General features: G+C 43.1%; 2 protein-coding genes, 1 long non-coding RNA gene, 4 other non-coding genes and 6 pseudogenes across 9 annotated transcripts; 8 read left to right on the top strand and 5 right to left on the bottom strand.

Moving 5' to 3' along the window:
• Positions 1-11,450: 11,450 nt before the first annotated feature.
• On the top strand, positions 11,451-23,041 carry LOC148667508 (scavenger receptor cysteine-rich type 1 protein M130-like). The gene is made up of 4 exons (XM_088630986.1): positions 11,451-11,508; positions 17,800-18,114; positions 21,344-21,652; positions 22,645-23,041. The coding sequence occupies exons 1-4, from the start codon at positions 11,451-11,453 to the stop codon at positions 22,977-22,979; spliced, it is 1,017 nt and encodes a 338-aa protein (XP_088487112.1). The 3' UTR covers positions 22,980-23,041.
• Positions 23,042-23,276: 235 nt separating this feature from the next.
• On the top strand, positions 23,277-31,689 carry LOC148667509 (antigen WC1.1-like; annotated as a pseudogene). The gene is made up of 12 exons (XR_015936641.1): positions 23,277-23,485; positions 23,615-23,653; positions 24,092-24,406; positions 25,334-25,636; positions 26,030-26,431; positions 27,245-27,388; positions 27,487-27,585; positions 27,956-28,027; positions 28,495-28,581; positions 29,081-29,167; positions 29,354-29,425; positions 31,155-31,689. The product of XR_015936641.1 is annotated as an antigen WC1.1-like (transcript).
• A 5,883-nt stretch (positions 31,690-37,572) lies between these two features.
• Positions 37,573-51,767, top strand: LOC148667510 (uncharacterized). Its single transcript, XM_088632416.1, has 2 exons — positions 37,573-38,263; positions 48,681-51,767. The coding sequence occupies exons 1-2, from the start codon at positions 37,684-37,686 to the stop codon at positions 50,504-50,506; spliced, it is 2,406 nt and encodes an 801-aa protein (XP_088488542.1). The 5' UTR covers positions 37,573-37,683; the 3' UTR covers positions 50,507-51,767.
• Positions 51,768-68,762: 16,995 nt separating this feature from the next.
• On the bottom strand, positions 68,763-68,834 carry trnaw-cca (transfer RNA tryptophan (anticodon CCA)). Its single transcript has one exon. It is a non-coding gene; the product is annotated as a tRNA-Trp (tRNA).
• A 2,891-nt stretch (positions 68,835-71,725) lies between these two features.
• trnal-uaa (transfer RNA leucine (anticodon UAA)) lies at positions 71,726-71,808 on the bottom strand. Its single transcript has one exon. It is a non-coding gene; the product is annotated as a tRNA-Leu (tRNA).
• A 10,002-nt stretch (positions 71,809-81,810) lies between these two features.
• On the bottom strand, positions 81,811-81,929 carry LOC148667513 (5S ribosomal RNA; annotated as a pseudogene).
• An 8,748-nt stretch (positions 81,930-90,677) lies between these two features.
• trnav-cac (transfer RNA valine (anticodon CAC)) lies at positions 90,678-90,750 on the top strand. Its single transcript has one exon. It is a non-coding gene; the product is annotated as a tRNA-Val (tRNA).
• Positions 90,751-93,671: 2,921 nt separating this feature from the next.
• LOC148667515 (U1 spliceosomal RNA) lies at positions 93,672-93,836 on the bottom strand. The gene has a single exon (XR_015938322.1). It is a non-coding gene; the product is annotated as a U1 spliceosomal RNA (small nuclear RNA).
• Positions 93,837-97,237: 3,401 nt separating this feature from the next.
• LOC148667516 (5S ribosomal RNA) lies at positions 97,238-97,356 on the top strand (annotated as a pseudogene).
• Positions 97,357-97,887: 531 nt separating this feature from the next.
• Positions 97,888-98,006, top strand: LOC148667517 (5S ribosomal RNA; annotated as a pseudogene).
• A 537-nt stretch (positions 98,007-98,543) lies between these two features.
• On the top strand, positions 98,544-98,662 carry LOC148667518 (5S ribosomal RNA; annotated as a pseudogene).
• Positions 98,663-99,198: 536 nt separating this feature from the next.
• LOC148667519 (5S ribosomal RNA) lies at positions 99,199-99,317 on the top strand (annotated as a pseudogene).
• An 819-nt stretch (positions 99,318-100,136) lies between these two features.
• On the bottom strand, positions 100,137-103,206 carry LOC148667520 (uncharacterized). Of its 2 annotated transcripts, none has more exons than XR_015936642.1 (4): positions 103,088-103,206; positions 101,694-101,794; positions 101,493-101,606; positions 100,137-100,791 (listed from the first exon to the last, which is right to left on the bottom strand). It is a non-coding gene; the product is annotated as an uncharacterized LOC148667520 (long non-coding RNA). The 2 variants fall into 2 exon arrangements; XR_015936643.1 differs by having other exon boundaries at positions 101,694-101,841; positions 103,088-103,200.
• Positions 103,207-115,105: the final 11,899 nt, after the last annotated feature.

Raw genomic sequence — 115,105 nt, forward strand, 5'->3', positions numbered from 1 at the left:
GTCGCAGTATCACGCGGTATCACGCAGTTAACGTGTGTCACGTGGTTAACTATCCGGCGTCGCCTTGTAAAACCGCCAGGGGGAGCTTAACCTCTCATGTACAGCATTTGAGCCTTTAATTTTGAACTGTGTATTACAGCATGTTAATCATCAGTCATTAAAATGTTGGTATATTTTATGAAAGCAAGATTGCTCAGTTGGACAAAAGTACACAACCTACCTTTATCAGAAATATTTATGCATCAAAGCCTTTACTGAAGATATTACTATTAGTATTAATAATGGATGACTTTGGACAAGCTGTATACTCAAAGTATAATTTCTTTAGCACATTTGTACAAGCACTTGGAATCTGTCCAAGCCATACTTTGTCAGGCATTTTGTTTTACTTCAACGGGCATAAAAACTTCCTTGCTTTTAACAGGGCGTTTCATAATTTCTAACTACGAAAATAATTTAAAATGCGACACCTATCATTCAACTAGAGCTTAAAATATCACAAGGATCCTCAAGAGCACAGCAAAGAGTGTATTAAAAGACACTTGTATTTATCAACGCTTTCTTTTCCGTATACCAGATTTTATGGAACCACTTCAGAGGGGTGTCAGCCCGTCAGATTCCAGGAATCGGCACTTTAAAGGAAAAATACACACCGGTATTCCATTTCTCCCTAACGATTTTAAGCATCGAAGTATTTAACTGGCATGTGAAATAGCGTGTGAAAAAGTGGTAGTTTTAAGCTTTTCTGCTAATATAATAGGGAATCGTGTATGTAAAGAATTTAATAATGGTATTCGTGTGCTGCGACAGGGCTGTGTAGGGCTGTTTCGCCTGCCTGTTCATGCAAGCTGTCTTTTAGCCTACTGGTCTAGGTGTGTGACTACCAACTGGCAGGTTGTGTGTTCGAATCCAGCTGGTGCTGGACTTTTCTTTTAATAAACATTTCTTCGAAAAAATAGAATAGCGATATTATGGACAATCAATTGACTTTTATATTTCAAAATATCGCAACATGATCGATATTTGCGATATTTTGAACATATCTTCCCTTCTGACAGCGGTTCCTGCTTCTATTGTGTGTGTGTGTGTGCAACAGAGTAAATTTTTATAGAGAAATGGAGGCTGGACAGTATGCGTTACAATATAAACATTTATACTGATTTAAATCGTGTTCTGATTTAAATCGCAAACGCGTGTTTAATTATGTGTTTTTTAATCATAATCAGGCTAATGCATTTCTACATTTTCTGTATGAACCAGCTTAGATGTTCATACAGAAAGACAGCTTGTGTTTAAATTGAGTGTAAGGTAATTTATGCTTCTAAAGTCATGGTCAGTATTTATTATTGTACCGTGCTGTAAACGTTTTCTGTGCCTAGTCACATTATTTTATAGCGTTTTTATTGCGTTATTAAATCCGGTGGCGCTGTGTGTTAGTTTCCTGACTCCCATTATTTAAACTGCGACACTGATCATTCATCTCTAAATAAACTTTATTTTATATAGCGTTATAAGCGAATAGGTAAATAGATTGCTCATAAACCTAATCGCTTTTTCTACATAAACACAGCGTGATTGCTCTCTGAAAATGTTTTTCCTTTATTTTTAAAGTAGGCTCAGATTTCAACTATAGATCGTATTATTATAAACTTTCTTGGAAAAATGTATTTTATGTAAACCATGTTTGCTATTAATTCATTTAGGGCTAAAATACGTTCATTGTCTTCCAATCGAGTTGACATTGGAAGCCTGCCACACCCGGACTGTTAAACCAACGCATTAGCACGTCAAAGCCCATTGAGCCAGTATTGGCTTTAGTATTCCCCCCTTCTCCCCTCAATTCAATTCAATTCAATTCAAGGTGTTTTATTTGCATGACAGATGGGTACAAGCAGTGTTGGGTATGTATATTGTAACGCTTACGGCAGACAGGCACTGTGTAAGAGCCGACGCACCAGAGCAGCGCACCGAGGGAGCGTCTGCATTTATAACTTAGTTTTTAAAATTAGTCAAGCAATATGAAGCATCTCCTTTAACTTTTAAGTCCCTTACTGTATTTTTGTATTATATTCCCTATTAATCAAACTCTAAGAGTATGTATCGGCTTGTCAGTCAGGTCTTTTTTTCTCTATTTCAATTGTCGTTTACACATGCACGACTTTAAAAGCTAGCAAGACAGGTTTCGATTCACATTAGCTGGCGAGCCTTGTTAAAAAAAACAATGATAATGTAACATGTCACTGTTTGTTCATGAACAAAGTTATACTGAGATTTCTTTAGATACGCAATTAAAAAATAAATAAAAATTTGAATCTCCTGCGGAACACATTCCATAAGAATCAGCGGTTCTACAACATATATCGCCTTTAAAGGTGGATTCTCAAAACGCTTTACGGGATAAAAACAACCAGAACAGCAGCAACAACAATATTGTATTTCATTGCACTTTGAAAATTGCATTTGAGCACGGTTTTTGATTTTTTTTAAATTGCATTTTGGGCGCGGACAGCACATACAAGGGTTAATGAACTGCGCACCTCACCGTACCAGGCCACCACTGCGTCACATCACACAGCTGCCAGCGCACTTCACCGTGCCAGGCCACCACTGCGTCACACCACACAGCTGCCAGCGCACTTCACCATGCCAGGCCACCACTGTGTCACACCACACAGCTGCCAGCGCACTTCACCGTGCCAGGCCACCACTGCGTCACACCACACAGCTGCCAGCGCACCTCACGGTGCCAGGCCACCACTGCATCACCCACCTGCCAGCGCACTTCACCGTGCCAGGCCACCACTGCGTCACACCACACAGCTGCCAGCGCACCTCACGGTGCCAGGCCACCACTGCATCACCCACCTGCCAGCGCACTTCACCGTGCCAGGCCACCACTGCATCACACAGCTGCCAGCGCACTTCACCGTGCCAGGCCACCACTGCACCAAACCACACAGCTGTCAGCGCACCTCACCGTGCCAGGCCACCACTGAATCACACAGCTGCCAGCGCACCTCACCGTGCCAGGCCACCACTGCGTCACAACACACAGCTGCCAGTGCACCTCTACATACCCGACCACCACTGCATCACACAGCTGCCAGCGCACCTCACCGTGCCAGGCCACCACTGCGTCACATAGCTGCAAGCGCACCTCACCGTGCCAGGCCACCACTGCATCATACAGCTGCCAGGGCACCTCACCGTGCCAGGCCACCACTGCGTCACACCACACAGCTGCCAGCGCACTTCACCGTGCCAGGCCACCACTGCGTCACACAGCTGCCAGCGCACCTCACCGTGCCAGGCCACCACTGCATCACACAGCTGCCAGCGCACCTCACCGTGCCAGGCCACCACTGCATCATACAGCTGCCAGGGCACCTCACCGTGTCAGGCCACCACTGCGTCACACATATTTCAGCGCCATATATTTCATGGATATTATGGAATATAATGGATGGATATCTTAGTTTTCTTTCTAGTTCACAGGTTTGCATGCATAATTTAATTTTGAAAGCCACTGAGACATCAGGTACTACTGTTGTATTTATGAAAAAGAAACAAAACAAAAAACATACTAACAACTGTGCCATCCAACCATTATTAGTTTCGGTTTTGGAAAATCACGCCTAGAAGCTACCAAAACTGGTAATGTTCACAAGATGTGTAATGCAATAGCAGCCTTCTGGGTGGAAAACAAAAAGTATTTCTTGGTATGAATCCTAGCTCATTTATAGGCGGCATTCTAGGACTTCTCGCTTCAGCAATCCTGTCAACGCATCGTACGTTTCTACTCCACTCGTACGTTTCTACTCCATCAATATCAGCAGTGTTATCACTACCAAACGCTAAGAATAGATCCTGGCAATACTTCATGAGATCTTCTTTGGAAAATTGTTTATTTTATTTTTTTAAAATATTTTCAATACCATCCAAAAAGTCGAAAGTTTCAATTGCATGCAACTGATGAGATCTCTCTTCGATGGAAGTTATAAATACATCCAAAACACGTTTCTTGTGGATCCAGAAGAGGATCATTATGAGGCTCAAAACATGCCTGTCTCTTCTTTTTTTGAGGACGAATTGATTATTGAGGTGTAATCATTGGTTCAAAACCCAAACATCTGCTATTGCTGTTGTTTCTTTGATAGTTTCTTCAAATCCTTCAATTGATCTTCGATATCGAGGGATAATATCATACAAGTTGTGGTTTTCTTTTAATCACCAATTTTATTAAAATTTCACCTTCTTTTACAGATGTCTTGCATGTATCACAAGATATAACAGTCCCCTTGCGTCCTCAGGTAAAATGTTTTAAAAAGTACAACAAAAGTACAATATACTAAACAGCATTTATGGTAACATGTATATTAAAATGAAGGTACATATACAGAGATATTAAAATACAATCGTACAGTCCAAACCTAATAATGCTTGTGAAGTTCTCCACCAAATCTGCACTGTAATTTTGAAGTATGATAGCTGAGAATGCAAGGTGAGTATGAAATTCAAATTAATTTCTTGGAAGCTGCTGATGTTGGTCGTTATTGAGCATTCCAGATCATATTCACTTAAGTACTAAATTGATTACTTCTTGTAGCTTTAAACGAGCACAATATTTGCAATTCTTGCAAATAACAAGATGTTTTAGGTGTCACTGAGAACAATAATCCAGTTTGAGCAGATATTATGCTTACATGGGAATCACAAGACGTGCTCCTCTAGGTGGGCTTGAACTACCAATCTTCCGCTTAAGAGAAAGAGTAACAAGAACCAATGTTTTGCCAAGTAATTTGAAGACCTAGATAAAGAAACGTGGTGCAGAATGAAGAAGCACGGACAGGGTTTGAACCCTCATAGCCAAGATGTCCACCTACTATACAATGTTAATGGAGGCATACATGTTTCCATGGGATATTTACTCCTGCTTCCAAACCAATATGCCGCAGCGATATCTGATGATGATACTGTCACTGGTTGTGAGCCATGTGTTTCAGCTGTCAGCCTACTATACCATGTTCAACCAACGCTAGAAATATTACTGTTGTAGTAGAGGAGCAAGAGAGGTGCAGTCGGTAGAGCTGGTGACCCTTAAGTTCAGAATTGTGGATTCAAGGTTTGTTTGTGTCCTTTCTGATCCCTCTATTTTTTTAGTAGGACAGTGCAAGCAAGACGTGGTAGGGTACAGTGACAACCCGATGTCTTATGAGCTTTGTGTAATTCAGCTTTCTTACCACTTTGGGGCTCGATTCAGATATCGCTGTGAAAGCAAGGGGCAAGCAAAGGCTTTCCTAAATCGAGGGTGATCTGCTCACGAGTAAGTATAAACACATGAGCGTTTACTGTTTGAAGACCGCACTTTGTCAAAATACTGCTTTTTCTTAATTTCACATTATGGTATTTAGATGGGGCAAAGTAGTGTAGCCCTTGTACAACTTTGATTAGCGTTTGTTATTCGGTTTTGAGGTTTGAGGAGCGTAATGCAAATCGAGCTGGTGAATAGAAAATGAAACAGGAATCACTTCTTGGGCTAAGAAATCCAAGAAGCATGGAAACCTGTGGATCTTAACACTACAGAACACTCACAAATCGCAGTGTTGCTGCTTTTATATTTCGGTCTTTGACTTTTGAATGCATGCCTTACCGGAAATCTTTCTTTACTTACAGACAGCTCAAAATGTTCTTAAGGCAGAAATCGGAGCCCATCTAAAAGTTCCTTTCTGCTAATCACATTTAAGTATTGACGAAGCATTTTCCTGCCCATCATGTTCTTGATAAGCGGTTTCTCTGTTTTCCTCCTATTGTCATTGTCATCACAATAAGACAGGAACAATGCACAAAAAATAAAAAAAAGTAGCTGTCAGAAGTGGGATTTAATCCCATGTTTCCATTCGGAGACCAGAACACCCAACCAAGATGAAAGACATCAGTTCTCAAGTCTGACACCTTAGACCACTCAGCCAACCTGACAAGCGATGACAAAAGCTGTGCTGAATTCACCAGTAGTTCACTAAACTGGGTTTCTTCCTTGAACAGATTTGCTTGTCTACAGAGTAAATTGCAAAGTCCAGGTGTGCAAAGCTCATGGAGACTTATTCAGAAACACTTACTGCTGTAATAAATGCAAAAGGATCTTCCACAAAGTATTAGTTGGGGGGGTTCACACTTATGCAACCAGGGTGTTGTAGGTTTATTAGTTTCAATTATTTTTCCAAAATTTTTCTCTTGAATTTTGTTGGTTGCAAGGTCACATTAAGGATGAAAAGACATCTGACATGATTTATCTTGATTTCTGGGTTAACATCACAAAAACCTGCAATTTCAATAAGGGTGTGTAGACTTTTTATATCCACTGTACAGTCACTTCCTTTGTTAAGCGCCATGGGGCAACCTAGTTATTGTGAAAGGCGCTATATAAAAATTAATTTAATTTAATTAATCCAGAGCATCAAGGCACTTTACAAATCATGCATAGAAAAGTAGAGTATAAATGTGTAAAACCGTAGTTTCTGAAGTAACTGCTTGGATAATCCAACTGCCACTGTTGTTACTGCTTCTGCTGCTAATACTACTACTGTTACTACTACTACCACCATGACTTCAGATTCTAATACTTATTCTGATACTAATATCCTGACCAGGTCTAGTGCAAGTGTTCACATTACTCCTGTCCTGGAGTCCTTGCACTGGCTTCCGGTCAAATTCCGCATAGACTTTAAAATCCTCATGCTCACCTATAAGGCTTTACATGGCCTGGCACCTCAATACCTGTCTGAACTTTTATCGCCCTACTCCCCACCTCGCAACCTCCGCTCTTCAAATTCTGCCCTCCTTACTGTCCCCCAAGCCCGTCTACATTGTATGGGCGACAGGGCCTTCTCCTGCTATGCCCCCAAGCTCTGGAACTCTTTGCCCAAGGATATCAGAGAGTCACCGTCTCTAAACTACTTCAAATCCAGACTCAAAACCTTCTTCTTCAGAAAAGCCTTTACTTAACTGGTTCCATTCTTCACCCCTCTGCTCTTCTTAATACCACCTTCCACGGTCTCCTCTATTGTTATTGTTGTATTGTTGTAATTATAATTGTGTCCTATCTTGTGAAATCTTCTTATTTATTGTTGTAGTCTTCTTATTTATTGTTATTGTCATCCTGTAAAGCGCTTTGAGAAGCCACCTTTAAAGGCGCTATATAAAATAAAGTTTATTATTATTATTATTATTATTATTATTATTATTATAATACTCCTGCTACTACTGCTGCTGTCAATACTAGTAATAGTGATAAAAACAGGGCACTCACAGATCTGTGGATGTGGGTCTGGACTCTAGAAAGTGATTCCATTCGCAAACAGCTCTGGACCTCAACACCTGTTGATGGGTCACTTCTGTCAGACACACCAGTGGAGCCCAAGCCCACCTAAACACACACTCACACACACTGACAGATATACACCCACACACTCACACACATTATCACACACTGACAGACACATCCAAACACTCACACACAGACTCACAGACACACACATAGACACTACGAATACTTATAGACACACATCCACACACTCACAAACACAAATTCACACACTGACAGACACCACACACTCCTCACAAACACCACACACTCACAAACACATACGCTCATAACTACAAATACACTATAAATAACACTAATACAAATACCAATTATATCGCAACAGTAACACTATCACTAAGACTTACACTATCATCATCACCAACACTGACACAAAATACTACTACACTTATAATACTAATAATAACAGTAATGCTATCAATAAAACTAACATGACTACTAGTGTAAATAATCTAACCTTATCTATATAATTATCACTAATATTAACAGGAATACTAGCATTAAAACAATCAGTAGCACTATCATCATTAATACTCACATGAACACTAGCATTAATGTTAAAACTACTGATTGTACTCACACTAATATTAACATGAAGACAATATTAGTATTAGTTGCTATCCGTGACGTCACACCGCTCTTTGTGACGAAGGCGAGACACCTAGCAGTGCACAGTGACTTGGCGCCTGTCGCCGTGGTTACCATTCTTATGATTTGTAAACAGTGGAAAAATACATTTAAGCTTTACTTACACAAATTTATCAACTTGGAATATAGTTTTTAAGAATTTATCAACTTGGAATATAATTTTTAAGCTCTACTATACAATTCCTAAACAATCATTTGAATAATAATTATTTAATTTCGGATTGAACATTATTAACACTAAAGGCGCTATTGTAATTGATCGATACAGGCTGTATTGACTGTTTTCTAGATATTTAAAACAGGGTCAAAACGGGAAAAGAATTAGTACTCACCAATCCGTGAAGTTAATCGATTATTCTACGGTTCTTCAGTTGAATTAATTGGTTGTCGATAGATAAGTGATCAATAAGTCTCCTCCGTGCGCTCCGCGCGCCTCCCGCGGTCTCGCTCTCTGATCCCGGCGCTCTGGCAGGTGAATGTGACGTCACAGCGCTCTTTCTGACAGAGCAGAGCGCGTCTCCGCTGGAGGAGACTCCTGTCCGGAGACCGGGAGGCTTTTCATACACATATAACATCTCCAAAAATAAAGGCGATTTATAACAGCTGGAAATGGAAAGCGACAAACCGAGGAATAACATTTATGAAACAAAAAAAATAGTTTACTTCGCAGACTAATGCGTTGTATAGCATACTCCCGTAGAGCAGAAGAGAAAGGGCACAAGTCCCTGTAATTAGCGTTTTTAAGCGTTTTACACGAATCTCCACAGAACAGAAGCCAGGAGGATCAGACTCCTGATCCTGGAGGTTGAAGAGCATCTCCTGGTTTTATTTCCACTCGAGCTCTCAGTTCCTCAGCCAGTTTGATGATTTAATTAACTGTATAACTGTTATCAGACTCTGTTTAACTGTATATTTATAGGACTCTCCGTGAGAGACCTGTGGGAGACGCTGTATCCCAGGGCTGGTGTGGAATAACACACATACAGGTCTTCTGTGTGATCTGAGTCCCACTGCTCAGAGCTACAGACTGGTCAACTGGTCACTATTGTAGACAAGACCATCAGTCTGCTGCTGCTGCTGCTGCTGCTGCTGCTAATTTATATAGTGGCAATACTGCTGTTCATTAAATCAGTAAAAATAATAATAATAGATAAACACATATTGCTCAATTTTCAGTAAAACACTTCTGACACTAAGAGGCTGTGAGGAAGGAGAAAAGGGGGAGATGTGACCTGAGTCCAGGCTGTTCTGTCTGATATTATTCATGGAGCAGCACTGATTGTCTGAATGTCCTCTGGTTCTGAATTGTCGGGATAAAGAGAAGGATGGAGATGAGCTTCTGTCTGTTCAGGAGGGAGGAGTTTGGGTAAAGTACTGAGGGACTCAGAGCTCTGTGTGTGAGTCTGAGCTGTGAATCTGACTGAGAGGAGAAAATATTTTTGTTTTATTCTGCCTCTGAGAAGTCTTTTCCTTTGCCTAGCAATGTAACATCCCCTTCAGATACTCTGCACAGACTGTCAGAGTGAGAGAAGAGGAGAGAGAGATGGACAGATAAGAGCACACACAGCGAGAGAGACAGGATGGGGGAGAGAGAGGAGAAAGAGCAGGAAGACAGTGCAGGTGTTCAACCACACTGTGACCACAGGAGACAGGAGGCTTTTCTCAGCTGCTGAGGAGCTCAGTGCTCATGGCCACTCAGGCTCAGAGGCTCTGGCAGCAGTCAGGTCTGAGAGCTTCTCCTCATACTGACACTGGAGCTCTGAGAGTCAGCCTCCATTCTGACAGGAACAGCCCCTCCTGTTCAGCCCTGAGAGACACCATGAGAGAGCTGTGTGGGGAGAGGACCTGTCACCCTGTAGAGCTCTGAACACTGGACTCTCCTGTGTCTCCCTGTGCAGCACTAGAGCTCTGAACACTGGGCTCCCCTGTGTCTCCCTGTGCAGCACTGGAGCTCTGAACACTGGACTCCCTGTGTGTCTCTCTGTACAGCTCAGCTCTCAGCTGCCTCATCACACTGACACCCACAGCCTCACAGTACAGCCTGGCTTCCTGTGCTGGAAGAGCTCGGAGGAGCACAAACCACAGTCTCACTGCAGAGCCTGACCTGTAGCTCCAGTACAGCTCTGCCTTAAATCACCACTGTATTAACAAGGACTGAACTTTTTTTATTTCATTATTTTGTTGCTTTTTCAAATTTGAAACTGACTCCTGCTCTGCGGCTCCTGCTGCTGCAGCTATTATGGTGAAGCTGTAACACAAGAACTCTGCTATATTGAACAGGAGAGTTTAAATACAGCATAACTGCTAATACTACTACTGCTACCACAACTGCTGCTGCCACTGATACTACTGCTACTACTACCTATAATAATAAGGAAGAGGATGTGAGCTGTGCCCTCACACTGTTCAGACTGGTGGTGTATCAGTGTATCAGTATCAGTTCAGCTCCACTGTGCTGTTAGAGAGTCTCAGTCATGCAGTCAGCTCCACACAGAGAGACACTGGGGCCACAGCTGGAGGGGTTGGAACATCTGTGTGGATTGTAGCTGGACAGACACAGGGTCTGAGGGACTAAACTGGAAGAGCTGCTGTCCACCAGGCTCAGTACATAAGGGACAATCACTGCTGGGCTTTTCTTTCTTTTTCATTTAAATTATTGATCACAGTCACAGGACAGCCAGTTCTTATTCAGTCCACCTTGTCTCTGTATTCCTGTGCTGACCTGAGTGACCTCACTGCCACCTTGAGCACAGGCTCTCCTCACACTGCCCTTGACCATGACCAGAAGACATTACTGTCTGGAGACACAACAACTCTGTGAGTCACTGCAGGACACCAGTCATTGGACACTGCCTGACACAGACAGCAAGACAGGACCATATTCAGGACACCAGTCACTGGACACTGCCTGACACAGACAGCAAGACAGAACCACGTTCTAGACACTTCCTGATACAGACAGCAAGAATTACAGGACCATATATACATAATTGATTATCTTGATACTGATTTTCAATTATAATACTTGTCTAGAACTGCAAAGATTTTTTTTTGTTTAATATCTGATCTCTTCCTGCCCCTGTAGCACCTGCAGCCCTGCTGTCTGTATCTGTATCTGTGTTTCCTCCAGTGAGACACAGAGCTGCTCCTGTCTCTCCTCTCCTCCGCGCTGCTGGGAGTGTCTTCAGGGAGAGGAAACAGTGATGTGTCTCTGATATATATGGAGAAGACTGAAAGGGCCCTGTCTGATTGGCCATCCCGCCTGTGTGAGAGGTTCCTGCTGTCAGTCTGAAAAGGCAGTGCTGTGTGTGATTGGCGGGGCGGGGGGCTGTGTTGTTACTGGGGGTCTGGGGTGCGGAGCAGCAGCTCAGTTGCCCTGTGGGCTCAGGGGTGAAGACAGCTGCGCTCTGTCCTGATGACAATGGAGAGCTGCCTGTCCATCTTCTCTCTCGCTGTCCTGGTGCTGCACAGCTCAGCCAGTAAGTGACCAGTTTTTTCCTGTACAGACAGACAGACAACAACTGGAATTAAATTAATTAGATTTTTTATGTAAATGGAGCAATAAGTGGGTTGAACAATTTTTAAATGTTTAATTTACATTCAGCTTTGTGGGTATTCATCAAAAATATTTTAACTGTATTTTATCTTGGTCTGTAAGTAAGGAAATATAATTAGCTGTGTCTAAATATAATTAGTTGCTTTTAATTTTTATTGGATTTTTTAAAAATATTCTTAAGATTTCTAAACATTATATAATAATAATGTTATAGATGGATACAGCAGAAGCTGGCCATTATCACCCTCTATTCATAATTTGTGAAAACATGGAGCGTATAAAATCTTTAAAAAGTTATTTAACTTACTTGTTACTGTAATAATAAACTTTATATATAAGTGATAATTTGAGTGATATGCTGTGACATGTGAAAAAGTCTTCATTTACTCGAAAACAAAAAAAGTGTGAGCAATAAAAAATGTTTCTAGAATAATATCATATTATACAGGATGATTCAGAAATACCCTGGGTTGTTTATTGTTTTATTGTGTTCAATTCTGACTCCTCAGTATTGTATTAATACAGACTGGTGCATTAATAGAGATACACGTGTTTTTAAATAGTGAATTATTATTGAGACTGATATTAAATTATTACAGACTGATATATTAAAAGATATACAGTAAATGTGTTATTACCACCTAAAGTGTTTATGCTAGAGAATTAAGACTGGAGTTTTAATGCTGCCATTATATCTTTGGTGTATTCAGACAGTCCAGGTTTCTATCGTTAAGCTGTGTGATATTCAGTTGCTGTGAAAACAAGTAGTTCCTCTAGGTGTTTTAAGAATATGTGTTCCAATATGATAGGAAGTTATAAATGTGAATTCTTCATTTTAAAGACATACAATTACATTTTGAAAATGTATTTTCAGTCATAGGACAATTACCTCTTGTATTTTTATAGTGTGAAAATAAAACGTGTATACTGTATGTATTTGTATTTGTATACCTTGTTCATAAAGACCAGGCTTGCTTGTTTTCACATTGAAAACCACAGGCTGATAAAAGTTACATTCATTATTGGTTTATAAGCTATAAAATGAAAATTATTAACAAAATTGTGGAAATTCTTAGTATTGTAGGTGTATTATTATTAACTGGGGTCTCATCAGAAACTGAGGTGTAACATTAATAACATTAACAACTACAAGACATTGTGGCATTACAGGAAGAATTAAAAAATGGTAGTTGTGTTTTGTGTTTATACAGGATTTGTCTATTATTTAACAGCTAAATAATTTAATTTGTGTTTTTAGGTTAGTTATCTAATGACAGGTTTTTTTTGTAAATTGTGAAGTTTTAATAAGAATGCTTTATTGTTTTTGACTACATTCGGAATCTGAAATTATTATCAAATCCAATTATATAAGTATAAGTAATACAAATTAAATATTTAATTACATGTTATCATACAAATTAAATATTTAAAAATTAATTCGTAATCACAGGACTCAAGTTTAGATTTTTGAGCAGTTGCTCAGGACAACATCACAATAAATGTATCTGTGCCTATATGTTAAACCTGTTGAATTCAATTAAATTCAACTGTATTGTCATTAAACTTACACAGGTGCAAGGTATAATGAAAAGTGTTTCTCATTAGTCACTCAGGTGCATTATATAAATAGGACAGAAGATAAGACAATAGACAGTAACACAATAGCAAAAACAGTAACATGTAATAACATAACATAAATAACATGTAATCAAGTAATCAAAACTGTGGAAAATTCCGCAAACAGAGAAAATATTACAGGACAAAAACAGTGCAAGGTAATTCTTGGAAAAGTGCAAAAATAGTATGGTTAAAAATAGTATGGTTAATTAATAAATATTAAATATTATTACGACCCGATACAGTTTTACTGGGCTGTCTGGTATTTTTGAAAAATGTTGTTCTTTAATATAATTTAATCTGATGATCATGTGTTAAGTTTAGATGTTGGCAGGTAAAGGCTAGAAAATCATTGTCAACAATTCACATACAGACAATGGGAATATACACCTCACACACATTTCAGCACAACATGTGAAGTACCTGTCAGCCTCTGACCACTGTTGTGACCACAGGTCCCACTAACACAGAAACACTGGTCCCAGGACTTGGAAGCCACAGAGTTAGTACAGTGTCCAGTACAGTGACCACAGTCTCCTGGAACCAAGGACCAGCCATCTGAGGTTCTATAGTCATTACAGCCACTGCCCGCCGTAGTGACCACAGCATGCAGAAGCGCTTTTCTGTTTAATTTAAAACTCAGCTTTATGGATATCCCTTAAAATTATAATTGATGCTATAAATAAGGGAGCTTATATAATTAAAAATAATTATAAATAATAACAAGAATTTCACCTCTACAATTTATCATAATATTAATTCAGCTTATATGAATTTTTAAACTATTTTCTATTAATGCTGTATTAATAGTTTTATATGCAGTTATACACTATTACACACAACACAGACTAAGGATAGTGTTTTTAAGTACTAACATATAATTATTATAACTATTAATATTGTAGATATTTAGCAACCTTATCAAAAATGATGTACAACTTGACAATCCCTTATCTATTACCATAATAATAAAATACAAAATTTTGGCTGTAATTTGGGTCATGTGCTAGGACTTGTGGAAATTTTCCCATTTGCAAACAAATAGGAATACAAATGTTTTAACAATAATACAACATCTTCAAAATATTTACCAGGGGTTGTTTATTTCATTGTGCTCAATTCTGCCCTCTCTAACAGGTATAAAAACACACTAGTGTATTAACACAGATCAGTGTGTTTTTAAACATTGTTGTATTGATCAGACTGATATTTTATTTTACACAATGATGAATTAATATGTTTTATTAAAGTAATTAACTGATGTGTTATTAAACACTGGAGTATTTTAGACTAATATTTTAACTGAGATAAGTGTGTTATTTAATACTAGAGTATTATTGAGACTCCAGAATTATTACTATTGATACATGTGCATTTACTGTATTATTAAAGTAACATTAATAATAATAACATTATAACATTATGGAAATGTTATTAAAAATAGAGTATTTTGAGAGAAGGTGACAATTTTAGTGCAAAGAACTATTACAGACAGGTGATCAGAGATAAAAGTATATTTAAGGCACGTTTCCGATTAACAAATAATATTAGTAACTATTGCAGGTGAATGTGCTAATACAAATAGGAGTACTGAAAGTAAATGTATTAAAATATTTTTGATCCATGGTTATTTTTGAGAATGATTACAGTAGTTTTAGATACTATGGTAATTATATTACAGAAGGATCTAACATTGTAACATGATTGAGGACAAGACATATAGTTGTGTTTATTTGTTATAACAGTCACGTCCAGGTGGTAGGTATTTGTATTGCAGTGTGTTGTAGTTTTCTGACCTGAATCCATACTGGGTGCTTTTAGACAACAATGTCCAGTTTCAGTAACAACACAGGAGTCCTGAGGCAAATCTTGTAGTTTTTTCAACTTTAAACAAAAGTTTGGGATCTGTTCAGACTGGAGTTTTATTTGAGAAATGTGTCTGTTCTGTAGGAAGAAATGTGTATTTGACCCGGAAGTCCTTCATTTTGAAGAGAGAAAGGTTTAATTATTTTTCCATGTTTATTCTGCATTTGACTGATACTTCACAGCTAAATGAATTGTTGTTTGTAAGTCTTAGATAACTAATGATAGGGATAATTTTTCTTACATTATGGAATTAAAAAAAAAGATGAATAAAAATAACCTGTGCACTGTGATTCTAGAATATATTATTAAGTGCAACTATAATTCAATCTGTGAATTATGTACTAAGATCTTGAGAGGTAAAAGCTAAAACACATTGTTCACATATTTATCATGTAAGCATAGCAAAAAATATATGAATAAAAAATAGTATTTAAATGAATTGTAGCATATAGTGTGTAATGGAAAAAAATATTTCACACTCCAAACTGAAGGTGATTGAAAATGTAATCAAAAAGAACAAATATAGTTACTGTAAATGTGCCCTGGACAGTAAGTATACACACTTCACGTACAGTCTGGGCTGGGACTGACTCAACAGCAACATTCCCTCGAGCTTTCACCCTGTCATTCAGACTGGGTCAGGACGTCTTTCAATTAAACCTTCAGTCTTTCATTCAGGCTCCCAGTCACACTAATCACCTCTTTATTTGAAACTGTTCAGAACACCGAATCTCCATCGTTAGAGCTAAATCTTGTGAACCTAGCGATCGCACTCCTCTCATAGTCAAGTTTATCACTCGGTTATTTTAATTTCTCACTACTCCTGCTCTTCGATCCTGAAATATTTTCTCTGTTTTAATTCTTTCCTTTTCCTCGCTGACTCTCCAGCCTTTCTTTTCTTTATTTCAGCTGGGAGACGGGTGTCCCTCTTTATTGTTTCTTTCTGCTCACCTTTTTCATTCAGCCCAGCAGCCTGCATTCGATCTGATATTCCCTGATCATTCAAACTCTGAAAGAGCTCAAAGTCCCGTGCCTGGGTTTCAATTATATCTCCAGCTGCAGATTTTCCAACTTTCTGCAGCATTACACTTCACATATTTCAGCACAAGTTGTGAAGCATCCATCTATTAAGAAAATAAGATTCTGTTTTGGATTTTATAACTTATTTTCAAAGTAGACTGTTGAAAAGACTTATTAGTGTTTAAATCTCTTACTTGATACAGACATGCGGTCAGTGCCCACTGCTAAGTACATGTGGGGGCTGAGACCCAGATACACCAGATACACCAAACCTGGTTTCAGTCATTCAGCCTTCTGACACCACAGCCACTGTCCATTGTACTGACCACAGCTTCCAGAAACACAGGAGCACAGTCATTTCAACCACTGTCCACTGTACTGACCACAGCTTCCAGAAACACAGGAACACACTCATTACAGCCACTGTCCACTGTCCTGACCAAAGCTCCTAGAAACATAGGAACACACTCATTACAGCCACTGACCACTGTACTGACCACAGCTTCTAGAAACACAGGAACACACTCATTACAGCCACTGACCACTCTACTGACCACAGCTTCCTGAAACACAGGAAGACCATCATTTCAGCCAACTGACCACTTCCAGAAACACAGGAGCACAATCATTACAGCCACTGTACTGACCACAGCTCCCAGAAACACAGGAACACAGTCATTTCAACCACTGTCCACTGTACTGACCACAGCTTCCAGAAACACAGGAACACACTCATTACAGCCACTGTCCACTGTCCTGACCACAGCTCCTAGAAACATAGGAACACACTCATTACAGCCACTGACCACTGTACTGACCACAGCTTCCAGAAACACAGGAATGCAGTCATTACAGCCACTGTCCACTGTACTGACCACAACTCCCAGAAACACAGGAACACACTCATTACAGGCACTGTCCACTGTACTGACCACAGCTTCCAGAAACACAGGAGCACAGTCATTACAGCCACTGTCCATTGTACTGACCACAGCTTCCAGAAACACAGGAGCACAGTCATTACAGCCACTGTCCATTGTACTGACCACAGCTCCTAGAAACACAGGAACACACTCATTACAGCCACTGTCCATTGTACTGACCACAGCTTCCAGAAACACAGGAGGACAGTCATTACAGCCATTGTCCGCTCTACTGACCACAGCTTCCAGAAACCCAGGAACATCGTCATTACAACCACTGTTCACTGTACTAAACACAGCTTCTAGAAACACAGGAAGACCATCATTACAGCCACTGACCACTATACAGACCACATTTTCTAGAAACACAGGAACACAGTCATTACAACCACTGTCCACTCTACTGACCACAGCTTCTAGAAACTGAGGAACACCGTCATTACAGCCACTGTCCACTGTACTAACCACAGCTTTTAGAAACACATGAGCACAGTCTTTACAGCCACTGTCCACTGTAGTAACCACAGCAGAACAGCCCTCTGCAGTCACACAGTGATATGGACAGAGAGATATATAACAGGAGCTGGACACAGGTGTGTGGAGGGAGAGGTATGATGGCTGCTGGTGGACTTCCTGTCACTCCACTGTCTCTTGTTCCCCATGGGAGGGACTAGCAATCCAATCAAACAGGTAAAACAAAATAAAAATTCCAGATGTGCTTCTAAAATGTCTTAGTATAAAAATATCCTGTAGACATGGTGATAAGTGTTGTTTCTCTCTCTCTGCAGGCAGTGCTGATGTGAGGCTGGTGAATGGTGCCAGTCCCTGTGAGGGCACAGTGGAGGTGTATCATGGTGGAGAGTGGGGGACAGTGTATGACAGTCTCTGGGATCTCAATGATGCTGCAGTGGTGTGCAGACAGCTGGGCTGTGGATCTGCTGTATCAGCACCAGGAGGAGCTCACTTCGGACCAGGGTCTGGATCAGTCCTGCTGGGCTGGGTAGAGTGCAGCGGGTCTGAGTCTGCGCTGAGGGCCTGTGGAAACACTGAAGTGAAAGACTGGGGCTTGAGTCATGACTCTGATGCTGGAGTGAGGTGTTCAGGTAAGAGACAGAGACTCTCTCCAGTCTCCAGCTTGAGGACAATGAAAACTCCTCCACTGATCTAGAGTCCATCATCATGATCCATTTAATTAAAACTAAATAAATTAAAATCTAGTATTGATAATATGATGATAATAATAATTAAAAGCAATATACGTTATAAACATATTATATTAAATGTATATATTAATTTAAGTGTGTCTTGTTTCTGTGTTTCCTCTGTGTTTATGTAGCAGGACAACAGGAAGTGTCTTCCTGTAGCTCATCCTCTCTCTCCAGGCACTTCAGTGTTGTTCAGTGTTGTTCAGTTTAAACAGGCAGGCTGTGCTCAGTGAGTCTGTATCTACTTCACTGCGCCTTTACTGTTTTAGCACTGGTGAAGTGACAATCTACTGTGGTTCCACTGTGCTGATGGGTGAAATGCCTTTTCATTTTCAGGTGTTTTAATGGTATTTTGGTGTCAGTGTCAGTGGATCTGGTCAGTCTCAGGTGTGTTTAAATGGTATGTTGGAGCTCAGTGCTGTAGTGGAGTTCAGCTGCACTACCAGCTGTCCAAGGGGCTGATCCTTGGTGGTAGAGTGACTCTCGGTCTGATTCTGAGGAGCCCAGAATTTAATAATTTAATGTCAGATAAGCTCCTAATGCAGCTTTGGATATAAATAGAAAAGAAAAAGAACAGTTCTGTTGGTTCATTCATGTAATTTAATTATTTCACATTTGCTATTTCAGACTGGACCTCTAACGTCTTAACTGCTCTGCCATATTTTGACTTCTTTAAGGCACTGATGGTCATGTATTTTCTTGTGATGCACTGTAGCCAGTAGCTGACTCTAGACCCAGGTGTGTGTAATTAGTGCTGAACTCCATGAGAGTGTGTCATTCTCTGAGATCTGCTTTCATGTGGAGAAGCACAACCCTCGATGTGTCCAGAGTGTCTGTCAGTGCCCAGGTCAGACAGTCCTGCTCCAGCAGTGCAAGGCTGTGACAGTCCTGGTCTTGTCCAGAGTGTCTGTCAGTGCCCAGGTCAGACAGTCCTGCTCTAGTAATGCCAGGCTGTGACAGTGCTGGTCTTGTCCAGAGTGTGTGTCAGTGTTCAGGTCAGACAGTCCTGTTTCAGCAGCACCAGGCTATAGGGAATCTTTTCTTTGAGTCTACGACATGTCGTTCTGCTTCTGTGAATTTGGTGATAAGGATCAGTTTTTCCTTCTGTATTTATTAATTCTACAGCCCTAGATACACTTGGAACCATCAATTGGAAGAAGCAGTTAGAAAATGGATGGATGGATTTGTGATCAGTTTCTATTTTTACTTATTCTACAGTTGAATGTGTTCCACAGGTGGCATATTCAGCACTGTGGTTATTGCTATGAACATGTGGAACAGCTGGAATGATGCTGATAGTTTGATTTGTAATATTCCACAAACTGATAAATTTAGTGTCTCTGATTTTTGTATCTTGTATTTGCCCCAGTGTACAGATAATAATGCACTGAACACCTTCTTTAGAGGCAAATGCTAGAGCACAGAGGTGTCACGGACGTCCGAAGGGACAAACGGTGGGGAGCAGGAGAGCGGAAAAAGACCCATATGCGTAGCGGCGAGACGGGAAAAAGGCCCGGGCTCATTAGTGCAAAGAGTTCAGGAATGCCGTATAGAAACCTATGCCCTCAGGGAGCGGACGTGGGGCGCCCTGGTGCTAGGCGGGTCTCAGGACATCCGAACCTCAATGCTGGAAGGACAGCAGACCGGAAACTAGGGACTGGACAGAGAAGGAGCGCCCTCTGGCTGCAGAGGGCGTGACAGTACCCCCCCCTTCATGGGCGGCTCCCGACGCCCATACAAAGAAATGAGCTGCACAGCACTGGGGGGAGGAAAAACCTCATTTAACTGAAAGGAAACCTCCGGGAATCCACGGCTGAGAGCTACCCCTTCCTCCGGGGTATAAACCTTTATTGGGTGGAGGAAGGGGGGGTAGAGAAGAGCTCCGGAGACTTAAAACAAAAAAGTACACAAGCACAAACACAACAGACAAAAACCTGGGAAAGACCAGGGAGACAAACCACACAAAATAGGATAGGAACCAAAAACAGTCCGCTCACAGACACAGATGCCCGGAGTGATATCCAGTAATAAGAATAGGCAAGCCAGCTCAACACTCAATCACTGATATCGGAGTGATGTACCCGAGGAAAGCCAGGTACAGGACCCGCACACAGGCACGGAAGATCGGAGTGATATCCAGTGATTAGAATAGAGGAACTGAAAAAAAAACAGCCCAGAGAACAAGAAAAAAAAACTGCGGCAAGACAAAAAAAAAAAACGCCGCTCGCGGGGTCAGTAGGTGGCTCAGCATTCTGTCATGGACGTCCGAAGGGACAAACGGTGGGGAGCAGGAGGGCAGAAAAAGACCCATATGCGTAGCCGCGAGACGGGAAAAAGGCCCGGGCTCATTAGTGCAAAGAGTTCAGGAATGCCGTATAGAAACCTATGCCCTCAGGGAGCGGACGTGGGGCGCCCTGGTGCTAGGGGGGTCTCAGGACATCCGAACCTCAATGCTGAGCGAGGACAGAGTGCAAGACCCGGAAATATATAGCCCAAGGGAAAGAGAGGGACAGGAAGGACAGCAGACCGGAAACTAGGGACAGGACAGAGAAGGAGCGCCCTCTGGCTGCAGAGGGCGTGACAAGAGGTGGAGATTGATGATTTAGAGTCTTAACATTCATCTACAATTATTAGATGTACATGTATCTACATTATTTCCAGAGGAAAGGAATCAATTTTACAATCTGTAAAAAAGTTCAGCCCCCAAATATTTTATGGTTAAACTTTTTGAAGTTGACCTTTCAGATTTTTTTCCAACTCTCCTCTCTTTCATTTAATTTTTATTTATGTCCTATTATCTACTTTTTTATCTATATCTATCCTATTATCTATATTCTTATTGAAAGCACTCTGCATTATTGTACAATTGATTGTAATAGTGTATGTATTTCTAAAATGTAATTTTCTATGCCTAATTGTAGGTGTAAATATATTTATGAATGAAACAATAGGAAGTCAAGATTTAAATTGAGAATCTATGATATTTATTTTTTCACATGAAGTTGGTTTATTTTCATAGGGTAGTAAGTTTAATTCTCACAGGCACCAGGTTCAGTGACAGTGAGCAATGAGCTGTACTATGAGAGATTACCTGCTGAGACTGACAGCCTGTAGTTCTCTATTGCAGGTTTCCTGAGGCTGGTGAACAGACACAGTCTCTGCTCTGGGAGAGTGGAGGTGAATATCAAGAACACCTGGACCTCAGTGTGCGACTCTGACTTTGACTGGCAGGATGCAGAGGTTGTCTGTCGGGAGCTGGACTGTGGGGCTCCTGCAGTGATATACAGAGGCGCTCATTTCCGACAGGGCCAGGGTGCAGTCAGGTCAAAGCAGTTCCAGTGTAGAGGACAAGAGTCCAAGCTACAGCACTGCCCCACTGCAGCCAGGCCAGAGCAGAGCTGCTCCCAGAGTAGAGCTGTGAGTCTGACTTGTACAGGTAAGATTGTCACAACGTTTTCACTCATGGAAACAATCGTTATAGAGTCATAAATGATACATATTGTGATTGGGTGATCTCTGTTGTAGACTGAGTGATCTCCAGGGGAGAGTGGGTGATCTCCTGAGGAGTGTCGAGTGGGGCAGCACGCAATCGGCATGTTCTAGGCAGGGTCCCAAGCACACACCCCACACACCAGACTTAATTTAAAACAGTGATTTATTAGCTGGAACTTACAGTATATGACCTGGACCGGGCACACTAGACATAGCTGCCTGGGCTGTTTTGTGAAACGTATATCTACAGCCTGTCCAATTGCCAAAACTATCCTTCAGCCTTGAGGCTGGGAAAACTTATCAGCCTATGCTGTGTCAAAGCCTGTTTTAATATCAGCAACCTATCCTTCAGCTCTCAGACTGTGTGGGGAAAAAAGTACAGTTAGCAGGTAGGAGGTAGATTTTTCAATTGTAACAAAGCTGCTCACTGATGAAGCTAGGAAAAGTAAGGTAAACAGCCAGTGTGATGGCAAGGACTGTTACAGAAATATCAACGCTATTCTTCAGGCCTAAGACTGGAATTGTAGAGATGAAAAATGTAAGTGAAAACTTTCATCTTGGGGATGATTTATTAATACTTTATTTCAATATGTGCCAGGCTGAGGCAATTATCGGGGAATTTTTCTGTCTTCTCCAAATCCTTCCTGGTTTCATGTGGCCTAGAGCAGGGTGCTAATTGTCTCCTATGAGCTGCACATCGTTATCTTACGTATGGGGAAAACTTGGAAAAATGAGTCCCCAGGGAAAGTAGCACCCTTTGAGGAAACAATCACTTATGGCATCACAATATCTGTTCTTATTATATGCCTGCTATTGGTTTCTCACTCACTATGTGCTGAATCTTATAGTTTTTTTCACTGTATTGGTACTTTAATTTGTTGTATTTCTTGTAGCCTGCTGTGGTGTCATGCTGGTGAAGTTCTCTCCTATCTGCAGGATACACAGGGTTCAGGCTGGCGAACGGCTCTGACTCCTGCTCTGGCCGAGTGGAGTTACAGTGGCTCTTCAAGGACTGGGGGACAGTGTGTGACCTGTACTGGGACCTGAGAGATGCCAGTGTTCTCTGTCAGCAGCTGGACTGTGGGGAGGCTGTAGCAGCACCAGGACAGGCCTGGTTTGGACAGGGCAGTGGACCAGTAAGGGCTGATGTGTTTGAGTGCTGGGGCAATGAGAGCCGTCTCTCACACTGCGCTGTCTCTACATGGGGGAGAGCAGGGTGCTCTCATGGACAGGACGCAGGAGTCATCTGCTCTGGTGAGAATTATGTTTAAAAATCATGTGCTTACACACAGCAGCACACTGTCTTCATGATTTACTGAATACCTGCTCTGTTACACGCTGCCAGTAAAAATATATTCCTTAAAGCATGTGAGCATATTTGAATCATATCATATATAACTCAAATATTAACTAAAGGGGTAATCATTTTCATTGTCATTTTTTTTCAGATGATTAGGTACAACAATTCACTGTGGACATAAATCTGTTTTTACATTTATATTGAGATCACTGTCCTAAAAATGAAAGAAAGTATTGGATCTCAGTATCCCGTAATTAACACCTGAACTGTTTAATTAGTTTAATTAATGGAGCCCTATTTAACAGGAGGCTGAAAAAAAAGTGAGTCTCAGAAAGTCAATAATTACAGATGTTATGTACAGTTGAGCCCCACACACAGCTGACCCTGCACTGGTGAAACATCACTCCTGTGGACAGAAATGAGCTCCTTTCTTCTGTTTTACAGACTCAAATATGACCAGAGATTCACCTGGAGCAGGTAAAGAGAGATTGAAGACTGTCTTAATCACATCAGTGCTGTTTTAATTCTAGTTTCATTTCTGGTGCTAAACTGCACCTCTCACACATGGTTCACAGTCTGTTTTCTCTCTCTCTGTTTGTTTCACAGGTTTCCCTTCTTCAGCTGTTCCCTTTTCCAAAACACCAGGTATGAATTAGCCCCTGTTCTGTATCTCCAGGGCTCTCAGTGTGTGTTGATGTCTCTGTTGCTCAGTGGAATCCCAGATCAGTCAGTGAGGCAACAGCTGTGTGTGTGCAGTTTTTTCTGTGTGTCATAAACACACTAGGGTCTTTGGGATCTACAGCAAACGCATCTATCTGAATACTGCAATTTGTCACCGGTGGAGCTATTGTCTCTGTGCCCAGCAGTGGGTCAGAAAAGTAACTTATCTGGTATACTGCTTATGAACAATCTGTTACAATAAGTATATATTAAATTAATCAAAAGTCAAGAAACATTGTACTTGAACTGTATCTGCTGTGCCTAGTGGGCCGAGATAATCTTCAACTTGTAACAGCAGGTCATGGTGATCTCTTAGTACTGCACTGACCTCTGGACCCCTAACCTCTAATTCTCTGCTCCTAGATCAGCTGTCCCTCAGGCTGGTTGGTGCAGGAGGTGACTGTGCTGGGAGGCTGGAGGTATATCACAATGGTTCCTGGGGGACAGTCTGCGATGACTCCTGGGACCTGGCAGACTCTCAGGTGGTGTGCAGGCAGCTCCAGTGTGGGACGGCCCTCAGTGCCCCAGTGCCGGCCTCCTTCAGCCAGGGAACTGGACCCATCTGGCTGGACGAGGTGGGCTGTATGGGGAACGACTCGTCTCTGTGGGAGTGTCCCTCAGCAGGATGGGGACAGCATGACTGTGGACACAAGGAGGATGTGAGAATCCTGTGTTCAGGTGGGGGAGATAATTAAAATTACAATGATTCAGATTCTTTAATCCCACATTGTGGATATGGCTTGCATCTAGAGTGCCTAAATATGTTTGACTTGTGAGAATGTGAGAATCCTGTGTTCAGTAAGTTAACTAAATAAAATAATCCACATACTGGAATTCCACATTGTGGATATGGTTTGCATCTGGAGTGCTTAAATGCATCTTGTTGAGGAAAAGACTGAGCTGGATGCAGAATTAATTTTAAAATAAATATTTATATTTATGATACAGTTGTGAATGCACATATTCACATCCCAGCAAAAATAAATAAAGAGAGAAAGAAACTCAAGAGAAATTCCCCTCCACTAGTGAATGGGGATATATTCATCTCAGTCCTCCAGTAAAATCTAGGGTCCAAACTTTAAACTTCTCACATCAATAAGACCTGTTGTCTGTTTGGGTGTATTTGTCTTGGCCATTATCTTTCATGATTTTCTGCCTCAAATGTTTCATTTTGATTTGTTCCAAGAATGGCTTCTGGTCAGATCCTGATGACCCACACAGTGTTAAATGTCACCCTGAGCCACGTTTTCTCCATTCATAATGCTGCACCGCTCATCCTGAGCCAAGAGTTCTACTTTCATGCCTCAGTCTCTTAGTTGTGCTGCTGCTGAATAGCCAAGCTGATCAGAATGATGTTTTGGGTCAGAACCTGATCATGTAATGGGATTTTAAAGTTCTGTGTGATGCACTGTCCAGGTTCTGAATGAACAGAACCACACAGTCCTGCCTGTCACCTTCATGTCAACTGTGTTATTGTACAGCTGTCATTGTTTCATTACATGTTCATTTCATTTCATTGCTAGTTGTTTCTTACCAGTTCAGAATGAAACGTTGGGCTGTCTTGTCAGGGTTTGTTTCCTTTAACTTTCCCTGCTGTCTTGACAGATTACACTCTGCTGAGACTGTCTGCAGGCTGTTCAGGACAGGCAGAGGTTTACTACAATGGCACCTGGGGCAGTGTGTGTCAGAACGGCATGACTGACTCCACAGCTGCAGTGATCTGTAAACAGCTGGGCTGTGGAGACAAGGGCACCATCAGAGAGACAAACTCCAGGCTGAGCCCAGATCCCAAATGGCTGGACTTTGTCTCCTGTCGCAAACATGACTCTTCCCTGTGGCAGTGTCCCTCCTCCCCCTGGGGTCAGAATGACTGCACAGACCAAGAAGTGGCTAACATCACCTGCTCAGGTAGAGAGTGAAGAGTAATGCTGCCTTCCTCTTAAACAGCTCTGCAGTGATTGTCTTTATCTCGAGCAGCTCTGTGGATTAGTGTTTTGCCAAGTTCAGAACATAATAAGAGCTTTCAATTGAATTATTATAAATTTATATCCAAACATGTATAAAAATGAAAGCAATTTCATAGTTATTCATTTTATAATAATAATGTTTTTATATGACTATTAATCTTTGAAGGTCCTAGAAAAGAAGCTGACAGAAGCACTCCAGCCCCTCAGGAAGAGCAGCCTCAGCAGCACTGCCCAGGTGAGTTCAGTGTGTAAAACAGTCAGCCCTGAGCTGAGGAACAGTAACCATACAGCTCTCTTCTAGGGTCACTCAGTACCTCACTAATCTCTACTACAGTCACTGAGCTGAAGACACTCAGTAACCTCTCTGCTCTCGTCTACAGTCACAGATCTAATGACACTCAGTAACCTCACTGTTGTCTTTCAGTCCCATTGGCTCTGCGCTTGGTTGGAGGCACTAACTGCTCTGGCCGGGTGGAGCTGCGGTATGAGGGCTCCTGGGGGACAGTCTGTGATGACTCCTGGGACCTGCAGGATGCCCAGGTGGTCTGCAGACAGCTGGGCTGTGGGGACGCAGTGAGCGCACCAGTAGAGGCCTCATTCGGACCAGGAAACGGCGCCATCTGGCTGGACGAGGTGAACTGCACAGGCAGTGAACTTCACCTGTGGGACTGCTGTCACTCTGGACTGAATCATAGCGACTGTCGACACAAGGAGGATGCAGGGGTTACCTGTACAGGTGAGGAGAGTCTTAGAACTGTAGATGAACAAGGTAGCAGATCAATGGAGAAGTTAGACTGATGTTACCCATACTCTATCACTGCTTAATATCTAACTGAACCAACTAAGATCATCAGTCACAAGATTGGGATGTTTTGTAGCCCTGTGTATGTGAACAACACTAGGCTTTAATTCCGAACAAGACACCATTCATCTAGCAATCCTAGATTTGACCTCAAGGAACAAATATAAAGATTTTCTTTTTAAGACCACTGTGGATTCAACCTGCTGTAAAACCAAAGGCAAAATAATGACAGTTCTCCTATCTCTTTTACAGGTTTGTCAGAGACAACAGCCAGTCCAGCAACAGCTACAGGTGAACAGAAATCTTTCTGTCTGTCTTTCTGTCTCTTCAGATTCCGAGTGTAGCTGTAGTGTCTCCTCTCCTCTCTCAGGGTGAAGATCAGTGTCTCTTCAGATTCCCAGTGTAGCTGTAGTGTCTCCTCTCCTCCTTAAGTGTGAAGATCAGTGTCTCTTCAGATTCCCAGTGTTGTTGTAGTGTCACCTCTCCTCTCTCAGAGTGAAGATCAGTGTTTTCAGATTTCCAGTGTAGATCTTGTGCTAGTGTCCTCTCTTTCCTCACTGATTTAGTGACAGTCCTGATGGGTTAGATTGGGAATCCTTAACTATTCTTCATTGATCTTGGGTTCACCCTGAAGCCATGATAGCCACATATCGGAACAGGAGGAGAACAGGACATGTGTCGAAGTGTATATGAGCCCAAGAGCACCTCTCCTGATCCCTGTTCATCAATTGTCTCCCCCTCTCTCAGGCAGAACCAGGACAACAACCCAGACACAGCCACTGGGAGGCCTGTCTGCCTCGCCCCTGGTCCTCCTGCTGCTGGGGGCTCTGCTCTTCGTGGTGCTGGCCCTGTTAGTGGGGCAGCTGATCCAGAACAGGAATCTGAGGAAAGGTAGGGAGGGAACTCTTCATCCACATAGTGACCTCTAGTGGTCATTTCTGTCACTCACATGGAGTTGATATTTATATAATTACCTTTTCCTCACACAGCCCTATCTAAAGGAGCACTTGCCCCCTATCATGATGCCGTTTACGAGGAAATAGAGTACAAACTGGCCAGAGAGGGAACCTACAGCGCCCCCAGGAGAGGTGAGTGGAGAGAGTCTTCAGGAGTGATTAGTCTCCATCTTCTGAGGAAGATCTGAGGACTTAACACTTGTAGAAAATCTCACCATACTGGTTTTAAATCTGTAGAGTTTTCTTTCTCAACTGCTGTCAAAGTAAGTGAAGAAAAGCATCATAAACTCTGTGTTTCTGTTGACAACCTGGCTTCTCTCCCAGTAAGAGACAGTGCTGACTGACTGTAGGATTGTTTCTTCTCAACTGGTGTCAAAGTAACTGACACCACAGTTCACAGTTCCTGATCTGCCTTATACACACAAACTCTGAGGTAGCCAGTGGAAGGCAATGAGTCTGCTGTCTGACTGCAGGTAATACTGATCTGTCCTCCTGTTCACAGGGAGATTCCTCTCTGACGAGCTGCCCTCTGGGTACGATGATGTGGAGGACAGTGAGGGAGACCCAGTACCAGGTGAGGGGAGATGGAGTCAGGGGGCTCAGTGTGGGAGTGAGGAGGTCTTCAGTCCAGTACTCACTCTCACCTCAAACCAGGCTGACGTTTAGAGAACTTATGTAGAAAATCCTGAATTATATAAATATAACCACACGTGTTTGATACTTTATAAAGTCTGTTTTTCAGTGTTGCCTCACACTAGCATTATCTCAGCAAATCATAGATGCTAAGCAAAACTAGACCTGGTCAATACTGGGGTGGTAAACGGGGTGCTGCTCTCATTGGTTTTGATAGAAAAGGAGACTGCGGAACAGCATGCTGTAAAAACTGCCTTTCAGATCAGATAAATCAGCGACCCTAGAGTTTTGGCTTAACTATACACCACAAAACATTTAAAATCACACTTTCCAATTACTTTGCAGCTCTATGGTCAAAGTAAGTCTGAGTCCTGAAGTGTAAATTCTCTGTCTCTCTGTGTGGTTCAGGAGACTCGATAACCTCTCTGAAAGAAGAGATCCCAGAGTACTATGATGATGCTGTAACTGTACCTCAGAGTCCAGATGCCTTGTCAGGTGGGTTATTTCAGTCCAATCACATGGGGAAACTCTGCACCAATCCCACAGAGTCTGAATCTCTCTACTCTTTCTTGGATCTCAGCCTCTGAATACGGAGTCTGTACTACTCTGCACTAGTTACATGAATCTGACTCTCTCTCTGTGATCTCATCCCTGCACACTCAGTCTGGGTCACTGCTGCCAGTGTCCGGCTCCTCTTCAGTATCTCATAGGGTTCACATCACCACCCTCTTTGTCCAAATACAGCCAAAATTTCTCTGCCCTGTTTTCCTTCAACATCTTATTTGAAAATCTAGGAATTGTTTTACATTTATTACAGTTGTGAATAGGACTGGAAATCAGGTTCCCCCTGATCTCCTGTACTTAGAGCCTGGAGTTTTAGATCCTGTGTGATGTTCAGTTAATCAGTGTGTTCTGATGAGCTCCAGCAGTCCTGTGCTCTAGATAACTCAGTGTGCTGATGTGTGACAGTGATGCTGTGCTCTGTGTGCTTTAGGAAAGCTGATGTTCTCTGTGAAAGAAGAGGCCCCTGAGTACTATGATGATGCCATCACTGTGCCCCAGAGTCCAGACACTGTGTCAGGTGAGTTATTATAAATAAGACTAAGGAGTACCCCCTGTACCAGCCCACAGTAGCCTTTGTCATTAGAAATTAGTCTCAACCTAATTTCATATCTGCAAATAAACACCACCTAGAAGAGAAAAGGTCTCTGACAGGCCAGTCTGTCAGAATGACAGAGCCATTCCTGACCTGCTCTTCTGTTCACAGGGAGACTCCTCTCTGATGAGACACCCTCTGGGTACAGTGATGTGTTCAGCAGTGAGGAAGACCCCACTTCAGGTAAAAGGGGCTACAGCCAGGGGGCTTGGTGTGGGTTAGGTAGTTCAGGGATGGGAAAGATAACCTCCAGTAATCCATCTCTGTTGCACTGTCATCCAAGACAGGGGGGAATCAGGCATTTTGCAGTAGCGGTAGCTTCACTCTATCATGTCCTACAAGGATCAATAACAGCCAATAAAGACTGAGTGACCTGAATTGTACAAAGTTAGATCACAAAGATCACAGTGTCACTGAAACCCACCTACTGACACACCTAGCCAATCAGATTTAAATTGATTTAAATTGATCAGCAGCTGATTAATGATGAGTGAATGAGGTCTGGGCAGAACAAAGCTTTAGATTCCCCAAGACCAGGAATTCTGTTCTCTGACTGCAGAGAGAATTACTAGGCTCAGAAATTACTAGGTCTTCCTCACTGTGGTTTTAGAGCATTGATACTTCATAAGTATAAGTGAATTCTACACTGAATCATCAATTCTTCCAAAAAGATACAATTGAATTAAAAAAACCTATTAAATGCTTTTGAGTACAATATTGTAACATCTATTCTGTATACTATAACTGTTAGCCCACTAATAGCCATTGATATCAAAGCAGAGTACTTCTCAGATACAGTATGTTCTATTATGCTTATTGTTTGTTATGCAAATTATGATTTTATCAATAAATTGTATATTGTCTGGTTAGAATATATGTGTGAGACTATAGATTATTATGTTTGATTAGTTCCTAAAAGTCTACAAGTACTCTCAAAATATACTGCTATAATTTCTGATTGTTACAGAAAATTAAAATCCCCATTAACAACACTATTGTGACTACGTAAGTGTTTTAAAAAATCTAGGTACACCTGGGTAATGTCATCAATTCCAATTCCAATTCCAATTACAGTACACGGTTAGGGGCTGCAAAGCAAGGAGATGTTTGCTGAGATGTTGAGGTGTGAGATTCAGTGATCAAAGCAACCATAAAGTTTAGTTAAGTTCTGGATAAATGATTGTCAATCAACCGTCCAGGAATGATAGAAGGTGAGAGCTACTTCTTGCTTCTACTACTTGTCCAGATCAACTGGAAAGACCAGACTGGAGTTTAGTCTTTGACCCTCATAAAGAGAGCTTGCCTTTCTGTTGTTTTTAGAAACTTTTATTTCTTCTTTAGAGAATCCCTTAGTTAAAGAGTGCCTCTCCTGGCTAGTGGGAGCATCTTTAGAACAGGGAGATAGGCTCCCATTCATTTTGTAACAATTGGGTTCACAAAGAGAGATTTAACTGTAGGTTGTAATATCTTAGGTTTAGAAGGTTTGGTTTCTCTTTCTTTCATATAGGTGTTCTGTAAAAGCTGAATACTTGGTAGCAGTTTGAGGATTTTCTGGGTGGTTAGGATGTAGGTGTCTAAAACACCTTGTTAGCAAATTTGTAAATGCGTGCTGTATATTTATGTTGTGTGTAATTTCGTGTGTGTAGTGTTGTTAATAACAAATATTTAATTAATTGTACTTTTTTCAATAAAGCTGTTCCAAAGAACAAATCTCTTATGTGCCTTTAACTATACCAAATGCTTGGGTATATTCTTGGCAAAATCTTTAAAAGTAGGGGGTTATGATTAATTTATTTTTTAATTTATCTACTCAGTCATTTTTGATATTCACAATTTTCATAATCCTAATATGTAACAATATTATTTCAATAACTGGCTCATTTGACAAATCATGAGTCTGTCTCTCTGTCAGGTGTCCTCCAGCCTGGCCCTGGAGTGGACAGGGTCCTGCCCACACTGCCCTCTGAAGAAGGAGCCCCTGCCCCTGATAGGACTGACTACGATGATGTTGGGGACGAGTCTCAGGGAGAGGATGGGCGCTGTGAGACTGACAGATCTGTCTGGGAGAACCTCCTCCAGCAGGTCTAGACACAGAAGAGCTTCACCAACAGAGTCACACAGTCTTACAACAGTTCTGAGCACTGAGACTGTCTGTGACCTGAGTCCACTTCACTCCACTGCTTCCACACTGACACTGTCTGTCACCTGAGAGCTCTGACCAGTGAGTCACTGTCCTCATTGACTTTGTCTACAGGACCTGCAGTTTCTGTTTTAAAACAGGGAGACCTTAAAGTTCCCTATTCCACTCAGTCTTTTTTCTTGTACAATATGTTTCTGAAATAAAACTATTAATTGATATAGAATTCTGAATGTAACATTTCTGATGTGCAGAAATGTATAGACATTTTCTTAACGTTTCCTTTTTAAAAATAAACTTTTTAAAACCATTTTGTCATTCATCTGTAATTTCTTAATTTTGTACAATTAAAGACTTTTAATTAAATATATAAGGAACCTTTGGCCACTCACAATGATAAAACCAACCCCAGAAGGAGAGAATGCCTAAATGTTTGTGATCAATTCATAAGTATGATTTAATCCACACAAGGAACAAAAGGCACTGTCGACAGAACCAGATACAACACAACCAAAGAGACAACCTGGCTGTTATTTACATTCCCTTCAAATCAAAAGGTTAAGACAGATAGATACTTTATTGATCCCATGAGAAGAAATTGCATCTATCTATCTAAGACTCCTTGTCCTGCCTTCAGGAGCTGCTCAATTTAAAACGCAGCATCCCACAGCACTGGAGACACCCCAATATTCACTTTATACTGCACCTCAAACCATAGGTATTTTATAGCACCCAGATTGACGAGTACAGAGCACTAGATACAGTAAAACATCTTCATATTTGAAAGAAATGTGAGTGTTTTGCACATTTCAAGCTACAACAAGTAAACATTTGAGGACCTAAGTCAATATCACCTGGAATGATCAATAATGACCAACATCAGCAACTTCCAAGAAAATCATTTTCACTCATTGAATTTGATCTTCATACTCACCTTGCATTCTCAGCTATAATACTTCAAAATTACAGTGCAGATTTGGTGGAAAACTTCAAAAATCTGTACAATTGTATTTTAATATCTTGGTATATGTACCTTCATTTTAACATACATGTAAGCATAAATGCTGTTCAGTATATTGTACTTTTGTTGTACTTTTTAAAACATTTTACCTGAGGACGCAAGGGGACTGTTATATCTTGTGATACATGCAAGACATCTGTAAAAGAAGGTGAAATTTTAATAAAATTGGTGATTAAAAGAAAACCACAACTTGTATGATATTATCCCTCGATATCGAAGACCAATTGAAGGATTTGAAGAAACTATCAAAGAAACAGCAGCAATAGCAGATGATTTGGGTTTTGAACCAATGATTACACCTCAATAATCAATTCGTCCTCAAAAAATGAAGAGACAGGCATGTTTTGAGCCTCATAATGATCCTCTTCTGGATCCACAAGAAACGTGTTTTGGATGTACTTATAACTTCCATCGAAGAGAGATCTCATCAGTTGCATGCAATTGAAACCTTCGACTTTTTGGATGGTATTGAAAATATTTTTTTAAAATAAAATAAACAATTTTCCAACGAAGATCTCATGAAGTATTGCCAGGATCTATTCTTAGCGTTTGGTAGTGATAACACTGCTGATATTAATGGAGTAGAAACGTACGATGCGTTGACAGGATTTCTGAAGCGAGAAGTCCTAGAATGCCGCCTATAAATGAGCTAGGATTCATACCAAGAAATACTTTTTGTTTTTCACCCAGAAGGCTGCTATTGCATTACACATCTTGTGAACATTATCAGTTTTGGTAGCTTCTGGGCGCGATTTTCCAAAACCGAAACTAATAACAAAATTATTTAAGATGCACAATGTCCAAAAATTGTAAATCGAGACTAGTATTACTACAGAAGAAAATATTTAACTGAAATATTAATAAGACTATGTAAGTATAAAAAGTAGAACAATTCAATTTATATAACTTATTTTTTATTCTTATTAGAAATGGGCTCACACACCGGAAGACACTAACGTTTATCTTCGTTAGAGTGTGTGAATAACAGTTTAACCCAAAATGTTTGTAATTGTGATTTTGTTAAAATGCAATAAATCGTCTATCAGCAGTAAGAAATTATTAAGAAAGTAAGAAATTGTTTTATTACACATACTGTAAGACGTGCAGAGAGTTTACAGTTCGTGTCCTTCGCTTTGTCTTTTAACTTAAGCGTTCAGGATCCAAGCCCGTCTGCGGACGGTTGTGTTTCTTGAATCTCTTGTAATCATCAAAAGTCGTTGTTCAGTCCTTCAGTTTTTTCTCGAGTTTTATACGATTAATACTATTCATGCTCTTTTGCCTTTTCCTTCACATACGGAAAAAGTTCCAAGTGTCCTTATGGCTGTGCTCCACATCTACACGAGAGCACCTGTAACAGTACAGGACACGCAGTGAGGAGTTCGCGCAGCTTTCAGTTTAGTGCGGAATCCAGAGGGAAGACTCGCGCGCTGATTGATCTCTCAAGAAATCCCGGGTGAGATTTAACAGGTGATTTCTTCAACAGCCACGACAAGTGTGGAGACGTTCTCTGGATTTCCTGAATATGACGTTAAATTAGTTCAAATCATTTGTTGTAGTTAACAGAACTAAATGCTTTGGAGGTACATTTAAAACAGCAGAGCAACACTGTAGCACTTCGTGTGTGACTGAACTTAATTGTGTAAACCTGGCTCTCTATGAACACGAGCAAAGAGTTCTCACTCAACAGAAGATTGCGATGTGAGCACATTAATATAAAGCACGTGGAGATGCCAGGGATTGAACCCAGGACCTCATACATGCAGGCACGCACTCTACCACTGAACTACATCCCCAGTGGTGTGTGCGAATGGAGAATGCCTGCAATTTCCCACTTTCGTGTTTCCTCTACTACAGAGTAAATTCATGGGAATGAAGAAATAAGGAAGGAAAAATAATCACATTGAAACTTCCAGAGACTGGGCAAAAACGAATCAGTTATTTTTATATCCAGTCACACGGGCGACGGTGGTTAATTCCTCGACGGGGGAGTGCTTTTTTACCTCCTTACTCTACTGTCTTTCAATTCTGTTTTCTTTGAAAGCTTTTTGCATCTTTTAAGTGCTCTCGGTTAAACTACGCATAGAACAACAGCAGTACTGATGATTTTCATGGACCGATGCACACTTCTTCTGTACAACTCCAGTGATAAAGCCCTGTCTGTAAATATTGTAGAAGAACGAAAAAGGGCGAAGCAACGCTCCAACCACAGGAATGGTAACCGGAAGGATCGTGTTCTTATTTAATATGTCATTTTGAGATGCCTTGTCAACGCAGACAGGCGTTAGAGCTGAACAAATAATTTATAGTGGTGGTTGTAAACATGGAACATGTTATTTCTATACCAGGAAGAAAGGAGCAGACTCTTAAACTCTTTAACTCTTAAGTTAAAAGAGACAAAAACGACACCTAATCACAGCTAACATTAATTAAAATGACATCACAACAAAAGAGCGGAGCCTTGAGTGAATCAAATTCGTTTTCATTGAATGTCTGTGTCTTCATCACTTTGACCGGGGTAAAGTTAGCTTGAAGTACGAAAACGATTTTGGCACGCCTGTAGCGTTTTTATGAAACAATTGCTTTGTATATACAATTGCTCTGTGTATAAAGTACATTGTGAATGTTCTCACAGCCTTCAGTTTGTCTTTTTATTCCACGCACGAATATTCTTGTGTCCATATCACATATCATATAACACAGAACGCCTTCAAACCAAATGCATTTTAAAGACCACGACTCATAACCCCTCCATAAACATATCAGTGAGCTAATTATCCTTTTCTGACAGTCGGGGTTTTGATTAATGCGCAATTACGCACCATCTGGAACACTGGGGGACCGCTGTATACATACATACGTTCACAACGCAGAAATACTGCTCAATAGAATTTCATGCGAAAAACCCATATATGACCATAGGAAGCAGAACAGCAGTTTCCAATTACCCAGACTGTCAGCATGGGAATAAAGCTTTGTTTTATTTCTGAAACCCTTTCTTTATTTCCTGTTTTCATTCTGCAGGAAAATTCCTATTCTTTACTCAACAGCTTTTTAAAAACAGCACCCATGATGTTCAAATCATGATGTCCATGATTGTTTACACAGAAGACTGGCAGAGCTTTGGGTTGTGAATCTCTTTTTCTCATGGTTTTATTGAATTTGGCACTGTGCACTAGGATAGGGGGATGCTGTTTACAAGCCAATAGCATTTAAACCACAGCACCCACAATGCTGCAAGTAAGTGTTTTACACACTAAGCAGGTCCTCTGACCTTTCCCACCCTTGCTTTGGGTTGTGAAACCTCTTTCAGTTTTTGTTATGATTTTTTCAATACGGCACCTATTAGACACGCAATACACTGGGATAGGGAGGTCCTCTTCATGACTCAATAGCATTTGAAGCACAACATTCACAATGCTACAACCAAGTGTTTTACACAGCAGACAGCCCCCCTCACCTCATACAACCTTGCTTTGGGTTGTGAAAGTGTTCTTTCTTTTTTATGATTTTTTGAATATAACACTACAGGTAATATACTGGAATAGGGGGGTCTTCTTAATACATGGGGTACATGGGGATAGCGCCTTAAAAGGTGGCTTCTCAAAGCTCTTTACAGAATGACAACAACAATAAATAAAAATACACAAGATAAAACACAATTACAATACATAGAGGAGACCGTGGATGGTGGTACTAAGAAAAGCAGAGGGGTGAAGAATGGAACCAGTTCAGTAAAGGCTTTTCTAAAGAAGAGGGTTTTGAGTCTCGATTTGAAGTAGTTTAGAGAAGGTGACTCTGTGATATCCTTGGGGAGAGAGTTCCAGGGCTTGGGGGCATAACAGGAGAAGGCCCTGTCACCCACAGAATGTAGATGGGCTTGGGGAACAGTTAGGAGAGCAGAATTAGAAGAGAGAAGGTTGCGAGGTGGGGAGTAGGGCGATAATAGTTCAGACAGGTACTGAGGTGCCAAGCCATGCAGAGCCTTATAGGTGAGCATGAGAAATTTCATGTGCATTTTTTCCCCTCTGTAACAAGAAACATGTGCACTCTGAATTGAGTGGGTGTCAAATTTGTAAACCTGAAATTATTTTTTGTTCATATAGTCATTAAGATCCAAAAGACTTGGACAGAGATTCAACGAACCCAGGCATAGAGAGTGTCGAGCGAGCAGGAGCGGTGAGGAAGGAGACTGCGAGAGCATAGATATAGATACTTTACACAAAGTACAGACAGTGCATCAAGACAATATACTGTACAAACAGTAGACAACGTACAAGTAAACAATGCAGACATGTAAACAGTGACTGCAGATGTGCGGAATAAATAAGAAATTAAGGTAGATGTTTCTATTAAATTAACGGTATTCGAAATGTTGTAAAAAGAAAAGCAATTTGTTTTGTAAAAAAATGAGAGATTATTTTTATTTTATACAGGAAAGGTGTGCGTGTCAAGTTGATCTTTTCGGAGTGCACCATTTGAAAATATAAATTGGAAGTTAGTTTGGATAACTCCTGATGGATATTGAATTACAAATAAAGCTAAAAAGATATAATTTAAAATTGTTCATAGGTTTTATCCAGTTAAATAAGTACTGTCTAAATTTACTTGTAAGGTGTGTGTTTGTGAAGTTGTTTTGGACGGACTTGCAGAGTTTTGTTTGTAGGCATTTAAAGGTGTTTTTTTTAGGTTTAAGGACTTTGATATTGTACTGTGTAAGAGAACTTTTTTTAAAAAGAATTTATTTATAGCAAATTTATTAGTCATTCTGAGTAAATTTCACATTCATAAATCAAAATGGTCCAATAATACTCCCCTTTTTAGTACTTTTCAGATGGAGTTGAAATATTATTTAAATTCTATAAAAATGAAAAAAAAATGCTTAAGCAAGGAAAACATTTGATATATGTAAAAAATATAATTTACTCCGTTACCTCTGCCAGTTAATTTTTTTTTCTGTTCGTGTTTTTTTTTCTCTTGTATCTGTTTCTGCTCCTCTAGTTGTATTTGTAAATTATTTACACATTTAATAAAAATAAAAAAATGTCGACCGTATACGTTACACTATAATATAACGCAAACATCTATTCTGGACTATTTTTTTTTTTCAGATTTTTATTATTCGAATATTTTTGTGGTTTATAGCAACGGTCACTAAGGAAGTTCATCTGATAACCCGGAAGTCCTCTGTTTGACCACGTTTCGCTTTCTGTGTTCAAACCCACGTGTTTACAGCCACTGCAGCTGCAGGAATTGTTTGTGTTTTTCAGATCGACTCTGAAAAAAATGGAGAATCTGTTGCTTAATCTGGAAACTGAGGCGCACTCTTTCATGGAGATTGTGCTTAAATCGATCGTGCACGAAGTTTCGGAAGTTTTCCGAAACCTGACAGATGATTCCGAGAAGTCGATTGAAGAAAAACTCCGCCGGATCTCCCAGGTTCTGGCGAGACGGGTCTTGATTAAAATCATGTCTGTCGACAATGTTTTCGGGGCCGAAATCGCGCAAATGAAGCAGGAAAACGATCTTCACTGTTTCATGGAGGTTTTGCTCAAATCGTTCGTGTCTGAAGTTTCAGAAGTCTTCCGAAACAGGATGTCTGACTCCCAGGACTCGTTTCGAGACAAACTCCGCAGCGTCTCCCAGATCCTGGTGAGTCGGGCCGTGATTAATATCACACAGTGTGTGGAGGACAGTTTCGGGACAGAAATAACGCGAATGAAGGAAAACGAGACCTTTAAAGTGCGATTGCAGCTGTGGGAGAAGGAGTCGGGAGCAGGAGGAGATCAGGGAGGGACAGATCATGTTGGACTCATGCCTCCCTGTGAAATCACTGCAGAAACAAATGAAGAAACGGAGCCGTCGGGTAAGTAAGACTTTTATGTAGTAACGTTTGTGTTTAAAAACGGTGTTTTTAACTTCCTCACTGTTGAAACTGTAGTGGAGAGATGCAGAGCGAAGTAGGAAAGGTTTGTGATGTTGCCGAGGGATTCTTTTCTGTGAACTAAACTAGTTGTGGTCTGGTTATATTCTCATTAAGGTTATTGCTGTTCTTTAAATGTGGACAGAAATATGTCGTCAATTGATACACTTTCTCCATGTGAAAGCCAATTTAGGAGACTTTGGAGTCTTGGAAATATGTTTGTGGGCAGATTATTTATCGACGTGGCGGTAACTATCTCTTCTGTGCAGTGTTAATGTACCTTATTGTACATTAAAGCAGTGTCCAGTCAGCCAGTGTGTCTGTATGAACCCCTCTCTCTCTCAGTGCAGTGTTCATGTACTGGAGTGTCCAGTCAGTGTGTCTGTATGAACCCCTCTCTCTCTCTCTCTCTCAGTGCAGTGTTCATGTACTGGAGTGTCCAGTCAGTGTGTCTGTATGAACCCCTCTCTCTCTTTCAGTGCAGTGTTCATGTACTGGAGTGTCCGGTCAGTGTGTCTGTATTAACCCCCCTCTCTCTCAGTGCAGTGTTAATGTACTGGAGTGTCCAGTCAGTGTGTTAAATACTGGCAGTTTAGACAGAACAAATGTTTTCGTGAAATTACATCCCCGACTGTCCTCTGCTGCCCTTTTCAATCTTCTGCTGAGCACAAAAGAGTCTTAAGAAAATGATTATAACTTTGTTCGATCAGCTTCCCCTCCTAGACCCTGTTAATTGCTGCGATGAGTTATTGCTTTGTGCTCTGTTTTGCCATGTTCTGAATATAGTCTGAGGAATACCCAATGATGAACTAATGTAGCTGGTGTAGTAAAGCAGGCTTCATTATTATAGAACCACTAATGTCAAGACAGCGCTTGCTTTTCCCCCACAATTGGAAACTAAAATATTATTTTTTATGGTTTTAATACGTGCATATTTTATGTAAAACAAAATTACATAAATTGGACTACCTTCGGTTCAGGAGCAAGTAAAGGTTTATTCCCTGCCGGAAAGAGAAGAAACAACATTTCAGCTGTTGAAGAAGGCTTTGACGCCCAAAGAAGGCTCCACAGCCGAAATGTTTCTTTTTTTCTCTTTTCAGCACAGGAATAAACCTCTACTTGTTCCTTTGCAGCCTACGCATACTGATGCAGCTCCCTACTTGAACTACTTTAAGTATTCATGCTGTATGTATTATTTATATCTGTAGATTATGTAATACTTTCAGATTCATCCTGTTTGTGTTCTAGGTACAATGTTTTGACGTACAGATTTGATTTCGCTACCCCATTTTGGTGAATATAATATTGGTTAACCTGCAGTATATTTTGTAGATGGAATATTTAATAGTAGACGTATTTAATAGTACAAAGCTTTGAGGTTCAGCCTAGTTTGCATTGAAAGAAAGCGAATGAATGTATTTCCTCCTACTGTCATTTGTGTACTGGGATAGTCGAGTTGAAATGTCTTTAGTAACACAAAGCCGCAGATAAACAGGGCGGTATCACCAAGTTTTCCCTTCTTTACTTTGCCCGTTTGGAGTCGAGTCTGCTCAACACGAATGAACACAACCCGTCACTCCCTTTTGGTTCAGGGATAGACGCGGTGAGATTCAAGTTCATCAGCCTGCGAATGGAGAAAGGATAAAAAACATATTTAGGAAATTCTGTCCACATGCACTCAATCACTGCAAAAGCAGCAGCAACCACAGGAAGCGTTTTGACCCGCGTAACAAACCGGTGACGTCACTTCGGGGGGGTGTCCCATGCCCCCCTTTTTGTAACGGTGCCTCTCAAATCCTCATGTACTTGAAGTCCACACTTCTTATGCTGTGTCATGGAGGTGTGGACCTGGAGGATGGGCTTACGGTACAGTTTGAAAACTGGGACATGGTCTTATAATGTTAGTGAATAGGGAGGACAAGTTATGCCATGGATCAATAAAAAAATGTGTGTTGAATGTCTTTTAAACCCTCTAACATTGACACAAGAGCAGGATTTGTGGCTTCTGCGGTTCGGAGCCTCGCTTTGTCAAATGTGCTCATCTGTGTGACAGTGAACCCTTTCTCAGTCTGTCTGGGGGGTGGGGCTCAAGCTACTGTTCCTCAATTTAACATCTGATTCATCCTCACTACCAGATAGGGCTTCAGAGCTCATGAATTTAAAGTGAATATTTAACAGGTTGTGATATGTACAGTGGTGTGAAAAAGTGTTTGCCCCCTTCCTGATTTCTTATTTTTTTGCATGTTTGTCACACTGAAATGTTTCAGATCATCAAACAAATTGAAATATTAGACAAAGATAACACAAGTAAACACAAAATGCAGTTTTTAAATGAAGGTTTTTATTATTAAGGGAAAAAAAATCCAAACCTACATGGCCCTGTGTGAAAAAGTTATATACATTATACATTATACATTTGTATAAAAAATTTCAGATTAAAACAAAGATTTTGCATATTCTTTGTTGTATGTATATATAGTTCAGCCACAGAACCAGGAGAATATGTCTCCTTCTTATAATAATTATTGTGGTTTTGTTTTTGTTACTGAGAGATCTTGCTACATAGTATATATATAAAACTATTTTCTGTTGCAATTCAAGGTTCTGGATCATACAAAAAATACTTTTCCTTGCTGAAAGTCTAACACACAAGAGAGAATGGTGATATACATAGATACATAGATATAAATAGGTACCAGATGATAATTTGTAGCAGCTTCTTGAATATTTATCTCGCAAGAGACCCTTTTTTTGTGGAAACTATCAGGTTTTGATTTACTATCATGTGAACTCTTGCTCTTAAGATGGTAAGAGATTGCATCTGGTATTGCATGTTATTAAATGGTAATTATTTTATTTGCTCTGTTTCCTATATTGGGAAAATAAAGTATATGCTCAGTAGAGGGGCAAAGTTTTGAGTAGTGTCGTGGGAATTTTCTCTAAACACTTAAACAAACAAGCAGATAGAGATTCTTCATTCAAATAGTAAGCTCTGTGAATTTGCCCCCCCTACAGACAGCACAAACAATGAAACTCACCTCATTTGTTAGTGCTGGGATTGTGCCGGTTTGTGCCGTTGAAAGTAGCGTTTGTGCTGCTTTCGTTCCCGAGATATAGCACCTTGTTTTTCCATTGATCACGTGACCATGCACAGTGACTTTGACCTCGAGTAACCCCGTCAACCGAGTTCAAGCGCTCTGTTACCAGCGCGAGAGTAACAATTCTGCAACTCTGTTCCTCTGTTTGCCCAGGTAGGGGGCGGCGGTGGATTTTGCATTTCATATCATTATCTTCTATGCGTTTGCGTGAACAGGAAAATTAAATTTGTCTCCAGTACCCGAATCAGAAGAGTTTCAAGTGTAGCCTTAAAAAGTGAACATTAGCAAAATTGTATATTCTTACAAAGAGGCTTTAACAAACAAGTCTTAATACCTCGTAGCGGTGACCTTTTTAAAAAATCATAAGAAGTAATCAGTTTTACATTGTCTCCTTCTTAAATAAACAGGCATCAAGGGACGTGTGAAGATTCAACCTGTCTGTTGAGCCATGTATTTAAAAAGACTTTAATTTGCAACTTTCTGAACCACTGTTGCTCTTTTTTATGCAAAGCCAAAGTGAAAAGGAACCAGGACTTCAGGACTTTTTTTTTAAAGGGGCACTATGTACAAAGTTTACACAGTTCATAACACAACCGAGAAACAAAAGTCTATCATCTCACACATGAACACCGTGGCAATATTGGAAATTGTTTTTATTTTCACAGAACAGAAGTGAACATATATCTAGGTTCTTTGGAAAAACTGGCATTATCCACGTGTTTGTATTAACAGGGGTCTTATGCACAAACATGAAACGATTAGCTCACAGTTCTTTTATCTGTGTTTCTGGTCAGTCCTTGGTGTAGAATACAGCATGAGGGCACACCTTGAGCTCTGAATACACAGATATGACTGCCTTTGTTAGATCGCCAGATTTCTCCCAGGTGAAGTCGTGTCTTTTGCAGTATGCAATGTAATGACCCAGGACAGGTGGGCAGAATGCAGTGACACCTCTTAATTTGAAGGTCCCATTTAATTCCAGGTTATGTGGAAAATCTGAAAGTTGACTCTCAAAGATATTTTGAGACTGGACAGTGTTTTCTTCACGACTCAGCCAATCTCCCATGTCACAGTCAATGACAAGATGTTGCCCAGTTGACAAGCTGTGCTCTACAGTACCATTACACAAGATGTGTTCTGATAAAGCTGGGTCACAAACTTGCATTTCTATCAGAGTGTTCTGCACATCTGTAATTTGAACAAGTGTTAACAACACTTTTGCTATGATTTCTGAAATATTACATTCAGCTCTCACTTATTGTAGCTCTGACTCTGTTTTAATTGCACCAAAGATGTCCCTCAAAATTTTAGCTCTTAGAACATAAACATCTTTGTGCACACCTTTCTGTGCCAAATGTTTCACCAGTTGTAGATGCTATCTACAGCCTGATTAACATAGCTGCTATAAGACCTGCTATCGCAATAGGCCCTGCATAGGCACTGGCATCAAAGGCACTAGTGTTCAGTACACTCACAGTGTCTCCACTCACCTTTACTGGGGGCAGGTCTCTGCTGCTTCAGTTCCTCATCAGAGCCACTACAGCCTTTTTCACAGGAACCGAACAATCTATGTTGTAACCACTCAGAACAAGGCACAAGATAAAAAGATGGTTTCCGTTTTTTAAGTTGTGCTGGATGTCTCTGCCTCACAGGTTGTAGCACTGACAACGGCCCTCTCACACTGCTGGGAAACACTATGAACACCCATTGATATTCTCATACCTCCTATGTGTGCTAGGTGCTTCATAAGGAACCTGTCATCTCGCATTGGCATTGTCATGCTTCAGCACTGATTGTATTAGGTTTTTGAAATCCGCCTCCTCATTGGCTGAACTTGCAGTAATGTTCACACTTTTGAAAAGTGGAACCATTAAGCCTATCCAGAGTGGGAGATAGCAAGCAAGCCTCGTGAGATGAGGAACAATCTCCGGTAGGAAATGCAGGTTATGTCTATCACCACTGTCCACAGCAAGCAACCTGCATTCTTCACAGATTTCTGTTACCCAGTCTTCCAATGCTGTCGGGCATGCATCAAGGGTACAACTTGGCTCTTGGTCCCCAGCTACACCTATTTTTTCTAGAACTTCATCAGAAGGAAAAGCATCGTATCCTTCTGCTATTTTTTTGTGTGTGAGGTTTTAAGTGTGATTTTATCTGTTATGCATGTATACATTTATTCTTTGTTACCTTTGCAGTCCTGCAGCACTTGGGTATATTCTTTTGTCAGGTTATGTCTGGCAGCACAGCCTGAATGTTAGTACTGTTAAGTTCCTACCCTCCTAACAGTGCCCGTAGGTGATGAATCCTGGAATGAAGGGCAAATATGTAGAATGAGTACTTTGGTGCAACAACATACATTGTTTAAAATACAAAAAAACAAATCCTGTCCTCACATCGACTTTCGTAACCAAACAATGTGTAAAATGTTTAACAATGTCAGAATAACAATGAACAATGCAGAGCTTTAATCCAGTACATTTCCTTGGTCTCTTAAGTGTGGTAACAGTGTAACACACCAAATGATGCAATTTTATACCAACTCTGTACTTCCTTAATATACTCTGTTATGTGAGGGTATAACTTAATAAAGCTCACAAAACTAATTTTATCCTGTTCTATGCTCTGTGAAGGCAGACCTTAATCTATTGTCAAATGGTTAACTCTACTACATTTACTACAATAGTGGAATCACCAGTTTCGTGCCTGCTGCTTCTGGGACATGATACAAACAACGTAAACCGTGCAAACATTCCCAAAGATGCTCAGAACTTCAAAGAGGCAGGTACTTCAATGTACATTATAAACCCCTCTCCTCCTCTACAGGTAATGGAACAATAGAAAGTCAACAGGTCCTTAATAAGCTACTGCATGCAGTAGGTCTGATATCTACTTTTCATACACAATTAAGAATTAACAATCAAAAATCACAAATATGTAGTGCAGTACGTGGAATCTGACCGCTCAAGGTTTAAAAAAAATCAAGCAATTGATGAGTAGTTTAAATCCCCAGAAAGAAATAAGGATGAATGCAAAACACTGTATATTGCTTGGAACTGAAGTCTCAAACAACAAATCGTGGCGAGCTTTACACTTCTCTTTTGTTAGCTCCATGATGTCACCCTTTAATCTTAGTGTTCATGTGATGGCCGAATCCCTAGCTAGACCCATGGCCCGGGTATTATAGGAAATGTTTAATGCAAAGTATAGAGAAGTCCGATTAACACTCAAAAATGTAACAAAAAATGAATTTCACCAAACCTGGCTTAAACTGTGCTTCTTCCCAATTTTTATGTGATTTATAATAATATCCTTTCAGTTACATAGTGCTTCTCTGGAAACCCCAGTGAAAGCGCTCTACAGGTAATGGGGACTTCCCTCCACCACGTAAATGAAAATAACTAAGTTTTTTACATTGTTATGGATTACAGTTTAAGTGCACATCAAAAAGTCTCTGTATATGTAGATAGAAATTGATAAATTAATATTTTGTAGACCTGCCTACTCACGTTAACTGCAATACCAAGGCCCATCACCACTTCTTTCATTTATGATATGTTTTTAAAGCATTGCATTCACCACTTAATAATTTCTGCTTTCACATCAGCAATTTCTAACATGTCAGAGATTTTTTGGGGTTCAGTTCTCCTTGTAACACTTACAGAAACAAAACATTATAATTTAAATTCAGAAGTGTGACAAATCCTTTCAAGTTTCACTTGCATGTGTAGAAATATCATGATAACGGCAAATGCAGCTTACTAATTTTTGTAGTATTCCCCACGATATAAAACAAGTTTCTCAAATATCTTTACTTTAAAATAAATTCATGAATGTCAACGTAGCATCATAATTACAGTATAGCATTTCTAGTTTGTAAAGTAACTTACGATTTGGAAGAAAAGGTCTTCGCCAGAGATGCAGATAATAAATCAAACATCAACTGCAAAGGCTGGGGTCAGCTGATCAAGAGATCACAATTGAAAGATCTGGTGGTCATGAACTTGCGGTTTTGTATGGTGCCGACGGCACAGAGTGACGTCACGGCCAGAAAAAGAAGGCGCTATATTAAAATGTAAAACATCCACCCCCACCCGACCAGACAGAGTCGGAAAACAAATTGCATTCACTGTTTTCATCACATCCAGTAATTTAAGTACTGAGTGTGTTGGTACCTGTAAACGTCCTTGTAGTCATATCTGTGTATTCAGAGGTCAAGGTGTGCCCTCATGCTGTATTCTACACCAAGGACTGACCAGAAACACAGATAAAAGAACTGTGAGCTAATCGTTTCATGTTTGCGCATAAGACCCCTGTAAATACAAACACATGGATAATGCCAGTTTTTCAGAGAACCTAGATATGTTTACTTCTGTTCTGTGAAAATAAAACTATTTTCCAATATTGCCACGGTGTTCATGTGTGAGATGATAGACTCTTGTTTCTCGGTTGTGTTATGAACTGTGTAAACTTTGTACATAGTGCCCCTTTAAAAAAAAAGTCCTGAAGTCCTGGTTCCTTTTCACTTTGGCTTTGCATAAAAAAGAGCAACAATGGTTCAGAAAGTTGCAAATTCAAGTCTTTTTAAATACGTGGCTCTACAGACAGGTTGAATTTTCACACGTCCCTTGATGCCTGTTTATCTAAGAAGGAGACAATGCGAAACTGATTACTTCTTCAGATTTTTAAAAAAGGTCACCGCTATGAGGTATTAAGACTTGTTTGTTAAAGCCTCTTTGTAAGAATATACAATTTTGCTAATGTTCGCTTTTTAAGTCTACACCCGCAACTCTTCTAATTGGGGTATGATATTGGAGACAAATTATATTTTCTTGTTCACACAAACGCATAGAAGATAATGATATTAAATGTAAAATCCTCCACCGCCCCCCGTACCTGGGCAAACAGAGGAACAAAGTTGCAGAATTGTTACTCTCGCGCTGGTAACAGAGTGCTTGAACTTGGCAGACGGGGTTACTTGAGGTCCAAGTCACCGTGCATGGTCACGTGATCATCAGAAAAACAAGGCGCTATATCTCGGGAATGAAAGCAGCACAAACGCTACTTTCAACGGCACAAACACAGCACTAACGATTGAGACCGGTCTGGTTCCCCTACAACGTTGTAGGGGGGCTGAGTGACGTCACCACCTGAAAAAGAAGATGTTATATCTAAGGAACGAAAGTAGCTGGGAAGTTACTTTCAATGGCACAAACCGGCACAAAAGCAGCACTAACGAATGAGACCAGTCTGGTTCCGCTACGATCTTGTAGGGGGGCTGAGAGATGTCATGACCCCGAAAAAACAAGGCTCTATATCTCGGAATTGAAAGCAGCACAAATGCTACTTTTAACGCCACAAACGTAACACTAACGAATGAGGTGAGTTTAATCATTTGTGCTGTTTGTAGAGGGGTCAACTTCACGGAGCCAATTAACCCCACTCTCTCAGTGCAGTGATAATGTACTGTAGCGTTTGGTCAGTGTGTCTGTATGAACCCCCTCTCTCTCAGTGCAGTGTTCATGTACTGGAGTGTCCAGTCAGTGTGTCTGTATGAACCCCTCTCTCTCTCAGTGCAGTGTTCATGTACTGGAGTGTCCAGTCAGTGTGTCTGTATTAACCCCTCTCTCTCAGTGCAGTGTTAATGTACTGCAGTGTCCAGTCGGTGTGTCTGTATGAACCTCTCTCTCTCAGTGCAGTGTTAATGTACTGGAGTGTCCAGTCGGTGTGTCTGTATTAACCGCCCTCTCTCAGTGCAGTTTTAATGTACTGGAGTGTCCAGTCGGTGTGTCTGTATTAACCCCTCTCTCTCTTTCAGTGCAGTGTTCATGTACTGCAGTGTCCAGTCTGTGTGTCTGTATTAACCCCTCTCTCTCGTTCAGTGCAGTGTTAATGTACTGGAGTGTCCAGTCAGTGTGTCTGTATTTACCTCTCTCTCTCAGTGCAGTGTTAATGTACTGGAGTGTCCAGTCAATGTGTCTGCATGAACCCCTCTCTTTCCCAGTGCAGTGTTAATGTAAATGTATATTATTATTATTTCTGTAGTCTTACTTTTTACATGGTAGTTAGGTTTCTGACAAAGCTTGTATATCTAAAATCACATAATATTAGAAACCCCCTTAAACCCTCTTATTCCTCTATGCTTAAACAACCCAAATTGATTGCGAGTATACTAGACGTGTGTTTGTGTAGCTTAAAGCTTACAGCTTTAGCTTGAAGCATTTTGTTAGATCACATGGCCTCAGCTATCATTACTATGCTAATGATACTCATATAAACATACATACCAAACCTTATGCTGATGTGGGTGTCTCTATTCTAATTGCATCTCTGACATAAGAACTTGGATTACTCAAAATGTCCTTCATGTTAACTGTGACAAGACTGAAACCATGCTTATTGGCACCACCCATCAACTTTATAAAACCCGTAAGAAACCCTATCTGTAGATGGTCTTGTACTTGAGCTTCAGTCTAAACTGAAAAACTTGGGGATGATATTTGACGTTCGACCCACATGTGTAGAATGTTGTCAAAACATTTTCATTCACTTCAGAAATATTCCTCGACTACGCCCTATGTTATCACTAACTGTGGCTGAAAAGTGTTGTCTAATCTTGAATTGACTATTGTAACCCTCTACTCTCTGGGGTTTCTAAATCACCATTGAAGAAACTCCAGTATGTCCACAATTCGGCAGCCAGAATCCTAACCAGGTCTAGTGCAAGTGTTCACATTACTCTTATCCTGGAGTCCTTGCACTGGCTTCCTGTCAAGTTTCATATTGACTTAACAATCCTCCTGCTCACCTATAAGGCTCTCCATGGCTCGGTACCTGTCTGAGTTATCACCCTACTCCCCACCTCACAACCTTCGCTCTTCTAATTCTGCTCTCCTTACTGTCCCCCAAGCCCGTCTACATTGTATGGGTGACATGGCCTTCACCTGTTATCCCCCCAAGCTGTGGAACTCTCTCCCTAAGGATATCGGCGAGTCACCTTCTCTAAACTCCTTCAAATCCAGACTCAAAACCTTCTTCTTCAGAAGAGCCTTTATTTAACTGGTCTTTACCCCTCTGCTCCTACTGTACTTAGTACCACCATCTACTGTCTCCTCTAATTGTGTATTCTCATCGTGCTTATATTGTGTATTTTTTGTTGTTGTCATTCTATTAAACGCTTTGAGAAGCCACCTTTAAAGTTGCTATATAAAATAGTTTTTTTATTATTATTATAAAGGTCTTGTTTTCTTGTCCTGTGTTTACAGGTTCAGAGGCCAGTACTCTCTCTGAAGCTGGGGAAAGGGCTCCTCTTGAACAGCAGCACAGTGAGGAGGAGTGGGGCTCCAGTCTGATGCAGGAGACAGTGCTCACTGCCGCACAAGAAAAAGAGAAACTCAGGGAGCAGCACACAGAGAGCAGACAGAGTGTCAAGGATCTGGACTCTGTGCCCACGATGAAGACAGACCCTGAGAGTGAGACACCTGGGCTCTTAGTATGTGATGATTTTACAGAGAAGATGAATAATCTGGACTCGAACAATATTACACAAGGTTGTAATGAACTGGGCTGTGTCTCTGTACAAGAGCACAGTGAAGAACTGGATGTCTTTAGTCTTACAGAGCAGGACACGGAGCCCCAGTTGATTGACTGTGCAGAGCAGCAGACTGATGTACCTGGTGAAGAGAACAGTGTTGAGATACAGCACCAAGAGGAGAGTCAGTACAGGGAGGAGCAACAGCAGCTCCTACAGGGCTTGATAATTAGGCCTTGTTCTGTTCAAGTGGAGAGACTGTCATTGCACAGTCTCAAACAATCATGTAATCCCTTAGCATCTGATGACTTAACACACAGGTTTAATAATCTGGTTACTGAGAAAATTATTGAAAGTTTTAATGAACTGGAGAGTATGTCTGTTCTTGGGCAAAGAGAGGAACAACTGAATGAACTGGATGGTTTAAGTCTCAGAGAGCTTGAGATGGAGTCTCAGATGATTCACACTGCTGAGCAGCACACTAAAGGACACGATGGAGAAAATACGGCTCTGTTTCAGCACACGGAGCAAGACCATTCCATGGAGCATTTGCAGAATAAGAGACCCCAGCACGATCAGAGGATGAGGAAGAATCACTCAAGGGCTTGCTCAGATGGAGTGGACAAACTGATATTATGGCACAGGGAGGAGCAGTGTTTCTGTCAGTCTAGCATTTCAAAACCCTACCAGCACCTTCACACAGGAGAGAGACCTTTCAGCTGCAGTCAGTGTGGGAAGAGTTTTAGTCAGTCAAGTCACTTAAAAAGGCATCAGCGCATTCACACAGGAGAGAGACCTTTGAGCTGCAGTCAGTGTGGGAAGAGTTTTAGTAAGTCAAGTCACTTAAAAACCCACCTGCACATTCACACAGGAGAGAGACCATTCAGCTGCAGTCAGTGTGGGAAGAGTTTTAGTCGGTCAGGTGACTTAAAAAACCACCAGCGCATTCACACAGGAGAGAGACCTTTCAGCTGCAGTCAGTGTGGGACGAGCTTTAGTCAGTCAAGTCACTTAAAAACCCACCAGCACATTCACACAGGAGAGAGACCATTCAGCTGCAGTCAGTGTGGGAAGAGTTTTAGTCGGTCAAGTAACTTAATAGCCCACCAGCGCATTCACACAGGAGAGAGACCATTCAGCTGCAGTCAGTGTGGGAAGAGTTTTAGTAAGAAAAGCCACTTACAATCACACCAGCGCATTCACACAGGAGAGAGACCGTTCAGCTGCAGTCAGTGTGGGAAGAGTTTTAGTGTGAAAAGCCACTTACAATTACACCAGCGCATTCACACAGGAGAGAGACCTTTCAGCTGCAGTCAGTGTGGGAAGAGTTTTAGTAAGTCAAGTCACTTAAAAACCCACCAGCACATTCACACAGGAGAGAGACCTTTCAGCTGCAGTCAGTGTGGGAAGAGTTTTAGTCAGTCAGGTCACTTAAAAACCCACCAGCGCATTCACACAGGAGAGAGACCGTTCAGCTGCAGTCAGTGTGGGAAGAGTTTTAGTGTGAAAAGCCACTTACAATCACACCAGCGCATTCACACAGGAGAGAGACCATTGTAGCGGCAAGGTTTATTAAAATACAGGAATTAAGTTTGCTGCTCCCTTGCCAGTCTCTCTCTCCCTCATCTCAAGTGGTGCTTGATACAGAGAGGCCATTCCATTTGGTTCACATTTAAGGTGTTTTTCTAGCTGATAGAGTGTTCTGATAAGGAACAACTCCCAAAGCTGAGACACATCAGCCACCCTAATTAATGGTCATCGCTGGTGCCTCACTGTCTGGGAGATTCCAAGGGAGAGTCTCATCCCAAGTGGTTTACAACCCCAAGGTCAGAGTTCATGGTTACTCATCCTCACACGGGGCACCAGTAAATGTAGGAATCCTCTCACGAGGCACCAGTAACTGTAGGGGTTTGTGCATTTACTGGGACAATTGTTAATTGTAGCAGTAAGTCACAAAATGATTCTCGAATGCCCATGGAATTTTCAACCAAAGAGCGACTGTAGTTCCTCCAAGTAAAACTCCAGCTCCTCCTGGACATCCTCAGACTCAGCTTAGACAGTCATGTAACGGCCAGTGTGTCCCAGTGCCAGAACTTTCCTTTGTTCTAAGACTCGAGAACAGAGGTTGCCAGCGTGTAACCAAAGGATCCACCCGAGGTTAGCCCAGCAGCAAGCCTCGTAAACCCACCGCGAACGCTCACCTGATCAACGAGTAAACTATGGTTGGAACTGTGGACAGCTGAATATCAGTATTCAGGACTCGCGCTACATCGGGAACGAACCGGTCTTCTTCCTGTCTAAAGATTGTGACTTTTCTGTGTGCAAACTCTGCTAGTTTCAGCCAACACTAACTAGCCTGTCTTCAGAGAGCATCAGCAGCGCACCGCTGCAGAAATCTCTCCCTCCTTCTCCTTCTCTCACGTCGAACCAGCACTGCCTTGCACCGGGCCAGAGAGTGCCGATTGGACACAGCAACAGCCTGCCACTGCTTCTTTGTGTCCGCGGGAGATCTGAATCCCCATAGAGCGGATGAGTATTCAACATTCTGCATTACAACTCGAGAATTCAATTGTTACCTCAACCTGAGTTGATATCAGTTTAATTCCTATGAGTCATGTACTGGCTTTTGAGTATCTAATGTACAAGTTGTAACAAAGTTCATTTACAAAACGGTCTAAATGAATGATATACGGAATGTATGTACCTCTTGGTTTGTAACTCTTCGTGATTGAATATATACCTTTTGTATACTGCTAACCCTCTCTATAAGATCTGTTATGTTTATGTACATTTTATGTATTAATAAATGTATTGTCGTGTATTAGTTTCCGCGTGTGTGCATTGTTTGAGTTATCCTGCAAGGTTGATTCTAATAGCTATCAGAAGAATAATTTTTGTGACTTGCTGCTACAATTAATAATTGTCCCAGTTAAGCACAAAACCCCTACATTTACTGGTGCCTCGTGAGAGGATGCCTATAGAGTGAAGAACAGGAACATGTAAGATGATTAATATACATTAATATACCCATCAACTCGATTCAGGGTTGTGGTGGAACTGGAACAATCCTGGCAAGCAGTGGGTGCAAAGCACTATCACAGATAATGTGACACCAGTCCATCACAGGACTCACTCACACCACGGCCAATTTTCACAGAAGCCAATTAAAATCCATGTCCTCCACCTCCATAGCTTCCATGTTGTACAGTATTTTGAGAAAATCTGGAATGTACCTTTCTTGCATTTTATTTGTGTTTTATCAGATGTTTAATCTTAAACTAAGCTGTAATGCCCAGGTCAGCAGCTGTGAAGGGAGACAGAGGAGTTTTTCATTTCATCTGCGGGAAAGCCAATTCACAGTCCTTCCAAAGACTTGAGAAGACTGCATGAGAAGTAAGCAGAATAATATATTACTTTAATTTCTGTGGCCCCACACTCTACCCCGGAAACGCCGTTCTATCCCTGTCACACCGTTGCATTCCCAGAACCACTGTTTCATAATCTCATCCCTGATTGAACCCGTCACATTCTCACATGCACCAGATTCCTCAAATTCTCACTCCCTAACCAATTATCCAATCACACCCCTTTCCTTTCAGTATTTAAACTCCCCTCACACACACATTCCCACGCTCACTATTGAGAAGCCTCTTGTAGTATTCTCCAGTGCGTGTTTCCAAGCCTTTCGACTGATCTGTTACGAATCTTCTGCCTCCATCTTTTGACCTCGCCTTCTGGATTTTGTCTTTTGGATTGTTTTTGGATATCTCTCGTTACCGGACCCTTTGCCTCCCTTATCGACCCAGCCTTTGGATTTCGTCTTTGGATCGTCCCTTTGCTACTTTGTGTTCTGTGGGATTCCGGTCACGCATAAGGATCCTCCAGTTCTTTACCTATAGGTTCCCTGACACAGATGAGGGGAGTCCTGGTGTCCGTGTGGCGGCGCAGCTGGTGAAAACGCTCCCTGTGCTGTGTGTGTTGTGGGCTACCGGTGTTTCCGAGAGAAACGGGCTGTTTGTGTGGGAAGAAGCTCTTTCCTCAGGAGGGGAAAAGTCTGTCTGGGGCTCAGCTGGAAGAACCGAGCGGGAAGGAAAGTTCTGGAAGTGCCCGTCTCCTCTCCGTCTGCTTCAGTCCCAGTTACTGCGACACCAGGATAGAACAGGAGTGAAGAGCGAGTCTTCTTTTGTACACGGGGTATTAGAGGGGTTTTTAGGAAACAGCACAGAGAGAGAGGAAAGGACACCAGTGGGAGAGAGTCCTGAGACTGATTGATGAATCTCTCAGTTCTTGTCTTGATCCGGGTTGTACCCAGTCCCAGTTTAAACTGGTTTACAATGTGGGATTTCTGCACTGACACGACCCTACATGTGTCTCCACAGGAGACGGGAGTCCTGTAACGTGTTTTTAGACAGAAACCCGCCAGAACAGACACATGAGAAGCGACCTGGAGGAGAGGTCAGAGCGGGGACAGTTTCTGGACAAGTATAAAAACTGGGAACTTCGCTTTTTACAGCAACACTTTCTGATTAAAATGTCCCGTTACTTCACTCTCAAGAAAACTATTTAAAAATTCCAGAAATGGATTAGTCTGGTGATGTCCCATTTTATTAGAAAGAGATTTGATCTCCTGACTGTTACTCTCACTAATATAATAGTCTGTGTTGTTTTCAGTACAGTTACTCCGACACCGGGACTCATTACAGCTCATGACATTAATTACAATTAATTAACTCTTTATACTGTGTGCCTTTAGTCGTGAACAGAGGTCCGTCCAGTTTCTATGCTCTGTATCCAGTACAGGGTCACGTCTTTCACACTAATGAAATGTAAAGAATGAAAACACATTGAAACAAGCAGTAAAATGGGAATTTATTAAAATGAGACTGTATTAAATACGAGTGACCCAGTGGGCAAAAGACGTATAATATACGTCTATTAAACGCATACCTTAGACGTATAAATGTGGTCTGCAATTCGTCTAGAATGAAATTCTAATATACGTCTATCGTTATACGTCAATTATACATCTATGATTATATGTTCATTATACATAAATGGTTGGAGTTCTATTATACAGATAAATTTAGAGGACTATTATACATATATGGTTGGAGTTTTGGATAACTTTAGAGGACTATTATACATCAAAGACAGGTTTTACAGGTGTAGAAACTAGTAAACCAAGAAATGATTTGGTTTCAAAATTTATTCTGAAAATACACATTCACATCTGAAAAACATGTATTTCAAATTATACATTGTATACAATCAATCAACAATCAACATATGGGCAATAATCATAAAACAAACACAACTAGTCTTAAACTTCAGCTACAAATTCTGGTAACATCAATATACAGTATAGTAATGACAAACACAAACTAATTACATTAACACACTAACTCAAAACCACATTTTGATTCAAATATAAATTTTAAAATGCACAACTTCTGTATTCCCAAGAAAAAAAATATTACAGTGGAAGTTAAGACGATTTTTGTCCACCTTTTGCAAACCCTGTCTAATTGTCCTAACAGTTAGAACCAGAAACCTATTATTTTCCATGCCTTGCATATGCATTCTTCAAGTAACACATTGCGTGCTCCTTTATTTCTTTTTCTGTTGATGTAGGGTGGGACTTCAGCACCGCAGCTAGGAGAAAATTATATAATATTACTACTCAAATAAATGATTATTATCTTCTTGAGTATAATCTCAAAAATGAACCATTAAGGTTTACTAAGCTCAAAGCTGAAATAAACGGATACAATTTGGCTTGCATCATAGCAGTTGAGTAATAAAGTCTGTCCTAATTAAAGAGTACCCAAAGTTTGAAAGTACAACATAGAATATGAGTACCTTTAATTACTCTATAAAGTCTCCCAGGCCCCTCTTTTGTTGTTTATCTTTTTGGTTTGTGCCAGCGAAGTTGAATTCTGTCATCAGTTCATTTCTGAAAACCAAATTTTCACTGAGTTTAGACATTTTTTCAAGTGAGTTTCCACTCAACATTTATTTACTCAAATATTTAGGATCAAATGTAGTACTGTAATCCTTATATTTTAAAAGACAATTTTGCAGTTTTACACCTTGCATATTCAGTGGTTAACACATAGGTATCTATAAGCTCAATTCTGTGGATATGTTAATTTGATCGAAGTAAAAATGTAATGTAAAGACATTTTAAAAAATCAATAAGCAATACCTTGACAAGACTGTGAAAACACTCTCTCTGACATCACTGCCGCCTACTCTCTGAAGTTGGTTTATCTGGAAATAATATTATATTAGAAATAATATTAGAAGCTATTTTTACTACTAGATCTTCATTAATCAACTAATCAGACTTACCCATTTACACATTCATGGAACAAACACATTTTCACATATTAACTGCACTTTTTTGCAGTATTTTCTCAGTCTAAAAATACAAAGTGACCATTTTTCAAAGTAAAAAAAAATTATAGTAACTTTTTAGAACATGAAAACACTTTATTTTGCCATTAAAGGATAAGCAAGATTATACATTATAAACTAAAAATATGAACGTATGCCAGAGATGGATCATATTAATCAGATGTAGGGTTAGGGTTAGGGTTAGGGTTAGGCTATAAAATTTTGACCTATCTGAAACCTAGAATATTAGTAGTGAATATTTTCGACACCACAGTGAGAATACAATATCATATCAGCAGGTTTTGATTGTCCATGCTGTCAAGTGCTTGCTCGTATGCACAGAACTCTTCCATTGTGGTCAGCCTCCTGATGTGGAATTGGGAGTCCACCGGTTCCGTGGACCTACCCAAACGCCTCAATTCATCCCTCATTTCTATCAGGAGGCCCAATACCCGCTTCTGAAACTCTGAAATAATTTACAGTTTATATCAGCATTTAAAAGGAATTGGGTTAGGATTTTCTTACACTATTGTCACATTAGCATAACTGTAGTGTTGCCAATGTGCTACATGCAATTTATAATCTTAAAAAGTAAAAATTCCCACATCTGTAGTTCATTTTAACTGTACTTCCTTCTGAAGGAGGATATCTCTCTCTCTTCTCTTCTGGTCTGGATGTGGTCTTCTGCCTGGGAGACTCTGAAAAGAATTCAGTTATGGAAAACATTTACTTTATCACACAACTTAATATTTCAATTTAGTCATTTAGTCTGTCATTGAACTAGGATTCTATAAACAATGTCAATTAAACTCCATTGGTGTATTTATTAAAAACATAGCTTCAATTTTGAATATGTTTGTGTCGTTTGTAGCATTGTGGTAAAAGACAACTTATTTTTATATTGTATACGAGCCTACACATAATTAAAATACATTCTGTGTAAAACTATAATATGGGTAGTTTTATTTATTACTTTATACAATAAAAAAGACATACTTTTTGACAGTCTTCCAGGATCATTTCTGCCATCTGGCCAATCCTGGTTTGATACTAGAAATTAAAAAGTTAACAATAATCTCATACTTAACAAATCATTTGCAGAGGGATCATAAACTATTCTTAAATTTAATAATTTAATTAATATGATACAAGTAATGTACTAAGTACTTCGGTTGAAGACTTTGGTCTTATAACTTGCTTAGGGCTTCAAACTTTGCGTGGTGAGGTCCCAGTTTGGACTACCTTGGCTGTTAATATAATATTGCGGATTAATATTTAAATATGGACGTAAAATGTTCGCCAGTCCAATAATCTTTTAATTTAATTCACTTATGGTAGACTTAGGAAAGTACAGTGACATAACCTCAGATGTAATAAAAAAAAAATAACTTGTGAATTTCATCTCAATTTCATAGAGTAATTAGATGTAGGCAAAAAATGTAGTAATAACTTCAGGAATGTTGAAGCCAGAACTCAGCACCATTTTTTTAACTTGGGGAGGTTCTCGCCTTTGATGGTTGGGCTTCAATAACATAAAGAATGGTGTTAACTTGTCTTTAAATATGATTGATGATGGTTATCTTCTAAGGACATTAAGAAAACATTTTAGCTTTGATTGCAATAACCTACCTTTAAGCGTACTTGAACAGCTGAGTGAGCTCTGAGAGACACTCTTCCTAGGAGAGAACCTCAGTTTGGGGGGTGGCACTGGCAGTTTCGGTGGCTTCTTCTTTTCTAAACAGAAAAGATATGGCAGTAAAATATTTCATATCAAATTAAATTATTTAATCAACCTGATCTGTAACTTTTTACAATAAATTCATTTCCTTTATTTTGGGAACTTTGAAGGCAGAGAAATGGACGTACTTGGAGTAGCAGGATCAGAATCAATGTCTGTAATATAATAGAAAATTATCATATTTCAATATAATCCTGAAAATTAGTTTAACATAGAATAAGCTAACCAAAATTCTTAGCAATTTCCATGATCAACAAATCTGATAAGATTTTTAACATTTTCATACAGAACACCTTTCAAAATGACTTATTTTAAAGGGTTGTAAAAAAAATCAATAACAAGGTACAAGCTAAATGAGGCATCAGTTGATATTAATAACTGGTTAAAAATATAGCTACTGAGACTGTTACTTTTACGTACCATCAACGTAATCGGAGAACACCCGCTTCTTACTTTTGCGTTTTGGATTGGGTGTCTCCTCCTCGTCTTCAGCATCCGTAACAGAGGTGGTTAAATCAAAGTGATCACACTCTGATTTCTTGTCTACAAATAATTAAATTTACATTACATATGATCAAATATGAAAAAGGTATTGTTGCACTAATACATGTACATAGACAGTTACTGTAAATATTCAATCGGAATTTATAATAATTAACAGGAATTTGCTCTTATTTTCAAAGAAAGCTATACCTGGTGTATGTTTAACTTTAATGAGCTTGAAGGTAACCCAAGTATCTTTATTAGGGTTGGCCTTCTCTTTGTATAGTTTTGTGGCCTGCTTTGGATCACAAACTCTCTTCGGGCATCCACCCAGTTTGAGGGCAGGACTCCCTCAACCTCCCCCTCCTGCTCTATCCAAACAGCGCGTGTCCACATCACCTGAAACAGACATACACATTTTAATTTTGAGTCTTAATTCAGATTGTGGTGCTGATTACTAAACTTGTGTTCGCTTATAATGATTATACTCAATAAAAACACATAATTCAATAATAAACATTCTGCTTTATGTATACATTTGTAGTTAGATGGTATTCACTACATGCAATTCCTCACAAACTTTAAAATTTAAACTTAACCATGAGAAAAGAGCAGACAGCAGCATCCTGTGTGAATCAAAGTTGCAACTTCCTCATGGAACAGGATTATGTTCTATGCCATTATGAAGACGGAAAAGGACATACCCAGCACCATATGGGAGACACTACTTTTCTGTGCAACTCTTTTACAGAGAGGAATTTCTCCCTTGCATACATCTCCAGACTATTAACATATACAATATTACGCAATTTTGACTCACATGGTTCAGTGAAGAAGTTACATGTCTGAGTCTGTCATACAACATCACATAGAAGATTTCTGTCTGCTCTTTTCTCCTTCACAAATGCAAAGTCCTCATTATCCAACAGGAAACAACAGTCTTTTTGTCTTGACGAAATATACATCCGTGAACCAGATGCTTCACAGTTGCTCTGAACTCTTTCCTTCTCCTTCATTCTCTTTATTACTTGAGCTATAGGGTTACTGTATGACTGTTCCGCACTAGTTTCTTCAAGGACTGTAAAAAGTTTTCAAATGGGAATGCAGATACATCATTTAAGGAACAATTAAATTGTACCACATCCTGATGTAGATGTCTCAAACTGTGCACATTGTATACAACAAATGTTGGTCCATACAAATGCTGAGCATTGTCAACAAAGGTATCAAGCAGTTTTTGGGCATAGTTGAGATTGGCATTTCTCTTTCTTTCATCCGAGTCCAACATAATGGAAAGAGCAACTGTTAGCATCAGAAAATGGGTGTATAGTTCCTTTGATACAACATTACAAAGCACAATGGGGCCTGTATACAAAAGGAACTGGCGGAACTCTGTAGCCTTCCATCTGTCAAGCTCTGAGAGGGATCTTGGCTGTCTAGCAAATTCCCCAGGCATCTTTCCGCTAAGAATTTCCAAATTATCAGAAATGTCTTTCCTCTGCCTGCCAGACAGTCGACATTTAGCTGGTCCTTGCTTTAAGAAAATAAGAATTATTTTGCCAACACCAACACAAGCTAGATGCATGTAGTCAAGGTTGAATTGGCTTATCCACCCAATTCCAGCAGCAGCTAAGGGAGAAAGTCTTTGTTGGTGTTCCTTGTACTCAAAGTTCTTGAATTGTTCATCTGTACGATCATTACATGCCTCTTACCCTGTGAAAACAACTCTTCCCTCCCAGCTCCCTTTAATTTTGCATCTTTTGCAGCCAAAGTACGAATTGTGTCCTTTGCAGCATTTCAGATATGAGTGTGCAGGGGCATCACATATAAAAGCCTTCACAGTAACATTAAATACTCTATCTTCAAAGTGAATGCCATTATTGGTGAGTAACTTTAACTCCTCTAAAAAGTCACTCACATAATCATCAACTGGATCAGGCTTGGACCCTCCGCAAAATAATGCCATTATGAAAGGCTGGAATTGGTGAAAAGAGCACAAAATAGGCCAAAATTGCACAGATGTAGATTTGAAGAGAGGAACTCCATCAACATTGATACACAGGTCTACAGAATGCGTGCCTTCTTGGAATGTTTTAGAAGATATGTTTTTCAGGATTCCTTTCTTTAATCCAAAGTAAATGTACTGAACACCGGATTTATTACTGATTTGCACTTTATTAGGTGTTTGTAGGAGAGTCCTGGACGTCTCAATATCTCCAATAAATCATTGAAACACTGTCTTTTACAACCATGCTTTGCAGACCAAGCTACAAGTTCGGTAGATAGATTTGGCCTTGCTGGGTCAGTCTCTGTCTCATCTACAAGGTCAGTAGATTCAGGACTGGGGTCAGTTACATCAGATTCATCAGAGTCAGAAATTTCAACCTCATTCAAGATTTCTTCTTCAGAAGTAATAACTTCTGAACGCAACTAGGAGTATACGGCACTCTGCACAGTGTACGAAGTAAATTATTTTCGCAGTAATTAATTTATTTACACGTGTATAATAAATATAATACATTAATTAATTACTGGGATAGTAATACTCCTAGTTGCGGCACACATGATATATACAGTAAAAAGCCTCAGGCACTGTGTTAGATGTGTTTTCGACGTTATATATGCGTTTATTAATGTCGTCGATTTTACGGTTGCAATTCGACGTTGATTATACATCGCGGCGACGTATATATACTTATAGCCGTATTTTTGACGAGAATATACGTATATTCGACGAATCACTGCCCACTGGGAATGTTCAATTATGCGGATGTTTACGCCAATTTAAAATATGTCATAAATGTTAATCGACCGTCTAAAATAAAAATGAAATCAAAACATTTCATTGTCTGTGTGGTTATTATTTAAAAAAGAACGCAAAATATGAATTAAAATCAATACGATATTTTTATTATACATTTGCGGTTATATTGCTCAAGCTTTTTTTAATATGTTACATTCAAGCCATTTTATTACAAACATTTTTAACTACATTGCTCACGCTTTTTAATATACATTTCAAGTCATTTATCACAAACACACATACCCACAGAAAAAATGTTACAAAGTCAACCATGTGGGTCTAGGTATTAATGATCATCTCCTTTCTGCGGTTATCTTAGAGACCGGGTCGGGCGTCAACATCTCTACCGGTTGTTTTAAAGTTTTAACCGATGCTGCACACCCCAACGGGGCAGCCTTGAGTTTTTCATGTAGCTCTCGGTTACCAGCGTTGGCTAGCAAGGTGCCCGGCACGTTGGTTTCTGTCATAGCCTCCATGAACACATCCCAACCTTTTGGCTTCTTACCGACCGCAACTGCTTGCTGCTGCGTGACAGCCCTGACAAGACCAATCATGTGAGAGCCCTCAACGGGTGCCCCCTTGTACACAAATTCCCCTTTTTCATTCCAGGCTATTAATGGTTCATTGCGGGCCATGGTCTTTAACAATATCTTGGCATTTCTCCGGAACCGCTGAGACACACTGTCCAAAATATACCCAAAGTCAGTGTCGCTCGATGTCGGCGGTTGTGCTAACGTGAGTGATAGCTCGGCGGGTGCATTTTCCGGTAGTACAACAGTTAAAGTCCCCTTTTCGGAAGTCTCCTGGCGTACTAATGTCAAATACCGTTGTAACACCTGACTGTACAATTTCACTTTTTCATATTCGGCCAGATGCGAGTTCTGAAGAATGTCTCGCATTTCATCATCCAACCGACGGGTTGTTATTTTTTCGAACCCAGACCGCTCTCGGAGTCGATCGAGCTGTTTCTGAGGTACCAGGTACATTTTTTCAGCGTGCTCCAATATTGACATTGTAGAAGCCCCGTAATCAATGGTACTGCAATACTCAACAGGGTCCAGATAAAACCGCCGGACTGGTTCACCAAGAGTCTCTTTCTTTTAAGAGAAAGACCCTTTCGACTCAAAGTCTTTATAAGCTTACACTTTCTCTTCAGGGTCTCAAACTGCTTAGCAGATAACGGTATGTTCCCTTTCAAGGTATTCAAGGCGATTTCAGCTATGGCCTGTACAAGATCATTTGTAGCCCCGCAGAGAATAGCTTTCCACTGCTTGGGGGCGGCTTTTACCAGAAAATGTAAGAGAGTCAGGTTTCTCCGAACGCGTGAAGACATGATGACGCCCCGAACGTGTTTTTTCGACTGAGTCTGTGGTTGCGAGATCACCGACTTTTAGATTTTTTAAATACATAAGCCGTGGGTACATCTGGGGGGAAAAGACCTGTTCGCAAGCGATAGTCATCTGGGGTGTCGGCATTTAAATCCACCAACAAGTAACCGAAAGGTTTTTTAGTAGCGTCATCGAACGCTTCCCAAAAAAATTTGGCTTTACCGGGGTACATCTGCCGGGACAGGGTTGTAATCTGTAGTTTATCTCTAGGGTTTTTAAACAGCACCATGTACTTTGTATTTAACGCGATGGTTCTACTTTTCCAGCCTTGACAAAACACATTTTGGACGATATACATGATGCTGAGGTTTCGGTGATGTACGTATTTGGTAAAAGCTTTTTCTATCTCATTATTTTCACACGCAGACTCCATCAAATCATCAACTACAATCAAATTTACTCTACCCGGCGGCAGTAGCTGGTCGTCGGAAAACGACGTTGGTAGTCCTTCTATAAACTGAATGTATGGAAATTTCACAAGCAACTCAGCGTATAGAGGTCGCCAGCAGCTGTAACACCAGACTGTGTTTTCGGGTTTAAGAGTCATAACGGTATCACCGTTCTCCAAGAGCCGTTTTATAAAATAACTTTTACCGCAATTCGAGGGTCCGGACAAAATGCACGAAAAAGGGTGTTTTAACCTTACATCCATCGTGTTAATATCCGTAGGGCAACGATGTCAAATTTTCTTGCAGCACCCGCTTGTCGTACACCACCTTCTGGGTTTTCTTTAAGGTCCGGGTCTCAATGCGCCAATCCTTTTTAACACGCACGATCATCGGCTGTTGAATAGAAATGTGTTTAAATTCCCGGCACTCTGCATAAGGGTTAACGCCATAGTCAAAAACCAAGTCCCGCAGACTCTTAAAGTTAACTTTTTCACAATTGTTCACATTGAGCGTAATGCCTTTTACCTTTAAACAGGCTTTCCCTCCAGACAGTTTGTACCCGTACGACTTGGGTCCTGTTGATACAAACTCGGTGATGTGTTGTCCAGCAGGGATCTCGCTGGTCAGCTCACCCAAGTAGTCACCCAGTTTCGGATTCCACTCACCCTCCCGGCTCACAAAGATAACGGAATCTGTGTCGTGGTACAGACAGCAGCCTTGCAAAGCATTTAGCAGATTGTATAACTCCAAGCGGGCATAGGCGGTTGTAAAGCTAGCGATGAAAATGTTAGTGTTTGAATGGCCTGTATAGTGGTGTTTAGTGTTTCCACGTAACACAGGCTGTGTTTTCATTGATAAACTCGCAGGCTGACACCTCATGATATGGCGTAAATAAGTACCTGAACAATTCATCGGGGTTTCTCACAATGGTGGTCTGTGGTAAATTGTCTCTTTGTCCATACTTCCCCCACAAACTGTTCAAGGCAATTTTTGAAAGCTGTCTTTTGGCCGGATTCTTTTTAATGTTGCCGGGGTCCAGCCGGACACCCTCTTTTTCATAATATTCGCTGATATATCTTTGTTGTTTCGCGACATCTGTACACCCCTCTGGAAACCACGAAGCTTCCTGTTTCCCTTTCAGATGCAGTTTGATGTAGTCGGTAAAAAGATCGTGTGAGGCCTTTTCGAAATGCCAAATTTCGTAAATTTTACACACTCAATACCCCAGATCTAAGGCCATCTGTAATTCAGGGGTGCACCAGACACCAGTCAAGGCGCGATCTTCATCACCGTGCTCACAGGGGGTGGTCTGTTTTGTTTCAGCACATGTACGACACAGTGTGAAAAACAGTTTTTTGTCAATTTTGGTAAGAAGAACTGGAAAGTATAAACGTCTGGGTGGGTAAACTTTCACCTTCGCTAAACCGAATTACCGTTTTAAATCTCCAAAGTTGTTATAAATTATTCGGGGGTGCCCCAGTGGGTATTTTTTAGTTTTGTTCACAAACGGATACAGACTGGTGAAATCATAGTAATGAATTTTTTCACCGGGCTGCGCTGTGTAATGCAAACAAATCGCATTTGTTCTCCCCCGAAAAAGCGACTTGCGCGGTTGCAGAGGCTCTGGTAACTGCGCAGCTGTTAGAAATTTACCCAAGTCTCCATTTTCAACAAGCATGTCTCTGAACTCGTGCTCCCACAAAACACGCACGTTAAAACCTCTCATTTTGAGAAAATTAATTTTAACCATCGTCTTTCTGTACAACCAGCCAAAAGTAGTGTTTGTCAGCGGATTAAAATCGTTTTCACAATAACAAACGCTACAACCATGAAAAAAGCAACCGTTGAACTCAAAGGCTGTCGGCACTCCGTCAATTACAGCATAACCATCCAGAAAATATGGGCCAACCTTGAACTCACTGGCCGTGGTTAACGCGTGTTGGATTTTAACGGGCTCTGTGTGTTCGATGTACATAAGCCACTTTAACTAACCCCCCCACACACACACCGCACGTCTCCAAAACATCACAAATTATCTCTAATACGTGATTTTAAAACTTTAAGACCAATCCGTTAAAGTATGAAGAACAACACCCCATCATTTGTTGCCTATTAATACCTTAAAGACTTTTACGCTTGCGATGTGTGGAAATTTATCTCAAACTTTCGAAAAAGCTGTCGCAAATGTGTTATTAAAAATAAACTGTGTCTTATTACATTATTTTAAAAACTTTAAGATCAAACCCGCGTGTTTAAAAAAAAAACATATCATTTGTGTTTGCATTGTGTGTTAATACTTTTAAAGTTTAAAACTTATAAACTGATATGTGAGTACTTTTCGCTCTCGATAAAACAAGGGGGGGGTCATCACAACATTGGTTGTGATGCGTTTTAAAGCATCACAACCAATTGAAAAATGTCTTGTGTTATGTAGGCGTGGTTACACCATTGGCGCATATTCTTAAACGCTCCGGACTGACAGGGTCGCAGCGCGTCCTTGGAGCTGTCAGACACCGCCCCTTGTTAGGAGCTGCGGAGATGGCTTCTTTGTGTGGAGAAACAATGGGGTCTGCTACTCTACAAAGTGAAGAGGTAGGCGGCTAAAATATTTTTTCTGATCGTGGAATTGTTGTATCGGTGCTTAGCATATGTCAATTTAATACTTGGTCTTCTTTTTATCAAAACCCGACCCCACCCTCTGCACCCTGTGACAGCGGCGGGGGTGTGAGTTCAGCTGGGGTACCAGATGTTGAAGAACTGCCGGGTGCTAGCGATGATACCACGCTACAAATGGTAAATATTAACGAAAAACCTTAGCTCAAAAGTTTTTTAAGCCTTTCTTTTCTTTTTCCTTTAATAGAATAAAGAGGATGTGAACGGGTCAATCTTCAGCCTACTGGCACAACTGAATGTTTCGTGTCTATGCTTGTGTGTTCGGCCAAATGTTAATAAAGCTGATGCCCAACCAGGTTTAGCTAACGATGTCCCTAATGAGCCCAATGTTATGCCCCAGATTGTGAAAGCAGTAGTTTATTGCATCTTCAAACACTGTTTAAAGGGGGTACTGGTTGATGACTGCCCGGCCTGTTTGATTGACCATCCTGGGCAGCGGGGTCACACATGCCTGTCTGTCGGCTACACAGATGGGTTTGAAGATTTAGCCTGAATTTTATCGACTGTTCTGTACACCGCCAGGTGTCTGGGTTCGTACACCATTAGAAATGACACTGAGCACTGAGCGGTGCATAAAACAGTTGCTGAAAAATATAATTGAGGACCGCTCCCCATACGAGCATGTACACACCATACTTGAACAGCTGGATGAAAAATTAGTAGATGTGACTTTTGATGCGTTGCAAAAGAAACACTATTCTTATTTTTACAGACTCAAAAAAAAAGATCTATGTAAAATATGAATACAGATTTCACTCTCTTTTACAGGTGTGCCATCGTCCGAAGAATGAAGAATTTCGAATGTATCCGTCTGAATTCTTACTAAGAGTGCTTTACACACTTCTCTCTACAAAGCTTGATATGCAAAACAAAGACTTGAATGCTAATATCCTCAAATTTGTTAAAGAGATAGATGTGTATGTCAAGAACTTGAGTGAAATTATTGCAGATCTGATGTTTTCAGATCAGAAATAGAAGCCTGGGGTGTAGGGGAAGCCTACTGTGTGTATTCCAAAATACAGTGTGTTTTGCACAGAACCTGTGGTAACACCATCCCGCTGATTACGCAGGCAAATGTTTTTGCTCTGCTAGATCGGATCGCCCAGTGTGGTTCGCATGGCTTTAGACATGGGGAGAGGAAGGGGGTTATGAATGCTTTTTCAGATGCCTCAATGTTTCTCAGCAATGTTGGGGTGGTGGTTACGTGTACCGAACTAATTTTCCACACCAACATTTAATTGTTGAATGCAAACAGGAGCTGGTAACGCATGTGTGCTGCGTTGTTTCAGTGTTTGAAACACCTACTGTTGAAATAAAGCGGTTCACATTTCACATGGTGTTTGTCCTGCGAGTTCTTTCCGTGAGACTTTACGCAGTCAGTGTGTGTGTGCTTACAACCCTGCTGCGGCTCCGGACCGACTGGCCGGGGGGGAAGGCGGGAGTTCCGACCCTTAACAACATACCATTGGCTCCTGAGGGGACGGGACATGCACAAATAACAACACGCCATTGGCTGGCAAGGGGGCGGGACAGCCAACCACCGCTGACTCCCATTGGCTGGAAAAGGGGGCGTGGTACCTGTCAAAAGTTTGACGAAAGGTGTCGCTTTATACTACTCAGAACACATGTAAGACTTACACACAGCTTTTAATATGCTGTAGTGAATTTGCAGGTATCCTGGGGAGGGAAGAGAACTGATATTAAGGAAATACATATTTAAAGGGGGTGTAAGTCTTTAAAGTGTTTTGTCACATCTGGGTGTTAACTGAATAGTTTTTTAGCATTATTTATTGTGTTTTGACTCTATACTTGTGTTTCTCAGGAGACAGCAGAAATATTGATGTTTACATTTATATTCACATTCCCAGTGATATTGACTTAAGTACTCCACTATTTACTTGTAGTTTGACTGCTGTCAAAAGTTGAAAATCTCTGCAAACATCAAGATGTCTAAGGACGTGGAAAGAAACTCAATCACATTTAGAGAAGGTAATTTTTATATCAGATTAATTCGAAGTGTGTCTCTGGGTGCGTTTGATCTACCAACGTTGTGTTTAACTGAAGGACACCCTGACTGAGTGTGCCATAGAAACTGACATTTTTTGTATTTTTTCTACATTCACAGATTTTTGGCTAAAGTAAAAAAAAAATAGTTGTCATTTTCTTGCCAGCTGGCAGTAATTCTTTTGCACTGATAAGAAAGATGAGCATTTTATCTTTCGCAATGTGTGGATTTCTTGAAAAACAAGTTGTGCCAAAAGCGAAATGAAAACTTAATTTAAACATAATGCAGAAGCATATTGTCTGTAACAATAAACGGTGGGCAAAGGCAGGAAGTAAAGCACTGCTGGGATTTGAACCCAGGATCTCTTGTTTACAGGACAGGTGTTTTAACCAACTAAGCCACAGCACCGGCAAAGCACTGCCCTTTTTCAGCCAGTTGGACACACTGCTCTGTTATATCTTCGTTCGGTGTGCGGTGAGCCTGCTCACTGAGCAAGTTGAGAAAGGATGTGAAGTGGCTTTTATCCGCCAATTTCATTACCAAGGAGCTCAATATGCTTTTGATTATCTACAGGGTGTCTAGTGCAACACAGGCGATGGACTGCTGGGATTTGGAGCCAGGATTTCCCGTTAACTAGACAGGTGCTTTAACCGACTAAGCCACGGCGCCGGCAGAATTCTCCTCTTTTACTGCCCCTTGGACACACCGCTCGGAGACACTTGCGTTCAGTAAGCTGAGTCGGCTGGCTGAGCATGTTGCCTCCTTTACATTCGGGCCCCGACACTAAGAGAAATGTACAGAAATGGCTTTTATCGGGCACTTTTCATGTCCAATGTGCTTGACATCTCCCATGGGCGACAGAGTTCATTTACGACACTTTTCCTTTCTTTCTTTCTTCTTTCTGTACTCTTTGATGAAAAAAAAACGAGTAATCATGTAAGGGAAAATGTCTTTTTTCATGGAGAAAACGTGCACCAGGACATGTTGTGTTTAGAAGAAGTGAGTTAACATGAAAAGTGACCTAATTTACCGGAGCAAATGCTCACCTAGCAAGGTCTGCTTTACTACTAGAGAGACGTAGAGTGAAAGACGTGATAATTTCACGCCGTTGTGGAACAAAATGCTATTTTCTTTTAATTATAAATCAATTAGAAATTCAGAGCGACACATAAAGGCTTTGTCTGCATAAAAGTGATGATTTTTAAAAACTGAAAAAAATTTGGAAAACACATTTCTCACGTAGAAATTTAAGATGGGGGTGGGGTATTACTAGTAGTGGCGCTGAACTCACCATGGTGCAATTCATTTACGTGACGGACTAGTGGTTTAATGGATAACGCGTCTGATTTCGGTTTATTAGATTGTCGATTCAACTTCTACCGGGGTTGTGTGATTTAAATCAGGCTCCTCAGAAATAGATGTCCATTATGTAAATAGACCGCACCTGAAAGCAAACGTTGGGTCTGGTTTCCTTTCTTTCCTGCATGAAATAGCAAATCGTTACAAAAAACACCAGCTAATGTCCAATAGCGTTAGTCATTTAAGTAAACATGAATATACTGTAGGTCTTGGTACATGGGAGTGGATTTCAACCACAATTAAAAAAGGACAAATTAAAATTATAGGCTTCAGACACTTTTTCATACAAAAGTGACCAAACACTCCCTAACTTTCAGGTTTGCTTGAACCTGTAACAGAAAAGCGGTCTGAAACTTCCATTCTCTGATGTCACTGTCTCTAAAGCCGGACATGATGTTTCACGGATGTGCAGTGTGCCTTTTCTCTTGTCATGTTCATGATGATTCGCTGAATAAGCTCCTGATTGGGTGTTCTGTACTGTGCTGTTACTTCGTTCGATTACCTAAGTGGTGTACAGATAAAACGCAACTGCATGGTGTAATTTCCGGGTTCAGCACCAGCAGCACCTGCAAACTCATCAGCTGACCTCGACGTGATTTGAACATGCAACCTTCTGATCTGGAGTCAGACACGCTACCGTTGCGCCACGAGGTTGCTCGCCATGCGTGCTTTTAATTCCCCCAAAGAGAACAATCAGCGTCCCTGAAAAATATTTTTTTTCATTCTCTCCTGTGTGGAGCGCCGCTCTTCCAACGAGGGTCTCTTCTTCCCAGACCACAGATTATTCTTTCCGTCCGGCTCTCACACAGAGAGCAGACAGACCGTCTCCACTGATGTGTTTACTACATCTATAGATCTGACCCCCTACAGCCCCGATATTCCTGGACAGGATATTTACCACCAGCCTCGTGAACTTTCATCTTGACCTCTCCCAGGAGGAGAACAATTAACACAAAATCCTCTCTCCATTTAGCAAATAACACAAAACACTGTTTACCTGTCAAGACAGAAAACCAGGCTGCTCCAGGTGAGGCTTGAACTCACAACCGCGGCATGACTCCATTAATCATGTCATTTTACAAAGCCTGAACCTGGAAAGAGATTGGAAGCCCTGAAGTTATGGTGTTTTTTTAATACTTGCCTACTCTTTCAATTTTTCCGTCAAGTCTTTTATTTGGGAGTACTTTCAATTGATGTTAATCCTTGTCCCGATGCACGTTCTGGGCCATGGTGCATCTTGAATAATGTTCTTATAGGCTTCAGTTTGGAAAAGTGCGCTCTTCAGAAGCTACCAAAACCGCTAATGGTTACATAACACTTAATGCAAAAGCAACGTTCGGGTTTGAAAAAAAATATTACTTGCTATGAATACAAACACTGTTACAGGAGGCGTGTTAGGGATATTTTAGCTTAGATCATCAATTCATCTTACATTTCTTCTCTATCTATATCAACACCGTAATCGCTACTGAGCGTTAAAGGCAGCTCCTGCCAATACAATCTTCTTTAGAAAGCATTTTTAAAACTATTTTTTTACTTTACTACCATACGTAAAGTAAAAGATAGCGATTGCACGCAACGAATAAAATCTCTTTTCCAGGGACGTTGTAGTTAGATGCAAATTACAATCGAAAATGTATCAGCTTTAACATTTTCTTTTGGATTCACAGGACAGTCAGCATGAGTCATCAAAGAGCCTGTAGTGGCAAGAAGTTTAAAAGTACACAAGTGATCTGTCTTTGGTCAAAGGAATTGCTGGAGCAGTAGGACGCCGAGCAATATCTAGCAGCTGTAGACAATGTTTGGGGAAGAGATAATGCTGTTTTCAGCACAGGGAGTGAGAATGAGCTCAGTTCGGCTCCCAGCAGAATCCATTCTGGTTTGGTTACTGTCAGACTGTGCGTCTGAGGCTCTTTGGATAGCAACATGAAAAAAAAAGAACAAAAAACATTTGCTCACATCTTGTGATTTCCACGAGAGGAAGAGAAGATATCACTTTAAAAAAATCAGAACTGAAGATTTGGATCCGGGACCTCATACTTGTCAAATGATTAAAATAATAATTATGAAAATATCAGGTTGTGTTTCTGCAACATATCGTGCACAGTATGCCATTTTTTTCTAAAAATACAGTAGATTGTACTTAATAAAAATGTACAATTCACCGCTGGTATAAACAGATTTGTGCTGTGTTTGCCTTTGTTAGCATTTGTTTAAAAAATAAGTTCACAATACGATAAAAAACACAGAAGGCACAAACGTAATAATATAATGATACGAAATCAATACCAAATCATAAAGCCAATTAAGTACCTATCCTTTGAAAACAGTGACATTTGTATCTACTTTTGAATTACAAATCAGACAGCGTAGTCCCTTAATTCAAAGATCAGATCTTGGCCAAAACAAGACAACCAGATGTTAGCTGAATTTGGAACAAGAGTGTCACGACAACCAGGCAGTCAAAGACAAAGCGTAAGCGAGCTAATCAGACCCAGCAGCGGGTGATTATTAACAAACGCCGCCGCACGAGTTAAACCACCTGCGCACACTCATTGCTGTGCGCACTGCTATTTAAACCATCTGCACCTGCTTCCCACTGCTCGGTATTGAGTCTACTCCTTGAGAGCTCTACCTGGCGTTTTTCCCCGTACCTCGTTTATTCTGGTTTTTGGATTCCCCTTCTGCCTTTTCGACTTTGCACCTCGCCTCTCGACTCGGACTGTCTGCTACCGGTGAACTTCCTGGATTACGACTTGCCTTTCGCCTTTTGACTACGACCTTGCCTCTCGTTCTGGTTTGTTCGCCTGCCTCATCTATCACCCGTGCCTGCGTCTGCACAGGATCCGTGTATCTTCTCACCAGGGATTCCTAACAAAGAGCCTCTGCTTCATCGTTTATTGAGCTTTTGATCAACGTCTGAGTGAAAAAGATTCGCTATTTTAACTATTTGATTAAAGTTCACAAAAGCACCTTCCTTCGAGCTGGAGTCAAAACAGCGACTTAAGGATTCCTAACTGTTTCTAATCAGTCAGCCACGCTACCAACTGAGCTATCGAAGGGATTTAAAGTGCTCCTCTCTGGCACATATTGCCCAATGTAGTGAAATATTCCGGGTACTTAAATTACAGTTCGACATCAAGTTTCCAACTCGTTTCCTTAGTCTTGTTTACCTTGAATTTAAGCCACAAACCAGGATTCTACTGTATAATCTTCCGGGGATGTTACAAAATGTTTGATGGGGCATCAATCATTACAGGCGGAAATTCACTCCTTTTTTTTTCTCGAGGCATCATATTAAATGATCCATTTCATTTGGATCAAGAAGAGGATCACCATGAGAAATAGAACAAACTGTTTGATTCTGTCTTTATTGGGCGCTGTATCACAGCTAATGCATGTATAAGCCTTCAGTATGCGATAGTGAGAGCTCAGTTATGCCAGGGAGTGGGAGTGAAGAGAACTGAACTGAAATTTAGTAAATTCATATTTAAATAGAGTGTAAATCATCAAAGTGTTCTGTCACTTAAAGCTTATTATAACACTACCAGCAGTGGGGATTGAACCCACATGGACATTTGTCCATTGGATCTTAAGTCCAACGCCTTAACCACTCGGCCATCCTGGTCTACAGCAAGATGCTCTTCAGTTGTTTAACATTTAAATATGATTCAACAATTAAAAAAAAATAATCCACAAAACCTCTTAGAGTTGCGAGAATACTTCCTTTGTGTATAAAATACATTGTGAATGCTTTCTCAGCCTTTACTTTTTCGTTTTTATGACATTTTTTTGACCGAGCACGAATATTCTTTTGTCCATATCTTCCCAATGGAAGCACAGAACGCCGTCAAACCAAATGCATTTTAGAGACCAAGACTTGTGGATATTTCCACAGCCTCTACATCAAACTATCAGTGGGCTAATGATCTTTTTTTAAACCTCCGGTTTTTCATCGATGCGTAATTACGCACTTACTGGAACCCGGAGGACCGCTGTGTACAGACGTTCACAACGCGAGAAATACTGTTCAATACGGCTTTGTGCGAATAACCTGTATATGACCATAGGAAGCAGAACAGCGCAGTCTCCAATTACCCAGACTGTAAGCACAGAAATAAAGCTTTGTTTGATTTCTGAAACCCTTCCTTTACGCCCTGTTTTCATTCAGATAAGGGTCAACTATATTGACAATACTACTGACAGCAGGAAGATTAAAATATTCTTTACTCAGCAGCTTATTAAAAACAGCTCCCATGATGTTCAAACCGATTTTTTACACAGAACACTGACACAGCTTTGCGTTCTGAATCTCTTTTTCTCGTGCTTTTATTTAATATGGCACAATGCACTGGGATAGGGGTATTCTGTTCACAAACCAATAGCATTTAAATCACAGCACCCACAATGCTGCAAGTAAGTGTTTTGCAGAAAAGGTCTTCTGACTTTTCCCAGCTTTGTGTTGGGTTGTGGAACCTTTATTTTTTATGATTTTCTGAAGATAACACTACAGGTATACACTGGGATAGGTGGGTCTTTTTCACGGCTCAATAGTAATTCAAATACAACAGCCACACTGCTGAAACCATATGTTTTACACACCAGACAGGGCCCCTAACCTCATACAACCTTGCTGTAGCTGTGGCCTCTTTCTTTATTTTTTTTATGATTTTCTGAAAGTAACACTACAGGTAATACACTGGGACAGGTGGGTTTTCTTCATGGCTCAATAGTGTAGTGGTTTGATGGGTTTACTGAGACAATTATTAATTGTAACAGTAATCACGAGGTTGTTCGTTGTAGCTTTTAGAAAATCAATCGTCAGAACAACTAACAACGCACACACACGGGTTCAATACACGAGATACATTTATTAATATAAATTGTGCACCAAAGATATACTAGTCTGCCTGGATACGAGCGGCAGACCTTACTGTGAGGGTTATCAATATACAAGGTATATAATCTCGAAGAGATGCAAACACAAAGAGATACACAACAGAGAATATATGTCAATATATATCGTTCGGTTATCAAATCGCTAATCAGTGTTATTACCCACTGTTACTTTAAACTCGGAAGTAAATACATTACTCATGAATTAAATTGATAACAACTTGTTTTGAGGTACAATTGAATTCTCGAGACACAATGTAGAACATGGGGTTTACTTATCCACAGTGTATGGATTTGGAATTTCCCGGCACGAACACCAAACCAGCTGACAGGCTCTGTTGCAGCCTCTGTTGCAGCGGTTGTCCAATGGGCGCTGTGTCGGCGTCCTCTGGCTACCGGCCAACCAGTCAAGGTGCAGCTCGGAGTAGGACGGGCGGAGGAATCTGACTGCGGCGCGCAGGGCAGTCGTTGCTCCGAGGGGATCTACCAGGAGTCCGCCTGGCTAGTAGAAAGTCTCTATGCACAGAGTGTGACCGCGAGTCCTCACAAGTCACTCTTTTGCCCGGGAAGAAGCTGGTTCGTTCCCGGTCCAGCGCTGCTTCTGAATAAGCTATTCAGGTTGTCGACGAGGGTCCAACTGTAGGCTGCCGTTGATCAAGCGGAGCATTCACGTTGGTAGAATTCTGAGTACGTACGGGATCCTCGGCCTCGCGCTTAGAACAAAGTCCAAGTCCTTTTGCAGACAACAGCAGTTGTCACGTGATTGTCTCTGAGGATGCGCGAAAATGGCCAAGGAGAGCCCCGATCTGAGCTTGCGCTCCCTTTTTGACCAAGACCCAGATGTGTGCTGATTGGTTGAGAGTTTGGCGGGCATTGGAGACCCACATAGTATTACCACACCCTGCCAGTCCCTGATTGGTTGGTCAAGATGAGATATAATTCACTTACTCTTGACACTTAGGAATGCAGTCCAGATGTCCATTCGGCACTCCCTAGACTGATAGGCGCCAATGGATGACCATTGATCATGATAGCCAGGCTTAGCTAAGTGCATCCCCGTCTGGGAGCTTGTTCCTTATCAAAAGAAAACATCTTAAGTCAGCCTGCATGAATACTTTCTCTGTGGCTGCACCACAGAGATGGAGGGTGAGATGGGGCCTCCTTTAGGAAAGCATACCAACGCTTAATTCTGTCTTATTAACAAGCATTGCCGCTACAATAGCAATTCAAATACAACAGCCACACTGCTGAAACCATATGTTTTACACACCAGACAGACCCCCTAACCTTATACAACCTTGCTGTGGCAGTGGCCCCTTTATTCATTTTTTTATGATGTTTTCAATATGGCACCATTAGACAGGCGGTACATGGTGATAGGAGGGTGCTATTCACGAGTCAATTGCTCTTCAAGCACAACAGCCACAGTGCTGCAACCAGGTGTTTTACACATCAGACAGCTCCCCTAACCTTATACAACCTTGCTTTGAGTTGTGGAATATTTCTTTATTTTTTAATGATTTTTTTACTGTAATCAAGTGTTGTGCTCATTAATAATAATAATAATAATAATAATTGCTTACACTTATATAGCGCTTTTCTGAACACTCCACTCAAAGCGCTTTACAGGTAATGGGGACTCCCCTCCACCACCACCAATGTGCAGCATCCACCTGGATGATGCGACGGCAGCCATAGTGCGCCAGAACACTCACCACTATCAGTGAGGAGGAGAGAAGAGAAATGTAGCCAATTCAAAGAGGTGGATTATTAGGAGGCCATGATTGGTAAGGGCCAATGGGGAAATTTGGCCAGGACGCCGGGGTTACACCCCTACTGTTTTCAAGAAACGCCATGGGATTTGTAATGACCACAGAGAGTCAGGACCTCCGTTTTACATCTCATTCAAAGGAAGGCGCCTGTTTACAGTATAGTGTCCCCGTCACTATACTGGGGGCATTAGGACCCACATGGACCGCAGGGTGAGCGCCCCCTGCTGGCCCCACTAGCACCTCTTCCCGCAGGACCCTTAGTTTTTCCCAGGAGGTCTACCATCCAGGTACTGACCAGGCTCACAGTTGCAGGGTGATATGGCTGCTGGCCATAATCAGCAGCCTTCAGTACTGAAGCAGGTGTGAGCCTGGTCAGTACCTGGATGGGAGACTTCCTGGGAAAAACTAAGGTTGCTGCTGGAAGAGGTGCTAGTGGGGCCAACACCACCATTAGGCAGGCCTCCTGACCTTTCACAGTCATGCTTTGTTGTGTGAAACTTTAATTATCTTTTTAGGATTTTTTGAACATGGCAACTTCCACCGAGATGGGTGGGGGGTGTCGAGGTGCTCTTCAATAGCTTTTTCATCAATACACACAAACGGATGTAACCAAGACACTCAGAACCTGTCACGCAGGGGCTGACTGCTGAGGATAGGGATCCATTGCGGTGCCCTTGGTAGGGTTGGCGCGAGACGCAGGCGTAGTCGGAGTAAACAGGCAGGGGTCCGAGTCCGGGAAGGCGTATGTCGAAGAAAACTCAGTCTTCACTCAGGTTGGGAGATTGTCAACAGATCTTTAATACAATCAGCTGAAGGGGAGATTATCACAGAGAAAGGGTTTCCCCTAGCACTCAAGACATGCTCACTGGACTGAAGTTATACTTTCCTTTTTTATACATTAAAAGTAGGCAATACTTTAACATATCAAAGGAAAATACAGGGAAAGGGGCAGTGTCAGAAGTCAAACAAACAGGACAGGGGTGTGCCATTTGGCATCCTACAATCTGTTTCAATTTTCTCTGGTTGAATGGGTGTGAGGAATCACAGGCTTTAGTTATCACCTAAGACAGTGGTCTTAGGTGCGAACAGAAAACCTTTCCCACACATAGTCACTGTCCTGACCTTTTGACTCGGTCTTCCACACGTAGCACAGGCGTAGGCACAGAATCGACAGGCGAAAGTGTAGTCGAGGGACTGGCAGGGGTCGGAGTCCGGGAAGGCGTAGAAGTTGCGTCGGTGTGGATTCAGAAGGCAGAGGCGTAAACGAAGAGACAGGCTGGGGTCAGGATCCGAGAAAGCGTAAAACAGGCGAAGGTGCAAAATCGAGTGGCTAAAGCGGAAAAGCGGGGTCGAGGTCCAGGGGAGAAGTCGTAGTAAGGCAAAGGTGTAGTTAGTACGTAAGCTCCGGGAGAGAATCTCAATCGTGAGCAATGACCGGGGGGCAGATGAAGGTTTAAGCAGAGGACTGATTGACACGTGCACGTTTGGTACGGGGAGAGCTCGTAGGAATGCGGGAGCGCTTGCCTGCATGAGGGAGATTCGTGGCAAAACCAACAGAATCAACCTGAACTCATAGAAAAACAAGAATGCCCCCGAGACACCTGCACCCCCCCGGACCACTCTGGTATCAACACCCCCAAACCCATCCATACCAGCTAACAAGACTCAGAATCGGTGCAACCCTCCAACCTGGACCAAGAGCAGGATGGGACAAGAACCTGCACCACACTACGCACCCCTCATCCAGACCAGCAGGACAGCCAGACCACAGACAGCACCATCATGTAACCCCCCTGTTCATTCCAACAGAAAAGCCGAACTGACCCCCACCAGCATGGCGACGCTGCAGCTCTGGTCACACCAGCAGGCCCAATGGGCTAAGAGCTGGGGGACATACAGATGCAGCCATTCAAAATGCGTGGGCGATACCGTATTATTTTCCAGTACGCTGTACGCAGTCTACTGCAAGTTACCGGTAAATACCGCGAGTTACCGGTAAATACCGCTAGTTACCATAAATTCTCCTATAATACGACAAGCAAAATAATAGTATCCGGAATTTCGGCAAGGTGGAGCTAATAAAGCTCAACCTCTCATGTTTGAGCTTTGGCCATCAAAGTCTTTAACGAAGATATTACTAATAGTATTAATAATGAATGACCTTGGACAAGCTGTAAGTGTAAACTCAAAGTATTGCCCTGGTCAACATTCTTTTTTTCATTGACCGTCTTTGTAAAAGTAACACCACAGCATTTCGCAATCACGCATTTGTTTCCAATCATGCAAAGTACAGTAATTTTTGAGAATCGATTCACCATGCCTTTCACATGCTCATAAAAGAGATTGATTTAGGAACATAAACATATTACCATATGCAAACTGTACTGTATACAGTATGTATATGTATATTTAATGTCTTAACTTTGCCCGTTTAAGTATTGAATATTCATATCTAATTTTACCACTGAAGGGAAATCTTAGTAGCTGAGCATAAAAAGAATAGGAGCATACTGCAACGCGTGTGAAGGCCATAAACTATATTAATTTTGGAACATAAACATACAGTATATGGCTGGTCTCGGTACTTTAAAGAAAACATACACGAAACATGGTTTCATTATGACCAGAATCGGTCTTGAGATATTTTTAACTTGATTTACAGTATTTGAGAGGTACAGTGCCTTGCGAAAGTATTCGGCCCCCTTGAACTTTTCAACCTTTTGCCACATTTCAGGCTTCAAACATAAAGATATAAATTTTTTATTTTATGTGAAGAATCGCCAACAAGTGGGACACAATTGTGAAGTGGAACGAAATCTATTGGATTTTTGAAACTTTTTTAACTAATAAAAAAATGAAAAGTGGGGCGTGCAAAATTATTCGGCCCCCTTGCGTTAATACTTTGTAGAGCCACCTTTTGCTGCGATTACAGCTGCAAGTCGCTTGGGGTATGTCTCTATCAGTTTTGCACATCGAGAGACTGAAATTCTTGCCCATTCTTCCTTGCAAAACAGCTCGAGCTCAGTGAGGTTGGATGGAGAGCGTTTGTGAACAGCAGTTTTCAGCTCTTTCCACAGATTCTCGATTGGATTCAGGTCTGGACTTTGACTTGGCCATTCAAACACCTGGATACGTTTATTTGTGAACCATTCCTTTGTAGATTTTGCTGTATGTTTGGGATCATTGTCTTGTTGGAAGATAAATCTCCGTCCCAGTTTCAGGTCTTTTGCAGACTCCAACAGGTTTTCATCCAGAATGGTCCTGTATTTGGCTGCATCCATCTTCCCCTCAATTTTAACCATCTTCCCTGTCCCTGCTGAAGAAAAGCAGGCCCAAACCATGATGCTGCCACCACCATGTTTGACAGTGGGGATGGTGTGTTGAGGGTGATGAGCTGTGTTGCTTTTACGCCAAACATATCGTTTTGCATTGTGGCCAAAAAGTTCGATTTTGGTTTCATCTGACCAGAGCACCTTCTTCCACATGTTTGGGGTGTCTCCCAGGTGGCTTGTGGCAAACTTTAGACGAGACTTTTTATGGATATCTTTAAGAAATGGCTTTCTTCTTGCCACTCTTCCATAAAGGCCAGATTTGTGCAGTGTAAGACTGATTGTTGTCCTATGGACAGACTCTCCCACCTCAGCTGTAGTTCTCTGCAGTTCATCCAGAGTGATCATGGGCCTCTTGGCTGCATCTCTGATCAGTCTTCTCCTTGTCTGAGCTGAAAGTTTAGAGGGACGGCCAGGTCTTGGTAGATTTGCAGTGGTCTGATACTCCTTCCATTTCAAGATGATCGCTTGCACAGTGCTCCTTGGGATGTTTGAAGCTTGGGAAATCTTTTTGTATCCAAATCCGGCTTTAAACTTCTCCACAACAGTATTACGGACCTGCCTGGTGTGTTCCTTGGTCTTCATGATGCTCTCTGCGCTTTCAACAGAACCTTGAGACTATCACAGAGCAGGTGCATTTATACAGAGACTTGATTACACACAGGTGGATTCTATTTATCACCATCAGTCATTTAGGACAACATTGGATCATTCAGAGATCCTCGCTGAACTTCTGGAGTGAGTTTGCTGCACTGAAAGTAAAGGGGCCGAATAATTTTGCACGCCCCACTTTTCATTTTTTTATTAGTTAAAAAAGTTTCAAAAATCCAATAGATTTCGTTCCACTTCACAATTGTGTCCCACTTGTTGGTGATTCTTCACATAAAATAAAAAATTTATATCTTTATGTTTGAAGCCTGAAATGTGGCAAAAGGTTGAAAAGTTCAAGGGGGCCGAATACTTTCGCCAGGCACTGTATGTCTTAACACCGATACTACAGTACGTAACTACTGCTCACGTATATGTTTCTAGGTTTATATTATGCATTTCATACGGTCAAATTACTTTTGAGCAACTAATAAGAAGCGTGAAACGGTATACCCAGGGCGTTTTAGTTTCGTTTTACTGGGACTCTGCTTTAACAATGTCGCCGTGGATTGATTAGAGATATCAAGTACATACAAGTCATTTTTTAAATGTTGTAGTTCGTCTTGTAAAAATGTTACGAGTAGATCATCTATCAACAATTACACAGGTTCTGTTTCCATATTCCGGATTTTGGTTATGTAATATTATTTTCTAAATTTCACGTTGTGAATATATGATTTGGGCAAACAGAGCCGCAAAGAAGTACATTATGGGTTGTTGTTTTTTTTTTGCAGTTTTATCTAGAACAAGCGATGCTTAAACCTTTGTCTGATTCTTGTGAAACTATCCACACGACAGTTACAGTACCTAGGAGTTGACTTCAGTGATGTCACTGATGGGATGTTTCTAAAAATCCATCCTCTGTAAAACGTCTTCTCTAGTTGTCCTGCATATGTATTCGCTAATGAAGCTGTGTGTTCTGAGCCTGGATCTCTACATTTCTGTATGAACCAGCTTAGAGGGCTAAAGACAGCTTGTGTTTAAATTGAGTGTAAGGCAATTTATGCTTCTAAAGTCATGGTCAGCATTTATTATTGTACTGTGCTGTAAACTTGTTCTGTGCCTAGTCACATTATTTTATAGCGTTTTTATAGCGTTATCAAATCCGGTGGTGCTTTGTGTTAGTTTCCTGACTCCCATGTCACATGGTCTGTGATTGAAACCTGTGAAACCGGTATAATTCGTCACAGCCAGCACTCCGGCAGAGAGGGGGTTGTACTCGTAAAGTAGAAGCAGGCGAGATTTCCAGCGAAAGACACCTCCCACTCCCCCCCACCCTCATACGATTCAAATTGTATTACAGCATTGTAATTACACATTGTAATTGTATTACAAATTGTACACATGCTTAAAAGAGAAGAGAGAAAACGCAAGCCTTCTTCAGGTGTGAGGGTCTTCTGCTCAGAATGAAATGCTAAAATGTAATGTAGGCTCTGAATGGGTTCAATTATGATTTGGGCTTGATTAAGGTTGCTGCCTTTCATCTAAAACCCTACTTGAATCCTTCTAAACTAAAAATCAGTGTAAGTGAGTTCTAAATAAAGAGGTATCCAGGTAACAGTGAAACGGGCGGACAGTCTAGGGAGATCGCCCGTTTTCCATGTAAATAGTTCCCTGGTTCCGCACCCCTTGGTGTTTCTCTCGCTCTCTCTCGGGTCACCTGATCATTAGCTCGAAAGATTTCAGTGCTTTGTGTATATTCTAATGGTAGTGGGGGCAGGGTGTGTGGGAACAGGTTTGGTTGAAATTGCATTGGAGATCTATGTTCTTCACACCTGAAACATTTTCTCTGAAAGCATTTTCTTCGCAGTTTAACCGATCTTGTTACAGCATGTTACAGTTTACTATTATTAACCATATTAATTTTAAGTGCTTAATGTAAAATCTTGTAAAAATATATTTTCATTGTTCAAATATACATTAAGTCTGACTATCATATAATAAGTTAAATACAAAACTAAAGAAAAAATAGGGTTAAATATAATTCAAAATATTTGGCTAACAATGTTAACTGTTTATGAATAATAAAATGTATTAACTAAGGAGTAGGATGACACAGTTGTTAGTATGTTTTTTGTTTTGTTTCTTTTTCATAAATACAACAGTAGTACCTGATGTCTCAGTGGCTTTCAAAATTAAATTATGCATGCAAACCTGTGAACTAGAAAGATAACTAAGATATCCACCCATTTATAATGGTGGCGAAGTGGTTAGCATTGATTTCATGCAGCACTGGGGTCCTAGGTTCAATTCCTGACATCCTGTGTGTGTGTTAATATTAATTAAAATTAATATCGTTTATGACCTTCAGATGCGTTATGCTCCTCTTCTTTTTATGCTCAGCTACTTAAATTTCCCTTTAGTGGTAAATTTGCATATAAATATTCAAAACTAAGCGGATTGAAACGTGCACAGTAAATACATTAAATGATTAAATCTTTTCACTACCAACCAATGCGCCACGAGTGCCCCTATCAGTCATTTTGGTCAGCCAATCACTTACCGCGGTGCCCTACGGTGCTCTGCGGGTTGGTTACTGTACCGCAGGTTTTTAACGCTCATTTTGAATGGCTGCATCTGTATTTCACTTCAGCTTTTCACTCTTGCTTCCTTCCAATGAGGACGGAGCTGCGGGAGAAAGGGCGCTATAGAGGATCGCTGTGGAGAGCTGCTGCTGTGCTTTGACATCTGAGCTCTGTGGAAAACGATCTCAATACAATTCTGAAAAACGCGACTCTCCGAACGCCAGCCGAACAAGTCTCCACAGCCGAAGCGCTGTGTCTCTTTTCAGCTGGCGATAAACCTTTCCTCGATCCTTTGCGGACTTGTAAAACTGTTCATGATCAGAATAAAAAACGCTCACGCTAATACACAAGCACCCTTGTCTCGCCAAAGCTGACAAATAAACAGACGGACAAGCCGCACTGCACGTGTGAACAGGGGAATGAGCGAGCGAGCGGGGATAGGGCGCCTCCTGCGCTTAAAAGCTTACAGCACCTGGTATTCCCAGGCGGTCTCCCATACAAGTACTAACCAGGCCCATCCCTGTTTAGCTTCCGAGATCAGATGAGATCAGGCATGCTCAAGGGGGTGTGGCCGTAAGCAAGAGCAAGGCTCGCTGGCACCATTCTTATAGAGAGGACAGCTCCGTCACCTCTTTTACGACGCTGCTTTTTTTCCCTTGCGTTTTTCTCTTCTTCCCACGTTCTCTCTCTTCACTGCCTTCGTCCCCGCTCTATTTCACTTCAGCCTTTCACTCTTGCTTACTTCCAATGAGGACGGAGCTGCCAGAGAAAGGGCGCTATAGAGGATCGCTGTGGAGAGCTGCTGCTGTGCTTTGACATCTGAGCTCTGTGGGAAACGATCTCAATACAATTCTGAAAAACGCGACTCCCAGAACGCCAGCTGAACAAGTCTTGAAGTGGAAATCTAATAAGTAAATTGATTCTTAAAATGTAGAGAGCTTTGCAAAAAATTTATTGGTGCTTTAAGATAATATATTTCAAGGATGTAAATGCTGTGCTACAGTACGTGCAGAATTTTAGAAAACAGTGCATCAACAAAGTACACTGTCTGGGTTACTTTAGAAGACAATGTACCAAAACAATATATGCTGTCTGGGTCGTTAGAATTAGCTGAAAGTAACTGATTAGCTTTGAATAACAAATCCCGTGCTTCTTCTCTCGCTTTTTGATGTAATCTGTTTTCTCTTAGGGAAAGGGGAACTTTTAGAAGGGACAAAGCGCTGAGCTTTTTTACAGCACAACGTCTTTTAAAAACCCTGTACTGCTTGTAACAAATTGAGTCTCTGGTTGCACTTTGCGAAGTGGCAGCAGGGCTTGCAATATTGAAATAAAGACCTTACTCAGGTGAGAACTCTCTCTTGTGGCTTCCTTGATAGTTCCATGACAATTTGAGGGCTCGTCCGGGATCAGAAACCTGAATGCAAACGGCTACTGAAACTCCATCCGGACCCTGACAATTTTAGCAAAATTGGACGAACCTCAGAGGATAAATTGTTTATCCTTCCAGAGACGTGTCTGGAGAATTGGCAGCTGTCTGACGCCAGTAAGTGATCCTTAAAAATTAATAGTTTGAGAAGCGAGCCACAGGGGTGTTCTCACGCGGGTTTGATGAGTCTGGGACTCATATAAAGAACTTATCTTAACACAGACGTGTGGTTTTTGCTCTGCGGAGTAGTTGATGTGATAAGGTTCTAAGTAAGGCACAGATCGGTAAAAATGGGTAATTAAAATTCAAAGATGAAAATGGGACCGAGCAGTCCAGCAAAAGTACATGTACGACAAATTCAGATAAACAATTATAGCCTGGGTTAGAGTAAAAAAAATGTTTTATGTTCATGAACTGTAAAGCTAGGGTAATAGGTGTAAGGGAACTTGCACATAATTTATATATGATAATTAGGGACCCATAACTATGAAGGATCTTTGTAAGTGAATCAGAATGGACAGAGGAAAGTTAAATTAGGAAAAAGAAGTTTCCTGAAGAAACTTAGAAGAGAAGGAGAAGAAAGGAAAGAAAGTGAATTGGCAAACTTATGTAATGGAAAGAGGAATCACAGAAATAATGGGAAGCTTCAAAAAAGACTAGTCTTGAAACTAGAAGCTGCAAGCTGCAGCTAAAGTCATGGCCATGCCTTCTAAAAAGAAAAAGTCTCCACCGAAACTAGAAAGCGGTCCAGAGCGGTCCAGAGCCAAAGCCTTTTCAATTCTACAACTTCAGCTAGAATTGTTCTGCAAATTGGCACAGCTGAGGCAGTGGAACAATGTGTAGATTTTTCTAAGAGTTATTACTATTCTGGTGAAAGACTTCAGGAAAAAGAAGTGGTGTTCACTCAGGTGGAGGGGGCCGTACCAAGGCTGCTGACCACTGCGACTGCTGTGAAAGTCACGGAAAGGGTGCCCTGAATTCATGCTTCCCACTGTAAAAAGGTCACAAACGAACTGAGCAAAGCGCAGGAGTGATGTCTTCACAGGGATAGATGGGGATCACATGCTTGGGACTGATGTGCCCAGCCTTTTTCCTTTTTATGTGGAAGCCTGTCACCACCCAGAAAGAGGAAAAATCTAAATGCGAAGCCTCTTTGTATACAAACTGGCTGAATGAAACTGATAATGAGGGGGATATGAGTAATTTGTGGTATAAACTTATAAATCATACTGTAAAGTTAAAGACATTTAATGTATCTTCTTATGTATGTGCTTTAATGCCTCATTCTACAGCCTCACCCATTTCTCTCCTGGTTAGAATCACTGTTTGGGCCAGGGGGAATGTTTTTCTTTAAGTTACTAACACCGATTTTAGTAGCTGTGATACTTGTCTTCCTGTTTTTGTGTTGCTGTACGACATATATTATTCCAATGCTTTGAAATATGGTAATGAATATGTTTGCGCATCAGTATGGAGCAGGCCTTGGCCCTTGCTACACGGGCTGAGGTCGTGTTCGGGATGACTGGAAGTGCCAGCAGACGCAGTGCGCCCTGCCGGCTGACCGAGACGGCGATGGAGGAATCCAGCGAGGGGGAAGAGGAGCCAGCCCGGGCAGCGACCCCCGCGGAACAGCCCCGCACGCTGATTTGCAACCACTGCGGGAAGAGAGGACACCGAGCCCGGTTCTGCCGGGCACCCGAACCTCGCACTCCTCGATCGGCGTAGGGAAACGGGAATGGGGCGACTCAGCGTGGGGAAGGCTGCGGAGGCTGTACCTCCACTGCAAAATCGAGGACCAACCCTGCCTGGCCCTACTCGACACCGGTTCATCGGTAACCCTACTCCGGCCGGGTGTCCTCCCCGACACCGAGGGCACCAAACCCCCAGGATGGGAGGCCTCCAGCCTGTGGCTAAGGACTGTGACAGGACAGCTCGCTGCAGTCCGGGGGAAACAGGTGCTTGCCTTCTGTCTAGGTGCAGCGACGGTGCGCCACCCCTGCTACCTCGCACCCATCCAGGAGGACTGCATTCTGGGGCTGGACCTACTGCAGCGAGTGGGGGCCAGTTTGGACTTGAGCTGGCAGGAGTTGGTGTGGCAGGGGGAGCGACTTCACCTGGTGGAGGGCAGGCCCGGCGAAGGCTGAGGGACGCGGGCTTGCCGGAGCCGGGAGAAAAAGAGGCAGTGGCGGCGGCGGCTGCGGCGGCAGTCGCCGGGGCAGACCAGGCCTGTGAGCCGGGGAGCGAGCGTGCCGGATCCTGCCCCTGAGTCGGCCAGGGGGCCAGACAAGGCGGCGGCGGGGGCCGAGCGTTGCGTGGAAGCGAGGCGCGCCGTTGAGGACCTCTTCCAGCGGAGCTGCGAGGGCCTCGATCAGGACCAGCGGCAGCGGCTCCAGGAGCTACTCGCCCAGAACGAAGACCTCTTTGCGGCGAGGGATGAGGACTGCACCCGCACTGCCCTGGTCCAACACGAGATCAACACCGGCGACGCTCGGCCCATCCGCATCCCACCGGGACGCATGGTCCACGCCAATCGGACCGCCGCCGAGGAAAAGATCCGGGAGATGGCCGCAGTGGGGGTGATTGAGCCCTCCGCGAGCCCGTGGTCAGCGCCAGCTGTACTGGTAAAAAAAAAAGACGGCTCGTGGAGGTTCTGTGTCAACTACCGTAAGCTGAACGAGGTCACCCGGAAAGATTCCTACCCCCTGCCGAGGATAGATGACGCCCTGGACTACATCACCGGGTCGACCTGGTTCAGCTCCCTGGACCTCCGCTGCGGCTACTGGCAGGTACCGCTTGCTCCCGATGGTCGGCCGAAGACGGCCTTTTCCATCGGCCAGGGCCTCTGGCAGTTTACTGTCATGCCTTTTGGCCTGTGCAATGCCCCGGCGACGTTCGAGAGGCTGATGGAGAGGGTGCTGGCATCGGTCCCGCGGAACCAGTATGTGTTGTATCTGGACAATCTGCTGGTTCATGCCCGGGGCTTCGACCAGGCCTTGACGAACCTCCAGGCGGTTCTGGCCTGCATCCGCCGTGCTGGCCTGAGGCTCAACCCCCGCAAGTGCGAGCTCCTGCGGCGGGAGGTGAGCTTCCTGGGACATGTTGTTGGACCGCGAGGGGTGGCTACGGACCCAGGTAAGGTCACCGCAGTGAGGGACTGGCCGACTCCATGCACCGTCACGGAGCTCCGCAGCTTTCTGGGGTTGGCCTCGTACTACCGGAGGTTCGTCCGGGACTTTGCCAGCATCGCTGCCCCGCTGCACCGCCTCACCGACAAGGGCCGCCGTTTCGACTGGGACTCGGGCTGTGAGACTGCCTTCGGCCGGTTGCGTGAAGCTCTGGTGGGGGCCCCCGTGCTGGCCTACCCCGACTCGCGGTTGCCGTATGTTCTCGACACCGACGCGAGTGACTCGGGGGTGGGTGCGGTGTTGTCGCAGGAGGGGCCGGATGGGGAGCGCGTAGTGGCCTACTATAGTCGGGCTTTGACTAGGCCTGAGCGGAACTACTGCGTGACCCGTCGCGAGCTGCTGGCGGTGATGGCGGCGGTCCACCACTTTAGGCCGTACCTGTTCGGGACCCGGTTCCGGCTGAGGACCGACCATGCGTCCCTCACCTGGCTGCTCCACTTTAAGGAGCCGGAGGGGCAGATGGCGCGATGGATAGAGATCCTGCAGGAGTACGACTTCACTGTCGTGCACCGTGCAGGGTCTTGCCATCTCAATGCCGACGCTCTCTCGCGGCGCCCCTGCGAGGCCACGGACTGTCAGCACTTCGCCCGGCGGGAGCAGCGTGAGGAGGCTGTCCGCACCGTGGCGGGGGTGAGCACCGCGGCCACGGCCCGGGAGGGGCTGCTGGGGGTGGGCCTGCCAGACCTGGCGCAGCGTCAGGCAGCTGATCCTGATGTGGGGCCAGTGCTCCGCTGGAGGGCAGCAGGAGTGTGGCCTACGCGAGAGGAGCTCGCCCCGCATCCGAAGTCCGTCAAGGCCCTCTGCGCCCTGTGGGAGGCCTTGGAGGTAAAGGACGGGGTACTGCACCGGGGGTGGCTGGTACCCTCCAGTGGCGAGGTATGGTGGCGGCTGGTGGTGCCTTGGTCGCTCCGCGGGGCGGTGCTCCGAGCAGTGCACGAGCAGTGCACGCCAGCCAGGCGTGGGGCACTTCGGCGTAAAAAAACCCTGCAGCGTCTCCGAGGCCATTTTTATTGGGGTCTTTGCCACCGGGACGTGCAGCAGTACTGCCGAACGTGTGCGGTGTGCGTGGCTCAGAAGGGTCCCCCCGAGCGCTCCCGGGCCCCCCTCCAACAACACCAGGTAAGGGCTCCTATGGAGCGGGTGGGGGTGGACGTTTTGGGTCCGTTTCCGCGCACCGAGGCTGGGAACCGCTACGTCTTGGTGGCCATGGATTATTTTACGAAGTGGCCGGAGGCCTACGCCCTCCCGGACCAGAGTGCCCCCACGGTGGCCGATGCACTGCTGGAGGGGATGTTTGCCAGGTTGGGGGTGCCGGAGGAGTTACACAGTGACCAGGGGCGTAACTTCGAGGTCTTCGCCAGAGTGTGCCAGCGCCTGGGGATCACTAACACGCAGACCACACCGCTGCATCCCCAGAGCGACGGGTTGGTGGATCGGTTTAATCGGACGCTCGCCACCCAGCTGGCCACCCTGGTGTCCCGGCACTAACGGGACTGGGACCGCCACCTCCCCCTTGCGCTCTGGGCGTACAGGACCGCGGTCCAGGAATCCACCGGGTGCACCCCGGCCTCGCTCATGCTGGGCCGGGAAATGCGAACCCCGGTGGACCTGGTCTTCGGCCCGCCGCCCGGAGACGGGTCGGCACCGCCGGCTGGACCGGACTACGAGTGGGACCTGCGGCAGCGGATGCAGCGGGTGCACAGCTTTGCACGGACCCACCTGACACAGGCGGGTGTCCGGCAGAAGCGGTACTACGAACTGCGCTGCAGGGGGCCTGCCTTCCAGCCCGGGGACTCGGTTTGGGTGTACAACCCACGCCGCTGCAAAGGCCTCAGCCCTAAGCTGGCGCCGTCATGGGAGGGTCCCGCTGAGGTACTCGGGGTGGTGGGCGAGGTCTGCTACCGTGTCCGGTTGCGAACACGGGGGAGAGTGGTGGTCCTGCACCGAGACCGCCTGGCCCCCTACCGGGCCCGGGAGGAGGAGCCGTGTGGGGATGCTCTAGAGGAGCAGCCGGGGCTGTAGCTGGCCGATAGTGGGGCGTCCGTGGGTCGCCAGCCGTCACCGCGGCGCAGGGTTCCACAGCAGTTAGCCCAGTACGAGTACAGCCTGAGGGGGGTGTTCGACGTTGGTAAGACGCCAGACGCCAGACGCCAGACGCTTCAGGTGGGGGCAGTGTAACGCCCTCGCCTGGTGGTGAGAAGAAAGCGCCCCTAGGCGCTCTTAGTACCGCTGGGCATGCTGGGAGTGGTAGCCGGGGAAAGTCTGAGGGTCAGCACGATGACCAGCGGCTGACCCTACCTGTGTAAATAATGTCCTAGTAGTTCTAGTGCCCTGTGTAGTCTTGTAAAAGTATAGTATGTTGTTAGGTAATTACCACCCTAACTATGTGTACGTGTTCCGTCAGTCTCCTCATGTGTGTGTATATCCTGTGTTTGGTTTTGTGTTAATGCTTGTTTGTTAATCGCGTCTTCACTCGTCCTTTGTTCTGAAAAGAACCTGCAAATGCTACAGTATTTATTTTATAAACACCAGTATTGACACTTTGATCAGTATATTTATTATTAGTAGCCAGTCTTATAAATTTACAATTTAGATTAAGTCTGGTAACAGTTTTACAGTTAATTTAAATCATCAGACCACTAATGGAACTGAGAGCTGGGTGGAAATAAAACCAGGATACACATTTTAACCTCCAGGATCAGGAGTCTGATCCTCCTGGCCTCTTTACTCTGAAGATTCGTGTAAAACTCTTAAAAGCGCTTATTTCAGGGACTCGTGCTTGTCCTCTACTGCTCCACACGGGTACGCTTTGTAACGCAATAATCTGCGATGTAAACTTTTTTTTTCTGTTTAATGAATTTTATTCCTAGGTTTGTCGCTCTCCTTCTCCAACTGTGATGATTCGCTTCTCTTCACAGTCCGGTGTGTTTTTTTTTTGGGGGGGGGATTTTATATCTGTAAGAAAAGCCCCCCGGGCTCCGGACAGGAGTCTCCTCCAGCTCTGCTTTGTCAGAAAGAGCGCTGTGACGTCACAGACACCAGCCAGAGCGCCGGGATCAGAGAGCGAGACCGCAGGAGACGCGCGGAGGGAACTGAGGAGAATTATTGATCACTTATGTATCGACAACCAATTTATTCAACTGAAGGACCATAGAATAATCGATTAACTTCACTGATTGGTGAGTACTGATTCTTTTCTTGACCCTGTTTAAATATCTAGAAAACAGTCAATAAAGACTGTATCGATCAATTACCATAGTGCGTTTAGTGTTAATAATATTCAATCCGAAATTAAACAATGATTATTCATATTATTATTTAGGTAACTCTATCCTAGAGCTAGAAAATTATATTCCAAGTTGATAAATGTATGTAAGTAACAGTTTAAATGCATTTTTTCCAGTGTTTATAAATCATAAGTATGGTAACCACGGCAACAGCCGGCACGTCACTGTATGTGTCTAGGTGTCTCGCATTCGTCACAGAGGGCGTATGTGACGTCACGGGCAGCAACTAATACTACTACTAGTGTATTCATTTTAACATTAGTGAGAGTACAACTGGTAGTTTTAATGGTAGTGTTCATAACAAAGTGTAAATATTAATAACAAAGCGTTTGTTTGTTAATCGCGTCTCCACTCGTCCTTTGTTCTGAAAAGAACCTGTAAATGCTACAATATTCTTTACTCAGCAGCTTATTAAAAACAGCTCCCGTGATGTTCAAACCGATTTTTTACACAGAACACTGACACAGTTTTGCGTTCTGAATCTCTTTTTCTCGTGCGTTTATTTAATGTGGCACAATGCACTGGGATAAGGGTATTCTGTTCACAAACCAATAGCATTTTAAACCACAGCACCCACAATGCTGCAAGTAAGTATTTTGCACACTAAGCAGAGAGCGATGTCTTCCTCGTTAGTATAGTGGCGAGTATCCCCACCTGTCACGCGGGAGACCGGGGTACATCAGGACGGCCACAACGCAAAGTACTGACCCCTATACGATCACGGCGAGTTACCGATACACACGTGACAGGGCGGAAAAGGCTGTGCTCTCTTCGTGTGACATAATTTGGAAAAGTCCTGATGTTGCATTTCAACTGAGCCCCAGTATACATCGACCCTTCGACACTCTGAGTGACAACTCTCTTGCGTGTTTTCTCATATTTATGTAGTTTGCTTGCATGATGCCCAGAACAGCGGGGTTGTGTGCTCCCATATGGTCTAGCGGTTAGGATTCCTGGTTTTCACCCAGGCGGCCCGGGTTTGACTCCTGGTATGAGAATGTGTCGGTTTTGCCTCCTGGTTTCCAAAAGATCAGCACCGTGTACGAAGGAGCTGCATTAAAACTACTCGAACGTGCAAAACGTGCGAGAAGAGGGGGCGCTTGTTTCCAACTGAAACTTCTCGCGTGTGAGACGAGCTGATCATCGCTGCAGAAGGTGGGAGGGTTACTCTGGTAGACAGGGCTGACCTTCGGCAATAGGATTTATACTCTCCAAGATGATATTTGCACTTTCTGGAGAGGCGATTTTCTCCACTTCAGTAGCCCGATTTCGTCGATTGCGTGGAGAGGGCTGTAGAATGTGGCGCCGCCTTTCGTGCTCCGTCCATGACAGGCTTGCTGGTCTCTGGCGCACTCCAGTAAAGGCACTGGAAGCAGCTGAATCGCATTGGCGAAGCTTAGCGCTGGGCTGCTGGGTATGTCTTACCATCGTTTCTGTAGTGTAGTGGTTATCACGTTCGCCTCACACGCGAAAGGTCCCTGGTTCGAAACCGGGCAGAAATAGACTTTTTTTTGTCACCACGCACAAAAGGGAATTGGGGATTCGCCTAGCGCTGTGATCGAACAGACTCACTCACCTCTTAGTGTGGCGGGATCTGCACAGTGCATGTCGCAGCGCATCCTGCTTTCACTTCAATGCGCGTCCTGATGTACCCCAGTCTCCCGCGTGACAGGTGGGGACAGGTGACAGGTCCTATACTAACGAGGAAGACATCGCTCTCTCCGACCCCCGGCATCGTGTCCCGACCCACCGTACTGGAAGCCGACGCGTGCTTTGATTCCATTACAGAGCAGAAATGACAACCGAGGAGCCGAGAGATCATTTCAGCATCTCGCGTCTGAACAGAAAACACAAACGACCAACTCGGAATGACTTGCCGTTGACGCTTATCAAAGCGTTCTTTGTGCATCGAACAGACCCACTCACCTCTTAGTGTGGCGGGATCTGCACAGTGCATGTCGCAGCGCTTCCTGCTTTCACTTCAATGTGCTTCCTGATGTCGAGTCGTGTGCCATGCGGAGGCTCTGAAAGCGAGAGCAATGAAAAGGTGTATGACGCTGTGAAAGAAAACAGAGAAGTGAAAGGCAGTCTTTTCTCTAAGGAGGTGAAAGAAAAGCTACTCCCCGTCGGGGAATAGAACCCCGGTCTCCCACGTGATAGGCGGGGATACTTGCCACTATACTAATGAGGAAGACAATGCTCTCGCCGACCCCCGGCATCGTGTCCCGACCCAGTGTGCTGGAAGGCGGAGTGGAGTCCTGTCTGGAGCCGTGTTTGCAGGCTGCGGCTCCCCACGCTCTGTCTGTGTGTTGTCGTGTCCAAGAGCTCCTGGGAGGAAGAGAGAGCCCTCACACTCGGGGGCTTTTCCACGGTCTGTGTGAGGAGGGGCGGGTGTGTCCAGTAGCTTATTGAGCGGAAGCCTGGGGCGGCGGAGAGCTGTGATCATGCAGACCTTGAGGTGTCACCTCTTTGTCTGCTTTCCCGCCACCCCTCCGCCCAAGCTCTGCTCCAAAGTAGCCCGGCAACCCCTCACACCTGCACGTGTCACAACCTAAGGTGTGGTCATGAGACACCCATGGGGTGTCGTTCTGTTCTTGCTAATTGTTTCCTGCCCATCGCAGGCAGGAGTCCATGCGAGGAAGATGCGCTGGACAGAGCTCAGAGGGCGCACCTGGGTGGCTTTCCTTCTGAGTGACGTTCCTGCAACACTCTCCCGTTACTCTTGGTGAGCTCATGCCGCGACACAGGAAGGCTGGAGCAGGTGGCTGTGGGCTCTGCGCACCGCCGAAATAGCGCAGTTGGGAGAGCGTTAGACTGAAGATCTAAAGGTCCCAGATTTGATCCTGGGTTTCGGCATTTTGTTTCATCGCGCCCTTTGTTCCTCTCTCCAGCGCCCCCTGCCTAGTGACGCGTCCCTTTCTCAGCCCGAAATGCAAGCAAGACACCAGCAGCGGTCCCTGCAGGTTTCCGTAATGTAGCGGCTATCACGTTCGCCTAACACGCGAAAGGTCCCCGGTTCGAGACCGGGTGGAAGCAGCCTCGTTTTGCACGCTCCTGTACTTCACAGAGGTCTTGAACGACCGGTCATTTGTTCCCAATGTATTTCCGGTGCCTTCGTGCACTCTTGTACCAAACGCACGTTCCTTCTGTACGTGGAGCCGATCATTTGCAATTGGACTGTGCCAACAGACCAGCACGAGCTCTGTCGGCTCAAAAGCAGCGCAGGACCTGCAAGAACAACAGAAAGATTAGCATCCAGCGGGGGCCTCTTAGTGAGCCCAAGATCTCATCAAGAATCGGCTCCAGCAACAGGGCTGGGGGCATTGTTCCATTCTCCGACCACTCTCGGTGTAAACAAGTCCCTCCTGGTCTCTGCTTGAAATGCACTTTCCTGCGTTTGCTTTGGTGTAACTGGCTTCCCCTGCATGGGCGAATGTGAAGAAGATCCTTAGTAAGTTATTGAAGTAAACCAAGAAGAGGTCGGAGTGGCCTCTGTCGTTCATCAACGATCCAGTCAGGCAGTACTCCTCCTTTTCTGCCAGTATGCGGATTCGAACCGGGGTTGTTGCAGCCACAACACAAATTCTGAGCACTATACGATCACAGCGAGTTACCGAGGCATACACAGCCAGTAGGAAAGGATGTACTCTCTTTGTGTGACACTAGTCGGAAAAGTCCTGACGCTGCATTTCAACTGAGCCCTAGTATACATCAACCCTTCGACATTCTGAGTGCCAACTCTCTTGTGTGTTTTCTCCATCAAGCAGGTCATGAAGGCAGCAATTACAGTTTGCTTACATGACGCACGCACAACATGGATGTATGCTCCCATATGGTCTAGCGGTTACGATACCTGATCTTCACCCAGGTGGCCTGGTTTCAGCTCCTTGTATGAGAACGTGTCAGTTTTGCCTCCTGCTTTCCAAAGATCAGCACCATGTTTTACGCCTCCCCCGAATATCGAAGCTGCCTCTAAATCTGCAAATGAAGATGAGTCGATAAACCACTTGTTTTTCGTATAACTATACATATATTCATTTATTACTGATTTCATTCATTGAGCACGGATACAATAGAGGTACAGCCATTCACTGTTTGACATGTCTGCACTGGTACAGAACCTAGCAATCAGAAAACGGGTGAAACTGTCTTGAGAATTAGCATACAGTACCGAGGCCCCCATGACCAAATAAAGGCTAACCTCGATAATCAGCCTAAATAATGCAGACAACAGCAAATCGACTGACTTTGAAAAGGGAATGAATGTCCGGAAGGAGTACTGTAACCAGCTTGAAATGCTTCTCCGGACCTCTAACTAAAAGAAACCGGGAACCAGCAGTGGCATCGACTTCTTTCGAACTGGGATCCTATCGCAGCTCGTGGTGTCCTAACTCTCCCGTATCTGATATTGGACCAAGCACATCAGGAGAGAGCGCGAACGCAGTCCCCCACTACCAGAAATTATGCAGTCGAGATTCCCACATTTGGGGAATTCGCAGGGGTCAGCACAGCCGGAGTGCAATGGCCAAGCCTCGCCCTGGGTGAATCGATTTTTTAAGAACTTTATTTTCTTTTCACAAAAAAATACAGGACATCACAAATTAGAAAGCTTTACATTAATATACATACTTAAAACAGTATATATAATCACATCTCATTACATTTTAACACGGTACCAGTTACATAACAACAATTTGTTTTTTTCTGGTGGAAATCACATTCTTTACTTAAACATGATAATGTTTTTCAGTTTCTTGAGATATTGACCTATGCTCTCAATTTCCCACAGATTTTCTGCTTCCTCCCTCCCTTCTCTCCACAGATCTCTGAGGTAATAGTTCTCTCGGGTGATGAACAGGGCCAGGCTACCTGCTGCCTTGACTGGGACCTCGATGCCTTTGAACAGCCCCATGTTCCTCACTCTCCACAGGGCGTCTTTCCCACTGTTCACCACGGCCCAGATCCTGTCAAACACGTCAGGAGGAAGTTTGACAGGAGAGATGCCGTTGTAGCGGCAATGCTTGTTAATAAGACAGAATTAGGCGGTGGTATTCTGTCCTAAATGAGGCCCCATCTCACCCTCCATCTTTGTGGTGCAGCCACAGAGAAAGTATTCATGCAGGTTGATTTAAGATGTTTTCTTTTGATAATGGACAGCTCCCAGATGGGGATGCAATTAGCTTAGCTTGGCTATCATGATCAATGGTCATCCATTGGTGCCTATCTGTCTAGGGAGTGCCGAATGGACATCTGGACTGCATTCCTAAGTGTCAAGAGTAAGTGACTCATATCTCACCTTGACCAACCAATCAGGGACTGGCAGGGCGTGGTAATACCACGTGGGTCTCTAATGCCCGCCAAACTCTCAACCAATCAGCACACATCTATGTCTTGGTCAAAAAGGGAGCGCAAGCTCAGATCAGGGCTCTCCTTGGCCATTTTCGCGCATCCTCAGAGACAATCACGTGACAACTGCTGTTGTCTGCAAAGGGACTTGGACTTTGTTCTAAGCGCGAGGCCGAGGATCCCATACGTACTCAGAATTCTACCAACGTGAATGATCCGCTTGATCAACGGCAGCCTACAGTTGGACCCTCATCGACAACCTGAATAGCTTATTCAGAAGCAGCGCTGGACCAGGAACAAACCAGCTTCTTCCCAGGCAAAAGAGTGACTTGTGAGGACTCGTGGTCACACTCTGTGCATAGAGACTTTCTACTAGCCAGCTGGACTGCTGGTAGATCTCCTCGGAGCAACGACTGCCCTGCGCGCCGCAGTCAGATTCCTCCGCCCGTCCTACTCCGAGCTGTACCTCAACTGGTTGGCCGGTAGCCAGAGGACGCCGGGACAACGCCCATTGGACAACCACTGGAACAGAGGCTGCAACAGAGCCTGTCAGCTGGTTTGGTGTTCGTGCCGGGAGATTCCAAATCCATACACAGTGGATAAGTAAACCCCATGTTCTACATTGTGTCTCGAGAATTCAATTGTACCTCAACACAAGTTGTTATCAATTTAATTCATGAGTAATGTATTTACTTCCGAGTTTAGAGTAACAGTGGGTAATAACACTGATTAGCGATTTGGTAACCGAACGATATATATTGACATATATTCTCTGTTGTGTATCTCCTTGTGTTTGCATCTCTTCGAGATGATATACCTTGTATATTGATAACCCTCACAGTAAGGTCTGCCGCTCGTATCCAGGCAGACTAGTATATGTTTGGTGCACAATTTATATGAACAAATGTATCTCGTGTATTGAACCCGTGTGTGTGCGTTGTTAGTTGTTCTGACGATTGATTTTCTAAAAGCCACAACGAACAACCTCGTGATTACTGCTACAATTAATAATTGTCTCAGTAAACCCATCAAACCTCTACAACCACGATACACCACCATAAACTATATTAATTTAGGAACATAAACATATAGTGTAAACTGTATATGGCTGGTATTGCTAGTTTAAAGAAAAAATACACACCAGTATTCGACTTTCTTCCTAAACATTTTAAGCATCAAAGTCTTACATGTAGTAAGATTTTACCACGTTTTACATGCTCCTTCTGACCATCTTAACTTTATATACATTGTGAAAAGTCATAAGATATTAACATTTTCTGTGAATGTGCTCGTTATCGGAGTAAACAAAAGCATACTTTTAGAATTTGATTAATAGGGAATATAATATGGAATCAGGTACCTAAAGAAATTAATAACTATATAATTATTTTTATGTACTGTAGCTCAAATAGTAGTATAATACACTTTCTATGGATACATGTGCTTCTACGCAACGCGGAAGCACATCCACAAGTAACATTACCTAGCTAAGAGAGGACATTGGCTAGCCATTATGATAAATACAGTGGAAAAAAGCAATTGGGAAAATAAGACCTGCTGATCTGTTATACATACCAGGAAGAGAACAGAATATGATTTTTTTCTGTTCGAAACGTGTGTTGTCTTTATGAAATTCATGTATTTTAAACGTTTAATTAAGAAGAAAAGAACTTACAGAAAGATACTAAGCTGATCACGAGATAGAAAGATCACCCGTTTTTCGTGCATAAAAAGTGGCTATTAACTGGGTGAACTGTTATTAACTGGAGTCAACTGGGTGAAAACACATAATATGAACATGAAACAAAACAAAAAATAAAAATAAGATACAATCTACAGACATTAAAACCGGTGTCATGGAAATATAACTATCAAGGAAGCCACAAGAGAGAGTTCTCACCTGAGTAAGGTCTTTATTTCAATATTGGGAGCAACCAGAGACTCAATTTGTTACAAGCAGTACAGGGTTTTCATAAGATGTTGCGCTGTAAAAAAGCTCAGCGCTTTGTCCCTTCTAAAACTTCAACTTTCCCTAAGAGAAAACAGATTACATCAAATAGCGAAAGAAGAAGCACTAGATATGTTATTCAAAGCTTATCAGTTACTTTCAGCTAATTCTAACGACCCAGACAGCATATATTGTTTTGGTACATTGTCTTCTAAAGTAACCTAAACAGTGTACTATGTTGACGCACTGTTTTCTAAAATTCTGCACGTACTGTAGCACAGCAATTACATCCTTGAAATATATTATCTAAAAGCCCCAATATATTTCTTTGCAAAGCTCTCTACATTTTAAGAAACAATTTACTTATTAGATTTCCACTTAAAGACTTGTTCGGCTGGCGTTCGGGGAGTCGCGTTTTTCAGAATTGTATTGAGATCGTTTTCCACAGAGCTCAGATGACAAAGCACAGCAGCAGCTCTCCACAGCAATCCTCTATAGCGCCCTTTCTCTGGCAGCTCCGTCCTCATTGGAAGGAAGCAAGAGTGAAAGGCTGAAGTGAAATAGAGCGGGGACGAAGGCAGTGAAGAGAGAGAACGTGGGAAGAAGAGAAAAACGCAAGGGAAAAAAAGCAGCGTCGTAAAAGAGGTGACGGAGCTGTCCTCTCAATAAGAAGGGTGCCAGCGAGCCTTGCTCTCGCTTACGGCCACACCCCCTTGAGCACACCTGATCTCGTCTGATCTTGGAAACTAAACAGGGATGGGCCTGGTTAGTACTTGGATGAGAGACTGCCTGGGAATACCAGGTGCTGTAAGCTTTTAAGCGCAGGAGGCGCCCTATCCCCACTCGCTCGCTCATTCCCCTGTTCACACGTGCAGTGCGGCTTGTCCCTCTGTTTGTCAGCTTTGGCGAGACACGGTTGCTTGTGTATTAGCGTGAGCGTTTTTTATTCTGATCAGGAACAGTTTTACAAGTCCGCAAAGGATCGAGGAAAGGTTTATCGCCAGCTGAAAAGAGACAGCGCTTCGGCTGTGGAGACTTGTTCGGCTGGCGTTCGGAGAGTCGCGTTTTTCAGAATTGTATTGAGATCGTTTTCCACAGAGCTCAGATGTCAAAGCACAGCAGCAGCTCTCCACAGCGATCCTCTATAGCGCCCTTTCTCCCGCAGCTCCGTCCTCATTGGAAGGAAGCAAGAGTGAAAGGCTGAAGTGAAATAGAGCGGGGACGAAGGCAGTGAAGAGAGAGAACGTGGGAAGAAGAGAAAAACGCAAGGGAAAAAAAGCAGCGTCGTAAAAGAGGTGACGGAGCTGTCCTCTCAATAAGAAGGGTGCCAGCGAGCCTTGCTCTCGCTTACGGCCACACCCCCTTGAGCACGCCTGATCTGGTCTGATCTCGGAAGCTAAACAGGGATGGGCCTGGTTAGTACTTGGATGGGAGACCACCTGGGAATACCAGGTGCTGTAAGCTTTTAAGCGCAGGAGGCGCCCTATCCCTGCTCGCTCGCTCATTCCCCTGTTCACACGTGCAGTGCAGCTTGTCCGTCTGTTTATTTGTCAGCTTTGGCGAGACACGGGTGCTTGTGTATTAGCGTGAGCGTTTTTTATTCTGATCAGGAACAGTTTTACAAGTCCGCAAAGGATCAAGGAAAGGTTTATCGCCAGCTGAAAAGAGACACAGCGCTTCGGCTGTGGAGACTTGTTCGGCTGGCGTTCGGAGAGTCGCGTTTTTCAGAATTGTATTGAGATCGTTTTCCACAGAGCTCAGATGTCAAAGCACAGCAGCAGCTCTCCACAGCGATCCTCTATAGCGCCCTTTCTCCCGCAGCTCCGTCCTCATTGGAAGGAAGCAAGAGTGAAAGGCTGAAGTGAAATAGAGCGGGGACGAAGGCAGTGAAGAGAGAGAACCTGGGAAGAAGAGAAAAACGCAAGGGAAAAAAAGCAGCGTCGTAAAAGAGGTGACGGAGCTGTCCTCTCAATAAGAAGGGTGCCAGCGAGCTTTGCTCTTGCTTACGGCCACACCCCCTTGAGCACGCCTGATCTGGTCTGATCTTGGAAGCTAAACAGGGATGGGCCTGGTTAGTACTTGGATGGGAGACCGCCTGGGAATACCAGGTGCTGTAAGCTTTTAAGCGCAGGAGGCGCCCTATCCCCGCTCGCTCGCTCATTCCCCTGTTCACACGTGCAGTGCGGCTTGTCCGTCTGTTTATTTGTCAGCTTTGGCGAGACACGGGTGCTTGTATATTAGCGTGAGCGTTTTTTATTCTGCTCAGGAACAGTTTTACAAGTCCGCAAAGGATCGAGGAAAGGTTTATCGCCAGCTGAAAAGAGACACAGCGCTTCGGCTGTGGAGACTTGTTCGGCTGGCGTTCGGAGAGTCGCGTTTTTCAGAATTGTATTGAGATCGTTTTCCACAGAGCTCAGATGTCAAAGCACAGCAGCAGCTCTCCACAGCGATCCTCTATAGTGCCCTTTCTCCCGCAGCTCCGTCCTCATTGGAAGGAAGCAAGAGTGAAAGGCTGAAGTGAAATAGAGCGGGGACGAAGGCAGTGAAGAGAGAGAACGTGGGAAGAAGAGAAAAACGCAAGGGAAAAAAGCAGCGTCGTAAAAGAGATGACGGAGCTGTCCTCTCAATAAGAAGGGTGCCAGCGAGCCTTGCTCTCGCTTACGGCCACACCCCCTTGAGCCCGCCTGATCTTGTCTGATCTCGGAAGCTAAACAGGGATGGGCCTGGTTAGTACTTGGATGGGAGACCGCCTGGGAATACCAGGTGCTGTAAGCTTTTAAGCGCAGGAGGCGCCAGTAGTATAAAGCGACACCTTTCGTCAAACTTTTGACAGGTACCACGCCCCCTTTTCCATCCAATGGTCGTCCGCGGTGTTTGGTTCTCCCGCCCCCCCAGCCATCCAATGGCGTGTTGTTATTTGTGCATGCCCCGCCCCCTCAGGAGCCAATGGTGTGGGTCGGAACCCCCACCGACCGGTCGCCCCGACGCCTCGGGGTCCCAAAGCCCCCAGCCGGTGCATCCCTGGGTGTGTGCGAGTGTGTATTGGTTTGGAAGTGGGAGCATGTCTGCCGCGGGGTTGAGTGCGCTCTATTATAACCCTAGGAAATCGGGCAGTTACGGCGGCGCAGGGGGTCTGTTGCGGGCCGCGAGATCCCGGGGTGTGCGCGGCGCCAGCCGCGGGCGGGTGGTCGAGTGGCTGTCCGGCCAGGCTGCTTATACGCTGCACAAGCCGGCGCGCGTACGTTTTAAGAGAAACAGGACGCTGGTGTCCGAAATGGACTGGCAGTGGCAGGCCGACTTCATGGACATGAGAGAACACCACGCGTTCAACGACGGTTTCTGTTACATCTTAATGTGTATAGACATGCTGTCTAAATACGCTTGGGCCGTGGTTGCTTATATGCTGCAGAAGCCGTGTCTCCAAAACAGCCGGGGTGCAAGCACACACACACACACTGACTGCGTAAAGTCTCACGGAAAGAAATCGCCGGGCAAACACCAGTGAACCGCTTTATTTCAACAGTGGGTTTTCAAACACAGAAACCGCGCAGCAGCACTTTTTACACAAGTTACAGACTCCAGTTTGCAAGTATGTGAAATGTGAACCGCTTTATTTCAACAGTGGGTTTTCAAACACAGAAACAGCACAGCAGCACTTTTTACACAAGTTACAGACTCCAGTTTGCAAGTATGTGAAATGTGAACCGCTTTATTTCAACAGGGGTTTTCAAACAGTGAAACAACGCAGCACACATGCGTTACCGGCTCCTGTTTGCATTCAACAATTAAATGTTGGTGCGGAAAATTAGTTCGGTACACGTAACCACCACCCCTACACTGCTGAGAAACTTTGCGGCATCTGAAAAAGCATTCATAACCCCCTTCCGCTCACCGTGTCTAAAGCCATGCGAACCACACTGGGCGATCCGATCGAGCAGGGCAAAAAAATTTGCCTGCGTAACCAGCGGGATGGTGTTACCACAGGTTCTGTGCAAAACACGCTGTATTTTGGAATACACACTGTAGAACCCCCCAGGCTTCCTTTTCTGATCTGAAAACATCAGATCTGTAATAATTTCACTCAAGTTCTCGACATACGCATCTCTTTAACAAATTTAAGGACATTAGCATTCGACTCTTTGTTTTGCATATCAAGCTTTGTACAGAGAAGTGTGTAAAGCACTCTTAGTAAGAATTCAGATGTATACATTCGAAATTCTTCATTCTTCGGTCGATGGCACACCCGGGTCTGTAAAACAGAGTGAAATCTGTATTCACATTTTACATAGATCTTTTTTTTTTGCGTCTGTAAAAATAAGAATAGTGTTTCTTTCGCAACACATCAAAAGTCACGTCTACTAATTTTTCATCCAGCTGTTCAAGGGTGGCGTGTACATGCTCGTATGGGGAGTGGTCCTCAATTATATTTTTTAGCAACTGTTTTATGCCCCGCTTAGTGTCATTTGTAATGGTGTACAAACCCAGACACCGGGCGGTGTACAGAACAACCGATAAAATTCGGGCTAAACTGAGAGACTTATAAATTTCTAAAGCGGCAAACGTCACATCTTCAAACCCATCTGTGTAGCCGACAGACAGACATGTGTGGCCCCGCTGCCCAGGATGGTCAATCAAACAGGCCGGGCAGTCATCAACCAGGACCCCCTTTAAACAGTGTTTGAAGATGCAATAAACTACTGCTTTCACAATCTGGGGCATAACATCGGGCTCATTAGGGTCAGGGGCATCAGCTTTATTAACATTTGGGCGAACACACAAGCATAGACACGAGACATTCACATGTGTCGGTAGGCTGAAATTTGACCCGTCCACATCCTCTTTATTCTATTAAAGGAAAAAGAAAAGGAAGGCTTAACAAAATAGACATGCTTTGCACCTAAAATACCGAGCATTTACACTTTTGAGCTAAGGTTTTTCGTTAATATTTACCATTTGTAGCGTGGTATCATCGCTAGCACCCGGCTGTTCTTCAACATCTGGTACCCCAGCTGAACTCACACCCCCACCGCGGTCACAGGGTTCAGAGGGTGGGTTCGGGTTTTGCTAAAAAGAAGACCAAGTATTAAAATGACATACGCTAAGCACCGATACAACAATTCCACGAGCCGAAAAAATATTTTAGCCGCCTACCTCTTCGCTTTGTAGAGTAGCGGACCCCGTTGTTTCTCCACACAAAGAAGCCATCTCAGCAGCTCTGTGGTGTCTGACAGCGCCAAGCACGCACTGCGGCCCTGTCAGGTCGGAGCGTTTAAGAATATGCGCCAATGGTGTAACACGCCTACATAACACAAGACATTTTACAATTGGTTGTGATGACCCCCCCCCCCCCCCGATTTATCGAGAGCGAGAAGTATTCGCATATCAGTTTATAAGTTTTAAAGTGTAAACACACAACGCAAACACAAATGATGTGTTTCACCCGAAAATAAATTTTAAACACGCGGGGTTGGACTTAAAGTTTTTAAAATAACGTAATAAGACACAGTTTATTTTTAATAACACATTCGCGACAGCTTTTTCGAAAGTTTGGGATAAATTTCCACAGCATAAAAGCGCCAGCATAAAAGTCTTTAAGGTGTTAACAGACAACAAATGGTGGGGTGTTGTTCTACAGACTGTAACGGATTGTTCTTAAAGTTTTAAAATTGTTTCCCGGTAGAGATGATTTGTGATGATATTGGAGACGGGGGTGGGGAGGGGTTAGCTACAGGCTCTGGAATGCCGAGTGGGGGTTACAGGCTCCGGAATGCCGAGGGGGGTGCTAAAATTGACACCAGTGAAAGTTTACAAACATTTTAAATTCATGTAAAGTTTTCTAATTTACAAACACCACATGTATTTCACGCAAAAATGTTCTTAACAGCGCAGCGCTGAAAAATAAAACCTCAAAACGTCAAGCTTGGTTTGTGAACACGTCCCTATAAAGAACAGATACATAATAAAAACATTTTGCTTGATAATATTCTTAGCGGTCTGCTGGTGAATCAAACAAAGACAACGCGGCAGGTTTTAACAGCTAAGAAATTTTAGACACCGTTGTATGTCTTAAAATAATATAGATTTTAACATTATAACGGTCTAAAACGTTTTCTAAAATGTTTCTTAAAATAATTTCTACAGACCAGTACGTGCACCCCCAACGATACCTAAGATTAATGGTTTTATGGGGGGACCATGTGTGTTTCTTAGAAGAGAATGTTTAGCGGCTTGAGTATAAGTACCAGCAGTTTAACAGGCGAAGTTTTAGCTGCATTCCAATTCCTACAGTCTCACGTTATCGCCTAACTCGTCAGAATGGACCACGCCGATCAATTGCAACAGTCTGAAGATAGTCTGTTTACAGAATTAGAACTGTTCGACTTGATAGACGAAGCCGAGGATTCAACGAATTTCAGCGGTATGTATATCTGGCTTATTGTGAGACAATTACAACGTCGCGGTGCATGTCTCGTGTTAGCTATAGTTACAAAACGTTGTATAATATTTGTATACTAGGCAATATTGAATGAATATAATGGAATTACCCGGGATTGGTGCCGTAATGTGGTCGTGACTGTGTGTATCCATTCATTTCCAATAGCCCCGAAAACCACGGGTGTAAAAAGACCAGTTACGGTGCAGCACAACACCGGTGAGTAATTACGACAATGTTTTGAATAACACTTTACGACCATGTGAGTCTTAAAGACACAGGGGTATATACGCCGCACCAAAACGCGCATGTGTCTATTCCACAGACGCGGGCGAAGGGACAAGTCGCCACACATTTAAAAAACCCCAATTGCATTACCAACCCAAAACCTTGTGGTGACACAGGCCGATGTTCACATCATACCAGACGGTGCGGGGGATATTATCAGAGCGCCTGAGAGAAGAGGTTGGTATTATATAAAACATTCTTTTAGCCTGGTCATTTAAACGTGTCTATAATAAAAATACATACCGTTTTTCTATATTTTTCACTAATGGTATTTTCCCACTCCGTGCAGACCCCGGACCTTCAAAAAATAAACTGCGTCGTGCCAACAAGTTAACTGGGGCATCGAGCTCAAAACGGCTGAAACCAACAGGCAAAGGTTAATATAATTTAAGCGTGGTCAAGATGTGTTATGATCCACTTACGGTAAACGTTACTTCTTTTGTTAGGCTGTTAATTTGCTGAAAGATCCTACTTTGCGGAGTTTTCTGTTTGGGGGTGTTAAAAAACCTTATTTTAAAACTGCCTAGCTTTTAAAGTTAAAAGCGACTGGTGTGTGCGAGGGTCTACAGGCCGTTAGCACGCCGCTTGACCCAGTAGTCAAGGAAACCGGTGTAACAACATGGCCGGGTAACTTGCTCCATTCACCCACAGCCCTTTGTGTAAGGATGCACCATATGCGTGGCGTTTTTATCATAGTTATCGTAGTTTTCTGACTTTGACAGTTTAGATTTCATTGATTGTTTTGTTCAAAAGTCTTATTTTTATCACAGTGGTGTTTTCAGATTTTGAGATGTGGAGCATTGGCGTGGTAATAAAAAGTCTTATTTTTTCACACAGCATCTGTATCGACGGGCGGTTAAACAAATGTGGTGGAAACGTCGGAACCCAAGGTGGTGACTGCATCCGAGACGACTGTTAAGACGTCGACCAAAGCCAGAGGTGTCAAGCCTGCGGAGCGAAATAATAACGCGCCTAAAGACTTGGTGTTGGGTGATGTGCTAGATTCCGTGCGCGGTATTACACAGATACTAACAACGGCGAGCGCTAGTGTGGTGACCAAAAAACGAGCTTTAGAGCGTCTAAGAGCGGTTTTACCCGGTGTACAGACCTTGTTTCCAAAACCGATCCAGGTTTTCACCGCTAACATCTTAGATATAATTTCTAAAGAGGATGCCGATCTAACCTCTGGATTTCAGAACCTGTTGATGCTATTTCATGCTTCATCGGTGGAAATCCCCGGTGATAAATGACTAAACATGCGGTCTAAAAAGTGCTTAAAAGACCAACCTCTTGCCAACCGCAAGCTTTTGTACATAAATAAAAGAATTAAACTGGCAAAAGCATGTTTGTTGCGTCGTCAAAGATTCAGAGCGAGGCATCAGATTTCCCAAGGGTCGCCCGAGCCACGCAATGAAAATGCAGTGGTAGAAAATAACTTAAGGCCCGAGGTTGTTGTGGCAGAACAGGATGGTGGTAACCCAGAACCGGTTGTACTGAACGATCTGAATCAGGTTGGTGGCGGTGCCGGGGTGAATAGAGACCCCATGGTTTTCCTGGAGTGTATACGCCGTTATAACAGGTCTTATAATAATTTTAGAGCAACAGAGCACCATGAAGAATTTCGTTTTGTTAATCTCGACAGAATAACCTCGTATGTACAGGCTATAGACGCTGTGCATGGTGCAGTCCAGAGAATATTGGATGAACTTTCTCCAAACATCGGGGCGAATGATTTTGTACAGCTGCGTTTGACAGCGGATGGTTTTAACAAACCCTTGTTCTCACGCAGGAGACACCCCGGAGAATTAAATGCGGGCGATTTTTTAAGCCACATCTCGGACCTCTTACAGAGCCACACAGAGGTTCTCACCGATGACACCCTCCGCTTAGTGGTGACGATAGTTAGGAATATGCAGGGGGGTGCCCGCCGAAGATTTAAATCCGTTCTGTACAGCCGGGTAATTGCGCAGAAAAAAGCACACCTTATAGACTTACATTACACGGGCGGTAATCTGTGTTTCGCCGGGAGTGTGTACGGTTTGTTGAATGAGGGTTGTACCGATGGGGAAATGTTACAGGGCGCTAAACGAATGCACAAACACAAAGAGTTGGGTTTTCCAGAGAATCGGAAAATTAGTTTGTCAGACATTACCGCTTTTGAAAAACATTTAAAGGTGGTTATTAAAATTTTGTACCACGACCAGGGTGATTGGAAATATTTTACAACGGGACCCACACCACCAAATTCTAAAATACTTTTTGTTCTACTACATGAAGAGCATTTTTATGGGGTTTTAAATATTAAAGCTTTTGTGGGGGCGGCGTATTTTTGCACTAACTGCCACGCAGCGTATAGCCACAAGAACGCACACGCCTGTGTTAAAGCTTGTAAAACCTGTTTAGATCCCCAGTGTTGCGAAATTGATGCTGAAATTCAGAATTGCCCGGCCTGTAAGGTCTTTTGTCGTAGCTCACAGTGTTTGGCGAGACACTTGCGGAATGCGGTGACGGGTGTGAGTAAGTGTGAGCGCAGGGTCTTTTGTGAGAAATGTGGGGTTTATAACCTCGCAAATCACAAATGTAAAGAGAAACTGTGCTCGCGTTGTAACAACGTGATCGACACCCCGGACACACATTTGTGCTACATACCGCCTTTGGACAACCCCAAAATTTCAAACAAGTACATTTTTTTCGACTTTGAATGCATGCAGGAAACGGGGACCCACATACCAAATTACGTCCATGCCCTTCATATTGACAATAAACGCAGCTGGGAATTTTATGGTGAAACTTGTCTAAAGGATTTTGTGTGTAAATTTATCGATAGACGTTTCAAAAACCATACGTTCATATCGCACAATGGCAAGGGATATGACAATTACCTAGTGATCAGGCAGTTGTTAGCTGAAAAGATGGACGTTGAACTAATTAATCAGGGTGGTAAGATAATGTGTATGACCGTAAAAGCTCTGAACATCCGATTTATCGATTCTTTAAACTTTCTGCCTATGAAATTAAGCAAACTGCCGGCCGCCATGGGGTTCCCCGGGTGTAAGGGTCATTTTCCACACTTGATGAACACTGCAGAAAACCAAAACTATGTCGGACCGATGCCTCCGCCTGAACTTTACGGCGTTAACTACATGCTGCCGTGCGAGAAAGCCGAGTTTTTGGTTTGGTATGAAGAATGCCGGGGAAGTGTGTTTAACTTACAGAGAGAGTTGAAACGTTACTGCCAGTTGGATGTGGCAATTCTAAGAGAAGGCTGTGTCAGGTTTCGGGACGAGGTCATGAATATGACCAGACAGACATGCGTGACTGAGTCAGGGGCCGCCTGCGTTGTGTGCATCGACCCCTTTCAGTTTGTGACCATCGCTAGTGTCTGCATGGCCATGTTCAGACTTATGTTTTTACAGGAAGAGACGATTGCGTTGCTACCCCATGACAATTACCACCGCCAGCAAAAACGATTTTCTACACCCAGCATTCAATGGCTTATGTACATCGAACACACCGAGCGCGTTAAAATCCAACACGCGTTAACCACGGCCGGTGAGTTCAAGGTTGGCCCATATTTTCTGGATGGTTATGCTGTAATTGACGGCATGCCGACAGCCTTTGAGTTCAACGGTTGCTTTTTTCACGGTTGTAGCGTTTGTTATTGTGAAAATGATTTTAATCAGCTGACAAACACTACTTTTGGTTGGTTGTACAGAAAGACGATGGTGAAAATTAATTTTCTCAAAATGAGAGGTTTTAACGTGCGTGTTTTGTGGGAGCACGAGTTCAGAGACATGCTTGTTGAAAATGGAGACTTGGGTAAATTTCTAACAGCCGCACAATTACCAGAGCCTCTGCAACCTCGCGAGTCGCTTTTTGGGGGGAGAACAAATGCGATTTGTTTGCATTACACAGCGCAGCCCAGTGAAAAAATTCATTACTATGATTTCACCAGTCTGTATCCGTTTGTGAACAAAACTAAAAAATACCCACTGGGCCACCCCCGAATAATATATAACAACTTTGGAGATTTAAAACGGTATTTCGGTTTAGCGAAGGTGAAAGTTTACCCACCCAGACGTTTGTACTTTCCAGTTCTACCAACCAAAATTGACAAAAAACTGTTTTTCACGCTGTGTCGTACGTGTGCTGAAACAAAACAGACCACCCCCTGTGAGCACGGTGATGAAAATCGCGCCTTGACTGGTGTCTGGTGCACCCCCGAATTACAGAAGGCCATAGACCTGGGGTATAGAGTGTGTAAAATTTACGAAATTTGGCATTTCGAAAAGGCCTCACACGATCTTTTTACCGACTACATCAAACTGCATCTGAAAGGGAAGCAGGAAGCTTCGGGGTTTCCAGAGTGGTGTACAGATGTCGCGAAACAACAAAGATATATCGGCGAATATTATGAAAAAGAGGGTGTCCGGCTGGACCCCGGCAACATTAAAAAGAATCCGGCCAAAAGACAGCTTTCAAAAATTGCCTTGAACAGTTTGTGGGGGAAGTATGGGCAAAGAGACAATTTACCACAGACCACCATTGTGAGAAACCCCGATGAATTGTTCAGGTACTTATTTACGCCATATCATGAGGTGTCAGCCTGCGAGTTTATCAATGAAAACACAGCCTGTGTTACGTGGAAACACACTAAACACCACTATACGGGCCATTCAAACACTAACATTTTCATCGCTAGCTTTACAACCGCCTATGCCCGCTTGGAGTTATACAATCTGCTAAATGCTTTGCAAGGCCGTTGTCTCTACCATGACACAGATTCCGTTATCTTTGTGAGCCGGGAGGGTGAGTGGAATCCGGAACTGGGCGACTACTTGGGTGAGTTGACCAGCGAAATCGATGCTGGTCAACACATCACCGAGTTTGTGTCAACAGGACCCAAGTCGTACGGGTACAAACTGTCTGGAGGGAAAGCCTGTTTAAAGGTAAAAGGCATTACGCTCAATGTGAACAATTGTGAAAAAGTTAACTTTGAGAGTCTGCGGGACTTGGTTTTTGACTATGGCGTTAACCCTTATGCAGAGTGCCGGGAATTTAAACACATTTCTATTCAACAGCCGATGATCGTGCGTGTTAAAAAGGATTGGCGCATTGAGACCCGGACCTTAAAGAAAACCCAGAAGGTGGTGTACGACAAGCGGGTGCTGCAAGAAAATTTGACATCGTTGCCCTACGGATATTAACACGATGGATGTCAGGTTAAAACACCCTTTTTCGTGCATTTTGTCCGGACCCTCGAATTGCGGTAAAAGTTATTTTATAAAACAGCTCTTGGAGAGCGGTGATACCGTTATGACTCGTAAACCCGAAAACATAGTCTGGTGTTACAGCTGCTGGCAACCTCTATACGACGAGTTGCTTGTGAAATTTCCATACATTCAGTTTATAGAAGGACTACCGACGTCGTTTTCCGACGACCAGCTACTGCCGCCGGGTAGAGTAAATTTGATTATAGTGGATGATTTGATGGAGTCTGCGTGTGAAAATAATGAGATAGAAAAAGCTTTTACCAAATACGTACACCACCGAAACCTCAGCATCATGTATATCGTCCAAAATGTGTTTTGTCAAGGTCGGAAAAGTAGAACCATCGCGTTAAATACAAAGTACATGGTGCTGTTTAAAAACCCTAGAGATAAACTACAGATTACAACCCTGTCCCGGCAGATGTACCCCGGTAAAGCCAAATTTTTTTTGGAAGCGTTCGATGACGCTACTAAAAAACCTTTCGGTTACTTGTTGGTGGATTTAAATGCCGACACCCCAGATGACTATCGCTTGCGAACAGGTCTTTTCCCCCCAGATGTACCCACGGCTTATGTGTTTAAAAAATCTAAAAGTCGGTGATCTCACAACCACCGACTCAGTCGAAAAAACACGTTCGGGGCGTCGTCATGTCTTCACGCGTTCGGAGAAACCTGACTCTCTTAAATTTTCTGGTAAAAGCCACCCCCAAACAGCGGAAAGCTATTCTCTGCGGGGCTACAAATGATCTTGTACAGGCCATAGCTGAAATCGCCTTGAATACCTCGAAAGGGAACATACCATTATCTGCTAAGCAGTTTGGGACCCTGAAGAGAAAGCGTAAGCTTATAAAGACTTTGAGTCGAAAGGGTCTTTCTCTTAAAAGAAAGAGACTCTTGGTGAACCAGTCCGGTGGTTTTATCGGGGCCCTGTTGAGTATTGCAGTACCACTGATTACGGGGCTTCTACAACGTCGATAATGGAGCACGCTGAAAAAATGTACCTGGTACCTCAGAAACAGCTCGATCGACTCCGAGAGCGGTCTGGGGTCGAAAGCGATGTAAGAAAAATAACCGCCCGTCGGCTGGATGATGAAATGCGTGACATTCTGCAGAACTCGCATCTGGCCGAATATGAAAAAGTGAAATTGTACAGCCAGGTGTTGCAATGGTATTTGACATTAGTACGCCAGGAGACTTCCGAAAAGGGGACTTTAACCGTTGTACTACCGGAAAATGCACCCACCGAACTATCACGTACGTTCGCGCAACCGCCGTCATCGAGCGAGGCTGACTTTGGGTATATTTTGGACAGCGTGTCTCAGAGGTTCCGGAGAAATGCCGAGATATTGTTAAAGACCATGGCCCGCAATGAACCACTAATAGCCTGGAACGAAAGGGGGAATTTGTGTACAAGGGGGCACCCGTTGAGGGCTCTCACATGATTGATCTTGTCAGGGCTCTCACGCAGCAGCAAGCAGTTGCTGGCGGTAAGAAGCCTAAAGGTTGGGATGTGTTCATGGAGGCTATGGCTGAAATCAACGTGCCGGGCACCTTGCTAGCCAACGCTGGTAACCGAGAGCTACTTGAAAAACTCAAGGCTGCCCCGCCGGGGTGTGCCACGTCGGCCAAAACTTTAAAACAACCGGTAGAGTTGTCGACGGTCGACCCGGTCTCTAAGATAACCGCTGAAAGGAGACGATCATTAATACCTAGACCCACATGGCTGTCTTTGTAACATTTTTTTCTCTGGGTCTGTGTGTTTGTGTTAAATGACTTGAAATGTATATTAAAAAGCGTGCGCAATATGTTTAAAAATGGTTTGTCTGTAACATGTATTAAAAAAAGCTTGAGCGCTGTAACAGCGAATGTATAATAAAAATATTGTGTTGATTTTCATCCATGTTTTGTGTTCTTTTTAAATAATAACCACACAGACGGCGAAATGGTTCGATTTCATTTTTATTTTAGACGACCGATTAACATTTATGACATGTTTTAAATTGTCGTAAACACCCGCATAATTGAACATTCGTATTTTCAAAGGGCTTGAAAGGGTTACAGGGGTCTCCGTCTCTCACGCCGCCGGTTTTTCAGAAACATTTCCACCATGCGGTCATTCTGGATTGCATCCGTAGAATAAAGTTCTAAAATGTTTCTAAAAGATAAACCTTTACATCTATGGTATAGAAAAAAGACGCAGTGTAGACCGCAGGTCACTGCAAAAGAATCTTGCAATTGTCTGTTATTGTAAAATATGGAGTTAGCATTTCTGTTTAAAAAATCATTAATGTTCTTGGGAAAGAAAAAGGCTTCGGGTGAAAATCCGTAGGAGTCGAAAAATTCTGCGCCCTCGTCGTCGGGTAAGTAAATAGCCAGCCAGTGTTCACGGGGGCGGTCGTGTGGGTGAGTATTAACTATTAAACTCAGAGGGCGCCGCGCCAGTCTCTCGCTCGGTAGGGCATCACTGGGGAACACGCCTAGAAAACTGTCTCGGGTATAGCGGTCTCGGGTTAGAATGTCTTCCAGCTGTTTGGTGTTCATCTTTATGTGCAGGTTGTGTGGTCTCCCAGTGCTTTTTAGCTGAAGTCGTAAATGACTTGACGTCTCATATCCAGCTCTATCACGTTGTCGAACAGCGCGTACACAACCATGTTAACTGTAGTGGGTAGCAGGAGCGCGAAGCGTATTTCAGCTCTCAGATTACCCGTTTTGATAAGTGAATAATGTCCTGTGCACTCGTCGTCGGGGCTGAGGTTGAAAGCGAACAATGTGTAACCGCGCGCGTACTCCTCGCGGTCCACCAGAACTGGTTTGTCTTTCAGACGCTTCCCGGCTGTTTCCACCAGATTAAAATATTCACGGACGCAATGTCCATTCTGGAAGTCTGGTTGAAGCGGTTTAGTGGGGATTTGTTCCCCGTCCGCGTAGAGAGCCAGAAAGTTAACGTTGTAGTGTTTAAAATTGAAGGGGTTTTGGGTAAAACTGCCGCTGAATGCCGCGTTGTCCACAAACCCCAAAATGACCACTTTGGGTAACTGCCCGAGAAAGAGGTTTTCTTGGTTACACACACGGCTCCCTGCTGGCAGGCTGAAGACTTTCATCTGTACGCGGTCTATGGGGTATTTAGCGTTGGCCGTCAGGAGTGCTTCGGCGAGTCCCAGTCTGACCCCGGGTGACACTCTGACTCTTTTCACAAACAAAGATGCAGAGAGTACGCTCAGTTTGTGTTCTCCGGCGTTGTTCATTAAGCAGAAAGCATCTCTGTTTCGCGTGAGTTTTATTTTCAGGTCTACGCCATTCAGTAGTAGTTTGTCCTGAAAAAACAGGTCGGCGTGAATGTGACCCAGGAGCTCCAGTTTTCGGCTTTGCGTCGTGTATGATGCTCTTTTTCGGAACCCCTGATTGGGACCATCCAAAATTGTGGACTCGTGTTCACCGGCTGTGTCTTTGTAAAAGAGACCTGTTGAATACTGCGTCTTCAGCGTCTCTTCACTGTAGTTCAGGACCAACTCTATAAAGGCTCTGTAAGGATAGCAGTTGTTGCTCTGGCTGATCAATCGGTCTCCTACGGTGATGTCAACCTGGCTGAAGATGGCAGCGATGGGGTAGTTCACCAGGCTCACACGGGCTGCCGCATCAATGTCCCGACCGTCTGCTTCCGTTATTTTACAGGTCAAATAGAGCAGCGTGTTGTTTAAATCTAAATAATCTTCACCGTTGCCTGCGACGTAGAACTCCAGAGGTGCGTTTTCCGTGAGGGCCGTGAGGGGAGGAACTTCTATGTAAAAACTTTTCTCGACGCTTGTTTGGGTAGGTGCTAATTGAAATATGTCCAGCTCCGACTTGGCGCATTCTGCAGACCCGCCGTGAACAAAAGCCATGTTTAAAATATGTCTCGTTTCGTGTCGCGTTGATTGCGGTGTGTCACGCTCTTCTTGGTCGACCTGAAGCTTCTATGAGTTGCCTGTCTGCGCTTAGCCGTTCTTTTATCAGGTTTCGGCGGCCCCCGACGGTGGGATGATGACGTCTGTCTTTTTCTACCGACACCCCTGCGGATGTATGCTAGACCCGAACCTTCCTGCTGATGTGCACCCACCTTAGACATGACCGCGCTTGTAACGTTGCCGACCACGTCTTTGCCGATGCCATGTGCGGCTTAGCTATTTCAAACCCGCGTTTCAGAAAAGGCACGGCTTTTCTAAATAGCGCTCTGAAAATACCCCCGATACCAGCGCCGTACTGAACCGGTAGCCCTGAAAATCCTGGTAATCCATAACCAGCCTGTTGTTTGTAGTAGTGCGTATACAGAGAAGGATCCCCGTAGCTCTTGATGACCGTCATCCTTTTAGATGTTTGACGCTTTCACAGGTCTGAAATGCAGCTTGACGATGACCTTTCCAAATGCAAATGACACGTGTTCGTTTTGATCCGTCTTTATTTCAATAGTGATGTTGTTAAAATGGTCGATGCTCACCGGCACGTAATGGGGTTTGTCGTACAATACTGTGACGAATTCACCATCCACGCCTCTGAAGGGCACACAACGCAAAAGCGGTGTGTAGACGTCGCCTACTAACTGGTGTTCTATGATATCGGTGTATATATACATGGTGTTAAATCCGCCAGTCATATCGACGGGGTGCGGTGATTTTACACCCGCGACACCCGAATTGAAACCCAACATCCGCGCTAGGCGATTACGCAGCTGCATAACAAACCGTTTATCACTAACAATTCTTACCGACCGGCTAATGGGGTTGTATTTAAGACTTACAGCCGAATCTTGGATTTTTCAGCAGCCCGTTTCATTTCATGCAAGAGCTGCTCGATGTTGCCGTAGTACCCTCTCGGTAAGGTACAGGTCCAGATAGTCTTGAGCTCCTCGCTGATGAACAGAAAAACTTCGTCTTCATCAAAAGTGTTTAGTGTATTCGGATAGTGTAGTTCGACCAGGCCCACTTCCCAGCCCCCGTCCAGGTCAATCGCCTTTGCCAGATGCTCTGTGAAGTCAGGCGTTCTTTGGAAACATCTTTGAGGATGAATTACTGGCCAGCGTCACATAGAAACCATTGGGGTTCATTTGTCACCACCTCTATATGTCTCGGACCTCAGAAGCCTTCACCCAACTATTGAATTTATCGCTCCAGCCACGCCACTTTACCAAAAGCTGTTTGTTTTTGCCACGACCCCTGGTTGCTAAAATCGTTTGGATGCGGTAGACGTTCTCAACATCCGGGTTTATCTTCTGTAGCTCTTCGGCATAGAAGGAACCCTTAATATCGTCGCCTGCGTAGTCCTGCAGTTTGTAATAGGGTCTCAGAGCCGCGGACCGCTCTTTGACAATGAAAATTTCATCTGTGAAGGTCTGTTCATATCCCTTCTCAAACACTCCCTTTATTTTGGAAACCCGCACGCGATCACCCACATTAAATGAAAACTTTGACGGTTTTCTTGTAACAGAAGCCGGGGTTCGTTTAATAGTCGTGTGGTAACTATGGTTATAAGCGTAAATAAGATCTGAAAGGACGTCGATATAACGAAAGGTGTTTTTGTGTGTCAGGTACCTCCACATTTTTGTTTTAATAGTTCTGTTAAACCTCTCGACCACACTAGCCTTCACATCGCTGGCCGTAACGAAATGTTCAATATTCTCACGTTTGAGAAAATTTTGAAAGGTCCTGTTAAGAAATTCTTTACCCTCGTCCGTTTGTAGCTTTTTAGGAGCACGCCCCTCCTGCAGTATATTTCGGAAAGCGCCTGTCACGGCCCCACCAGTCTTGGTTTTCAGCGGCACGGCCCAAGTGTATTTAGACAGCATGTCTATACACATTAAGATGTAACAGAAACCGTCGTTGAACGCGTGGTGTTCTCTCATGTCCACCAAGTCGGCCTGCCACTGCCAGTCCATTTCGGACACCAGCGTCCTGTTTCTCTTAAAACGTACGCGCGCCGGCTTGTGCAGCGTATAAGCAGCCTGGCCGGACAGCCACTCGACCACCCGCCCGCGGCTGGCGCCGCGCACACCCCGGGATCTCACGGCCCGCAACAGACCCCCTGCGCCGCCGTAACTGCCCGATTTCCTAGGGTTATAATAGAGCGCACTCAACCCCGCGGCAGACATGCTCCCACTTCCAAACCAATACACACTCGCACACACCCAGGGATGCGCCGGCTGGGGGCTTTGGGACCCCGAGGCGTCGGGGCGACCGGCCGGTGGGGGTTCCGACCCACACCATTGGCTCCTGAGGGGGCGGGGCATGCACAAATAACAACACGCCATTGGATGGCTGGGGGGCGGGACAACCAAACACCGCGGACGACCATTGGATGGAAAAGGGGGTGTGGTACCTGTCAAAAGTTTGACGAAAGGTGTCGCTTTATACTACTGGCGCCCTATCCCCGCTCGCTCGCTCATTCCCCTGTTCACACGTGCAGTGCGGCTTGTCCGTCTGTTTATTTGTCAGCTTTGGCGAGACACGGGTGCTTGTGTATTAGCGTGAGCGTTTTTTATTCTGATCAGGAACAGTTTTACAAGTCCGCAAAGGATCGAGGAAAGGTTTATCGCCAGCTGA

Source organism: Lepisosteus platostomus, chromosome 5 (genome assembly GCF_059453375.1).
Source record: "Lepisosteus platostomus isolate fLepPlt1 chromosome 5, fLepPlt1.hap1, whole genome shotgun sequence".
NCBI lineage: Eukaryota > Metazoa > Chordata > Actinopteri > Semionotiformes > Lepisosteidae > Lepisosteus > Lepisosteus platostomus.

Coding starts and splice junctions, on each gene's coding strand:
- LOC148667508 (XM_088630986.1), top strand. CDS start 11,451: ATGGAGAGCTGCCTGTCCATCTTCTCTCTCGCTGTCCTGGTGCTGCAC. Junction 11,509..17,799: donor GGTGCTGCACAGCTCAGCCA/GTAAGTGACCAG, acceptor CTCTCTCTGCAG/GCAGTGCTGATGTGAGGCTG. Junction 21,653..22,644: donor TGTGAGTCTGACTTGTACAG/GTAAGATTGTCA, acceptor TCCTATCTGCAG/GATACACAGGGTTCAGGCTG.
- LOC148667510 (XM_088632416.1), top strand. CDS start 37,684: ATGGAGAATCTGTTGCTTAATCTGGAAACTGAGGCGCACTCTTTCATG. Junction 38,264..48,680: donor TGAAGAAACGGAGCCGTCGG/GTAAGTAAGACT, acceptor CTGTGTTTACAG/GTTCAGAGGCCAGTACTCTC.